The following is a 123,876-nucleotide window of genomic DNA, read 5'->3' as shown; positions in this document are numbered from 1 at the left end:
TTCAAATGAGCGCTGGGTGGTGGTCTTGACCCTCTGGAAAGAGTCACATCCATCAACATACTGGTTGACAAATTTTGTCATCCCGTTCCACACAAAGCTCCGCCGGACCAGGGCCAATGTGCAGGAGCTTCCTGGGTGGCCTGCAGCTTTGGTGTTTTGTTGGCTCTTGAGAATTTCCGCCCACAAAGCCACATCCTCCGGTACAATAATTTGTCCTTTGTTGTAGAGTATTCCATCTGCCTCCGCGTATCTGTCTTGCTCCCCTGCCTGTGTGCGTAGCAATTCAATACATCTGTTTAGTTTTGGGTCTAGCGGAGTTGAATTTCTGATCTTAGAAATTATTTCCGCGTCAAACATGGCCTGGTCCTCCGCCTCCGCCAACCCAAATACAAGTACATCAGTCTCAAACCAGCTTTCCGCGTCCTCCAAGTCAAGTGTCTCATCCTCAAACCAGCTGTTGAACTGCGCCACCTCCACCACTTCTGAAAATTTCCGCTGCATGATGTTGCTTGGTTTCAGCAGTTGTCCAAAATTCAGCTTATCTCCAGGAGCTGGGGCTAGATTGGGTCTGCGGGAAAGGGCATTGGGTTTGGTGGATTGGCGGCCAGGGAAGAATATAATTTCTGAAGTGATTTTGGCTCAGAACTCAGAGGCTAGGATGGACTCAAAGAGATGAGCCTAGAGGCTCAAGATGGAGGGCAGTGAGATGGAGAGCTCACCGGATACGGTTCAGTGATGGCGCGGATAAAATGAGAGAAGAACCAATGGTGTAGTTGCGCAGAGCTAGGCTATGGTATATATAGACTAGGTACACTGGGAAGACTTGTGGGAGAAAGGATAATGAATATGCAAGGAAAGCAATAGAAGGCAATGGAATCTTAACCAAGGATATCACACATGATTCAAGTCTGTCACAGACAGAGCGCGTGCATAGAAGAGAATATCAGTAAACATGAAAGCTAACAGTCAGGACTATAACATGGATTGAGGTCAAAAAGTTAAGGATGAAGCAGTAGCATGAAATGTATAAAAGATACCCATAATGAGTGAGACAAGCACAAGAGTGAGCAAACAAGGGATTGGGGAAAAGATGTGATGATATGAGGAAGAAGGAAGAGATGAAAACCCAACAATTAAATCAAAGCACCCCAAGGTCTCTTCCCAGCGCGCCTGTCTCCTGGTGATTTCCTTTGTGGTAATGAAGCTCTCTAGGCTCTTGTGGTATGTGTAAACAATTGCGGTGAGGCTGTGCGGGTTTCCTTCAAGGTACTGCTGCCACTCTTTGAACACAGCAACAATAGCCAATAACTCCTTATCATGGATTCAAAGGTGGAGTCACATCTTGCGTCCCACACAAAAGGAGTCTTGGCCTTAGTCAGGTCGTGGGGTGGTCTAGTCTTCCCGCAAAAATGATCAATAAATTGGTGGTAGAAGTTTGCAAATCCAATAAACCGCTGCAGTTCTGTGACGTTCTGTGGCGGGGGCCAGTCCGTCACCGCCTTCACTTTTCCAGGGGTGTTGATAAATGCACAACCCCCTCCCAGGGGCACGCCCACGCCTTTTGAAAAAGGGTTTGTGGAGGGGCAAACCCTTTTTTTCCTGTACACACCCACACACACCCATTGTCAGGCGTGGGAGTGGGCGTGCAAGGGGGATAGCTCCTGGTGAGCTGTTATGTGTATAAAAGCTTGCTGAGATGGACTCTCCTCAGTCCCTCAGCTTAGATAGAAATCAAGACATCTGCTTCTGCGCGCATTTCCCTGAGGTCTCTACAGGATACAAACTCTTGTAGCGTGTGTGCTTTTCCGCCATGCAAGCTAGCAGCTTTTCGCCCTCCTAGAGGGCTGCCTTGGCCCCTTTTGACCGCAAGTAAGTTCCAAAAGTAAAGATAAGGTCACAAATATCTGTCCTAATCCTCTAGTACATCCGTAAGTTGTAAGTACAATAAATGAGCAATCCGTAAGATGATAGGATCATAGGATAATGCGATAATAGAAGAGAAAATCCATGAGCCCCCTTTTCCCGTCCTTCCCTCCACGCACATCGCCGTTCCCACCCAATCCCGCACGTCTGACACTTTCCCGCACTTGTCCTCCAGCTCCGTCTGCTCTTCTGCACATCACTCTCCCAGACTCCGCTCCTCTCCAACGCTTGACCTCCAACCGTCCTCTGTCTAGCCCCCGCCAGTTGGTCTCTCATCACCGCCTCCACCCCGGTTCCACCCGCTTTGGCTGTTGTGGCTCACCCGCTGACGCGCTGCTGCTGCCGGCCCACGTGTGTAGTCCGCCGCAGTCCAGCTCTGTCTTTTCCGCTCTGATCTGAATACCCAATCCGCAATCCGTGCATTCCGGTCCGCACCTGACTTTCCGTAAGCTTTTCTAGCGTGCTTTCCTGACATCATCCTCAGTGCTTATGTCACCGGAATGCACTCTGCCTGAGCCGCTCTGTGCCTTCCCGCCCACGCTATCCCCGAGTGGACATTCTACCACGCTCCCCTATGTAAATCACCACATCCGCCCCAGTTTTTGAAGTCCTGCCCCCAGGATCTTCCCACACTTGACACCTCTCCCATACCCATCACTCCCCATTCACCATGGTAGCTTGCAATTGCTGCACTCAACTCGGCCTTCCTTACGTCTACTCCCGCGCTGGTTGCGCCTGTAACAAATGCCAAGACTCAAAGCGCCGCTGCTCTGCCTTCACGCCCAAATCCGACAGCTCCTGCAGAAACCACGAATTGCAAAATCGTCCCCCGCTGTCTGGGTCTCGAAGTTCTTGTGCGGAACATTCCCCGTCCATTATCTCGGTCAGTTCCCGCACCAAGTCGCCCTCCGCACACGGTGAAGACCTCATGACGCCTCCACCAATAAGTGCTAACTACTTGAGCGTCAAAGACTACGTCCGTAAAGCCCAGGCATGGGCCAGCAAACACGGCGTCAACCAGCCTCTTGTCAACAAACGTCTCAAACGTCCTCAGGAGCCTGCATCGTCCTCCGCTGCTGGGCCGTCTTCGGCTGCTAGGCCGCCTCCCACCACTGGATCGAAGTGACCCTTGGAGGAATCTTTGGAACAATCTCCAAAGCGTCCGTGCCCCTCTGGTCCACAAACTCTAGGCCTTGCCGCTTGTTTTTCTGCTTGTCCGCGCGACCCAACACCATTCTTTCTCTCCCCCGAGCCCACCTTTCCCCAGGCTCCCAGTAGGTAACTTTCCGCTCTACTTGTTGTGTCACCGCTAACCATTGAACGCTTTTCCGCTTCAGCCACCCCAACCAAGGACACCGAGATGGCACCAAACGACCCGTCTCATACCCCTTCCAGTTCGCCACCCAGCTCTCCCCGGTCCGTCCCGCACGTCGAAATTCTGCAAGCCAGAGCCGCCCGCGCCTCTTCAATCCATACATTGGAGTCCACAAATCCGCCTTCTCTGCCGGCCAATACCAGTCCAAAGGCGCCTCAACTCCTTGCTCCGCCAAGTGCTACTGCCGGAGCTGTGTCTCCCGACTCTCCACCTTCGCGCCCTCGAGCCACGTCAGTGCCAAACCACCTGCCGCCTCACGCCAAATAAGCTGTGTCGCTGGATCACCAGGTCGCGGAACGTTCCGCAGCCTATGCGACACCTTCCCCAAAAATCCCCTCTGGGAGGAAGCCGTGTTTCCCGCCACTGCCGTACTCAAATACGTAGGCGCCTTCTGCGACATGTATTGCAACTTGCTTCACCTCGCCGTGGCAACGCCCGCACAACGCCGCTGTAGGCACGCGACTTTCCTCGCCGGAATCAGCCAACTCGCCGAACGTCTTGAGCTAGCCGTCATCTTTCCCGCCGACGAACGTACTCAACAGGCTCGACACAATCTAGATGAAGCGCTACGCAAAAAGCCACACCCAGCGCAACCAACCACGCCGGAGCTCCGCGCCACTTTCCCTGCGGAGCGCACTCGTTGCGCCTCCCACTCTACCCTTCCCTAGCTTTCCTTTGCTTGCTTTCATTTTCCCCATCTTCGTCGTCTCCTCTCCTTGTATATAGTTCTATCCTGCGGAAAAGTGCTCGTAATTCATACACATTCTGAGCTCTGCACACAAATAGTTCCTGCCTTGAGAGAGAGAGAACTGAGAATCCAAAAAAAATGAGCAAAAGGTCCGCCATCCAGAGAAAAAAATCTTCTGGACCGCCCCAGAAAGAGAACCACTTTAGTCCCTGCACCAACGGTGGGCCGCTACGCTACACTACGCTACAGGGCCACTTAGCGTTAGCGTAGCGGCAAAAAGCGCCCGCCCATTTTGAGTAGCGTTAGCGCGCTGTTAGCGCCGCTACGCTGCGCTACGTTTCAGCGGCGCTAACAGCGCGCCAATCGTTTGTTAGTGTTAGCGCGCCGCTACAGTCACTACGCTACGCTACGCTGCGCTACAGCGCTTTTAGCGGAAAAAAAGGCCTTTTTTTCAGCTAAAAGCACTGTGGCGCACCGTAGCGCGCGCTCTTTTGCGCCCTGCGTGTGTAGCGTTAGCGCAATTGCGCGCATCTGCGCTAACGCTACGCTAACAGCTAAATTAGCTGCGCACCCTTTGCGCGTAGCGTTAGCGCAGAAAGGCGCAATTCCGCTAACGCTACGCTAAAATTTAGCGGAATTCCGCTACGCTACGCCACGCTAACGCTACGGTTAGCGTAGCTGGCCCACCGTTGCCTGCACTTCCTTTTCTATTTTTATCCTTCTTTTTTTTTTAAAAAAATATTCCGCCGCCCTTTTACCGTAACCGTACACAATCCAGAAAAGAAACCAATCTGCAATCCAAGCAAAAGAATCCAGAGAGAACCCGCAATCCATGAGAGAGAGAACCAGAGAGAATTCCGCAAGGTACCTGGTCCGCCCCAGAAGAATTTTCCGCACAAAAATTCCCGTACCCCGCACCTAGAAATACAGATAGACAACAAGCCAGTGCAACATATAGCAAAACTGAAACCAAACTCTATAGGATAACAAACATTCTGGGGTGGCTATGTCACCTGGCTGTAGACCAGATAGCGCACCCCCTCACCAATAATCACTTGTGGCCTTTGCCTGCCACGGCTTTCCCCGCCCCAGCCTTTTTACCGCTGTCCCCAGCGGTCCGCAAACACCGACTCTGCCGCAACGGTGGAGGTGCCTGATCCGCACTGTCCCCCTCCAACACAACTTCTAAGCCAGAATCTTCATCACCCAACGCCGCACCCAGGTCTTCCGCACCATCCAAACTGCCTGAAGACAAGGCGTCCCCCAGAACCTGAACCTCTTTGTCAGAGTCATCCAGTTCCGCAGTCTGATCAAAATCCATAGAGCCCCGAGCATAAAGCCGCTTGACGTGCGTCGCCGCCGCCCGCCGCTTCAAAGGTGTCCCGTCCAGCTCTTCCAGCGCATAAATTCCGCCAGGAAATTGCAACACAATGCAATAAGGACCATTCCATCGGTTAGCAAACAGCTTGCCCCATTGCAACTTGAGGCTACAATTGTAAAGAAGAACCAATCCCCCCTTGCGGAGGGAACCCCGCAACCTATGGGAACAGCGGCAATCCCAGTAACGAACCGCTTTTGCACGACTCTTCTTGAGGCGCGCCGCTGCCTTTGCAATAACCAAATCCCGCTGCAACAGCTGCTCCGCCCTCGCCAGGGGCAGGTTGTCTGCCGATTTAACTTTCCACCAGTCTACTGCCAGGTACGTGAACATCTCTATGTCTACCGGCAAGACTGGATGGCACCCAAACAGCATCTCGTACAGCAAATACCCCATTGTCCGTTTGGTGGAAATCCGGTCCGCAAACAATACAGCAGGCAAATACTGCTACCACTCCTTACCGTCTTTGCCGCACAGCTTCACCAGAGCGCTCTTGATCAGCTGATGGCCTTGCTCAATCATTCCCGCACCCTCTGGATAGTACTCCGTTACCTTGCCAAACTTAGTGCCACACGACTCCACTAATTTCCGCAAGCCGCCACGGAACTCTGCACTGCCGTTCACAGTGATCAGTCGTACACATCCAAACCGCGCAAACCAATCCTCTTCCAAGAACTGCTTGACTTTTGCCGCCGTAAGATTCACCAGCGGCCGCGCCTCCACCCACCCAGAAAGATTGTCCCGGGCCACGAGTAGGTACTTGAATTTCCCCGCCTTAATGTGCACCACATCCATAGATATCCTACTGAAGAGCTTGTCCGATTCCGTAGGTTTCCCAATCTCTTTAGGCAGACGCAGACTACGCCTCTGACATTGCTCGCAACTCCGCACCCATTGCCGCACACTCCTCGTCTAGGCCTGTGATCTTCCCACCGCTCAAGTATCTCCTCCTTGAGCTTGGTCCAATCCTTCTTCTCAAACCCCTTCATGTCCTCCACTTCCCGCAAGTTCTTGCCGTCCAGAAAGAAGTTGACCACCTGGTACGCTTTATCCGCATCCGTCAGGCCTCCCTGTAGCGCTGCTCTCTCGAACCAGTTGATAAAGCGCTCCACCTCTGCCTCTGAAATCTTGAGGTGCGGATAATCCCTTGGCCGTATCTTTGCTCTGCTTGGTGCAGGAGCCGCAGGTCGTGGTCTGCCTGGTGCTTTGTCCATGATCTTGTCTTCGGTCTCCTCTGGTTGAACTCCGTAAGTTCTGCTCAACGTTCCTCCAGTTGACGCCCCCAGTCAATCATTCAGAGTGCTCCGCTGATACAGCTGTCGCCTCCTCGCTGTGATTGACTGATTAGGTGAAAACTGACTCCGCGCTGATGAGAAGGATAATTGTCCTAGTCTTGGTCCTCCCGCTGCTCCCAACCACGATTGTGTTTTGGCTGGTCTTGGGCAAGAGCCTTCCCCGTTTTCCGTGGTTACCGTGTCTCCGCTGTCCAAACCGCCTGATCCGATCTGGGCTTCTTCGTCACCTGGAGTAAAGAATTCCCTTCCAAAGGGTTCATTCAAAGTTTCCGCACGTATCTAGTTCCCGAGTATCCAATAACAACACAAATTTGGGTTCCCGGCCAGACCCCCACTTGTGAGAATGAAAGCTGGTTGGTTGGTGGAAATGTCCGCTGACCGCCTTCTTCAAGAATATTAGTGTCCGGGCTGTGTGATTGTTGGTGACTCGGCCCCGCACTGCTACTATTGGCTAGTCTTCAGTGCTCCTCTCTGAGCCTGATCTATAGCGTAATAATCCGCAAGTGAATAAAGCTCCGCACTCTGTAAGCACAGAATCCGCAAGTAAGTTCCAAAAGTAAAGATAAGGTCACAAATATCTCTCCTAATCCTGTAGTACGTCCATAAGTTGTAAGTACAATAAATGAGCAATCCGTAAGATGATAGGATCATAGGATAATACAATAATAGAAGAGAAAATCTGTGAGCCCGCTTTTCCCGTCCTTCCCTCCACGCACATCGCCGTTCCCACCCAATCCTGCACGTCTGACACTTTCCTGCACTAGTCCTCCAGCTCTGCCCGCTCTTCTGCACGTCACTCTCCCAGTGTCAGCTCCGGTCTCTTATGTGACACGGAGTTGATGGGTTTTATGTACACGCTGTAGCGGCTTGAATAGCGGCCAGCAGTAAAAGTTGCCACACTATAACCTAAAAAGGCCAATGGAAGGAAACCATGCCTCAACGCTATAATGCGGATGGGCTAGCACCCTTATGAAAAGGGGACGCGGTGAGATTACTCAAGCCTGGCGCCGTGGCTACACAAGGTATGAGCGTCTTATCTTCTAGGATACAGGTGTTATAACACCCACCTGTACCTAGGATAAAATACACAAAAGAAGAAAGCTGTAAAAGAAGAGAGTTTAGTAGATTATATTATAAACCCCACTCACTTTATGTTTCAAAGTAAGGTTAGCTGGTTTGTATGTGTGATAATCTTGGGGGAAGATCTCCAGGGGAAAGATCCCCCCCTTTTTATATTACAGGATCCTGATCCTCCTTTGAGTCAAGGCCCTGGAGGGATCCTTAACTCCAAGGAAGGAAAGAGGAACACGGAATTCAGAAGAGGAGTTACATGAATAATTATGTAATCTCTCTAGTATGGTAAATCCATAGAGAGATACACTCCATTAGTACATTATTATTCTCAATCAAGGTAAGGGCCTGTACCATGGGCCTCAATTTTGCAAAATTTCAACTTTTTTTGCCTTGTACACAAAAATTGAAAACTAGCGGAGGATTCAAATGTTGAAATTCTTCACATTTGGGCTGCAGCCTACATTTTGGCCAGGCTCATTTTTTGTCCCAAGAAATTTTGAGGCAAATAAATTTGGAAAATTTCAATTTTCATGCCCTATGGTACAGGCCCTAAATAAATAGAGAGATAATTTTATCTCTCTCTGAATGGAAAATACATAATAAGTGTGAAATCATATAGTTTAGTACATATAAAGTAATGATTGCAACAAAAGTAATAATATAAGACAACAGGAGGACTTGAACACAGGATCTTACACAAGATCAAGATCAATCTTAAGGCAACCTTTAGCCATTTGGTTACATGATTTGAAACTATCATTGTAGACACATGGAAAATTGTCTCAGTGGCTGACACCCAGACTCCGCTCCTCTCCAACGCTTGACCTCCCACCGTCCTCTGTCTAGCCCCCACCAGTCGGTCTCTTGTCACTGCCTCCACCCCGGTTCCACCCGCTGGTGGAACCCGCTTTGGCTGTCCTGGCTCACCCGCTGACGCGCCGCTGCTACCAGTCCAGGTGTGTAGTCCGCCGCAGTCCAGCTCTGTCTTTTCTGCTCCAATCCAAATGCCCAATCCAAAATCTGTGATCCGCAATCCATGCATTCCGGTCCGCACGTGACTTTCTGGAAGCTTTTCTGACATCATCCTCAGTGCTTATGTCACCGGAATGCACTCTGCCTGAGCCGCTCTGTGAATTCCCGCCCGTGCTATCCCCAAGTGGAAATTCTACCACGCTCCCCTATATAAATCACCACACCATCCTGGCATGATGTTGAGTAGCCCTAGGGGTCAGCCCAATCCTGCCCAATCACCCGCCGGCTGTTCATCCCAACCGGGGGGGGGGGGGGGGGGGCAGGCCGACCCAGTCCCACCATGCCAACCCGCAAGGCAGCATGGCTGCAACAAAGGGTAGTTACGCTACACGTAACGCGTTGTGGTAGACGGAAAAGTGGAAAAATAAAAAGTTTTTTCTATGCCACATAATTACTCATAATAGGCCTAAAGATACCACCAAATGGACCCCAGAAATGGATTCTACGGCCAATTTCACCCCTAGTATCCACTGGAACGGTCATTACAACCCCGCTGGATAAGAAGTTACACCTCTGTGGACCCCACCAAACACCTATCACATGGCCAGCCCCAGGAACCCAGCTGTCACCTGCCTCAACCCAAGTTTCACAGTAGTACACATATACACATCACAGGATACAAACATACATCTCCCTGTCTGGCTACACTCATTAAATATTAACTACATACACTCCTTTATATACATAGTATGACATCATTTACACTGTTTCTGAAGCCTCAGACTTTGTGTATACACTAATTCCCCCTGTATGACAGCTCATTCAGTCTACTGTCACCTCATGCATGCGTTAGAATGTTCTGTTCTATATTCTGACATCATGTATGCACCCCTGGCATGTTTAGAATGTTCTGTTGTATATTCTGACACCATTCATGCGCCCCTGAAGGGTTATGACATCATTTGTATCTACTCCCACCAGCTAAAATCCCTCACCCTGTTGTCTAGATTAGCTGAAACCCTAACCCACAAGCCCCTTTGGGGCTCCACTTTTGTCTATAAAAGGAGCTCTCTCCACCCCCAGTGGCCTGCTCCCCAGTTTCTCACCCAGAACTCACAAGTCACCCAACACTCATCCACACTCAAATCCTAAAAACCTTATAACAATAAATCAACCCTTATAACAACAATACAACCCTTATAACAAAGTAATTGAAACACTTACACGTTGCCAGTCAAACAGATTTCATCTGGAACAGACCAGACCTATCACTTAATAGAACTTGCCAAGCTGAGCTTGGTGGGTCTTGTTGACTGATAACAGAAGGGCAGAGCTTGCAACTCCATCATACCCTCCACCATTCAGCAAAAGGGTTTCATTACCACTTTTGAGTCTTACAGCATAGATAACGGTAATGTAACAGAATTATTGTTGTTATCTACGCGTTACGCGTAACGGCGGTGCGATTATGTTATTGCACCACATTAAGCCGTTTTTTTATGCTTGTTGCGTTATCCGGGCGCGCAGAAGAACGGGCAAAAAAAAGCCTTAAATGGTCCGTTATCGCGTTATCCGGGGGATAACGCGATAACGTGCCTCAAAAATGAGGCCCGTTATGTTACGCGCGGAGCCTGAAATGGCCCCTTTACTAGTGAAGTAACGGGGGTAGTTGCGTTACCAAAATTGCACGGATAACACAACGTAACGTAACTACCCTTTGTTGGTCCGGCCAACCCATCTGCCCGGTGGGTCAGCATGGTTGGCTCGCCCTTGAGGTCGTCAACAGGTTGGCTGCCTCAGGAAATGAGCTGACCTTCTTGACGAGTCACCGGACTAGTTGACCTGTCCATCAACAGTCAGCCCAAGGTCAGAAACTCACTTGAAAAAGTGAGTTTTTGGAGACCACCTGTATGATCTGCTGAGCTGTTGTGCAGATCATAGAAAGGCAAATAAAAGGAAAAAATGTTTGGACTTCACACCATTTGCCCTTCATGATAAGTAGGGAGAGGGGTATAATGTCTTAATTGTGGTAGTCCATTGTAATGATATTGCGAGCTTAAATCACTTGTGGTGAGCAGCCCAGTCTCACCAGAGAGGCTTATGCACTAAAACACAAAGCTTGTATGAGCCAGACATGATATACACACCATTATTTCTCTCCCGGTTTCTACTCCACTCATCAGAATTTTTTCTTTTTTGGTTTTTCTGACAGGTTACCATGATCTGCTTAATTTTTCAGTATTTTTTTATTATTGTATTCTCCCAAACTTAGTAAGTCCCTCTTCTGCCTTGCGCAAAGTGCAAGCCTCCAAAGGAGGGACTTGGGACTAAGCGGCCAAATTTGGTGTGAGTCCTGAGGACCCCATTTTTGATTTTGGCTGGTGTCAAACTTTGACCCCATGTTACTCTACCATCCTGTTGACCGAATCGGCCGCCCATGAGCCAAATTGAAGGCCTAAATCTTGCCTTCAAGACTGCATAGGCCAATATTTCTTTGTCTAATGGTCCTGAATGAAGAAGGCATGTAACTTCATAACTTCAGGATTCAAGGATTGATCATACAAACATAAATGTGTGGTAAATCCATGAAAGCTGTATACACCATACCTGTCAGCTGGCTACTGTATCAGAGCTAGCTGAACAATAAAAAAACACATGAAAAGTGTTTCATTTACGCGTGTAAAAAATCTAAGAATAAAATAAGAAGACCACTTAAAAAGAAAGGACACACCTCCTTGAACAAAAGTAATAAGGAGGCGCAACTACAAATTGAAATAGTACCTAAGCCAAAAAGTTAAAGGTCTGCAACTATGATCGCAAGTTACAACCTGTCAGCCTTAGAGTCAACACAGTTGACCTAAAACTGCCTTTTTAGACCTAAATGTTTATATATATTTTTAACCTTAAAACATAAGGATGTTTTGGCTTCAGATTCTAATTTCTCATCCAATTTTAACCCTAGTTTCAACTTATCATTTCTTTGTAACTCTACTCCTTCCCTGAGTTCTGGTGTCAGCCTTAGAGTCAGCGCAGCTGACCTAAAAAGTCTACCTTTTCTACATCTCAAATTATTTGAGAACAATAAACAAAACGTTGATCTGCAAGCTCTAAGTTCCTCCAATTGAGTCCTGCGACTCAATGAATTAGGTTTAATCTGCCAAGTGTGTAAACTATTGGGTCCCGCGACTCAATGAATTACAATTGGGTCCCTCGACTCAATGAATTACAATTAGGTCCCGCAACTCAATGAATTACAATTGGGTCCCGCGACTCAATGAGAGTTATGGCGCGCATGCTTAGTTGTGACGTGGAATTGCTACCAGGCGCTCCAACCACTTGTACATGTGTAATTATGTTAGCAAACTTGTTTGAGATATTGCAACTAGAATCACTAAATCATGAGTGCTCATCCTAGTAAGAAGTGCTCATCTTAGTAATTTATGTCGAGACAATGAGCTCCCATCAGAGAAGAGCTCATCTTCGTGACTAAAGGTATGACAGGAAGATGAGCTCCCGTAAAAGTCATGAACTAGCCCTAGAGACTTAGACCTCTACGGTAAAAAAGACCCAGACCGTAGAGTATAAAAAGCACAAAGTCTTTCCGCTAAGAAAGAGGCCAGCATCTTCACCCAACCTGACAAGCACAACCCCTGTACCTATTCAACTCAAAAACTTGTTCAGCCTACACCCCCATCTTGTTTGATTTGCCTGAAGTTCCAATCTTCCTCCTTGTGCGCTTTTTGACGCACCATCTCCTTCTTCTGCTATCCTGCACAAGAGGACAGCTTCTTCAACCTCCCTTAGAGTTAACAATTAGTGAGTTCTCAAAGTTTCTCCTATTCTTTTCTTAGATCTTCTCTTCAAGATCTGTCTTGGGGTAATCCCAGCAAACCAAACCTGAATAACAGGCCCCCGCTGCATCAGGCACTCTACTACCCCTGTTTTACAGGCCCTGAATATCTACGGAGGGCACTTAAATACCCTCAGATCTCAGAGTTAAGCCCCTCCGCTTAAAATATAAATATATCTTCATATTTTCCTCTTTCTGCCGGTATTCTATATTAGAATCCCTGCTACTTTCTCATCCTCAAATACCATTCTGTATTTTTGCAGCTGGTGTAGCTACATCACAGGGCGCCTTTTTGGAAAAGGCTGACATCCCGCAGATGCTTTGGGCTGAAAAGCATCCGCATGATGTCCGGGGAGCATCCAGCAGATACCAGGTGCACTGAGCATCACTTGGACGCTTTTGGATGCGTCCAAGTGATTTTCAGCCCTCAAAGACATCATCTGGACATCCTGAGGGTCACATCCATCGGACACTCTGGCTGGAGTGTCCGCTGGACATCCTGAGAGTCAACATCCATTGGACACTCTGGCTGGAGTGTCCAATGGATGTCAACCCAGTGTGCACTCGATATCAACCGCGTGTGCTCTCGCAAGTGTACATGCCTCCTGCCGCAGTGGGGAAGGGCTGCCTTCACCGGGACCTCTGATGCTGCGGGCTGGGTGTTCAACCCCCAGTCTCATCAACCACTGTGGCACCTGGGCCTGATCACCCCCGGCACCCAATTGAACTGCCTCTGCCCCCCCGCTTCTTGGTGCATGTGTTATGGGGCCTGGTGCGCACTACAGGAGTGTGCTGGCCAGTGCACCTGGACAAACATTTTTCCCATCTGAGGATGGTTTGTGATATCCGGCGGATGATTGGGTTACATCCAGCAGATGCTCCAAGACCATCCAGTGGATACTCAGTTGGGATACATCTGTATCCATCATGAAGAGTAACATCCTGCGGATTTTTCCTGCCTTGCAAGAGCCGGATGTCCAGGGAAATCTGCAAAGAGGTGTCCCATGGACATCCGGCACGACCCGTGGTGTAGAAGACCGTTGTCTTGGTATCACCACCGCTGACAATACCAAATTACATACTTCTCAAACTGCAGGAAAATGTTGTACCAGAGCTGTATCTATCACACTTCCATTTTCAATTCTACTGGAAGGGTACAGGGATGTTTATGGAAATAGCTGACAAGATTTTGACTCAGAACTCAAGAACTAGTGCGGAGGCAAAGAGATGACCCGGGAGGCTTGAGAGAGAGAGGGCAGTGAGGGGAAGCTCACCAGATGCGGCTCGAGGATGGCGCGGAAAAAGAGAGGAGTGAACCAACAGTGTTATTGCTCTGTGTTAGGCTAGACTAAAATAGACTAGATACACAGGGCTGACATGTAGTTGAAGCAACAATGAATATGAAGAGAAAATGAATAGAAGGGAATGGAACCTAGTGGAATCTCAGGATGAGAGAAAGGTGAAATACAAGCTATCACAGGCAGAGCACGCGCACAAGAGAATCACATAAAATGGAAAACTAAACAGGTAGGTACAGGCAGGGATCAATGTCACAGGACTGTAGAGACAAGATAGTATGACCAAATTAAGAGGGAAAGTCAGGTGGGGAGAAAGCATAAGAAGTGAAGAGATGAAAACCAAGGACTCCGAGGAGGAAATGAGGCAGAGGGAAGATGAGAAATCCAACAATAGTTCCTGTACACAAGTAAAAAAAAAAAAAAGATCCCACATCTGTTGAAGAGAGCTCATTGGTGTTTTTGCAGGGTTGTCCAGGCGCCCCATGGGGGATTTATTGGAGTATGAGTGGATGAATGCCTGTGGAAGAAGCTAGCCTCCAAGGCCATGTCACTCATGACCCAATCCAAGCACCTGGTGATGTGTAATAAGGGATCTAGTAAAAAATGGGGGTTTGCCAAGCCTCAGGCGTGTCAGGATTCATGCCAAAGCTCAACACTTGAGGGCAAGCCTCTCTGTGAGACAGAGACCCTGCAGGGCTCTCCTCCAGAGAGGCTTTGTTAAACTTGGTATTCTCCCTGCTTCATATTTGAAATTTGACCACAAGAAGTAGTATGACTGCACACAGTCCTTGCAGTATGGGGTGCAAGCCAAATCAAAGTTCAAAATCTTGAACTTGGATAAAACAAATTCATTGGATCCAATCAACATTTTGTGATAAAAAAATATAGAAAAATCAAGACCATGTAGAAGTGTGACATATCAAAACCTAGAAAGATTATGTTGAGTGTTGAGAGTGCGGTGATGCAAACAAGGCTGCTCCCAGCCAAACCTTGGTGTCGGCTCACACAAAAAAAGTGTTTTAGTACGCAAGGCCCTCCCTCCGGTTGGGGTCGCTTTGCCACCAGCCAAATTCTGCATGCCCCCCCCCCGGAGGCTGGGACTTGTGTTAAGTTTGATGATATTGTTATTGCCATAGTCGTCGTGAGTGTTCACACTGATGAGTGCACAGGGTCTGGATGCATGGCTTGGTCCCGGATCGAGCCCTGCAGATGACACTTTTTGCTGTTTGGATCTCGTCATGACCCTGGGCCCCGCGGCCAACGTCTGGGTAATCCCAGCTTGAAGCCCAACATCCGGATAGAATTTATGGCCTAGCCACCGTTGGGGTCAGCCTGACCTTACGGACTTTTTCTCCTCCCAACCTCCGCTCTGCAAACCTTTCCTGCAGGGACGTCAGCGCGGATGTCCGCCTGCTGTCAAACTGCACCCATAGTGTACACGGCGGGGGTACTTCCTGCCCCGCCCGTTTGTGGAACCAACAAGAGGAGGGTAATCCGTGGAACCGACAAGGATTGGCTTGGTAACCCCTTGGTAAGCTCGTTGGTTCCACAAAACAGGTTTTTTCCACATGGAACCAATGGGCTTCACAGTTTTCCCCGTCGGTTCCACGATGGGCCTTCCTGGCACGCATGGAGACCACATCAGCTTGTTGCTCACGTCGGTTCCACGGCATTTTCTTTTTTTTTTTTTTCCTTCCAGCCAAGACCACCTCAGGCTGGTCCTGAGGTTTTGAAAGACCGACAAAACTTGATTTTGAAGACAGGAAAAAAAAACTTAACAAAAAAACCTATCGCAAACCCAATCGCAAACCATTGTTTGGGGGGTTGATAGCGTGTAAAGAAGTGGGGTTCAACAATGTGAAATGGCTGTACTGTTGTGTGGCACTCCCTCTCATCCATGTTCCCTGCCTTGGTTCTGAGTTCCACTCCCACCAGCGACAGTTTTTAACAAGCTGCTCCCGCTGAATTTTTAAGAGCATCCTTACCGGTGAGTAGTTTAGCTCGAAATTAGCTAGGTTAGCCACCAATCTCAACCACACCGGGTGTAGCTAAGCCCAAGCTAAATTAGTGAGAAGCTTGAATTTCAGCTAACCGTCACTACATTTAGTGACGGTTAGCTCGAAGCTAACTGCCATTTCCCGCGCCCACCACTCAGCTCCACCCCGCGCAAGCCGAACCAATACGGCTGAATCGCTGTCGCTAAGTTAGTTTGCAACAGCTGCGAGTCAAAACTCGCGCCAACATAGCTCGACCGGTAAGGATGCTCTAAGGCCCGCCTACGTGGCCACGTGGATTCCATGGGTACACATCTGTAAGTATCCGTGGGATCCTCGGGGCCATCACGAGGTGCCCCCGTGATCCACTTGGTGGAGGTCACGTGAACGTGTGGACCAGCAGCCGCTGGTCCAACCTCGCGCAGGGGCACTACGGGGAATCCACGAGGATTCCTCGAGATATCCTCGTCGGAGGACTCCCCGGGTGTACATAGTGCGCCCGCAGCAGCAGGAGAGCTGCGTCAAGTCCGCGTGCTGCTGGGTTGATTTCAAACGCCAAGGGGTTTTTCAGCATGCATATGGACAAAAATTTACACCATCCGTCGTCGCTAGTTCCGCAAATAAACCAGACCCACCTTCCAAACGGCTACATACGCTCCTACTCGTGATATTTGAAGACCTTAGGACACGATGATCCGGGCCCCATTTGGGCACAGCCGGGTGGCTCGCTTCAATGCATTTCATCCTAGCCGAGCAATGCTTAAGGTGAGCATTACTAGATACCCGAACATAGGAAACAGCCAAAAACAATCGAACCTCTCCAAGACAATGAAGACAGAAAAACAGTTCAACGAGCTAACAAGCTTTTTTCCCCACCTGTTTTGTTTCTCGATAGCGCCCCTCAACAAAATATCAAGCTCCACCAACAGTCAATCTACCTGACCGAACATGGCCAAGCAACACAATCACCAAAGTTCCACGCTGGTGTGCAGTCGATCTCCGAGACGGAAACCAATCCCTTGTCAATCCCATGACAGTAGAGCAAAAGACAAAATTCTTTAATCTCTTACTCAAGTGCGGCTTCAAGGAAATCGAGGTCGGCTTTCCTGCGGCTAGCGATACCGACTTCGACTTTGTCAGGAAAATCGCCAAGAGTCGTCAACCTGCGTTAGATGATATAGCCATACAAGTTGAGCATCAAAGAAAAACACAATTTCCTGTCGATCAGGAATGAACATTGCTTATTGATACTTTTTTCCTTGAACGAAACTTTCAGGTTCTTTCACCTGCTCGAGAAGATTTAATCAGGAGAACCTTTGACGCGGTTCAAGATGGCAAAAACGTTATTATCCACATGTACAACGCGACCTCGCCATTATTCCGTCAAACAGTCTTCCAAGCCTCGAAGGCCAAAACAATCGACCTTGCCGTCCGACACGCCCAACTTGTCAGAGAACTCTCAGATGAAGCAATTTCTAGGGGCGACCGCACCGAATGGCAATTTCAATACTCCCCCGAAACCTTCTCGCAAACCGAACCTGAATTTGCTGTCGAAATCTGCGAGGCTGTCAAAAAGACCTGGTTCCATGGAAAAGATATGAAGAAAAGTCTGCCAATTATCTTCAACCTACCGGCTACCGTGGAGGTATCTACCCCGAATGTATATGCGGATCAGGTAAATCCCGCTCTTTTATGCCCCTAATTTGCGGGGCCATTCAAAAAATTTCTAACCGGCTGTTTGTTTACATAGATCGAATATTTCTGTCGAAACATCACCGATCGAGAGCATTGTCACATCAGTCTCCACACCCACAACGACCGTGGTACTGGCGTTGCTGCAACTGAGCTCGGACTGATGGCTGGCGCTGATCGTGTTGAGGGTTGCTTATTCGGAAACGGGGAGCGAACTGGAAATGTTGATCTAGTCACGGTAGCCTTGAACATGTATTCTCACGGTCTAGCGCCCCAACTAGACTTTAGTGACATCAAAGAAGTGATCGATATTGTGACCGAATGCAACGATATCCCTGTTCACCCACGACATCCATACTCCGGAGACCTAGTCTTTACCGCATTCAGTGGCTCGCATCAAGACGCTATCAAGAAAGGTTTTGCAATCCAAACTGCCAATTCACATTGGGAAATGCCTTACCTATCCATTGACCCACACGATATCGGCTGCGATTACGAGGCAGTCATTCGTGTCAACTCGCAATCAGGAAAAGGAGGAGTCGCTTATCTCATTCAAGAACATCTTGGATTAGACATGCCCAGGAGAATGCAAGTTGCCTTCTATGGCATTGTCCAAAACCTGGCCGATCGAACTGGACGAGAGATGACTGTAGAGGATATCACGAAGTGCTTCCGAACAGCTTATCACCTCGGTCTGGGCCATGAAGGCCGTTTCAAGCTGCAAGATTACTCGATCGTCAATGTGCCTCAGGCCGATGGAATGTCACAAATTGATCCAACCACTGGCGAACCTCTACCTCCCCGTAAACTGCTCAAAGCAACCATCTTGAAAGATAAGAAGAAGGTCGAGCTTTCGGGTGAAGGAAATGGACCTGTCAGCGCGATGATGAACGCCATGAGGACCCACTGCGGCTTGATGCTCGATGTCGTGAGTTATTCTGAGAAGGCCATCGGGTCTGGTAGTGAGACCAAGGCTGCTTCCTACATCGAATTGAAAGATGAACGAGGCCGACACGTCTGGGGAGTTGGTGTTGATGAAGAGTAAGTATTGTCGCATATCACCTTCTGGACAATTGTATTCTTTGATGTATTAATCTTGCATTCTTTTACTCGTCCATCTAGTGTCACGACCTCTCTTCTCAAAGCGGTCATCAGTGCTGCCAACACTGCTTCAACTTCGGCTCAACAGCAGTCTGACGAAATCTTTGCCACAGTATTGGGCACTAAACCTGCCTGAAATCTTTCCACACTCATCCTATTCTCTATGTACCCCTCAACGAGTCCCATGTTTTTTTTTCGAAACTATTCAACGATCCAGCCTACGGCATGAGTTTTCTTCTTTGGAACGAATAAATCAAGGGGCGCATAAGCTTACCGTGTGTGTGACGAGTTGCTGAAAGTCGATAGTTGTTGTTTTTTCACCTTTTATATATCAGACAGTCACAAAAGAACATCCAGTGAAAAAAATATGGCTATGTCCAAACCTAATCAAACCTTCTGAACTCTGCGCACAAGGCTTAGCTGTGCTCAACTTCGGAGGGCCAATCTTTAATTGGTCATTACTGCAAATGTTAATTCAAATCGGATTGAAAAATGATTTGAGTATAATAATATGTTGGACCCCGTTTGAATGGCCATCGTTAACACGTGATGTACATCTGAAGTTCAGCGCCAGGTCACGCAACACAATGCTTCTATCAAATCGGGCCAAAAAAATGCAAGCTTCAAAATCCGCATCCCCCTCTGTCATCCTTTCTCAGAGCTGCTGGATATACAGAAGTGCCACCTGGTGGGAGGCTCGCTTCGTGTAGCATTCGAATTTGGCGCTTAAGGTGAGGGGTGCCCCGGACTCTCCGTTCGAGGGGCTTTGTCATGATAGCTAATTCGCAGGAGGTCAAGAGGGTGAGGATGGCGAGGTGGATGGACTGGGAGAACGCATCTTGTGCGCCAGTTTTGCTGTGAATCGGAGACTGCCACCACCCGCGAGGGTCAACTAGACAAGACTCGGATGATGAGTGGACCAAGCATCACCCATTACGACAAGTCGACCTTTATCGAGACAGTCAGTCTTTCTGCTCTGTAAATGTCGTACGTCTACTAAGAGAATGGCATTCCCTCATTGCAGGATACCGGAAACAAAGTCTCAAGAAAGGCCCTCATCTCCGGATCTCAAAACATCATCCTCGGTGGCAAAACTATCATCCAACACCTCGTCATCATCAGGGGAGACCTTCGCAGAGCTGGGGTTGGCAACTCAGTCGTAATCGGGATCGGAAAGTTTTGTTTGCTGAGCGAACGCTCGGTCATCAGACCTCCTTACAAAACGTACAAGGGGTGCGCACATCTCTCTCTCTCTCTCTCTCTCTCTCCATTCCCTTTCTCGCTGTCTTCATCCAAAAAAAAAGAAGGATGTTGAAGTTTTCTTCTGTTCCGCAGTGTGTTTTCTTACTATCCAATGAAGATCGGCGACCATGTCCACATTGGCGCTGACACTATAATCGAAGCAGCTAGCATCGGAAACTTGGTTGAAATCGGAAAAAACTGCGTGATCGTAAGGCAACTTTCTCACTTCTTCTATCATCGTAAAGCTGTTCTAGAGACTCATCGAATTCATATCCACTCAGGGTCGATTTTCGATCATCAAGGACTGTGTTAAAATCGCGGATAATACCATCATCCCTCCTGGAACAGTGGTCGCTTCAATGTCGCTGTATTCTGGCTCACCAGGCAAGTAACTATCCATTTATCTCGCCCATCTTGCTATCTTACAGAGCACATCCCCTTCATTCTTTCCCGACAAGTATATACATATCTAATAACGACATGCTCATTAGGCCGCTGGCAGGCTGACCTACCGGAAGGAACACCTGAATTGATGGAAGCACAAAGTAAAAGTTACTACACTCGATTCCAACCTGCTTAAGTCAAATGGCATGTTAATTTTTATCGCTTCCTCAGAGTCAATTGTATACTCGGCCTTTCAGAACCCTCCCACTCTGACTGTTTATTTCCCCCGTTGACCGTAAGGCCCGTCTCCTGTTGTATTTCCATATGTAATATCTTTGCATTGATATTCAGCAACTCTGTTGAGACAGAAAGCAAGTGATTAAACACAATATTAAAATGTTGATTGATTTGACAATTTCTCACAGCTATGCAAGAAGGTCCAGATTCTAGATGTGAAGAATGGAAGACTCCCCGTTGCTTAGAAGAGGGTTAAGATGGACTGAATCCCCATTTCTTTCTCCATTTTTCCAGGGAAGGAGATGTGATTAGCCAAATCTTGGCAACTATCTGTCACCACAAATGACTGCAATTTACAAGAGGAGACTACTGAATGATGCCACTTTACAACTCCTTCAATTCTAAACCCCTACTCAAAAGACCTATTTTTACTGAGTTACATTCCCCTCACCAAAATTCACATGTATTGGAGATTTCTGATAACAGGCTCACTTGACTTGAAACAAACAATCCTAAAAATGAGGATAAAAAACACACCAATTGTGATGTTGGGAGTTCATTTGATATCTGCTTAGTGCACTGACCCAACTATCTTGGGAACTGCAAAAACAAGGAGGAAACCCTCTGCCTGACTTTGTGTAGACCTTGAGATGAATGCACATGGACAGTCATAAATATTCTGATACATGACAGATTCCAAGAAGCTGAAGGAAAGGGAAGTTAAGATAAAATAACCATGAAGATGAGGATATTTTAGTCCCAAATTATATCAGAACAAGGGGAAGATGGGTGTGTATCATTCACCACAGGCTTGGAGGATTTGGTGTTATCCTAGTTGGGCTCTGGGGGGCCAAATTTAAACACAAAAGCCAGAAATCTATCATGTGAGGATTCCTGATACATAATAAGTCTCTCTGTGCCAGTGGAAGCCTCAGGCATGTATTATTTGTCGATATCAGATAAACATGCCTTCTAAATATCATCCATCAAGCTCCACAGAGTATCATTATTATATCACCTAGCCCTCCTGACCTGCCTTCTCTATGGTATTATCTTTGCATTTTTTCCCTTAACATTTGAAGCACCCAAAAATTGTGAGCAGCAATATTGGCACTATAGGCAGAGGCAGGTGTAGTAAGCTTGTTACTGGAACTACTACTAGCGCTAAGAACAGGTGAAACAATATGTTAATAAAAAGTGATACAGCTAGTCTACCAATTAATCTGGCCAGAAAAAGAAGCATGCAACAGGGGGGTTCACAATTGAATTTTACTAAACTTTGGAGCCAAATTCAAGGCCTTTATGAACAAACTTTTAAAATTTTGGGAAAATGCACAGCAGCAGGTGATACTGATCAATCAGTTATCTTTTTTTTTTTTAGAAAAAATGCTCATAAATGTGTCCCAAAGTTTTGTAAATTCCAATTGTGAACCCCCCTAATACAAAACCATACATATCACCCTGTTTGGACACATCATCATACATCATAAATGGGTGAAATTACGACACGCAAACCCCAAGGGTTTTAGAAATTTGATCGCAACAGGGGGGAAATTTTGGGTTGCGCGTTATCAACCTTCCCCATTTATGATGTATAACGGTCTCTCCAAGCGAGGCCTACATGATCTAGGTGTGCACAATTCTGAATCTTTTTACATTTTTTTTTCATTTTATGTTAAGTCACTTAGATAGGAAGAAAATTAATTAACGGTATACCAAAAGTATAATAGAAATAAAATATGGGCCACATTGTCAAGGATAGCTCAAAACACGGATACAGTCAGTCGCTTATAAACTAATAGATGTCACAAGACGATAATCACCGAGTAACATAGAAACGACAGTCCTTCTCAAGGCACTAATGCATGAAAGAATAAAGATGACAATAGGCAAGCAAGAAGTCTTAAGTTTGAAATAGCCAAAAGAATAACAGATGAGATCGAAGGAAAAAAATGGAAAAAGAAAAGGGCAAAATCAATTGGAATTGGTCGGGTGGGGATTTTTCGTTGCAATTTGCCGTTTGTTGATGTGCGAGTGTGTGTGAATGAAAAATACATGAATAAATACCAATTGGATGATTGATGGATTTTGAAGACTGAAAATAAAAATTTGTTGAAATTGATCAGGAGAGAATGTGAATTTTTCGGGGTTGTTTTTTCGTTTGTGGATGCGCGAATGATGTGAATAAATGAATGCGTAAAATTGCACCGAAAATATTATTGATGGATCTTGAGAACGACAGGGTCTAGACGATACAGTGAGTTGAGCGTCCTTATAGAAAACAATGTATCGATAAATTACGTCCAGAACCGTTTGGAATTCCGGATAGCCTTTGCTTCGTCTTCAAAGATCAGAGGCCTCGGTCCTTGTTTGTGGGAGTATTCCAAATCGGCATCCAGCCAGCGAGGAGGTTGAAAAGAGATATCAGAGCGACCGGGGATATTCTGGTCGATTGGCGCGAGTTCGTTGTCTTCTCGAATTGGTTGAAAGCCTCCTGCTCGGTCGTGTTGTCGAGATAACCTGCGGCTGTGGCGGGTGTCTATTGGATTGGTGTGGGACCTGAGGTGATCTGGACGCGTCAAGGGACGCGGCCCAGGGTCATGGAATGAGTCGCGGTTTCCCATCTTATGCATCATGCCAGGTACAGAATGACTCTTTGACATAAGGGTCTCGGGGTGACTAGACAAACTGTCCCGACTTGCGGTCCTGCTAAAGCCTGCTGGATTATGCGATGCCCTTCGATTGGCCAGTTGAGCAAGCGGCACATCTTCATCCTCCTCTTCGTCCTTAGTGAGGACAGGCTTAAGAGCTTCTTTCTTTTGCTTCTTGGATGACAGCAAGCTTTTAGGCTTGGTTGACGGTTCTTCATTTGGCGCTGCAGCCGATTTGGCCTCCTTGAAGCTCCACTTTCCGAAAAAACTTCGGCGGTTTGATGTAGCGACGCCCCCTTTTTCTACTTTCTTTTCCGCCTGGTCAACATGGATGGACTTGGACGATGTGTCTGATGAGCTTGCGGGCGCTTTCGGTTGCGATGCGGTCCTCGAAGGGGGGTTGACGCTCTGGCGGCGAGAGACTATTGGAGGTTTAGTGACAACAGGGGGATTGACGCTCTGGCGACGAGAGGAAATTGGAGGTTTCGTTACGACGGGTGGAATGCCGTGGGCTTGGAGCTTTTGCATTGCCGCTTTGTGGCGTTGATTTAGTTCCAGGTTTTGAGATTGACCACCAGCTAGAGATTTGGAAGTCGAGGATTTGGCTACTTGGTGGTTGCTATCGGCCTGCATTTTTTGCAATTGGGCCTTGTGACGGTACTCTAGCTCGGCAATCGGCATAGATCGTACAGGTGCAGTGTTTACAGGTACTGGTCGAGCGCTGGGGGGGAGCGCAGATTGAAGGACGCCAGTAACTACTCGTCTTGGATCTACCTGTACCGAGTTGGGGCGGCTGCTCTGAGGCGTGTCACGAACTGCCTGAATCAAGTTGACTGGTTCGTTGCCTCGCCTTGTGGGTAAATCCAAGTAACGAGATTGTCTGTTGGAATGTTGTCCAGATTGTCTGTTGGAATGTTGTCCAAATTGACCTGTGGCAGGAGCCATTTTAGCATGAGGCTGAAACGTTTCACGCCTTGGATCACGAGGAAGGAAGGTTTGGAATGAGGGCTGGGACTGAGAGGGCTGCATGGATTGACGGTTGCCGGCGTGACTGCGACTGGTATAGCCTGGCGGAAGTGGTGGGACAGGTAAATGGAAGTGTGGTGGATGGGCAAGCATGTTAAGGTTCAGGGGAGTGGATGAGAATTCGGCCTGAGTGCTGCTCGCCTTGTCTCTTCTCGATTGATGAGCAAGATCAAGCGCTGGCTGAGGGAAAGTGCCACTGAGTCTATTGAGGTGGTCAGAGGACGACCGGTGGGAAGAGCGGTGCGGATTAGCAGAGGATGACCGCGCAGGTGGGGGGCGAGCTCGACGGTGAGCCGGCCGGTCTTCTTTGGGCTCGGAGTTTGATGAGGGCAATGAATGACCAGACTCGTTGGAGGACGGAGTGATGCTTGAGCGTCCAATACGTGAGGCCATCGCAACAGTTATGTATTAGATGCCCCTCTTCCGTTTTGGAAACCTAAATGATTATATGAATCCCGTTTCAATCGCAGTCAGCTACCTTAGCATCGTACGCGAGCGATGGCAACGAAGTGCAAGGCAGAGGGCGGAAGCGGTATGATACTCACTTAGTCTTAGCCGAAGATGGTTGAACAGGAAAGTTTCCGTCCGCAAAGCTTTCTAATCGAGAACCTGGTACTCACGGCTGGTAGGCTGGATCAGTCCAATCGTGCGGTCAATGGATATGCTGAGGGATGTCAGGTAGGCAAGAGTTAGCACCACTTCAGATTAGCAATGAAAGACCGGAGTAGCTGGGCTAGCAAGGGAAATTGCTTTCTACCTACTCAAGCTGTAGACTATTTACGACTTGATGAATTGATAGGGAAGATGGCAACCAGCTAGAAACATGGAAAACTCAGGTATATTAGCCATGAGCATGAGGGGATGGTCGGACTTTGAGAGTCAACACAGCTTCAAGCTTGGTTATTTCAAGATGCACTAGCAGCCCTCGGGTCTTCAAGACCAGTATGTATACGTACAAAGATGATTATACATATGGCGGTGATCACCAAGGCTGCTCTATAATGATCCAAGAGCGCAACGCGAGGGGGTCCCAACGCGGCTACTTCCTACTGAATCCCGACTCATCTTTCAACACCACAACAAGCGATACTTCGTGAGGCGTTAGGTATAGTGCAGACACGGACAACGGCATATATTTATGACAGGACAGACCTGCCGCCCGCCAGAAATTGACAACAGAACGGACGGTTTCAAATGTGTGAGAGTGGAGAACGTCGCAGTATGTTGAGCTATGTTGAGCATATAATAAGCTCGCGCGTTTGACCAAAGCTGAGCGCTGTGGTTGATGAACCCCATTACAAATCACATTGACACAGAGCAAGAAAAGAATGATACAGAATCTGAGAAGAGTGCGGGATATAATGCCAGATAGTTTTCATTTTGAGCTCGACCAGCTGGATCTAAGCGGCTGGGCATTTTCAGAAGGTTCCATTACATTAGGATGCATGCTTATTTCCTCGGGCTCTCCTCTGGCCTGCAGGGTACCATTCCTCTCTAGAAGAATCTGAAACTCGCAGGGGAAATAACGAGAGAAAGATAACTGCCGAAGACCACTCACTTGTTGATATCCGCAAGGACGAGAACCGGGCGGAAGGAATCTGTATGCAGTGATGTAAAATACCGGCACGGCAATGGACGATGCCTGTCAACTCAGAATTGATTAGTACATATTTTCTTCCTTTCAGCGATTCGGAGCTAGTGCACTGACAGCAGATTCGTAATATTAAGGACTGTCAAGGTGACCTGATGTAAACCTGTGATCAAAGCACCTTATTCGACGGTCCCGGCCGGGAGGTGAAAAAGAGCTGATCGAGATCAAATCCGTTAATCAGGGAAGGTTACGAGAATGTGCGACAGTCTGCGGATCCGGTTTGGAAGCCTGACTTGCGATTTGCGGTTTTTACTTTGGCACAAGCTGTTTAATGTTATGGTACTGTGATTCGAGAGTGTGTATTGAGAGTGCCTTGAGCAAGCTGACTGGAAGAAAGGTGTTTTGGCAAAGCGGGTGGAAGAAAGATCAGTTGTACCGCAGAGAGGAGAGAATGAGAAGCAGCAACACAAAATCCTCACTGACACAGGCCATCAGGGATGAAGCATGCTTTATAGACCGTGGTAGAACACATGACTCTAGAACTTGCACCGTGTAGAATCTTACGGCGAGAATTAAAGGAGGATGGGGCGCAACCTATGTAGAGGCGATGCCAATACAGTTACATAGAATTTTCGTTCGCTGGGGCCTACCCTGGTCCGAGGGGATATGCACGCGGAAGCAAATTAATTTTTTTCTACAAAAACGGTTCATGGAATGGCTCATTCACTCAGTCTCCGGTGTGCCAAGGGAAGGGTTGTACTAGCCAAGCTTTAAAGTGCCCTATCTTGTTGGCGGTCTAATATTGGTTTGGTGTTCATCAGATCATCATACATAGTTAGATTTATTTGGCGGTCCCCTCCTTAAGTTCTGGCTTGATGTTCAGCTTTCGGGCAAGGGTTGAGATGGAATTCCGTTTGTATTGGGGAAACAGAATTCAGGATTCTAAGAGAATTGTCCTACCACCTGGCTTTGAGTTTGGAGGAGTTGGGTTGTGAGATTGAGGATGGAATTATCGGGGAAATTGACAGAAAAGATTTGCTAGTCCTACGGATGTTCTCCACCTTAATCATGAAGAAAGTCGATTGGAGATATAGGCATCATGGGTCTACTTCTCCCTGCCCAGCAAACTTGGTAATTTCTCCAGTCTAGTGTGACTTCTTTTGTCTTGCCAAGATAATTCTACATCCTCATTATACGTGGGATTGCGAAGGTCTGCCTTGCAAGTTGAAATCAATTTGGTTTTGCAGTCTTACCAGGTCTTACCATGTGTGCAGCCTCAGGTTGTGCATTGTGCAACTGATCAATCAAAATCACAAAAGATCATCACTAAGGGCTAGAAGGACTGTGCATGTTGAGTTCGGGTTCAGGCTGGAAGGTCCTTGTAACAGCTCCCATGAAGTTGAATGCCTCCACCTTGAGGAATTTCGGCCAAGAGTATACAGTTGTCCAATTACCCCTAGTACCAGTCCACAATACATATAGAGCCATGTTAGAAAAGCTTGCATTTGGGTAGGACCCTGGAGAGCCCCTACCCAGCCGCCTCATGTAAAACGTATCCGGGGGACTTTTTTTTCCAAAATGCTCCTCATGTAAATCACTGGATATGTATCTAAATTGCTTTGTTTTTCCAAGATGTTCCTAGTGTAATTGGTATATTTTGGGCTTGCCTGGAAACAAAAACCAATTATTCAGGTTTTTTGGTTCAATTCCCAGCCCAAAAAAGGCTTTTTTTTGTCTAATTTTGCCCCAGTGGGCCTTTCTCTCAAAAAACCCTCCTCATGTAATACATATCCAAACCGGGTCCAAGTGGGAAAAACCCAATTTTCCCACGTATCCAAAACCCGGAATTAGCAAAATTTACAAGAGGTGGCTTGGTCGGGGCTTTCCAGGGTCCTATTTGGGTAGGCCCAATATTTGGGCTGCTGATTTCAGCCTCAAAGCCTCTATGGCTCCTGTATGTCAGGAATGCCATCAGAAGCAAAAATCCAGTTTCTTTGTTTTTAACTTTGGGGCCTCAAGAGTTGCACCATTGGAATCCTGGATAGATTTTTTGTCAATCCGGCCCTTTGCCACACATCCCCCCCTGCCCCCATGGTCAGCCTGGCACCCTCCTTGAGCTGACCCAGCTGCCCAAAGTTTCATCTGCCTGTACAGTGAAGCTGTAAAGGCCTGTGGCTGAAATGCAGAAATCATTTTCAGCCACACAAGCCCGCAAGCTTTTCTAACATGACTGTAATTACACCCATTAACCCACAATTCTTTTACATAACTGAAAGGAATGTATTAGGGGGGTTCACAATTGAAATTTACAAAACTTTAGGACACATTTTAAGGTGGTTATGAGCATTTTTTTAAAAAATTGATAAATTGCACTGATTCATCAGTATTACCTGCTGCTGTGCATTTTCCCAAAATTTTAAAATTTTGTTCATAAAGGCCTTAAATTTGGCTCCAAAGTTTAGTAAAATTCAATTGTGAACCCCCCTATTAGGTAGGTGTATTTGAGCTTAAACAAAGTCCCTTTATCTCCATCACCCAGTCCGCACAGTGGAGGACTTCCGTGCAATCTGGGACCCCCACAGATGTTGGTTTAGACCCAAAAAGCCTGGATTTTTGCAGGGAAATCAAGCTTTTGGGGCCCTAGATCACCTCTGGGAGGCCCGCAGATCTCAACAGGAAGTCAACCAGTTAAATACCCTTTTTTGACAAAGGGAGATTCACAGAAATATGCAGGGAATGTGTTCCATGCTGTTTTGGAATTTTCAGCACTGAGAACCTTCCTCCTCATCAATTGCTAGTCACAACACAAAGATCACACCAGAGAAGTTGCCCATAATTTTAAAGCCAATCAATTATGTAATGGAAAAATCCTAAAGCAACTTGTTGAATGGCTGATTAATATTGCCCAAAAAAAAGGCATCACATCAGTCTTTTACTCTGCAGCAGCTATCTTGATTGCTACTGATGGCCAGCTCACCATAAAAAAACTCAAGAAACTGCTGCCAGTTGACATGCAATATTGCGGGGGGGTTCAAAGTTGACTCCTGCACTTTTTCAAGACCAAAATTCAGGAAAAAAATGGACCTGAATTACTTCCTGCAAACCTGATTTCCTTCACAAGGAGGGGATGCAGAAAGGGCCTTCCTGAATCAGGAAACACCCCAAATTCCTGAATCCATGGCCTTCAAAAGAGAAAAATCTCTTTTGGGCACACCTCATCCAATTCATGGCCCGGCCCATCCAGTCAAGAAGATGCACTCCACCTAACATTTACTGCCACATACACCCCACTCAATGACCAACCCGGTCATTGAGTGGATACACAGCCTTCTGGATGTCACACCCGGGTCAGTGAGTGGATAACCAATACCCACCACTCAATGACAGCCAACCGTTCATTGAGTGGCTACAAACTAGTATCCACTTGATGTCCAGACTGGGTCATCGAGTGGATATATACACAACCACTCAATGATCAACCCGGTCATTGGTTGATCATCAAGTAGATTTTTATTCACCCAATAACCGGGTCAATCATTGAGTGGATAAACATCCACTTGATGACCAGGTCAATCATTGAGTGGATTTTATGACCGGGTCAATCATTGAGTGGATTTTTATCCACCCAATGACCAGGTCAATCATTGAGTGGGTATGTATCCACTCGATGGCCGGACCCATCCATCACTCAATGCCCCGACCAGTCATTGAGTTGGTCGGGTCATCGAGTTGACCGGGTCATTGAGTTCCACTCAATGGACCAACCCAGTCATCAAGTGGAGTCTTATCCACACAATCACCAGGTGACAGGGCCATTGAGTGGGGTTTGTATCCACTCTAAATGACCGGTTCGCGTCATTGAGTGGTGGGGTATTGGTTACTCACTCGTGAATTGATGACCCAACCGGGTCATCAAGTGGGGTGTATGTACAATGTTTGGACAATGTTGACCGGCCATTGATGGCCGGTCTGGGATCTGGGCCGGACATCCTGTCATGATGAGATGGGCAAGTTTTGGACTTACCTTTTGGACTGCTTTTGTGGGTCCTGAATGGATTGCAACAACAGACATTGGGATTTTGGGGGATTCAAAGTTGCAGGAAGTTCTGGAGATTTTTGGCTGGGACTTTTTTTTCCTGAATTAGCTCCTAAAACAGTGCAGGAGTCAACTTTGAACCCCCCCAATATTACCAAAGCACCCTTTGTAATATTGCATGTCAACTGGCAGCAGTTTCTTGAGTTTTCTCACAGTGGCTGTATTACTTTCAACTTACAAGAGCTCTAGCCACATGAGTTTTGAAATGGTGTGCAGTACAATCAAATAACAAAATTGTTTGTTCACACTAGTGCGCAGTTTTCTTAGACTACAAAGCACTGAATCAGGCACAGGATCTACAAATAAATTGCATGCCTTCACAGCAGCTTACAGTTTATGATTTCATACAACATACATGCAGAACATAATTTTAGTCCTCACCAATATTTCTGCAGGCTAGGATTAGCTTTATCAGGTACAAACTGATCCTGCTAATCCAGTGAAGTTGCTCCACCAATGTGATTTCTCTAAGGAATTGAACACCAGGTGGGATGAGAGGTTTTTCAAAGTGGTCAAATTTTGATTCCCTTTGTGGTAACTAACACAGAACATAAGATCTAAGGGTTTCTTCTTCCCCAAAAATATTGGACTCAGTCTCATTTTTTCTCTCACTAGGGTTTGGGATAACCTTTATATCATAGAGATGGCCCTGACAAACCCTTTGCGGGTACCTGCTATCCACTGGCGGGTACCCGCCAGCATGTGTGTGTTTGGGTGTGGATGCTGGATTTCTGGGAGAAATCAGGAGGGTACCTGGGTATTCTAGTGGATACCTGCTCTTGTTTGGGCAGGTGGCGGCTGCCACAGCAACCGGAAGGACTGGGAAGGCCTTCCTTCCGGTCAAAGAGGTTCTGTAACCTCTTTGACCAGAAGGAATCCCTTCCAGTCAAAGGGGTTACAGAACCTTTCAACTGGAAGGATTCCTTCCAGTCAAAGGGGTTACAGAACCTCTTGACTGGAAGGAATCCTTCTGCTTGAAAAGTTTTTGTAACCTCTTCAACTGGAAGGAATCCTCCCAGTCAAAGAACCTCTTCCCTTCCAGTCAACGAGGTTACAAAACCTCTTTGAGCGGAAGGATTCCTTCCAGTTGACAAGGTTACAAAACCTCTTTGAGCGGAAGGATTCCTTCCAGTCGACGAGGTTACAAAACCTCTTTGAGCGGAAGGATTCCTTCCAGTCGACGAGGTTACAAAACCTCTTTGAGCAGAAGGATTCCTTCCAGTCAAATAGGCTACAGAACCCCTTTGACCAGAAGGAATCCCTCCGGTCAAAGAGGTTTTGTAACCTCTTCGACTGGAAGGAATCCTTTCAATCAATTTTGAGGGGCAGGTACCCGCTCTGTCCCACTCCGTGGGTGTGGGTGTCCTGATTGGGCTAAAAACAGCCACGGGTACCCGGGTGCGGCGGGGCCATCTCTAGATAAACACCTATACATGTTAATTTTTGTTGAATCCAAGCATGAATTGAATTGGCAGATAAATCCCAACCTCAATATTACACCCAGAACAAAGGCAAAACCACTAAAATATGTGTATTAGGCTGTTTCACAATAAGAATTCCTGCTTGCCACGGCACAAAGTCTGCTTACTTGTGGGGGATGTACAGTGGGTTATCTATTGTTTTTGGCACCACATTTTTCAATTAAGAAGTGCAGGCCACATACTTTGAGTCATGAGATTGGCCACAGGGGTGAAAAAAGTCCCCAAGACTGATTATGAAACAAAAAAAATGGATGTAATTTGTGCACTTAGGGTGTTCAAAGTTGACTTGCATAAAATCATAACACCATAAAATCATAAAATTCTAAGCTGAAAATATATGTTGCACCCAAGCACTCAAATTAGAGCAACATTTCTAGAATGGTACATATGAAATCATCACTTGAAAGTTTTATGATTTTATGATTTTATGCATTGAAAATTTTATGATTTCAACTTTGAACACCCTTACTGCAAAAAACTCATTGTGCACTTTGGGGGTCAGAGACTCAAAGTTTTGGCCACAGTGCCAGCAGTGGGCAGATACATTTTCAAAATGGATAACTCTGAGTGTAAAATAAACTTTACAGTTACATTATCTGTTAGTTAAAGATATCTAATTTGGAGTTATGATATTTCTAGTTACGTTCCCTGGATATTTTGAACAAAACCAGTTACATTATATTTTTTTCCAAATTTGGGAAACCTGTGAAACTTTCTAGTAGAGGCCCTGATTTGTGGTTGTTTTTATTAAAATTAGCAAGATATTTGCTCAAGTTGACACCAAACAACCACGTGAATTCTGTAAGTTGCCAGCAAGCCAGATTTAAAGATGTTCACAGTGAGGATTGAACCCACAACCTCAACCCTCACTCAATTGAAGGAGGCAGGCCTTTAACCAATAAGCTAACACTGCAGGCTCCTCGCGGTCTCTGCTTCCCGCAGCAACATTATGGCATATCAGAATATGCAGCAACATTTGGACGGCTGATTTGCCTTTGGACAGCCCGCCACCACAGTACATAACAGCCTCTCAATGACTGGTCCTTGTGTCGGTCATCAAGATGATTAAACACTGTTCTCACTCCTCTTGGTGTCCAGCTCATGGACCAGTCATTGGGAGGAGTCCACACTCCTCTTGATGCCAGCACACACCGGGATCAAGAGGATTATAGACAACTCTCAATGGCTGGCACAACAACCAGTCTTTGAGAGGAGTACACACTCCTCTTGATGGCTGGGCCAAGGACTGGTCATTTGGAGGAGTGCATACACAGCACAGACCGGGCATCAAGGTGCATGTACTCCTCACAATGCCGGTCTGTGTTGGCATTGAGAGGAGTATGGACTCCTCCTCCCGACCGGTCCTTGTGCCAGCCATCAAAAGGTGTGTGGACACCTCCCAAAGACCGGTCCTTGTTCCAACCATCAAGAGGTGTGGTGTGTGTACATACCCCAGTGGCCGGCTGTCCATCAGACGGCCAAGTGTTGCTGCAATGCTTGTTGCGCAGGATTCAAACAACAGTGGTCCAGCTACACTAACTGTAGCATAGCAGAATTCCGCTGACTTTAAGCATAGCGTTAGCAGAATTATGCCGTCTCCGCGCTAACGCTACGCTAATTTAGCTGTTAGCGTAGATGCGAGAAATTGCGCTAGTGCTACACACAGAGGGCTCCAAAGAGCGCGCGCTACTCTGCGCTACGGCGCCTTTAGCGGAAAAAAGGCCTGTTTTTCCGCTAAAAGTGCTGTAACGCAGTGTAGCGTAGCTTAGAGACTGTAGCGGCGCACTAACACTAACAAAGAATTGGCGCGCTGTTAGCGCAGCGTAGCGGCGCTAACAGGTCGCTAACGCTCTTCAAAATTGGTGGGCGCTTTTTGCCGGTACGCTAACGCATAGAGCTGAAATAGCATAGTGTAGCGTAGCAGCCCACCGTTGGTTCAAATCCCCACTGAATTGTCAGATGTTGCTGCAGACCACAGCAACATCAAGATGCCCCCATTGTAAATACATCATACCACCTCAATCTTCTTTTTGCCAACATGTCAACCCCCTTTACAAAAATCTCCATATCAAAAAATTTACATTACCCAAAATATAAAAAATCAGGTTGAAAAAAAGTAAATTTACTTTACTTTACTTCAAAAAAAAATGTTACCAAAATGGCCAATTTGGATAACTAAAAACATGTTACTTTATCAAATTGACCTGCTGTAACGTAAAGTAATGTATCTGCCCACTGCTGTCAGTGCGTGGTAGCTCAAGAAGCTTCATGCACTGCATACACAAAACTGTGAAATTTCCACTTTTTTTTCTGCCAGCCAGCAGACTGAGAGGGCATCTTTCTTGACCCTCCTCCAAATTCTTGGAGTATTTGGAGCCCACAGCTTGACACAAAAAAAACCATGAAAAATAAATACAAAAAATAACCTGAGGGCAGTCTCCCACTCCTGCAGGGCTTTCGACCTGCCAATTCAGAACCTGAGATTTAAGGGATGTGCAGTAGTCATAATACCTACTAGTGCACACCCCATAGAACTCATGTTCTGATGCCAAAAAATTGCTAAAGGGTCAAGGGCACGGAGAATATGCATATTTGAAAGTTCTCTGAAGCTTCTAGACTTCTTTGACATGTAACAAAAAAACTATCCAATTAGACATATGTTTCCTATTAAGACTGCTGCACGACCCTTATATCTCATGTTTTTATGCCATCCCATTGCTCAAAATTTCAGGGCACAGAGAAAATACTCACTGGAATTTTTAGACTGTTTGAAACCGTAACAAAAAAGTTATTCAGCTAGCAAGAATTTTCCTACTAAGCCCGCCGCGCACTCCCTGAAAATCCTAAAAATTTCAGGGAATGCAAAATATTCACAATTATGAGTGCCCTAAAATTTTTGTGCATCTGGGACATGTAACAAAAAAGTTATTCCTTGGCATGTACCCCAAAAAAGGGGGTATGCAAAAAAGAATTAATTAATTAAAACGGACCTACTTCGCGCAGTAGCAAAAAACTCTTTGCACACAGAATTGACCGTCGCCCGACGTCAAGCCCGCTGTGCGCGCAAGCCAAAAAATACTTTGCACACAGCGACTTCCCCCGAAAGAAGGAGGAGATTTTTCTCAAATTCTTTTTGATTGATTGAAAGAGGGGGTCTTAAATGCCCTCTCCAAAAAATGTTGGATTTTTTGGAGGTGTCCTTGTCATGTAAAAAAAAAAACATATTGTGTTTTTATGAATGCTTGGACTGATTTTCAGCAAGGTTCACCAAAATCATCAAACATGAATTTTAGGTTCCACACTTTTGTCTTCCCTCGAAAGCCATGATCCTGCGACAATCATCGCGGCCACAGCAGCAACTCCTGTGAGGCTGTGGCTTGATTTTCCAGATGGTCAACAGCCACAGCACCACTCCTGTCAGGATGTGCGACGATTGTCCGGATAGTCAACAGGCAGCTCAATCTCCCCCCCCCCCCCCCAACTTCCCGGTTTGCTAGCCTCGACGGATACCGATTCCCACCTTTCCAATGTCTCGATTTGGGCTCAATCTTTTGGGAAGGGAGAAACCCTCCGGGGTATTTTAGCGCTAGTGAATACCAGCGGGTTCACCTTTCTGGAGAACCATTGAGTAACCTACCGGTGAGATTTTGGTTATTCATGGCTCTATATTGACATGATTCTAACGTTTTTTTGCTCTTTTACAATGTGCACATGCAGCCGCAGATCAATACGCAGTTGCTTATCAACTATATCAACTTCGTTGAGATTCGTCCGGAAAAACGCGAAGAAGTGATTGCAATCCTTGATCAAAATGACATCACTCATCCAAAGTATCTCAAATCTAAGATAATTACTGACAAGCGGATGAGCCAATGGGGTCTAAGCAATGGAATCATCGCACAGCTAAAAGATAATATATCAAAGTTTGAGAAGCATTTGGCTTCTCAATAGTGAGCTTTTCTTTCTGTCTTTCTAGCCTAATCTCTCCCCTGCATCTTATCAACACTACCCACAGTTTCCTAATACCATTTTATCCCAAATGTCCAAACAAAAATTCTTGTTGGTCTGTTTTGTAGCTTGTACTACTCAGATGCATTGCATCTTGATTCTTAACCAGATTAAACTTTGTAGCTCTGTTTCATGGCTTGTTTGTTTTTCATTGAATTGTATTAGCCCACGGCCCCACACCCAGAATAGCAATCTTAATCAGATTTAACCATTGTTTTTTTTGCTGCCTGATACCGAGGGTTTTGATTTGAAAAACTTGCCAGACAACTTTGCTGGTGTGAATCTCGCAAGGTCCCAATTGATTTATGTGCCTTGGTTGAGCAGTGCGCAGGGGGAGACTACCAACAAGCAATACTCCACCCAGCACATCCACAAAAGAGTTTGTCCAGTTTCCTTGTCATCACTAACTCTCACATACTTGGACCATCAATTCCAAGGCACTCGACTACCTTGACCATCTATCAAATAAAATGCTTCAAGATAGAACCACACTCAAAAATTTTATCAACGAGTTTTCTGATGGGCTCCTTCATCTCAATATGTTTAACAAGCTCAAACAACAATTTAATAACTCCTTATTTCCAAAAATTTTGTCGTCCAGGGTTTTTGTTAATAGCTAACACCAATAGTCAAGAGAGCGGTGGCATGGTTCACTCTTCCCAGCGGCTAGGTCGATGTCCTCCGGGCGGGTGCTCAATCCGGGCATGGTTTGCTTGCATACAACAAATCAAAAATCAGACAATCATAAATCACTCATTTCCTCAAAGACCAGCCCATCCAAACTAAAAGTTGGCATGTTGACTTACATCTCTCCAACGATTGAGTACAAGAATCCAGCACCAGCAGACATCTTGATCATGCGGATAGGGAAAGTGAAGCCTATAAACAAATCAATCTTGCGGGGTTAGAACAAGAATCTCGGCAAAACAAAACATGTTGGATGCAAGATCCACTGACCTTTCAGTTTAGGATCATGACTCAAGGACAGATGAGTCTTGGCCATATAGATCAGGAATCCGCCAAAGCCTTGCTTCCTGTAAGCCGCAATCTGACTCTTGGCCTCCTTGCTGTAGCTGACACCCTGAGCGCCGTACATCTCCAAGGCAATCTTCTCGATCTTGGCCTTCAACGGCTGGTCGAGCTCGTAGAGGAACTTGAAGGTTTTGTTTGACGGTCCCTCGCATGCGGCAATCAGCGCCTTGGCAAGATTGATCACACCTTTGCCTCCCATGGCCCAGTGGTTGCAGGCTACCCCTGAGTGAGCTTCTGCCGCCTCGGCCACTTGTTCAACCAGGGCAAGTTCCGCTGGGGTATCCGATCTGCAAACACAACAAAATTATCAGGATTGCCGCCTTACAAGCTCAATCTCATCTTTGGGAGACTGATATTGATTGGTTGACAGTCATAAGGGAGAGACATCGACAGGCTGTTGACGGACAGTTCCCTGAGAGCCAATACGAGTAGAGTCTTCTTGGGGACCGGTGTTATCGATTGCATCAACCAGAATTTGGATGGGGTTTTGGTTGGTGAGGAGGTGGATGATCTCGAAGGCGGGGGCGACGATCCGGACAGCCATCTGCATCTTTCCGTTGTTTTGTCCCTAGAGAAATTGTTGTATGCCAGGATTCTTAGTTGCATGTTTGAAAGTTTGAATATCTGGCTGAAGGTTGGAGGCGTTGGATGAAGTTAAAATCACCTTCATCATCAAGGTGTTGATGAGTTGCTCAATGATTGGCACCTGAGCCTTTCAAAATTTCAAGGCGGCATAACAACCAGTGGTGTGAGGGCCAAAGCTTTGACATCGGTGGAGTCCCAACAACCAAAAAGGTTGATTCTAGATTTGTTGGCGGCAAGGACCTTGGGCGGGAGAATGGTGCAGTTGGCCATCTTGAATCTTTGGATGCTTCCTTTCCGCTGGAAGTTCCTGGCGGTCTTGAGTGCGGCTGGGGGTGAAATTGATTGGCGGAGGCGTCGTCAATTGATATCGGTGGGATGGATGATGGGTGCCGGCTCCTGACCGTACCATCCAATCACAGCTGAGACTGATTCCCCCAACGCTGTGTATGGCAGAAACCCAAAGATCAAACTGGTGCTGTGCCCCGGAGTCCATAACCTTACCATCCAGAAAAACTTGGAAAGTCCAAGGCTTTGTTTGGAGCCAATATAAATATAGGTGATATAATCATTGGTTAATTCAATGAAAACTACAAAATTCAACATAAAGCCTCCAAATATTTTTTCTAGGCAACCTACAATACTAGTCTCTTCAATTATGAAGTAAGATTCAACTGATTCAGCCATATTCAGTACTGTAGTACCATTATATCGCTTTTGACCAAAACAAAGCAATATAATGGTATTATGGTGCTGAAGATGGCTGAATCAGTTAAATCTGACTTCATAGTTGATGAGACCAGTACTGTAGGTTTCCTACAAAAAAAAATTGGATTCTTTATGTTGAGTTTTGTATCTTTTATTGAATTTACAAATGATTATATCACCTATATTTATATTGGCTCCAAACGGGGCCCAAGCTTTAGTAAAAACACAATAATTAATATCCAAAAAAAGGCACCCGCTACCCCGATAGCCCACCCCGGGGACTTTGCACCTGCTAAGACTTAAACGGTCGCAGCCAGTTCGAGGGGCAGCAGCTCCGGGCCCCAGCCGCCGCGCCGATGGCCGGCACAGGCCGTCGAGCGGGGTTACACACTCCCCCGATGACCGGCCGGCCAGCACACATGTGTGCATCTAGCACTAATTACCGGTCATCGAGGGCAATATGTACTCCTCTCGATGGCCACTCTGTCCCGGTCATCGAGGGCAATATGTACTCCTCTCGATGGCCACTCTGTCCCGGTCATCGAGTGGATTACATACTTCCCTCGATGACCGGGTCCGTTCCTGTAATCGAGGGGAGTGTTCACTCCTCTCGATGACCGGAGTAATCGGGTCATCGAGGGGAGTATGTACTCCTCTCGATGACCGGGTCCATGCCGGTCATCGAGAGGAGTACATCCTTCCCTCGATGACCGGGTCCGTTCCGGTCATCGAGAGGAATGTTCACTCCTCTCGACGACCGGAGCTTGGTGAACTGGTTGCTCCGGTTGCCGAGAGGAGTGAACACTCCCCTCGATGACCGGAACGGACTCGGTCATCGAGGGAAGGCTGTACTCGTCTCGATGGACGCCCTGTTCCGACCATCGAGAGGAGTACACTCCCCTCGGTGACCCGATTACTCTGGTCGTCGAGAGGAGTGAACATTCCTCTCGATGACCGGAACGGACCCGGTCATCGAGGGAAGTATGTACTCCACTCGATGACCGGGATAGATTGGCCATCGAGAGGAGTACGTAATCCCCTCGATGACCGGTAATTTGTGCCACATGCACGCATGTGCTGGCCGGTCATCGGGGGAGTGTGCAACTCCGCTCGACGGCCTGTGCCGGCCATCGGCGCGGCGGCTGGGGGATAGCCGGGCCCGGAGCTGCTGCCCCTGGAACTTTCTTTTCGAGGGGCTGGGTACCCGACCACTTAGGCCTGTACCATAGCCCGCGGATTCCAAGGATCTCGCCCGGGATTCACAACTTTCTGTGAAATCCGAGCGGCCCAGAATCCGGAGTACCATAGCGCTTATTTGTCAACCTCATAATCCGGGGAAAACAGGCTGTTTTCCTCAGTTTGGAAAAACGGCTCCCCCCTATTTTTTTGCCTCGGATTCTGCACTCCCCTCCCTCACTCCCCCTTCCCTGGTCCTTGGACCATCAAATACATTGTATGTACATACATATGTATATATAGTGTTGCAAGTGTGTCTGGGCACTCACCAAAGTTCGGCCGAAAAAAGGCCAAGCGCGCGTGGCCGACCCTAAAGCCAGCTTGGCCAATCCCAAAGCGTGGGTGGCACACATCCAACCCCCGCTTGGCACAGTCCAAAGTTGGGGAGGTTTGGGACAAATCCCCGCTGGGCCGAGTTCAAGCGAGGGTGCCACGCAGGCCAAACGCTGTGCCGGCCATCAAGGAGAGAAGTTTCCCTCCTTGATGGTTGGTCTACAAACTGGTCATCAAGAAGGGAAGACTCCCTTCCTGATGATCAATACAAGTATTGACCACCGCAAAGGGAGTCTTTCCTCCGCAATGACCAGCCTACAGACCGGCCATCGAGAAGGAAAAGCTCCCTTGTTGATGTCCAATGTGCAATGTCGAGAAGGGAGAACGTTTCCCCTCCTCAAGGGCACATTGTTCTTGCCTTTTGAGGCAGAGACAAGGGCCGGCATCTGATGACCGGCGTGTTGCATGCCAAGTCACAGATCCCCTTGGCCCAGAGCTTGATCTCGGCCAAGCGGGACTTGGCTGTGTGCCAAGCTCTGCCCCCCGCGCAACCTGCCCAATCAAGCCCGCTGGGCACATACCCAACCCCCAGAGGCACTCGGCCAAGCGGGAGTTGGGTAAGTGCCCAGACGCGCTTGCAACACCATACACATAAGACCATCCACCAGATTCTTGATGGCCGGTTTGTTCCATCATCCAGAAGAGTCATCACCTGTCATCACTCCTCTTGATGGCCGGCTTGTTCCGGTCATCGAGAGATGTCCATCATCCCCTTGATGACCGGAACGGAGCGGTCATCAGGAGAACTAATCACTCCCCTCAATGGCCGGTTTGTTCCAGACATCAAGGGGAAGATGTATTGCTTTTGTTCCGGTCATTGAGAAGAGTAATCACTCCCCTCAATGGCCGGCTCGTTCCGGTCATCAAGAAGAGGAATCACTCCCCTCAATGGCCAGCTTGTTCCGGTCATTGAAGGCATTACTTCATCCCCTCAATGACCGGAACGGAGCAGACATAGAGAGCTCCGGTCATCAAGACAAGTAATCAGTCCCCTCAATGGCCGGAATGCCGGCCATCGAGAGGAGCGAGTCATTGAGGGGAGCAAGTCATTTAGAGGAGTACATTATCCCCTCGATGACCAGTTTGTTCCGGACATTGAGAGGAGTACATCATCCCCTCGATGACCGGAACGGAACGGAATTGGGGAGGAGTAATCACTCTCTTTGATGACCGGGGAGTGACTTCCACGTTGACAAATCGGTGGTTCCGTGGTACGCCTTTTGGCACACCTTGGATTGTGGACTCAGGGAATCCAAGGGGCAAACGGAATCCCAGCAGAACATAATATTTGGGGGTGCGGAATCCGAGGGTCAAATCCCCGGAAAGCTATGGTACAGGCCCTTAAGTTTGAGCAGGTACAAAGGCCCTGGGGTGGGCTATTGGGGTAGCGGGTGCCTTTTTTTAATTTTTTTTTTTTTTTTACATCACAAGGACACCTTCAAAAAATCCAATAGTTTTGGAGGGGGCAAGTAAAACCCCCTCTTTTGATCCATAATCCGGAAAAATCACCTCCTTCTTTCGGGGGAAGTCACTGTGCGCAAAGTATTTTTCGGCTTGTGCGCACAGCGGGCTTGACGTCGGGCTGTGCGCAAAGTAGGTCCAAATTAAAAAATAGTTTTTTTGAAGTTCGGATTGCATGACAATCATGTTCATCATTTGAGATGAATTTTGATATTAGGGGGGTTCACGTTAGCCTGATTTCGGCTGCTTGTCACGGATGGTTTCAAATCTCATGCACACTTCCTGCATAAACTTAAAAAAAATACTGCATAAGCATTCCCTTCAACAAGGCCTTCAAAGGGGAGGTCTTGCTGAGAACTCTATTTATTTTCTAGAATATCCTTGCATAGACCTGCATGAGCAGCCATCAATTTTTAACAAGGTTTTTTGACTGATTTCGAAATCAGCCTAACATGAACCCCCCTATTATTTGTGTCTTGTATAAATGAGTATAAAAAAACCGGGTACGTGCGTGGAAATGGGGGTACGCAAAAACTGGGTACAGACGCGGAAAAACCGGGTACGTGTATTAACCCCCTAAAAAAGTCATTAAAAACCAGAAGAAATGTAGGATTTGGGCGCCTAAAAACCAAGGTTCCCAGAGCCCAAAAATTTCAAATAATTCATTGAGTAATGAGGCGCCAATTATAAATGATATTTGGAGTTTTTTTGGAACTTTTTCCAAACTTTTTTGAATTTGGCACGATTTCATTTTTGGTTACAGAATACCAGCCCAAAATGGTTTCAAAAATGCCTCAAATAAAGGCGCAATTATGAACCGCTGGTGCTTTCCCAAAGTACAGCGCTTTCCCCCCACCAAGTTGCCATCAACCACAAGCCCGACCTTCACAAAATGCTCCCGCCTTACCTTGAACCCAGCCCACTTCACATTTATGCCCTCTGGCATCTGGATCAACACAAGGAGAATGCCCCCAACACTGTCTATGTACAAGCCCGCCGCGATGCCTTCAAGAGCCCCAATCGCTGGGAGCTGTGGAATGATGACCGCATACCCCCGGTGCGGTTTGTGGAGTACTTCTGCATGTCACTGGATGACTTCTGGTGGCTCGGTGATCCGGGTCCTGAGTAATCGCTCAGTCAGGTGTGTAGTTTCTTTTTCTGCTGCTACTCGGTCAACAGCGGCAATATTTTTCTCTAATTGGGGCCTTCATAGCTGGCCCGCTTTTGAAAAACCCAACCAGTGGGCTTCCATCAAATAATCTTTTGAACGGCTCCATGGCATCCCTGATCTCGTGGGTGCCATCATGGAATCATGGTTTGTTGGTGTGGATTGGGATATGGGGGATGGACGGGGATTGTTGCTGGTTGGAAAGGGATATTGGCCCTAGAGAATTTTCAAAACCACTGCCATGCGGTGGTGTATTCAAGATTCAATGCCAACTCAGTTGTACCGCTGAATACATCTGCAGTATGGCTGTACTCGGCCCCAAAATGAAAATTTTGAAAATTTTCTGGTCCAAATCACCTCCTCTAGGTGATTTGGGTCCCAAAACAAAAATGTGGTAACGAAAAAATAGTGGAAAAAACAATCAGGGAGATTTCAAAAATCTCCCAAATAATTGCCAAATATCATTTATAATTGGCACCTGAAACATGTAAGAACAGCTACTTCAAAAATTTTCAGCCACTTTGTGCAAGCATACAGGTCTGAAAAATAAGAAACTTCACCACATACTAGCACATTGCATCTAAATTATAAACTAAAAACTATTTTTAAAAATATTTTGAAAAGAAAATATATGTTCTTTTGCCAGAAATTCTCGAGTCTGCAGGGCCAATGGTGTGACTTGAGAGGTAAGCCTCTCCTTCGGAGAGGCTTTGTTAAGCTCGGATTCAATCCGGCTTTGGAATATCTTTTTGCACCCGTGGTGCATTAGGGGGATTCAAAATTGATCCAGGAAGTGTCCCAGGTCGGAATTCCAGGAAAAATAAAACACTGCCAAAAAGAATTTCCTGGAGGTTCTACATTGAAACCCCCAAAAGGGGAATTTTCCTGGACTCAAATCCAGAAGCATGCCTCCTGGAACTAATCCAATAGTTCTTTGTGTTTCGTCCATGCCTCCGGGGTCCCGAACGGAAAACCCTTTCTTGTACCTTTCCCCCCCCCCCCCCCCCCCCAGAACCACAAGCGCATCCCATTAGACCGTCTAGTGGTGCAAATTCTTTTCAAGTCACAGTTTTCACACACTCCGGATCCGAAACTCCCCAAGAAATGCCTTCATCTTTTCGTGGAATTCCCTGGGACACCAATGGCATCAATGGTCAACCTAGCAGCATCACAATCCTTCTGGATTGGCTCACCGCGAACAACAACTATGCTCAATGGTGTACTACACCTGTAAGGGATCACCTCTGCGCTGAAATCCTGGCTGTTATGAGTCATCATGATATAACTCATTGCACTGCACGTGGTGATACTAAGGCCCCGTTTGGCAGCAATCATGTTATGTGATGTTGTGCACTTACCTAATGTGATGCACATCACTCTTGAATTTCATATCTTTCAACATAACACGAGTGTTTGGCTGCCACTCGCGTCTTACAGCTTGCCTACATAACAAGCTCCATGGCCGGTAAATACCGGCAAGGCCAATTGAGTGTTTAACTCCTCTCAACGATGGCCGGTACACGGTCATCGAAGGGAATATAACAGAGTCCCTTTTGGGGAACACATAGTCCCATCGATGACCATCGGTCATCGATGGGAATACATGGTCCCTTGGATGACCAATGGTCATCGTGGAGAATCTGTACACAGTCCCTTCGATGACCAATGGTCATTGAGGAGAATACATAGTCCCTTCGATGACCGATGGTCATTGATGGCCGATTGTGTTGGATCGGTCATCAATCTCGATGACCGTTTCCATCGATTGGAGTGTGTACTCCGCTTGGTGACCGGTACAAAGTCTGTACTGGCCATCGAGGTGAGTAACAGAGGTGGAGTTGGTTGTGTGTTGTGTAAGGGTGCCAATATCACCCCAAATACACCCCCAGGGGTACTATATCGAAAATGGCGGGGATGATGAGGAGTGATGAGGAAACTCGTGATGACCCTCATAACTCCTCAAATCTGCCAAACATGCGAGTGATACGATATGGGCCTCGGTGAGGCCCGGTTATAGAAAAGCAGTGGTTATTACATAACATCACTGCTGCCAAACGGGGCCTAAGTTTGTCCCAATATTTACAGATCTTTGTCAAAGCAACTGAAAGGTGTTAAACAGTAAGTTGCAGCGGAGGAGAGATTTTCAGAAAAAAATGTACATACTTTTGAGGGTAGTTGTTCCATTGGCTATGTCATCCTCCTGGAGGCCAGAGCCCGTATTGCAGAGGAAGTCGTTAGCTTTTGAGTAGGAGTTTTGAAGCTCTTGCATTTTGGTTTGCACTCCTTTGTTGTCTCGGTGGGTGATACCAGCTTCAACCATCAATGCTAAGATTTCATTTGCTAGGGCGGACTTGGTTGACCCGGTCTTGGTATCGCCGCGCCATTGTTCGTAGTTGCCTTCAACAGCGAGCCAGTCAAGGAGGATGCGAATGCTAGAATCTCGGCCATCCTCACCATCTTTGTCCCACGCTACAGGGGGCTTCTTCTTCTTGGGTTGGCTCGCGGTGCTGATCGGTGTTGCGGACGTTGCGGAGGTAGGATTGTTCTTCTTCTTAGGTGGCATGGTGTTGTATGAATTTTTTTGCTAGCAAAGATGTGGTGATGGGTGCCGAAAAAAGACAGGATAGGGGGAAGAGCCGGGGGACCGGTGTTCAAGAAAAAAGTTTGAATTTATGTCTTTGTGCGCTTATATTTTTCCTGATCTCCTGTCGTCCTGGAGGACCTGGAAAGGCATAGGAAGAAGGAGCGCAGGTCCGCAGGAAGTGTTCCAGGTCGATTTTTTTTCCTGGAAAATCTGACCTGGAACGCTTCCTGGATCAATTTTGAATCCCCCTATTCATGTAGCGCAGGTTCTGGACTCGGGAGGGACCCCGTGTCTTTGACGGCACTTGCATACATGCAACCGGGAACTCGAGTGCCTTTTGCAGTGGTGATCCCAATGATCAGCGTACCTTTATCCGGAATGGCAGCAGAATGGCAGCAGCTCTAGTCTCTTACATACCTCTCGTCCCATTGCGCACAACAACCGAGAAAGGATGCCACCTCGCACTCGCCTTAACACACAAGCTTTGCAATCAACGGCTAACTCAGCACCGGTATCATCCGCTAAGAGGTCTCCCTCGAAGGCAGTTTCGCCATCGAAAAGATCACACCCCGCCCTGAGCTCGTCCCCCGAAAAATTGCCAACGAAGAAGAAAACAAAAACCGTCGTCAAGCAGGCCCTCTTAGACCCTGTGCCACCCCCGGCAAGATGGAAGGAAGCATACCGATTAATCGAAGAGCAAAGAAAGACGTTTATTGCCCCGGTAGACACGATGGGATGCGACAAAGCGGGTGATATGGATCTCAACCAGATCGACAGCAGCGATTCGATCAGCAAAGAAAAAATCGATCAACTGAAGCAGAGATCCGAACGAGAGCGACGATTGTCTTGTTTAGTTTCACTCATGTTGAGCAGCCAAACCAAGGACGAAGTGACTGCTCAAGCGACCTTGAATCTGAGACTTCAGCTTAAAGACTCTTTGACTGTCGATTCCTTACGTAGCGCCAGCTTAAATGAGATCGAAAACTGTATCAACAAAGTCGGATTTTGGAAAAAGAAAGCCCAGTTTATCAAGTTAATGGCCGATGACCTGTTCTTGAAACATGATAGTGATGTACCAAAAACGTTAGGTAGATAGACGCTCATCTTGGCCTTTTTCTCGCGTCCGAAAAACTGACTGTCTTTCCCTATGTTATTCGATTGCTTCACCACAACAGAGGAATTGATCGCTCTCAAAGGTGAGTGAACCGCTATCTGAACCGCTATTCACACCGAGTAACAAAGCAAAATCTACACTTGAGCTCACATTTTCTACGATGCAGGCGTTGGACCGAAGATGGCGTTCCTAGCCTTGTCAAATGCATGGTCAATCAACTTAGGCATCGGGGTGGATACACATGTCCATAGGATTTCGAATCGGCTTGGTTGGGTTCAAACTTCAGATCCTGAAGCTACCCGGATACATTTAGAGAGCTGGTTGCCCAGAGAGTCAATCATTTCTCTCTGTTTTCCGTTTTAATATCACACCTTCAGTCATCCCACAATCTGACCATTTCAACTTCCTTATATTCTTTAACAGACTCTTTCAAGAAATCAATCATCTGCTAGTCGGATTTGGCCAAGTCAGTAATCAGGCCATCATCTACAGCAATCGCACACATACATAGTTTGATTGGCTTCGCTTATATCTTAATTCAACCGTGGTTGCAGGTTATATGTTTACCGGTTGGCCCGAAATGCGAGAACTGTGACGTGGGGAAAGTCCAAGGCTTGTGCCCATCCTCAAAGGTTGAGGCCAATCGACAGAAACTGAAACTCCAATCAGGAAAAAGGGAAAAACCTACTGCTTCAACTCCAAGCCCGAAGAAGCTTTCGAGTCGCAGTCAAAAGGCTCATATTGCCATCAAATTGGAAGAAGCAGATCACAATATCAGTGATGAAAAAGCAGCTAACCATGGGTCCCCCATATTGAAATCATCACGATTCTTTCAACTTGATCAGCCTGTCAAACAAGAGCAACAAGAACTAGTTATCAAAGAAGAAACTCAAGAAGATGAAGAAGATAAAACAGAAAATGAAGATAAACCAATTCGAATTAAGGGTGGAAATGTAAATCTCGACCCCAAGACTAGTACCGACTCGAAAAACGCCACCCACAGTTCTTTTGTTTCCTCACCTCTAACTGAAATGGACGAGGATGTGAATCCTCTGCTTTGTTCTACCGACCAAGCCTTAGCTTGGTAATTCATTTCACAGCATCTACATGTTTTACTTTGTTAGATTTTCATCGGCGCATCTTATCATTCAAGTGGGGCGGGGATTGTCTATCAACCAAAGTGTATCGCTTGGATTATCTGTACCCAGCTGTTTTAATTATTTCACACTTTTGGTTAGGAACGATTTTGTGTTGCTTTACCATTATAGATTTCCCCCTTCCTCGGATCAGATTCGTGCAATGTATCATCGGTAAAATGTAACTCTCCTGATCGATTGCTTAGTTGGCAAGTGTAGCAACAACCCATCCATTTTTTGGTTATTGCATGAGAACAATTCATCCTGTTATCTCATTATCAGATATTGATCACCAACACCGGTATGTTGTTGGACCTAGTCATAGTTCAGACTACTTAAAGCACGTTTCGAGCAATTTATTAGATTTATTACGAATGGGATGTAGCTTTGCTCCCTCACTGTCAGGCTTACTCCCTGATCCCTTCCTTTGCTTCTCCGAGCGCAGCCCGCCGGCCACAAAGAGCAGTAACTGAGTCATAAAAATGGGATTCTCAATAAGAACTAAAAGGAAAACCCAAACCCACGGTCTCACAGGCCCATCCAGCTGGAGGAGTCCCAGCCACAGCGGACCTGTTCAAGTCCTGGTGAAGCCCTCCCATTGCTAACAGTTTTAAGAGGCAGGAGGCAGAATGTTCAAGCATAGAGAGAGTAAAAATCAAAATTTCTGGTCGCTTAGATCATACATGTTGGCATGACTGTGCGCGTGTAACCTCGAGCAGCTGCTTAGCTACTCAATAAAACCATTGAGAGATGTGCAAATGGAACCAGAGTTAGCCAACGAAGATGACATCTCGCGATGAAATGAAATAATGTGCAATTGGCCGTCTTTGGGTAACTCAATTAAGTCTACTAAACCGATGGAAGAAAGGATCAACAATCTAGGTGAAGGACGTGGTAGCTGCTGAAAGATAGGGTATTTATGGTGAAGCAAGAACGAAGAAAACAAGTAATCACAGAACGAGTCATGCTGTATTAAGAATCGGATTTGAGGAACTCTTTACACGTATTTCACGAAAAAAAAGTAGGATGAAGAGCTTCAATAATCTTATAAAGAAAGTTCCGTTTCCAAGCATGCCAGATTCCATTGCGAAAATATAACCTTAACAATCCAAGCCATTCAAAAAAAAGAGAAGAGATAGAAAGAAAGATAGGTGCAATAGAGGAAAGAAAAGAAGAAAATAGATGGCTGCCTAACATATGCATATAGTAAAAAAAAAGGATGAAGAAGTAAACCGAAACACGACTCCTAGTACGAATTTTAAGTGGGAGACAAACAGATCATTACATCCAGAATGAATTTATTCTTCCTTTAGTTTCCAGACGAGCGTGTCTAGGCGGGGGACGATTAAGAGTGTACATAAATGTCAGGGTAAATATTCTGCTTCGTATGTTTTTTTTGTTGGTCCAAGAGGAAACCAGTTGATTGGGTTAAGACCACTGATTAGAAGCGGGATCAGGAATGTGTCGGCTATCCCCGTTGGGTGGAATGATAGAATGGTGGGATTGGAAAGGCGAATTTCCGTGAGGGTTGATGTATTCATGAGGGTAACCTCTCGGATATGGGGGCAGGGTTCGGTGAGAGGGATGCAACTGAACAGAATTCCCGACGACTTCATGCGAGCGAGGGCGACCGTTGACAGCAGAATGGTGATGTGCCAGGTGGTGATTTGATTCCGGATGAAAGTGCTGGGGAACTGCTGGATGCGGATGGCAATGATGCAGGACCTCGTTGGGATAATGCTCTGGTTGATGACCGGAGTGGGCCGCCCACATTTCAGGGTTACTCTGGTGGGGGATCAGTGACGTTGCTTGATAGGAGACCGAAGGGCTGAACGGGGACAGATAGTGATCGTATCGCTCTAATTCCCCAGGACCGCCTTCGAACCTCGACCATTTCTTGCCTGACGGCGTCAGAGAATGCTCTCCAGTCTCGCAAGTCGACAGACTACGGCCACGCTTCTGGATGGGTTTTGAACTCGAGGGCGAACGAGGCTGCCGAGATGGGGGCTGTCCGGGAAGGTCTCGATTCACAAGTTCCCGAAGTAGGGCGCTGCCTTTCAGAGGAGAGGACGCTCCGAATTCAGGCTCAAACAATCCAGCAGTGACCGTACACGTAAACTCCAATCTAGTTATGTACTGTCTTAGGGTAGCGGGTGTGGGTGGCGATTTCTCTTGCATAGCCAGTACCCAGATAGCGACTCGGACTGGCTCGATGGGCCATGTTGGGATATTTTGAGAGGTACAATATTCTGAGAAACGGCTAAAGACAGCCAGGTATTGCTCTTGAATATGCTTCACTGGTGGTTTCCCAGTGGCTGCCCTGCCCGCTGCCGTGATTCGCTTGACCCGCTCTCGGCCCGCTCTCAAAAGCTCTAAAGCTTGGGTGGCTAGATGGTCTGTTGGAAAAGTAAATGTGGCAGATGAGTATCCCGAGCAGACGGTGAAGGAGTACGGTCAAGCGTGCAATGGGGAGAAACTTACCACCTGAGCGATATTTTAGTGCCAAAATCACATCATCCTTTCTTTGTAGTAGTTGAGAAAACGAAACAATCGAGTTGAGGTCGATCAAGTTAGAGGGTGCTGAGTGACAGGGTGAGGATGGCGATGAGGTAGGTGGGGGCGTGGGTGTTGATTTTTGTGAGAGCGAAGGCGATTGCTGCTTAGTTAGAGGAGCGTTGTTCATGGTTTCTGTCCGATGGTTGAAGCAGCTGCTTGTCTGTGGATTCCCCGAAGGGACCGAGAGATGGGTGTAAGACTGGTCGTAGATGGGAGCGTGCGAGGCATTCGAGATCGGATACTTGGTGTCTTCATCACCGGCTTCATTAGCGCCTCTGCTGGAGCTAGAGGGGTATTGCTGGTGCAGAACGTGTTGTGATGGGGGTAGATGGCCGGGGTCAGAGGATTGATTATTATGCACCGTCTGGGGTGAGAGAACGATCGACGAAGACAGTTCCATAGCAAAATGATATTTTTCTCCCGAAGAGCTCTGTATGAGACAATTACTACTATCCGGGTGAGTAATTCTGTATATCTAAAATTATAAGAGGCAGGAATGTTTCAGTAATGAGCGTGGTTGGGTGTGAATGCAAGTATATGAAGAAGGAATGTGATGAAGGAGGGGAGATATTTTATATAAAAAATATTAGAAATCCATGTACAGGATTGCAGGTAGATGGATACAGACCAACCGCTAGAGCTCAATCGGCGTATCAAGCGAAGAGGGGATTAAATAGTGCAAGCGGTTTTTCGATTTACCCACAACAAGTGGGGGATTTTGGAGTGTCAGAGGAGACAATATATTAAGAAACTGGGGGCTTAGAAGTGACTGCACACATACACTGTTATCAACTGCTGGTTGAGACTCGGTCAGCTCGCTGGCACGCTATCAACTCTGTGTTCGAGCCAGAGGGCTAGAAGGTGAGACTTGTTCGTCCGAATCTCCCGAAACGCTTATGGAGCAGTCAATCTCGACTCCGGTGAAAATTGCAGGGGGCCGAATGCACAAGGTTGTGCTTGTTGGTCCAGAAGGATTTGACTGAGTTCGAAGTGTATGGCAGTCGAAAATCCGGAGAATATAATATGTATAAGGTATGTATGAATCGGAGAGAAGGGCCAGGATGGGAAAGGTGGGTGGGACAGGATTTGGATGAGGGATGTAGGGAAGTATGGTGTATTTTTGTTACACTTGAAAACTCCAGGACAGATGGAGCAGGGCACACGTTCGTAGGCTCCGGGTTAAAAGAATATGTATGTTGCAGAGCAGTCAATTCAAGGAGGTGGCTTCAACCAAACGCTCTGGTTGGCTTCGCCAAGGAGGGTGATGAGGCTGAGGCGAATATACCCTTTGAGAAGCCTACACACCCAAAGCCGTCCTTCTCCTAAGCAACGGGCCGGTCCACAATTTCTTTCCGCCTCTCTCTCTCTCCGCCTCTCTCTATCTGTTTTTCTCTGTTTAACGTGGAGTGGCTGTGCTGTTGGGGATCGCGTGATGGGGGCAACGAGCTTGTCAAGAAGGGTTTTAGGTTGAGCCCTTCTCTCCACACACACGCTGACGCCCATAAAAAAAAGGAAAAACCGGCAAGGCCTGTCCGAGCCTCACCCAACTGCGCCCGAGACAGGTATGTAGAAGGATCCATGGAACCACACACGTAGCCCCGTAGTTCATCCTGATCAAATTCAATTGTGGGCTATTGTGGGACTCGAGTGGTCAATGACTCCTGGAAGAAAGCGCAGAAGCTACGGTTCGATCGATTGAAACTCTTCCTCTAAGAAAAAACTCAACACCGATGACAGCATGGCCGATTAGAACGTAACCATTCACTCAATAGACCCGCCTCCTACCACGCGGTCTATTGGCCATTTGTGGACGGCGCTCTGAGCCGGTGTGCGCGGCTGGATCCTTCTCAATATCATAACGTGGCCTGAATGTATTCTGATACTGCTTTCCTTTGAGCGATGTGGCTTTTGGGCATTCATCGCGTGGAAGTTGAAGGTGTATGTGTGGCTTCTTTCCTTCCGCTAGGTTCCATGTATTGTATGGTAACAGTGGGCACACCGCTACCAATGCCATCATTACGTAAGACGACCGCTTAAAGTGTAATGGCCCCGTCGGGCAGGCTCAATCGGGGATTTCTGGCTTCACCTTTCCGGCTCCTTCGCATGAACGGGTGGGGGGTCCATGTCCCTCCCAGTCGTCAGTAGGGGGGAAAGAGATAGGCGGATAATTCCGTTTCTTTCCAGCCTGAATGTTTCACGTTTTTGCTACTGCTAAAATGCATCGCAAGCTCTCAATTGGCCCATGTGCACCCCACCCCCCAATCTGCTCAATCAATTTTTGAGCGACCACTTAATAAATTTAGAACCAAGTCGGAAACCGGCGACCTAGTCAATCATCATCACAGCTCGTTTCACGCATCAACTTCTCCTTCTTCTTGGTAAAAGAGACTTTGACACCGATTTGGCAAGTTTAGATGGAACAGTGTATTGTGTCAGGGCTAGACCCGAAAGCAACGCTGATAAGGACCTCCGGTCAGAAGATAAGGATGTCAAACGAACTCTCGCTCCTCAGCTACCTCGCTGAAGAAGCTGCTTCGGATAGGTACCTTGTTGGTACAAGCCTCATGAGCTCTAGGGGCTTGAGGAGCCAGAAACACCAGATGAAACTTCTCGGAGAGGTGCGTAGGACTCAGGAGGAATAGTATTAACAAAAGCGCCGGCGGATCTTATATAAATTGCTTGATCGTTTCCACGTAAATGAATGTTATACCTTTCAATCGGCGTCGGATGAATGCCAACTGCTGCGTTCCCTTTCCGTGCACGGCATGAGCGATAGCGCTTTTCGAGACGGCAATATTGTTTCAGCGATGTCGGATGCACCTTTGGAAACAGACCACCACACACCAACGGTCTAGCTCAGCGATATCTCCGAAGCTCAACTCGCTTTAGCCTCCACAAGGGTCATGCCTATCCGCCTTGGCAGCAGTGGCCTTGTTTTAGAGTGTAGTGTTGTTGACGTGGCTGCACTATCTACCTCCGGCCGAGTTTGAGGTCACCATCGTTGCATGCAGAGGTCGGCGTCGATTAGACCATGGAGGTTACGTTAGTGTTTGACCAAGCACTGGCCAACGCGTATGTGGTAGGGAAAAAACCCCGTTACTCATCCCCTTCCTGCTAGTTTCAAAACTACGTGATTTGCCTTTCGGATATGCCTCATACCACTCACAAATATTGGTAGACTAGGTTTTTTCAGGTTTGGGAAGCCCGGCGTGCCATGAATATCTCAGTCAAGCTAATTAAGAAGCAAAGCTTTGTTTGCTGACAATTTTTATAGCCAGCCACACTCGCTCGAAATTCAGGTAAGATTTGAGAATGATAAAGCTCGACAGATAAAACCTATATTGTTTCCATATATAACCTACGGAAGTCTATAGAGCAGTAGCGAATGATCGTTTTTTTTCAAAAGGTTTTTTGACTTGTGAGTAACTCTCGGCCAGTTCAGAGCATCTTCAATGTCACCCCACGGCCAGCCCTTGCATGAACCGCGGAGTCCAGGCGGATTTGAACAAGAATGATTGACATTTAATGCGCTAAAAAGTGAGTTTAGGGGCGCAAGTACGGGACACTTCAAAAGGCAGTGTTATTTGATGCAGAGCTATGATAAAGGTGTTTTAAGGGGATGCCATGCGATGTGGGGCTACAGAGCTCATGAGGCCCGAGCGGAAATAGGATCTAACAAGGGCCGAGGGCACTGTTATCCTTAACGTGGTTTTGGATCATCGTAGACTGATTTGAAGGAGTTATGTCTTGCTGTGTGAATAAGATAATAAAACAATGGATGATCCAACCCGGCTTCGCTTGATCTCTGTGCTCTATCAAAGATAGCCTGTGATGCAAACTGATTTACCTCACCCGCCACAAATCTGTTGTCATGATGTAGGAATAGGGATATTCAAAGTTGAGTTACCAAGGTGTTCAAAGTTGACTTGCATGCATAAAATCACAACATCATAAAAACACAAACTTCCAAGCTGAGAAAGATAATTTGTCCCGCCTAGAAGTAAACAGTCACGGATTGCAAAAAGTGCGTCGCGCACTGTGGGGGTCGGCGACCCGATGTTGCAAGCCGATTGCGCGCTTCTTTTAAACACTCTGCTCACTTTATTTTTTCCATATTAAACAGTCTTTCCCCGGTTCCGCGGTTTTTGGATCGGAATTAAGAAACGAGGTCCTGCATGATCCGAAAAAAAGTGAAGCCATTTCAGCCATAGGACCCTGTGAAGTGTAGCAACAAAAGGGTAAAAAATACTAATTTTGGGACGCTGACAGCCAAAAAGAGCTGTTCCCGTGGTGTGAGAGTCAGGAAGGAGTCGAACCGTCGCTGGCCGGCATCCTCCGGACAAGGGCTACCGCTGCGCGCACAGGACTCAAAAAAGCGCCCGCTGCGCTGCGCTACAGCGGTTTTTAGGCCTTTCTTGCCGCTAAAAGCGCTGTAGCGTAATGCAGCGTAGTACTAGTGGTGCGCTAACAACAGAAAAAAGGGGGTGCTGTTAGCAGCGCTACGCTAACGAAGTGGCCCTGTAGCGTAGCGGCCCACCGGGATTGCTCCCGAGCTTAGCGTCTCCGAAGGAGAGGCTTCGGACTAAAGTAATCTTTGCCTGAGGCTGAGAAACATTTAAGAAAATCCGGATTTTTGTGTATACATCTTTTTTACTCATTTCTCTCAGCATAAAATTCAATAGGGGGTTTCACAATAAGGAAACCTGGGAAGGTGTTCGAGCGCTCGCGAGTATTGTTATGAGGATGCTTGGGGCAATTTCTTGCGGGACTTCACGCCAAATTTTTAAGCAAGTATGTCACCCGCGAGTAAAGAAATTTAGTGCCGCGGGAAGCAAAAATGCTTATTGTGAAACCCCCTAATGCCTCCTATGCCATGTTGTAGCCCTGATTCTCAGCTTTCTTGTACATATTTTTTCAGTTAAATTTGTCACAAACTCGCTGCTCAGCTGTCATTCCTGTGAGGGGTTGTCTTGACCAATGCAATGAAGCCATCAGATTATCCAAAGGTCAAGGTCAGACACACTCTCATGGCTTTTTTCAGTATTGACTTAAGAATGACAGGTCTCTCATTGATACAGAATTACCACTGTAGGTGGCTTGCAGCAGAAAAAATTGGGAATACATATGATGTCAAATCCTATTTTCATGTGTTTAGGCCGGGCAGGCTATCTGGGGAACATCAGGCCGGTGTGGTGATTTATATAGGCATGCGTGGTAGAATGTCCACTTGGGGATAGCGCGGGCAGGAATGCACAGAGCGGCTCAGACAGAGTGCTTTCTGGTGACATAAGCACTGAGGATGATGTCAGAAAAGCACGCTAAGAAAGCTTACGGAAAGTCACACACGGACTGGAATGCACAGATTGCAAATTTTGGATTGGGTATTCGGATTGGAGTGGAAAAGACAGGGCTGGACTGCGGCGGACTACACACACATGGACTGGTAGCAGCGGTGTGTCAGCGGGTGAGCCATGGCAGCCAAAGCAGGTGGAACTGGGGTGGAGGCGGTGGTGAGAGACTGACTGGCGGGGGCTAGACAGAGGATGGTGGGAGGTCAAGCGTTGGAGATGAGCGGAGTTTGGGAAATTGATGTGCGGAAAAGCAGGCGGAGCTGGAGGACTAGTGCGGGAAAGTGTCAGATGTGAGGGATTGGGTGGGAACGGTGACGTGCAAGGAGGGAAGGACAGGCCAAGGGCTCATGGATTTCTCTTATCTTTTCCTTATCCTATTATCCTATCATCGGAGAGAGAACTCATTATTGCACTTACACTTGCAGACGTACTAAATTACTAGGAGAGTTATACGTGACCTTTATCTTAACTTTGAGGTTTAATTGCAGATTCTGTACTAGCGGAGTACGGAGCTTTATTCACTTGCGGATTATTACGCTATAGATCAGGCTCAGAGAGGAGCGCTGAAGGCTAGCAGAAAGTAGCAGTGGGGAGCCGAGTCACCAATAATCACACAGCCCGGACACAAATACTCTTGAAGAAGGCGGTTAGCGGACATTTCCACCAACATACCAGCTTAATAACTCAGATTGTATGACATGATAGGCAAGAAGCAAGGCTTTATGCCAAGCAAAGTTTTAAGGTTAAACATGTTGAAAGCAGGAAACTGTGATGGTTTGAATAAACCACCCAGCCAAACCCAGATTCTAGGCTCTGCCAAAGGGGGCAATAAGGCGCAAGTCCCTCCTGCCAAGGGCTATCAGAGTCTTGCTTTGCAAGACCAGAAGCCTGCAGCAGCAAGGGGCTTGGTTAAGTTTGGTGATTCAAGAAAGAGGTGGGGGTGTTGGAGCAATGGACATCATTTTTTTTCCTCTCCCTTCCACACTGGTCCCAATAAACCTCACACCATGGAAAAAGGTCATTTAGGATTTATCTTGATTATATCCTCTCTTGTTTTGTTAAAACCTTCATTTTGGAGCACAGAGGAACCTGTCTCTTAATTCCAAGCAAAATAAGTAATACCAGACTTGGGAAAACACCATTGGAAAAATACAATGCACACAAAGTGTTTGAAGAAAGCACATATCCAATCTTATCACAAGTTCCTTGCCTGCCAGAGTGCACATTACAAAGTGTGTCTTCCAGTCAGGGAGTGACTTGCATGCAAGCCCTGATTTGCCAGTGTGAGAGCTCCATGGACAGTTTCATTTTATTGCAGGTGGCCAACTTTTGGCACCTAAAACACCAACTTCCCACAGGACATTTTTATTTCACCCAGCACCATTGAATGGCCTGCTTCTCCACTTCAAAAGGCATGAGCAATTTATAATTCTTTCATCATTTCAGATGATGTGAGCATAAAATTCTTTATTTCAGCAAGATTCTAATTTTTCAACTACTCTTCTCCTGTAAATATGAATTGAGTGGCATTTTTGAATAGAAATAAATATGGCTTGATTGAATGCCATCTATCTCTGTGTGGTTCCCTTTCCTCTGCTTTTGAGAGCTTCAAACGGTACCATCAGGTCTATGATCTGGAGCTAGAAAGCCAAAAATTTATGAGGAAAATCACACTGACAAGAACTTCTCTCATCCTGGCGGCCTTCTCAAACCATTCAAAAATTGTCTTGAAAATAGGAAAAAAAGGAGAAAAAAACCTGATATAGGCTGAGATTCCTGCAGCTCTTAGGACAAATACACATCTTTCATTTAAGCCTCTCTGTGAGACAGAGATCCTGCAAGGATCTCACTGAGAGGCTTTGTCACTACAAACATTTATTATTTTGCCCAAAAAAAAAATAAAAGTCAACATGAAAAAAATAAAACCAAAATTTCACTCAGGGGAACAAACTGAGCATGCTGAACCAAAATAATAAAATGTCACAAACTGAGAAAAAATCATTGGAAAATGTTTTGGGATGGTTGTTTTCACGGGCCTGCAGCGGGCTTGAGCGGGCCTTGAGCAGGCCTGAGACGGGCCTGCCCCAAAAGCACATTGGGTCAGTATTAAAGGTGTTTTGCCTTGCCCTGGGAGCTGCTGGGTCTTTTGATGGGCCCAAAATCTCAAAATGGGCTTTTGGTGGTCTAGAAGTATTGACCCGGGCCACTGAATAGCCCATGGGCCTTTAAATCCCCAAAAAGCCCACCATGAGCCCCCACATAGCTAATGGGATCTTGGTGGCCCATGAAGAGGGCCAACAGATACTTCCATCATGGGATCCCATGGGCTTTTTGCCTCCTTTCTGGGCCACAAAAAGCCCATGGGGAGCGTCTTGGACCACCAAAAGCCCATGAGGATATCTGTTGGCCCATGGAGATCTTCATGGGCCACCAAAAGCCCATGAGGGTATCTATTGGCCCATGGAGATCTTCATGGGCTACCAAGAGCCCATTAGCTATGTGGGGGCTCATGGTGGGCTTTCTGGGAATTCAAAGGCCCATGGGCTATTCAGTGGCCCGGGTTGATACTTCTAGACCACCAAAAGCCCATGTTGAGATTTTGGGCCCATCAAAAGCCCCAGAAGCTCCCAGGGCAAGGCAAAACTCCTTTAATACTGACCCAATGTGCTTTTGGGGTAGGCCTGTCTCAGGCCCACTCAAGGCCCACTCCAGGCCGGCTCAAGCCCGCTTCAGGCCCGCCAGACCCTTGAAAAAAAACCATCCCAAAACATTGTCCATTGATTTTTGCTCAGTTTGGGACATTTTATTTTTTTGGCTCAGCATGCTCAGTTTGTTCCCCTGAGTGAAATTCTGGTTTCATTTTTTTCATGTTGACTTTTATTTCTTTTTTGGGCAAAATAATAAATGTTTGTAGTGTGTTAAGCTTGGTACTTACTGGTTTGCAGCACTGGGTTGCTCTTTTTGGGGTGCAAAAAGCAAGTCTATATTTCTCTTTATGTTATGTCTTCACACAGTCAAAAATTATTGATCACAATGAAAACAGGAACAATGATTCATCTTTTGCAAAAAAAAACCTGAGCTGATCACACCAACAGCCAAAATATGAATTTATGTGTTCAAATGCCTCTATTATCAAAGTTCCTTGTGGCTATTGGGCCAATGACTTGTTGGAGACACTGCAAAAAACTGGGCCAATTGCTTGCAGTTCACATGTAGGGTGCTCCAAAAAATATTTCATTGTAAAAACAGTTGTCAAGTTTTAATTTTAGGCACAGTCACTGGGCATTGAATCTTGATTGAGTAAACCCTTTGAGAAAGGTTGGAGCAACACCAAAAGCTTCCCTCAAGTTCCTGCATGTCAACTTCTTACAGTTGACTCCTTTATTTTTTCAGTGAGGGACTTCCTGAGCCTTGTGCACTTTGAAGGTGTTTTTCACCATTATTTTATTTAGGGGGTTACTAAACGTACCTGGGTATTTCCGCGTTTGTACCCGGTTTTTGCATACCCCCTTTTCCGTGTGCATACTTGGTTTTTTTCTATTCATTTCTACACGACGCAAATAGGCTTAAAATGCATCATAATTCTTTTCGGGATTTTAGATGAATTTTAAGCCTATTTGTGTTGTGTAGAAATGAGTAGAAAAAAAACGGGTACGTACACGGAAAAGGGGGTATGCAAAAACCGGGTACAGACGCGGAAAAACCGGGTACATTTATCAACCCCCTTTATTTAAGTACAACATGGAAGTGGCATTTTTTGCCAAATTATTAATCCAAGCACCTAATTCTCTTGCTGCATCTGCATCTCCATGCTCCTCTAGCTCATTATGTTTTGCAAATACCCATTCAATAGGATTTTTTTCAGCTTGTCCGTTTGAACTTTGACGAGAATACCAGTTTTTTTTTTTTTTTTTTTTTTTTTTTGATCAAGCATGGACAGTTGAATAGTACCTGATATTTGAAAGGGCTGAGGAAAACACAAGTGTGAAAATAATTCAAGATGAGGTGGTGCAACCTCAAGATTATATCAGACCAAGACTCAAACAAGACTTAGTCTTAGCCTGGCTTACTCCAAAATGCAGGATAGATTCGCAGGCAGCAAACTTAACACAAGTCCCTCCCGTGCTTTGCAGGTTTACACGTAAGCCTCTTTTCGGAGACGCTCAAGTAAGCTCGGCCGGCAGGTTCCTCGGGAGAAGCCATTGGAATGAGTGAAGGACTTGCGATTCCCGTCCAATCTGCCGCCCCTGCAGACGTTGATTTACTTACACCTGCAAAATCTAATTTTTGCGGGGAGATGCAGGCCGAGACGTTGCAGACCTGGTTCTGCCGGACTTGAGCAACATCTTGACGGTAGGTCCTCCAGTACAAATGCAATTCGAAAAGCTGAATCAGATGGTGACGGATTCCGGTTGACTTGCAAGTTGCAGATGCGTACTACATAAATATGCAAAGTGAGTCGACAATGCTTCGAGTCCCCCGGGGCAAAGCAATCTCGCGTGGAGAGTCGTCATAGAACCGTCTAGGCCGTCCCCGAATAGTTTTTTTTGGCGTAGTCCTGAAGAAGAGCTTTTTCCAGCCTCAGTAAAGGTCCAGCCGCATCACGATCAGTTCTCTGAAGAAAATCATCCAAAGAACGAACACAAAAAATAACCACCTCATGGCGACGTGTACGAGACAAGGATGCGGAAAAAAGTTCGATCCTACCCAAAACCTGCAAGCTGAATGTGTCTTCCACCCTGGTCAACCCGGTACAAAGAGCTTTCCATTCTTTATCCTACACAAAAAATGAATGCCCTGGCTCTCCCTAACTGATCTTGCCATTTTATCTGTTGCAGTTTTTCATGAAGGATTGAAGAGTTGGTCATGCTGCAAGGAGAAGAACAAACCGGTTATGGAGTTTGACCAATTCATGAAAATAGAAGGGTGTGCAACAGGCGTTCATTCTCTGGAGAAGCCGGTGACCCCAGCCCGGGAACCTGAAGCAGAAAAACCGGCATCAAGCGTGGATGCGAATGGGACAATGACATATTCAGCTGATGTCCAAAAGAAGGAGACGTCTGCGACCAAGCACTCTCATCAGACTACCCGCGACGTCTTCCAGCCGATCACTGCCGAACAAGCCATCGAATCGCAGCCTGCTTTACCTAAACCTGAACTTCTTGATGACCCTGAGTCGATCGTGCTCGAAGGCAGTAGATGTAAACGTTTGGCTTGCGGAATCACTTGGAATGGTCTGGGAAATTCTAAACGAGGTGAATTAGACAAAGAAGAATGTACATACCATCCTGGTACAGTATGTTTGATTATACCCTATCATCAGTTTTCTTTCATAGCAAGAACTTACAGCCAATTGTCCTCTCTTTTTTTTGCTGCAACAAAAAAAAACGTACACAAACAATGAAATAAAATCCCCTTCCCAAAATAGCCGGTTTTCCACGAAGGCTCCAAGGGATATTCATGCTGCAAACGGCGCGTATTAGATTTTGACGATTTTCTGAAACTGAGAGGGTGTAAAAAAAGTAGTCATTTATTCACGGAGACGAGCTCGACGAAGACGGATCAAGAGGAATCGGTTGACTGTCGATTTGACTTCTACCAAACTCCAACCTCTGTCATCGTCAGTATCTTTGCCAAGAAAGTTGACCAAGAGAAAAGTCTCATCAAGTTTGATACATCTGGAGTCAGTCTCACCCTGTCTCTCGAGAAAATTATATGCATCTTTTTCTGACGGTGAACTCTTGATCTAATGCAGGTCAATATCGATCTAAAATTGCCGGCAAACAAACGCTTCCAACGAACATTCAACTTATTCGGATCTATAGATCCCGACCAATCTACATACAAAATCCTCTCAACGGTAAATTGGGTCTTGATATCTGTGGCTACTAGTACCTGAACAAATTAACCGATTTTATATATATATTTCAAACCCTTTGAATCATTTGTGGTTCCATAGAAATGTGAGATGGTTTTGATTAAAACGGATGGTCGGAGTTGGTCTAACTTAGAAAAGGGGGACACGTTTGTAGGCACAGTGTAAGCAACTACTAAATACCATCACTCATATGCCCAGCAGAGAAATGTTAATAAATACTTCTTTCTCAAAATACTAGCACTTTTGGCGTCGGCGGTAGGACTGGGACTGTGGGCGCAAAACAAATTGTTACTTGATTGTCTTGAGTGATGAATCTCCCGCCAGTAGATAAAGCTCTACCCTATACCACCGTTCCTTAGTTACCAAGAACCCATGATGATCTTGTCGCCATCATTTCTCTCTTTTTTTTTGATGTTGTCGGTTCTCTTGCCTCGAAAGCAACAGTTCTTCTGCTCTATTCGAAAATGATCCCTCGACTTGATACACATCTGCTTCATCCATCGTCTCAATTGATAATCTTGAATTCTCATCATCATTCCGTTTTTGAACGATTAGTCTCTTCTACAGACAACGCATTACTAGCTTCCTTTCAAAGAGGTGTGAGGGAGGAAAGACTCGCAAATGTAAGTCAATTGTGCAGTTCGAAATGAAAAAATGAAATGTTTAAATTTGGAATTTGGTACTTAAAAATGATCAACTTGGAAGAATTGAACTACATCCGTTATTGAGAGATCAATTACCACCAGAAGACGGCCGAAAACCGTCAGTGCGTTAGTGGATACTGTTAACAACCCCTCATCCATTGAGAGTCGATCCAGAGCAATCAGTGATCAAAATGATTCATATATGATATGTGTATACCACTACCAGTCTTCTATCCTTCCCAGCTGAAAAAATGCAGACAGACAGCGATTCAAAATCAAGAATTCAATGCTTATTCTTTATGTGATTTTGGAGTGAAAGGAATCGACTATCAACACATAAATCAGGATACTTAGTGGATATGTATGTACGGAAGAAATTGAAAGAGTTTGTTGGGTAACCGTAAGAGTTGCGGTATATGAAGAGGAAGCATGGGTGATACACTGAGCAAATAAAAGGTCGTAATATTTATTTATTACTATGACGATGAAATAATAAATAGAGCAAGAGAGAAGATTAAAAATTGACGATTTGGTTCCAAGAGCCCCAAGAAGAATTGTTATCAGACCCAGTGGCGGAGTGAAGTCTGACGAGGATGAGCTGGAAGTCCTGGCCGAAGAATCCCTGCTGGGCCCAGGCAAGCATGGTTTGTTTATCAAAGGGTCCGTAGACGGGGGCGCCGGATCCGGCAGAGATTGAGGCAGGATCAGGCTTAATGAATTTGTAGTAGATCTGAGGTGATTGCTGCTGTTGTTGCTGGGGTGCAGGTGTAGAGGAGGCGAGAGTGGGTCTTGAGATGAGGGATTTCCGGACCGGCTGGGGTGGGGCGGTGTCTGGCTGGAGGACATTGGCTGGGGAGGAGTCCTGGGTACTCAGCGGGACCCAGTCCCGTGGAACGAGGCCTTCGCTCTTCAAGATCCCGGTGATCGAGCCATGGCTCATGTCGTAGATATCCAGCTCGCCATGGGTGCCCATGAGCATCGATGCGAGGTCAGTGATCTCTCCAATCCTGCGATCCAGCTTGACCTCCTCATCTGATCTCGTCTGGCTTGTCGTCATCGCCGTCGTCATATTCCCCGTTTCCTCCTGCTCGGCATGCGTCGATCGGCCCCGGTGGCCCTTCGCCGAATCGTCGTGGTCAATGTCCATCGACTCGGGCACCAATTTGTCTATCGCACTCTTCTTACCCACCTTCCTCTTCGGCTTATTTTGTTGAAGGGCGCGTTTATCGTTGCCCAGTTGGCATAGAATCTGAGAAACCGATCGGCCATCTCCCGCCGGTAAGAGGCCTAGAAGGGCGATGTAACAGTCTTTACGGGTCCGAAGTGAGGTCATACTTTCTTCCTTCTCTGCCTGGGTACGTAGTTGTTCTATTGAGAAACCAAAACGCGGTCAGTCGCGGACTACGAAGAGTAATGATGTAGGGCTTACCATCACGTAGCCGTTTAGCTTCTCGGGCCTGTTTGATGGCCTTCTTAGAATTCACGCCCTCCAACCAGTTATCGTGAACGGCTTCGGGATCTTTGGCAGAGGCTACGTAGCTGCCATCGGCAGCCATCCGACCTTCTTGAAGTTCCTCGGCCATGTTAAATTTACTGAGCAAGAAGCCCATGCCTTTTTTAGATTTCCTCCTGGCTCTCGGCGCGTCATCAGCATTCGCGAACTCGTCTCCCGGCACGAAATCTTCCTCTTCTTCCGAATAATCGTCCCCCAAGTCGCCATCCTCCTGTTGCTTCTTACTATCTTCATTCTTTTTGTGCCCCTCCTCTTCCTCCCCTTCATCTTCTTCTTTACCAAATTCTTGTCCTTCGATATCACCTAGGTCCAAGTAGTCTTTACCTTCGGCGCCCTTTTTAACCTTGAGTCCGACGTCAATCTTCTCAAACTTGGGATGGTTCTTGAGAAGATTTGCGTCCGTTTGTTCCTTCTCGTCTGCAAAGATGTCATCCTCGTCCGCCGATTTGTTCTTCTTATTGTTACGGACTTCGGTGTTTTCTGTGGACGAGTCCGAGTCATATCCGTCCACCTTGACCTTCCCTTTCTTGATCTTGCCCACCTGATTGAGTTCGTCGAATTGGAGATCGGTCGCGTCATCGCCCGGCTCGAATGTAGACGATGAACCCGATGGTGGCTTGTTTCCTTCTGTTTTAGATGATGATAGAGTGGGCAGTGCTCCGAACTTGACTTTCTTAGCCTGGTTGAGTGAAGTGGGTGATTGCTCGAGGGGTGGGTCGAGTGCTCGTTTGTTGGCCATGGTTGTGGTTGTCTTTTTAATCGTCAGCTGGGGCTGCTGAGGGCTGCTGGGACTGAAGTCGATCACCACAAACCCGCACCTCAGTCAACTCCAGGGGCTCTGCAGAGCCCTCCACAAGTTATTTACACCTGGCTTCACATCCATGGCCAACATATAAGGGGGTATCAAATATGAAAAATCCACAATTAGAAACCAGTCAATTAACCAAAAATAAAATTTGTCACCTGTGGATCCCAAAATGGGGTAGATGAAGGAGAAATATGTTTTGAAAATGGTGGGTTTTTCCAAACCCATCAATTACAGCCATTCTTGAAAAGCTTGCGGTTGGGTAGGCCCAAATTTTGGACTGCTATTTTCAGCCCCAAAGCCTGTATTCTTGGTGTACCTTAAACGACAAACTGAGCCTCAGGAAATACGCTAGACCACGGGAGGACCTTTGATCCCCACTCAATCTGCGTGGGGGAAAAAGTCCCATGGGTGTGGATTCAAGCCTCCTTTTATAGTCTCGAATTGTCTCCAAATGCGGCATTTCACCGCAAGTGTTGGCAGGCCTCAGCAGCCCGCGCGCACTGCTCCTTTGTCTCTACCTCCTGCCATTGCAAGTGTCGCCACGCCTCAGCAGCCACCGCGCATTGCGCTTTTGTGTCTGCCTCCTGCTATCTTAAATCCCGTGATTATCTGTCGTTATTAGCTGTTGTCCTTGGGCATAAACTCCGGATGTGGATAAATTCCTGGACAAATGTCCGGTGTTGCAATGGCAATACCTCATGAGGAACAGATGTCTTTCCTCTCCCGGCGGCATTGTCGTTCTGCTTGAGTACAATCAAAAAGCTTACCCGTGAGAATCAAGAGCACAAGAGCATTCAGGCATTGTGCTGTTGCGATAATAATTGCCACTTGCGTCCAATCATACTCGACTTGCGGTCACATCTTAATGCTCCGCTGGAATATCTATGAACGCCGACTACCTTCCCCCACCACTTTATATTGCCTAAGCAGTAGCAATCCTGCTCTCAAAGATACCTCAGGGTCGTATAATAATTCTTTCCAGTACCTCCACTATGCCATTTACCAAATTAACCGTCCGTTCACTCACCTACGTCGCTGATCGGCCTCGCTTTGGTCGTAATAACCTCTTCAAAATCCCCTGCGCCCTGGGATGGGTAATTCGAAATGGGGAACCACAACCGCATTACAACTTACATTTTGACATCTATACCCCTGCGCCGATGGAGTCAGGGCCCGATGCTGCTTCCTGGCTTGTGTTTGAGGGACCGATGTCAGCGTCATACAAACAGGACAACATTCGTGTCATCACTCACGCCTCGACTTTCCATCGGTCAATCCCTGCGTCCCTCGCCAATCAGTCGTATGCTCAGTTGCAAGGGGTTCTTACTGTCTTTCAAAATGTTGGACATCTCCGAGCCGTTGACCCCGACAACCAAGATGTGAGCCTGTGTCAAATGTCTGTATTGATCTCACATGTGGCTCATGCTTTATCTGTAGTCATGTTTCTTCCAGATTTCCACGGATGTACCTTTGATTAAACAAGGCCTAGATGCATTGGCCATCGGCGCTTCTTTCTGGATAGCCGCTGACATTGAATGTCGAGTTGACAGTGTTATAAACATCAAGGTAACTTAATTTAGTCTTGAGTTTAAAGAGGCCCACACGTTGACTGGTGCGCAGGTCAAACAATTCTTTGCAACAGATTGATATACTCCGCAGCCTTTGGAATCAGAAAATGTGTCAGCATTAGCATTGTTATATTGGAATAGATTATCACTTGAATCTCAAGCCACTTATACCACGTTGGCATGTCCCCCTCTCCCCAACGGGCATAGATTGAATTAGACCAACATGTATTTTTTACCACTGTACCTTTATCTCAAAGCTTCGCGTGGCAATTCAGCCGTGAGCTATTTCTTTTCCCAGCCCCTCCGTGCAGGCACGAATGGCTTGGTTTGCAGCTCCTGCATGCAGAGTTCTCTTCCAGCAACTCCCTTGGCTCATGTGTTGGGATTGTGCCTGGTGATAGAATATAAAGACCGCGAGCTATACAGGGTTGAAACTGCTCTGTGCATCCCTCCCGTCTCAATCATTAGAGTCGACGGTTTGTAGGATCTATTCTATTGATAGCAACATCCCTTGCAACATGCAATAATGTTGTTGGTTAGGATTTGAGTGGGCTCTGGAATTACTGGTATGATTTTTCATGCATCAGCGTATATTATGTACTGATAGCATGAAAGAGAGCTCATGCTTCAAATATGTTGTCGGAAGAGGCATTGATTCTGCATGTTGCTGCACAGTCCATCGGTGTATTGCCTGTACTCTCACCGATTTCGAACTGCCATTTATGGTAGAAATGTGATGCCCCTGTCGCGTGGTAGTCTATGTAGCAGTCAGGGTGATCTATCCATAAGGAATGATGTTGACTGCAGAGGGTGCATGGATGGCACTTAAAGCAATAGGATGTTGACACCAGGAGTCTGTAGTGTTTTGGAATAGTATCGCCTATAAAACTCCCGATGAGGGCCACCGGGAGTAGTCACCTTTCTTCAAAGATCAAACAATTTGTCTACCTGACATGTCCTCTGCTGCTACAGTGCCTGGCAACCGGCCCCTATCGTGCCAGTCTCTTTTTGAAGTCGAAAACAAAGTGAGTTCTACTCTTTCCGTTTGAGACTCCCACTGATTCATTTTTAATAGTCCTCCCCTTTATTTCGAGAAAACCAACAATATGGACCAATTGAAACTATCAGTTACTTCACCTGCGATAAGGAAAATCTGCTTGACTATGAAGTGTCTTTACGAACCAATACCTCCAAAGATCATGCGTTGGCGAAAGATTGCATCTATAAGATTACGGCAAAAGCCATGTTTCTCAATATCAAATACCCTCGACCCCACGCTTGATCAAGACTCAGAATATGTTCCGCGAGAACAAAGAGTTCTTCTTCGATGGAATATTGGTTGGATGGGAAATGGAAGAAAATATGGCTATACTAGAGGTGAGGTGTTACGCCACCTCGCTTTTGATTCAGAGTCCTGATAGTGTCCGCAGGTCGTCCACCTTTCGCCTGTAGGTCAAAGCGGCGGGGGTTCAGCTTCGCCAAAGGGTCCTGCATCCGTATGCAATAGCCCCGAAAGGAAACGGCAGTTGTAAGTCGATGTCCCTAATAAATCCCGCAGTGCAGGATCACAGGCTGATGCATCTTGATTTCCTTTTTTAGAGTCAAGTTCAGTTCCAACTCCGGGCCCGCAGAACCTGTTGCATCGACATCAAATGCACAAGTTGTCCCACAAATGGCCGTACCTACAGAAGATGTTTTTAGTACTCCTGATAACATTCTACCTGTTGATGACGGATCCGAAGGGGACACTCCCCTGAGCACTATCTTAGGAGGCAAGAAAAGGTCTAGAAAAAATTAAACAATAGCTTCGCGCATGACTTTCGACGTAGAAGTCCAGTAGTGGTGCATTAAAGGTGTTGAAAGTTGTTAATCAAATGACTCCAGACCTCTCGTCTGCGGTGTACAATTCGTTACCGTATCGTTGTGACTGTGTTTGTCTAAATGTGATCGTTATTGTGTTTGAGACCAACAAACTGAGTATTGTTATTGATGCCAGCTCTATTGAGATCGTTCTATCCGGAGAGTCCATGTGTGTTCCTTAATCCGGAATATGAGGTTAGAGTGTTGAGTGAAGCGGCATTAGCATTACTCTATTGAACTCCACACTCCAACATCATCGCATCGGTCACTTTTCCTACATTTAGAGTACCACTCCTAATAGCAGCTTATTACCCGCGAAAATACTTATCTATCATGTCGTACATTGGACTGGCTGCCACATCAGAACAAGAGAATAACGAGAAGTTACTTCTAGCAAGATGCATGCCCGATGGTCCACACACGCTGGGTCCCTGTAATATGTCATGCGCTCACTGCCGTGCACTCCACTGGCCTGAAGAGCGAGCAATGGCTGACATCAAGGCAAAGAATCAATTGTTCTCAATGTGCTGCCAAAAGGGGCAGGTCAAGCTTCCGCATGATTTGGAGCCTTCTCCACAGTACCCAGCGCTCTTCAAGGATTTATTGACCGGCACCTCATCAGGTCAGTTTTTTGCTGCACTCAAGGGATCATTGATACGTAGATTCTCATTTTCGCTCTTGGTCAGATGCGAAAATTTTTCAGAAATACATTAGGACGTACAACAATGCAATATTGTTTACCTCCCTCGGCTTCACACTTGGTGATCAAGCAGCAAAAGTTCCAGGCGCGCCTGTCTTCACGATTCAGGGAGGACTATCGCATGAGATTGGACCAATCCTACCTCCGGGTGAATGCGAGCCACACTTTTCGCAGATCTTTGTGGTGGGAGATGGAGGTTTGGAGGAGGCCAAACATTGAAGATCTTGCGCTCTTGGAAGTCATTCAAGCAACACCACACGTGATGCCGTCGACGTCAAGACTATTGTCAAGCTGCAAGATTTTATGTACCGTTACAACCCTTATGCGAAACTGTATAAGATGGCTGGCGATATAATAAAAGCAGGCAAACCAATTTCGATGATACTCAAGACCGTCGAGAATGCTAGGAATGATCCTAGAAGGTACAATGCCCCAACAGTGCAGGAAGTCGGGATTATTATTGAGGGCGAAGGCATACCAAAGGCTCCGCGACAGATTGTGCTACATCAAATTGGGGGCAAATTGCAGCGCATCTCAGATCTGCACTCAAGCTATTTCCCTTTGCGCTATCCGATTTTTTTCCCATACGGCGGTCAACAATGGGAGCCGACGTACGCAACTCTAGCAAATGATGGTGCGTGTTGTTTTTGGTGTCACCTCAGTAAAAACTGATAGCGTTCTGTCGCAGGGAAATTCCGAAATGTTAGTCAACTTGAGTGGATGGCCTACTTACTGTTTTCTAGGGAAGGCAGTTTCTCACCTATACTAGCGGGAAAGACGCTGTTCCAAGAGTTAATTGTTGATATGTATGCATGTGTGGAAAGCTTGAGGCTCAACTGGTTCAAGCATAATCAAGATATTCTGAAGGTACAAATGTATTCTGGATTGGTTGAAGCTCTGGGGGTTAACGCAGAACCTACAGGCCGCAAGGTTGTACTGCCTTCTACATTTATTGGCGGACCTAGAGCTATGAATCAACTCTATCAAGACGCCATGGCGCTGGTCTCAGAGTTTGGACCGCCGGATTATTTTATCACAATAACAGCAAACCCCGCATGGCCAGATGTTTCAAAATTTTTGAAACCAGGCGAAGAGCCAGCGAATCACGCCGCGATCATAACACGAGTCTTCAAACTCAAGTTGAAACATTTGATGGATCTCTTGATCAAGAAACAAAGATTTGGCAGAATAGTTTCCTACGTATCAACCATTGAATTTCAGAAGAGAGGGATGCCTCATATGCACATCATGCTCACGGTGGAAGATGAACATAAACCAGATACACCAGCCAAGATTAATAGGATTGTTAGTGCCGAAATTCCGGATCCGAAGGAAGAGCCAAATCTATACAGGATAGTATCAAGGTGCATGCTTCATGGTCCATGTGAAGGTCGAACATGTGTACGAAAGGGGCGCTGTTGCTTTCGTTTTCCCAAACCTTTTGCCGAAGAAACTACAATCGTGGAGGGGGCCTATCCTAACTACAGGCGCCGCAACAATGGACGCACAGTGAAAAAGGGTCCAAATGTCTTTGACAATACATCAGTCGTGCCCTACAATAAATTTTTATCGTTGCGGATGGACTGTCATGTCAATGTGGAGGTGGCTGTAGGTATCCAAGCTGTCAAGTATCTCTATAAATACATCTGTAAAGGTAATGATAGGTCATATATGGCACTGGACAATAACGACGAAACAGCTGCCTATGTTGACGCTCGATACATTGGACCTGCGGAGGGTGAGTTGCGGATATGTAAAATGTATTTGTCAACAGTATTGATAACTATCCTGTTGCGTGGAATTCAGCTGCGTGGCGTTTATTTCAATTCAAGATGTCAGATTGCCATCCCGCGGTTCAGAGACTAGCTCTGCATGAGGAGGACGCTCAAAATGTGATGTTCAAGTCGACCGAGGACGCTCGCAATAGGGTACAATCTGGAAGGGCTTCTCAAACAATGATGACCCAGTTTTTCATCCTCAATTGCGATGGAGTGCAGGGCTTGATGAAGAATGCAAGAGATTGTTTCTATCATGAAATCCCCAATCACTTTTGGTGGGACCCTACGATAAATGATTGGAAGCCGCGGAAAAAAATGATGGCGACAATTGGACGAATTCACTTTACATCAATACATCAGGGCGAGAGATATTATATACGCCTGTTATTACTCCACAAGAAGGATATTCGGTCGTTTGAGGACCTGCGGACTGTGAATGGATCTGTCTGTGCTTCCTTTCGGGAAGCAGCAGACATGATGGGTCTGTTGGTCAACGACAATCAATACCATGCGGCAATGACTGAAGGCGCGACATTCAAGACCGGTTATCAACTGCGACTGATGTTTTGTATTATTTTGGTTCATAGTCCACCGGCAGGTCCTATGTCACTATTCAACAGCCACTGGGAGCCCCTTAGCGACGATTTGAAGTACTTATTGCATAAAGACTACGGGGTGGATGATACAAGCAATGAGGAGATAAAAGCCTTTACTCTACATCAGCTGGATCGAATGTTGACGTCTATGGGATCCAATTTATCAGCCGTTGGCTTGAGATTGGATTTGAGTCATCGCCAATTCTTATCGCAATTGCAGTTCAGAGGAGTCGACGTTATTACAGTCGTCGACGTAGCGGACCGTTGGATGTTAAATGTTGAATTGCTAAACCCAGCGCAGGCATTTTTCTATTCTTGTGTGACAGATGCGGTTGAAGGCACAAACCAGAGCAAGATGTTTTATCTGGATGGTCCTGGCGGTACGGGCAAGACCTTTTTCTTGAACACGCTCATTGATTACTTCACGCTACAAGGATTACGACCAGCAGTTGTTGCTGCCACGGGTGTTGCTGCTCTATTGTTAAATGGAGGGCAAACAGCCCATTCCAGCTTCAAGATCCCGCTGAAGTTTAGTGATGTCACGACATGTACTTTCAGCTCAAACGATATGATAGGCAAGCGTTTGTTGGGAGCCCAAGTGATCGTATGGGACGAAGCCGTGGCGATTCATCGACATGCGATTGAAACTGTGGACAGGTCACTGAGAGATCTCAGTGGAAATCAATCCCCGTTTGGAGGTCGTCTGGTAGTTTTTGCTGGCGATTTTCGACAGACTTTGCCTGTGGTAAAGGATGGCGCGTTCCCCAGATCAGAATTCGCCACGCTCAAGAGTTCCAGTTTGTGGCAATGGGCTTCTGCATACTCGCTGAAGGACAACGTTTGACTTGGTCTAGGAACCGGCAATGCTTCCGGCGCAAATGTTGATTTCGCAGCTGAACTCTTGCGAATAGGTGAAGGATTGACTCAAGAAAATGATGTTGCTCGAGTGAGTCTACCAGGTGTGAATCTCGAATCTTGCGGATCAGTATCAACATGTGCAGACAGAGCAATGCGGTGGTGTTTTGATGAAATCAATTCAAAGCGGAGGATGGATGTTGGCACGTATTCAAATTATCTTTCGGAGCGATGTATCCTGACGCCATTGAACTCAGACTCCAAATCGATAAACAGTAAATTATTGGGTGCCTTATACGGTGAAGAAGTAGAATCAATCTCACTGGACAAGCCAAATGACGAAGCCATCGACACGCTGCAGCCGGAGGCACTGGCGAAAATTGATTTTCCGGGCTTTCCTCTTCACTCATTAAAATTGAAGGCAGGCGCGCCGGTAGTGCTTTTGAGGAATCTTAGCATTGAAGATGGTCTTTGCAATGGCACTCGACTGGTACTATTACAGGTAACAAAAAATACTTTATGTGGTCGTATACTGACAGGCCCACTTAAAGGTAGGGAGGTATCTATACCCAAAATAACCCTATTACACGAGGGTGATTCTTATGTTAAAGTATCATTTTATAGGTATCAATTTCCAGTTGCCTTAGCCTTTGCGATGACAATTAATAAGTGTCAAGGCCAAAGCATGAGGCAGGTAGCGTTAGTCTTGCGCAGTCAAGTTTTTGCGCATGGACAATTGTATGTAGGACTTTCAAGGGTGCGTGATGTAAACAATCTTTTAGTTGTACAAGTAGGCGAAAAAGATGAAACACAAGTGTTAAATGTTGTAAAAAAGGTTGTTTTTAAGTAGTTGTATTTTATATAGTAAAATATGTTTGATGATTGTGTTTATCTATATTGTGGATTGGGCGGCGTAGCCGCCCCTGTACTCTAGTAGCCCCTGTATGACAGGCTGCATACAGTAATGTGATTGTAAGAAAATCACTACTTTCCTTGTTTTTAACTTTGGGGCCTCGAGGGTTGAACCATTGGAATCCTGGACCAATTTTACACTGATCAGACCCTTCGCCGCATCCCCCTCCCCTGCCCTGTGGCCAGCGCCCTCATTGAGCCAAACAGCCGCCCGAAGGGATTTTGACTGCCTGTGCAGTGAAGCTGTACAGGCCTGTGGCTGAAATAAGAAAAATCTTTTTTTGGCCTCAAGCCCGCAAGCTTTTCAAGAATGGCTGTACATCATGGTGTACATGTTTGTAGGGTTGAGAATTGGGCCGGGTTGGCCCATGGGCAACCCGCGCCACAAGCTATTGGTTGGCGCGGGTTGTGATTTTTTAGTTCCCACGATTAAATGGGCTTGCCCAATGGCCCCCTGAGTTTGGATAGCCGGTCTTGGGCAGCCCATGGGCACCCCTTGAATTTCAGTGTGGCGGGTGGGGTGCCATCTGCACTTCATCAAAAATCATCAAAGCTCAGAATGATCTTAACACTCCAAACAATTCCAACTCTCCGACCAATCTTAATGCTCCAAACAGTACAAACGTTCCAAACAATATGAACACTCCAAACAGTATGGATGCTCCAAACAGTCTTAACACTCCGTACAGTCTTGACGCTCCAAATGATCATAACGCTCCACGTAGTAGAGATTGTCCATTGATTGGTGTTGCTGCAGAATTGATGCATGGAAAGTTCAACAGGTACAATATTGGAAGCCATTGCAAACTTTTGCTTCCCTAGCGACTGTTTTTGGTCTGCACAATACAAGCTTGACTTTATCTGGTTTTACTTTTTGAACGATCTTGGACTTGGTGAAGATACAAGCAAAGTGCAATTAACTAGCATCAGAGAGCTCCTCAATGAATATTTTTCTATAAGGTATGCACCCAAACCAGAAACAATCCCACCTAGAGAGAAAGTTGCTTCAAATTCACAAAATCTTCTCAACAATGATGAAGATGATGAGCATGATTTGTTTCCATTCAAAGCATTTTCTGGTTAGTTCTGGTTTTTTTTCAACCAAATGAATTTTTCTTTTTTCTTTGCATCTATCCAAGTTTATTAAAGACAGAGAAACACAGAATAAAAGGTCAAGGGTTCCCCCTACAAATTAACCAAATTACAAAAAAAACAATGCAAGGGTTCCCCCTTTCAAAAAAACAAATCACAAAAACAAGTCTCCCTAACACAAAATCCAAACACCACAAACTAGACCCACTATCCATCCCTGTCTAGCAGGGTTTAAAATAATGGGTGGATGGTGTCAGGGCGCGTCTCTAAAGTGGTGACGCCCTGAATAGAAAAGAACAATTTGTGAGTTCCTAAAGAGGAAAACACGCTCAACTCAACCGCGATGCGGGAGGAGAAAGCCACGCCTCCGGTGGAGGGGCTGGTAGAGCTTAGTCGTACCTGAACCTTTAAGGTGGTTTGTGAAACTCTAGCTTACCTTAAAAGGTAGCGAGTGGAAGAAAACCGGATGAGGTGAGGTTGGAGGTTGGTACGGAAGCGGAGCGGTGGAGGATGAGCGTAGTAAAAGAGAAAGGATATAAAAGGATATGAGATGCAAATAGAAGTAAAGCCCCGGTTGTTTGTATCAAACAAGATGGACGGGCGTAGTATTCTAATAATGATCTGAGGAACCTCCTTTTGCTCGGAGGTCCCAGGTCTTTATAGCCTAGGAAACTGGACACGTGTAGGCTTCATGTCCTCACGGTCTTCTTGTTTGATCACAATCCACACGTAGAACATTCGCGTGGTTGTGCTCACTCAAGCACAACAACTGGTGAGAATCACCTAGCCAAGCGTGACAACCAACAGCAGGGATTCACATCTGGTTGAATCCCCAGCTTGTTTGCGCTTATGCGCGCACGCGTCATCTGTGGTGCGTGTTGTGCCTGGAATGGCATTTGGCGCGCACCCGTCTTCTGTGGCGCGTGTTGTGTCAGCGTTGGCACTGTCTGGACTAGCCAATGGCTGACAGATGGCCCCCAGCGCGCCACATTGAGGCCACCAAGTAGAGCCCCTCAAACTGTGCAAGTGCAACAGCAGAGGGGGTTGAGGACAAACCACACACTGGAAGTACAGCGGCAGAGGACGCCTGGGGACACAAACAAGCAAGCCAATGCCCTCTCTTTATAGAAAATTTGGCACTCAAGATCCACCAGTGCACTCGCACATTCATGCTTCCTTGACAACCACACCACCGCCACGCCCCCAACAAACCCATGGTGACCCTTGCCACAGGACAAATTCAGCCAGGCTTTCCTCAAACCATCGCCCCCGCAATACACCTGCCAACACAGGGTCCTTCCAAACTACACAGCGGGGCAACCAAAACAACCGTGTGGCGCATCGCGGGGCGTCCTCGCTGCCCTGCAGTTCATCAGCGCCGCAGCAATGACCTTTTTTGAGACATCGTGCGGGTGTCCCAAGCCACCGCCTCCTAGGCGCATTCAGACACCGTCTGAGGGCGCCCGCATGGCATCCCACCCGGACGCATCCATGCCTGCCCCGCCGAGGTGTAGCCGCTGGGACGGTTGACGGGTGCCCTGACCTCAGCCGGGTGCACCTCATCCAACCCGCCTGTTTGCGTTCCGGCCCGCCCTCCCCAAGACGACCCACACGTGCTGTGATGACCGGGGGATGGCGTACTGAGGGTCGGTGGACGAGAGTCATTGGGGGCCGTCGCGACCATCCACCTGGGGATGTCTCCCTGCGGCAGAGTGGTCAACCGCGCGGACGCCTTCAAGAGGAGGTCAGGATTGCATTGGGTCGCACAACAGGCTGAGAGCTCCGACGTCGACGGGGCCGGCGTATGTACATAGTTCATTTTTCTGGCGAGCTGACCCACGCACGCAGTTCAGGGTGTGGGCGGTGCCGTGACGTTTAGCAGGCCAAACTCACTGCCTCAGCAGGCCATTGGAGGAGCCTCATACAGCCTAGCATCCACTGAGAAGGGGACTTGCGGGACATACGGCGATGTTTGGTCCACAATAGGGTTTACCAGCGGTACGGTTTCACCTCACCTGAAACTGTACTGCAAAGGTCTTACAACAATAATCCCAAGGCCTGATATTGGTGAAACAGCCAGCACAACTCCGGAAGAGTTGTGGCCCTGCCCGGGCCCTTACCTCCTCTGGGCGCCTTGGGGGGCGTGGTGGGCATGGCAGCGGCCATGGGACCGGCCTCATGACGCCCCCCAGGCCCCCTCCTTTGATTGCGTCATGGTGACGCTAGCGACCCCGGGGCGTCAGATAGATGACGACCCGGTTAGGTGTCGGCGCTGCTGGTGCGTCGAAGTGGCACCCCACCCCGGCGCCCCGGGCGTGGTGGGCATGGCAGCGGCCATGGGACCGGCCTCAGGACGCCCCCCAGGCCCCCTCCTTTGATTGCGTCATGGTGACGCTAGCGACCCCGGGGCGTCAGATAGATGACGACCCGGTTAGGTGTCGGCGCTGCTGGTGCGTCGAAGTGGCACCCCACCCCGGCGCCCCTAAGGCGTCACGCCCGATTGCGTCCTGATCACGCAGTACGGGAGGGCGCCCCTGCTCGTGGCGACCTGGGGTGTGTCAGGGTGGCGCCACGGTGACTGTTGGTTGTCGTGGCGTCCTGCGCGGCACCGGGACTGCAGATGCGCCGTCGTGGCGGATCTTGATCTCCCGATGTGCCCCGCTGTGTAGCAGCTTGTGCAATGTCTGTCGACTGCTCCTGGAGCCACCCCTGAACCTCCTCCTGCGTCTCCAGCTCCACAACAACACTGAGAGTGCCTTCAATTATGGGATTGGTCATGGCAATGGCCAGTCATGCTACATACATATGCTGAGATCAATGAGCTTGCATCTTTTTGTTGTACATTCCTGCGCTGGCGGGGCCGCGGGGGCTATAACAAGGATGGTGGTCTTGCCCCTCAAGCGTCTCAACAAGGACGCTACGCCATTCGTCCCTGGCCCGCCCCCTATGACTCCACCCACGCCGGTCAAATTCAAGAGAAAAGAACCCAATCTACTTATTCTTGATCTGCTTCCGTTTCTTGAATCGGGCTCGCTGAACATCTGCTTGTGAACGTACTCATTGAGCGCCGGCTATTGGGCCAAGCTGCTGGCTAACGAGGGCAGCCGACTGAAGAGCTAGATTGAGTGAAAAGAGCTCCCCACTGCCCATCCCCTTGCCCCCGCCCCCTCCGACACCAATGCCCAAAAAAATAAGCAGAAGTCTAGGGACTGCATGCAGAATTTAGGACAAGCAGCTCGGCAGACCCACCCCGCCCTCCGCTGGCTCCTCCACTCTCATCCCCCCCTCCTCTCCCGCCAACCATTCTTCACCCGACAACCTGTCCTCAGACCAGCTCCTGTCCCCCAAAGACCCTGCCATCTGCGGCCACTGGGTTGACATCATTGACCAATCCTCAGCACCTATGGTATCCCTTGCCAACCGCGTTATGCAGTCCAAGGCCCTACCCACCATTGTCTATATTTTTCCTTCCTCCTGTCTATTTATCTTATACTTGAGATGTAGTATTAAAATTTAACTCTATCATTATGTGAAGACTAGAGGTCAAGGCGGCTTCGCCGCTGCAAGCCTCAAGGGCAAATCACTGTGCTGCAGTACAAAAATCACACACTTTAGAGAAGTACAGCTGACAGCACTATTTTGCTACAGCACCAGGTCCATTAGACAAATTGCTAGTGGCTGGGTGCTGCAGTATGCACTAATGCTAAAAGTAGCAAACCCCCACTGTTTCTGAAAAGCCAAAACATGGTGCAGAAACTTTGCACTAAATAATACTGTGCTATTAAAAAAACCTGGTTACCACTTTTCTTACTCTTGTACTGGATTTCAATGGAATTTCATTCTCTTCTGCTTACTTACACCAAAATCACTCTTATTTAGCTGTCAATTGCACTGAAATAGTTAAAATCATCAAGCAAGTTCTTTCAGATGATCTGATAGCAGGCCACCAAATTTTTCAACAATCTCCTCAGGATCACTTCATTGAATTTTTGAGGTCCCTCAATCTTTTCTTCCGATTTTGATCCCCTCTTTTTCATGCTTCCTCCTGTCAAATAACTAATGTGACTTGTATCCAACAGACTTCATTTTTTTTGGCTATAGTAATATATTAATCCATCATGTTGAACTTTTTTTAACCCTTCACTGACTGAATTTGAGTTTGCTTGATCAGTATTTGAGAGTGTGTTATAATTCTGCAAGAGGTTCAACTTCAATGCTCCACAGATTAGCTGCCCAGGAACATCACAAACTGGTGCAGACCAGATTTTCTGATGGATGCAAAGAAAAGCAGTCTCATAGCCGGCTGTGTAAGCTACACAAAGCTCAGACTGGCCGTCATCAGGGCGCGTACCACACACAGGCAGCCCTGCGCAAGCTCATGAAAGCTGGGTGTATGTAGCCCAGAGAGATCGGGCCGGGATCGGCAGTACAATCACACACATATTCATGGGAGCACTGTCAGAGAGGCAATGAATGGGACATGTTGTTGAATTTCTGATGTTCTCTCTTACTTATCCCAAAAATCATGTTTGTCAGAATGAATTCCTTCTTGTCTAGAATCAATCACTAGCATCAATAGTAAGTCAAATAGTACAGTGGGTCATCTAATGTTTTTGGCACCACATTTTTGAATGCAGAAGCTCAGGCCACAGCCTTCAAGTCATGAGATTGGACACAAAGGTGGAAAAGCAGTTCCAAAGAATGATTATGAAATAAAAAGAAGTTAAAACAAAAAAATGAAAAATGTGGAAATATTTGAATTTCTTGCAAATTTCTCAGAATGTTCATTACTGTTCAAACCAAGGAGGGAAAATTGGAGAGCAAAGTATGACATACAACAAGAATGATAAAAAATGAAAATTTTTGAAACCATTTTCAATGATTTTTTGGCTGGATGGGTTATCAACCAATTTCATTTGAACTCAGGGACTGTAGCCCAAATCACCACTAATTTGACTCAATTTATTTTATCCAATAAAAATCATTGGCAATGGTTTCAAAATTTTTCATTTTTTATCATTCTTGTTGTATGTCATACTGTGCTCTCTAATTTTCCCCCCTTGGTTTGGACAGTAATGAGCATTCTGAGAAATTTGCAAGAAATTCAAAAATTTCCACATTTTTCATTTTTTCATTTTTTTATTTTTCATTTTTTTTATCTCATAATCATTCTTAGAAACTTATTTTCCACCCCAGTAGCCAATCACATGACTTAAAGGCTGTGGCCTGAGCTTCTACATTCAAAAATGTGTTGCCAAAAACATTAGATGACCCACTGTACAACCTTCTCACACCCTGTAGTCTTTGAACCTTGAGTAGTAGAGATTGTGTCAGTCAGTATGACTTCATTTGTAGACTTGTGATAGTATTCATATTCAATTTGTTCTCTATTCATTATATCTCAAAACCACAAGTCCGACACATGTACATGGTCTATTTATAACATAGCAGTGTCATGTCAATCAAACTATTGGTTCTCTTCCCTCCTTTTTTCGCACACGCAACTGAGCCGCATCCAGTGAGAAAACCATCCTCACTGCCCATCATTCTTGAGCCATTGAGCTCAATCTCTTTTCTTCTGTTCTCTGCGCGGTGACAAGCAGCTCAAGTTACAACACATGTATTGCAGGAGAAGCAAGTGGTAAGCTGATTCTTGCCTCCCACTCCAGATGGTAATTGCAGGGCTTCCAGCACAACCAAGCACAACCGGCAACTCGTGGGGAGTGTGCCCGCAGTATTTAGGGTGAGGGCCCTGATGGCCAAGGTGTTTACAAAGAGCAAGTCACCAGAGCACCGGTTTGTAGCCCTCGATCCGCCCCGGATCATCCTTGAACTCCTGCACCCAGCCGCTGAACCCGCCCTCAACAACCAGCACTTCCTGGGCCTCCCCTCGCATCTGGAAACACCCGCAAACGGGTCCTTGGTACCTTCTTTGGACTGACCCCCCCCCCACCAGGGGGCAGGGATATTATGGGGTATGAGGCAGTACTTGGGGGTGGCATCTGGTTTCCCAAAACGGGCACCCGGCACATCCTGGCAGTTGCGGGCCGTACCTGCCCACGGGTGCCAGGTACCCCCCCAGGGCTACCAATATTCATCTTTAGACCATTGAGAATTCACAGGTGTATGGCAGGTACCTGACGCGGTTACCTGCCTCTGCACCCGCACCTGGTACCTGTTTTTGAAACAAGGTATCCGGAAACAGGTAGCAGGTGCCTGGAATTGGGTACCTGCAACAAAGGGTAGTTACGCTACGCGTAACGCGTAGATAACGGTAACGTAACAAAAATTTTGTCGTTATCTACGCGTTACGTGTAACGGCAGTGCGATTACGTTATCGCAACACGTTGAGCCGGTTTTTTGAATGCTTGTTGTGTTATCCGGGCGCGCGGAGCCCTTGAGAACGGGCAAAAAATGAGGCTAAAAAGCCTTAAATGGTCCGTTATTGCGTTATCCCCCGGATAACGCAATAACGGGCCTCACAAATGAGGCCCGTTACGTTACGCGCGGGGCCTGAAATGACCCCATTACTAGTAAAGTAGCGGGGGGCCCCGGATAACCGGGGTAGTTATGTTACCAAAATTGCACGGATAACGCAACGTAACGTAACTACCCTTCTTTGGTACCTGCTGACATCTCTAACCTGCAAGTAAAGTTTAGCTCTTCAAAAGACCATTGCACAACCAGGTGGAGTTATAATGGCAGCTTGACTGGAGTATCCTGCATGTCAACTGTGAGCATTTGACCCAGTTTCTTTACAGCTTCACTTTTACTCACTTTTTTTTGTTCTTTTATGAATTTGGAAGCATAAGTAAGTCTTTGATGACCCAAAAAACTCAGTAGAAGCTTCTGAAACCTCTTTGAAGACAGATTCTGGAAAAAATTCATCTTGTTTCTAAGGATTTGGAATCTTTTGAAATATTTTATTCATTTCCATTGGGTTTTTTCTGTTGTCTCCATCAAACTTTCCCATTTTTCTCTGTTGTGTTGTCTAGTATTGCTGTAAGATATAAATAGTTGTCAGTTGTAGCCTCAGGGAGTTCTTTATCCCTTGTGGCAAAATCTTTGTTACATTGTTCAATGTTGTCATTCACTCTTCCTCCATCCAAGAAATCAACAAATAGGATTTTGTCAACAACCCACAACGGGCTTTAGATTCTCTTATCATATTTATAATTTTGTCAAATCAAATGCCTAAAAGGTTTTTTTTTCTTATCTATCTTGCAAGTGCTGTGTAGGTCCAGAAACTCTAGCAATTCTGTAGCTTCCGTACCATTCCAGTGGCTTACGAAATCCTCCAGGCTCCTGTAAGTGCTGTATTACTCTATAAACATATCCTTTTGGCCCTGCTACAGGGATTAGTGCTAGTGGTAGCACATACCGCTATTGCTAGCACTAAAATTAGCTCAGGGAATTTCCCCCCATATCAAAAAAGAAAAGCACCGCTCCACATGTAAGTATGGGGCGCAATAATTGTAGAGCAAGTAAAAGTAACATATGAAATAACCACAAAGCATGTAGAAAAGCCGCAGTAAACACCCTACAATCCGCCATGAAGTACAAAAGATAAACTCTGCAAGTAAAAATAACTCCACCGCAAGTAATTAACATCTCCGCCGTAAAGAATCTGTACCAGAGTAAGAAGAATGAAGTAAAAACCGTAAAACATAATCATAAGATGCTGGGGGGGGGGACTCCCTCCCCCCCGTACAAAAGGAAAAACAACATGAGAAAGAAAAGCCATTCTCCTCCTCCCGCCTCTCATGCACACCATATGCCAAGCCACACTCCCACAGCCACGCACGTCATCTGTCCATGCCACTCTCACATGGATCATCTGTAAACTTTGCCGCACGTCTTCGCCTACTGTTGGACTCCTCTTGCCTTAGCTTCCTTGCCTCTGTCTAGCCTTCAATGCCGGGATCCCACACACCACCTCGGCCCCAGCTACGCCCGCTGAGGTAGCCCGCTTTGGCTGCCACGGCTTCCCCCGGTCAAAGCCATACTAGCCAGTCCGCGCAGGCCTGCGTAAGTCGAGTCCAGCTCCGCCGCCGCCGCGCCGTTATGTAGCCCCGTGCAACGCCTTGTGGTCATACTAAGCACTGTGTGGCTCCGTGCCAGCCTTGCAGAATCAGCAGCCCGCACCAATGTGATGCTAAAACCAGGTCGGGGACCCAAATTGTCCGCACAGGTTTGCAGAGGTTGCGGGCTGCGGATTCTGCAAGGCTGGTGCGGAGCAGCACAGTGCGGAATGTGTCCACAAGGCGGTGTGCAGGTCTATGTACACGGCGCGGCGGCGGCGGAGCTGGACTCAACTTACGCAGGCCGGCGCGGACTGGCTAGTATAGGCTGTGACCGGGGGAAGCCGTTGCAGCCAAAGCAGGCTACGTCAGCGGGCATAGCTGGGGCGGAGGTGGCGTGTGGGATCCCCGCATTGAAGGCTAGACAGAGGCAAGGAATTTAAGGCAAGAGGAGTCTGACGGTAGGCAAAGACATGCGGCAAAGTTGACAGATGATCCGCATGAGAGCAGAATGGACAGATGACGTGCGTGGTTGTGGGAGCGTGGCTTGGTGGACGGTGTGTGTGAGAGGCGGGCGGAGGAGAATGGTTTTTCCTTTTGTACAGGGGGGAGGGAGTTCCCCCCCCCCCCCCCCCCCCCAGCATCTTATGATTATGTTTTACGGTTTTTACTTCATTCTTGTTACTCTGGTACAGATTCTTTACGGCGGAGATGTTGCTTACTTGCGGCGGAGTTATTTTTACTTGCGGATTTTATCTTTTGTACTTCATGGCGGATTGTACGGTGCTTACTGCGGCTTTTCTACATGCTTTGTGGTTATTTTATACGTTACTTTTACTTGCTCTACAATTATTGCGCCCCATACTTACGTGCGGAGCGGAGTTTCCCCAGATCACCCAACTTTTCCCGGGAATCATCTTGGAGCGGCGGTGGTCCTGATATTTCTACGCAGGAGCCACTTTCGCTTACCACAACGGCACAAAAAATTGCTATTGCTATCAAACTGCGTTGTAAATACTAAAAGCACAAGCACAATCCAAACCGCAACTGCTACAAGTGCGCTTCACACTTTTAAGTGCTATTTGTTGCTGCACGCCATGCAGCTTCACACTATTAACACACTATTAGCCCTATTTAAAACATTTTCACAAATTAGTTTTCCTGATTGGAGCCCCAGATACTGCATATATCCTGAGGTACTGCCTACTACCTAGAGTAGTTGCAAAGTGACATCCTCTACTGCCTACATTATACATACCTCCTGAGCTTCTACAACTGAGATCAATATTTTGAATGGCAACATGAATGAACTTGGTGATTTTTGAAGGGGGCCACAGGAAGAGTTTTATTTTCTCCTCAACAATCTGAAAACCTGAAGGAAAATTATTTGGAGATAAGGTTGAATGATTGGTAGAGCTTTACACCTCTGTTTGATTGTATCCCATGATGATGAAGGCTGCTGGATAGTATTTCTTACATGATGATAGTCCATTTCTGTAACTTTTTTCATATCAAAACATGAAAGTTGAATTCTATCACTCAATCTAAAAAGGATTGAAAAAATCCCTGGAGTAACATGAACATCCCCCAAGATCATGTTGCTAGGAACTTTACTCAACGCATGAGTTGAACTACCAAATTTGATATTGTAGTGCAATTCTTGGAGCCTGTTTGCCACTGTTCTTTGGTCTCTATGGCTATTCCTTGTACAGAGTTAGAAGAAGCATTCTCCTTCAATGTAGTGCCATCAATCTTCATGGCTCCAACCCCAACACACTTTTCCTGAGCTATTTTTTTTTGGTTCTTTTGACCTGCTTTCACACTTTTTCCCCTGAAGAAATAAAAAGTGGGATTTTCCCGCTATTGTAGCACAAATTTCCCGCAAAGCGTGCTTTCTGCGCTAAATTCTAGCACTGAAGTGCCACAAAAAAGGCAAGTTAGCGCGCTACCAAGTTTTAGTTTTTCACCTGAGACCAATAGTGGCAGTGCTAGCTGGCCTTGTGCTACAACTTAGTGAAGTGCAGCAGCTCAAAATCCCACTGTAATAACTACTCTGATGCACTAACTGTAGCAAAGAGCTGACACATTTGCCATTATATATGTATCTAAAACCAATGTTGTAGAAGAAAACAAAATCCCCACGTCTCCAAACCAGGTTTAACCATAATTAAACAAACCAAATCATTCAATAATGGATCAGTCAAGCTCATGGCACTGCCACAGGCATGTAAATTGTTTTGTATCTTGTATTTGACCCATACCGCTCAAAATCTCATCATCTGACGACCCCCCCACCCCCGCCAAATCAGCTTCAATCAAAGGTGGAATCAATTCCATAGGTTTGTACATAAAGACATACTCTTGCACTGCATTTGTCAGAGGAACCATATTTAAACACACTTATCAAAAATTGAACTCATGTTATTCCACCACAAAATCTCTAGTATGCACTGCTTATTGTAATTAGGAGGAAGTGAAATGTGTGCTATGTTGATCTTACTACTAAATCAGATAGATAAAAGCACAGTTTTTGGATAATCCTTATTGGAGAGAAATTATATTTGTACAAAACAGAGATGTTTTGAGATCTCAAATTGACTTATTTCTGAAGCATAAGAGCATCTCCAGCGCGGGCGGTAAATCGCGGCTGTAACGGGACTATACAGCCCCGCCCTCAAAACTTGGCCCCCATCGCGGGGGGTAAATCGGGCGGTAGTGAAAGCGGGGCGGTACAATTTTTGGCCAAGGCTCCAAATCTAGCTCCCCTCTACAGTCCCACAAAAACACAACACCATCAAAATTCCATCACCACACCGACTCCCAACCCCCGATAGCAACACCAAACATCAACTTCAAAGTCTCCTCAACAAGAATGCCACCAAAATCCAGTACCAAATCCACCCCAGCTCCCGCAACCACACCAAAAAAGAGTGTTTCGAAGGCAAAGAAACCAAGTACGTGAAAAATATCCACACATCAAATTCAAGCTATGTACATCAGATTGACTCATTCTTTATAGATGCTCGTACTATTGACATTGTTGAGGACGAAACCAGAAACAATACCAAGCCACCTTCAAAAAAAATCAAGTCAAAAGATGATAAAACCACCGACGAGCATCCCAAAGTCGACAAACCTACCATCCCAAACGATTCAACCAAAAAACCTCAAAAGAAGAAGTCCAAGGCCCCCAAAAAGAAGAAAAATACCAAAGAAAATGTGGACGAATCGGACAGCGATGAGCCGACTCAAATTCGATTCCCAAACTATAAAGAGGACAAGGACGTAGAGATTTGTTGTTCTTGGCTTGAAACGACCGAGGATCCGTTAAATTCCACAAATCAGACGTCCGATACTTTCTGGGAACGAGTTCGAGAGCATTACTTATCAAAGGTCCCGATTTACAAACGACCGTTGAAGAGCATCAAAACTCGTTGGCAGACCATTCAGCGCGCTGTAAACAAGTTTAATGGATGCTATAAGCAGATTCAAAGAGCAAACCAGAGCGGAACGACCGGTCAGGATCAGATAAACGGTGCACTTAAGCTGTATGCGGCGCTCGAGAAACGATCGTTCAATCATCTCCGATGCTTCAACATCCTTTCTCCATCGCCAAAGTGGAACGAATATTGCTCGACTCTTGATGAAAAAAATAACAAAACCACAACCACTGAATCCGACTTACCTCCATCCAGCGCTATGTATGATCTCTCCTCGGAAATAAACCCGTCGGATGCTGCAAGTGATGTTACTCAAGTCGCCTCTCAGTCAAAGGCACTTGTTCTCGCCCGACCTACTGGAAACAAGAAGGCCAAGGAGGCGAGGATCCAGGAGATAAAAGACGCGAAATGGAAGGAAGACATGGTTAAAGTCCATCGCGATCTGGCCTCACAATCGCAAGCCCAGAATGCAATTCTAGCCGAGCAGAAGGATGCAATGGTCACGATGGCCGAAGAATCGATCATGAGGACCGATCTAACTACTCTTCCGCCAGCCCAACGAGTATTTTTCGAGTGGAAACAAGAAAAGATTCTGGATAAGATAAAACGAGAGAGAGACATGGAGGCGAAAAAAAGGGAAGAGGAAGAGAGGAAAAAGGAGCAAGAACGGAAGGAAGCGGAGGAAGCAAAAAATGATTCAACTCGAATACAGAAAACCAGGGCCAAAAAAACGACCGTCCAAAAGAGAAAACAAGCTGCGGTGGAGGTAGAGGAGGTGGAAGACGATGATGAAGATGAAGATCAAGGAAACAAAGAATCTTCAGATGAATCTGATGATGAGAACAACATGGAAGAAGATATTAATGAAGATGAGGAAGGTGGAGCCGAAGAAGAAGATAGCGCCGAAGAAGAAGATAGCGACTGATTTTTGATGTTTGCTCCGAGATCAACTCCGTGTTTGCTCCGATCTCAACTCCAATGGCCGACATCACCAATCCTCTTTCACATTTGTCTCCATCCTTTTTTGATCAATCCTCTTCTGCTCAATCAGCTTGTTTCCTCATCTTCTCAAGCTTGAATAAGATTGTTTTAACTGTTGTTTTCTCTTTGAATTTCTTTTTGTCACAACTGAGATTCTCGATAAAATGATTGGAGAAAAAAATTCACTTCAAGGAAAACATGAGAGCCACTTCAAGAAACAAGAGAGAAAACATGAGATTCATTCAGAGCGACCTTTCAAGGCCCAAAGATGCTTGATAAGGTCATTCTTTAGCTGGTGATGGATGGTTTTGTCACGAAGGTTTTGGTAGTTGTTAACAAATTGAGAAAACTCGACCGATTGAGTTCGGCCTGGCTTAATAGTAAGTGCAATTTTGGAGTTAGTTGAATCATCGTACTCATGTTCATGTGGCGATGCCCGTTCGTCCTCAACAATCATGTTGTGCAGTATTATACAAGCAGTCATGATATTATGCAACTTGTTTTTGCTCCAGCCTCGGGCTGGGTTGGCCACAATCGAAAACCAAGCCTGTAGGACTCCAAAAGCTCGTTCAACGTCCTTGCGGAGAGCCTCTTGCATTTTTGCGAAATGCTATCCATATAACAAAAATCAAACTCCGAAACAACTTCAAGCACATGAGATTCAAATCCTTACCTTTCTTTCAAGCCCCTGTGGCTGGGAAATTGTCTTGACCAGCGCCGAATAGTCCGGATAGATGCCATCAGCAAGATAATAACCTTGCTCGTAGGTGTTTCCGTTGATCGTGAACTGGCATTCCGGAGCGACACCGTTGAGGAGGTTGGTGAAGAGAGGGGAAACATTGAGGATGTTGATGTCATTATGTGATCCGGGTAGCTCAAAGAAGGCATGCCAAAACCATAGGTCTTGGGATACAACACCCTCAAGAACCATTGTTGCAACCTGATTTGGAGAAATTGAGATTTATCTCAATCTACATTCAATTGGTTAAAACTACAGTCAGACAAGAGTACAGACCTTCTCTTTCCCTTGATATTGGCCTTTCCAACCGGCCGGACAATTCTTCCATGGCCAGTGCATGCAGTCTAGAGATCCGAGCATGCCGGGGAAACCCCTCTTTTCATTTATGACCAAGATTCGTTTCAAGTCATCGGCTGTTGGGTGCCTAAGATATTCCTTCCCATAGATCTCAATAACGGCGGCACAAAAACGAGTGAGACTTTCGATGGCCGTGCTTTCGGAGATGCGAAGGTACTCATCGTTTGCATCTGCAGCTCCTCCGTAGGCTAGCATGCGGATTGACGAAGTAATTTTTTGGAGCGGGTGCAAGCCAGGCTTGCCAAGTGCATCGTTTTTCTGGACAAAATATCGGTCATACTCCGTGATATCGTGTACAATCTTTAAGAAAAGCGGCCTATGCATCCGGAAACGTCGCCGGAACAAGTTTTCCGTGTAGATTGGTGAATCACTGAAGTAATCTTTGAATAGTTGATTGTATCCAGCTTGAAAGTTGCGTGGTAGGTTGGGTGACCGACCTGGTTGCGAGCCTCCATGTTTTGGCTGAGGTTTGCTGTCCTGGTCTTCTTCGGCGAGAATCATTGCCGTATCCGAGATGACTGATCGGATCATCCTTGATGCAGAGAGTATGGCGAATTGTGATTTCAGGATGTTTTCAAAGATTGAATGGTGTTCCATGCTGGCTGCTTGGTACTGGGGAGGAATGCCGAGCCGGAATTCGAGGTTGATGGTGATTTGCAGCCTTGACCTAGCTACTTTGCGGTGGTTGACTCGCCGGCTGTAAAACTTGAATATCCAAAGTTCGGGCTGCAACCGCGGGTTTTACAGCCGCAAAACTACCGCCCGCGCTGGAGATGCTCTAAAGTTTGGAACAAAAAACTCCCACAGGATGCTTGGATGGTTACTGTTATTTCTGGCTGTAAGTACAACTTATTGTTGATACCCCTCAAAAGATTAAGACTTGTCAATTCTCTAAACAAAGCTGATTTCTACAGATCTTGTTTTCCCCAACGTAATATGGTTTAGCTTCCAGGAATGGATTTAGCAACACATGGCTACACTAGCAAGAGTACATTATACCCCCAAGGAGTTGAACTGGCCACAGTAGAATCCACCAGAACATCCAAACTTCCCTTGCAGCAAATTAACAGATTGACACATAATCAAGTTGACAGAGAAAAAACACATGTGATAACAAAGAGATTTGTCAGTCATCAAGAAGCAAAGATCAAGTGAGTATTGGATGATTCCTTATCAAATTCATCCATAATGAGAGCTGAGACTCTGGATGAAACTTCATGTCCAAATTAAAGAATCCCAATGAAACCCTTGATATCAATGAGATGAAATTAAAAGATGATGAGGAATAATCAACAAATGGTAATCACTCACTGAATGATTTCATTGCCCCAGCAATTACAAGAAACAAATATGATCAACATGCCCAGCTGATAAGATTCAGTTGTCTTCCAGCTTATATCAACTGCTCTCTTTCTGAATGGTCAATTATTGGTCTTGTTCTCATCTTCCTTATTTTATATGCTGCATTCATTCAAGTCCTATCTGAAGGTCTCATTTGTGTCCTATCAGGTTGGTTTTTGAAAGGTTTGGATTAACTCATACAGCCAAAAATATAAAATGGTTCTTGGCATGTACTTCATTAAATCTGCTTATTATTGATTAAAATTTGTTTGCCCAACATTAGCATGGTTCACATTGGGCCCCAATAAGCAAAATTTTGATTAAAATCAGACACATCAATTTATGTCATTTTAGTGTAGAAAGTTGATGAACTTGATTTCCACAGCCATTTTAAGCTAACCATTTTATCAATCAAAAAGTGGGATTCTAGCAGACTGATAATTACCCATTTCAGACTGTGCTATTAGCCTATTAGAAATTTTAACATTGGTTTGTGGTGTTTTGGAGGGTCAGAACTCTTGCTGACAGACAGTCAACTTTGGCATGAATTGAATTGACACCCAAACTTGAAATTACTGTTTACTGATGCAACAAAACATTATCAATCCCTGCCTAATGCAAACATTGCTATTGGGCATCTTTGCATAAGTACTTGATAACAATGGCCCCTTTGTTGGAGTCCCACCACTTTGCATCACTTTTATGGTAAGAACGGTGGCTGGAGTTGGCTTCATGTTGCCTACCATGCATTCTCCACACTTTTTCATGATATGTAGGGCTGTTTAGTGTGGTAGCAGAGTTGATCCCAATGTGATGGAAGTAGAAGAGCAGCAGCAACAAAAGTACAGATATTGGAGGGCTTCCCATTGCCTAAGGCTAAATGGCTTGATTTGGAGGGGCCTGCTAAGCCTTGTTTGCTGGCAAAGACTCAATCTCAATCAACTTTCACCATAGCCCGTCCGTCTAGATTATGCATTTCAGCCAATGGGAAGTTGTCCATGGGGTTCTGGCTGGCAAAGCCAGGTCTACTAATCAACCACAGGTCCAAGAAGGAAGTGGTTAATATAAACAATAATCATCTAAATATGTAAATCACACTCATCTGTGTAAATCACACTCATCTATGCAAATCACAATCCAACCAACCAAGTACAATCAAGCAAAAACAAATGTCAATTATAAAATAAACAACAATAGCCCCCGCAACAATGAGAAACTGGATGAGTAAGAGCGATACATAGAGTGGAGGCAAGGAAGAATGTCAACAGAAGGTCAAGGGTGTTACAAAGATGTAGAGGAGGGAGAAGGAGATTAGAGCAGAGCAAGAAGGGAGAGAGACAGCGTCCGGCAAAGATGATTGACAAGGTTCCAAGAAAAGAAAAAAAGGGGGGGATTCAAGAGGATGGGGTGGTCTGGTCAGGGTCACCTCGTTGCTGCTGATCATTGAGTTGAAGGGTATCGAAGTCTGATTGATGAAGAGTAGCATCAGAAGACGATTGAGGAAGCGACTGATCCGGCCCTCCATTCGTCTCTGAAGTTATTGTTGTTGTCTGCTGCTGTTGCTGTAGCAACTGATTTTTCGCCGAATCTTTCTGAAGTTTCCTTAGAGAGATGGCGTTTTGGAGACTAGTTTGGGTCGAGGTAAGTTGGTTCTTCTTGGACTCGAGCTCGAGGTTGAGTTTCTTGAGAGCCTCTTCGAACCGTTTGCGGACGATCAAGTTAGTCGCGCCTGCGGTCTCGACCTTCTTCCGGCTGACGGCGGCCTCGAGGTCCTTGAGCTCGCCCTGGAGCAGTCTGATCCGTTGCTTGTCCTCCACCATCTCGTTCGTTTCTTCCTCGTCATCGTCATCGTCCTCTTCCTCATCATCGTCATCCTCCTCATCGTCATCGTTATCGCCGTCTCCGAAGAGGTCTTCGCTGTCGTTCTCGTCCTCCTCGTCCTCAGGGCCCGTCAGCCCGGCCGCCGCACGCGCTTCCGCCGCCGCACTCTCCATCAAGCCCGCCTCGATCTCCGCCGCGAGATCGCTGTCGATGCTCCCCTCGTCATCGTAGTCCATCGCCCCTCTATCCTCGAACTCCTCTCCGGCTGGCGTGGGCGCGCCGAGCGACTCTCCCATCGGCGTCTCGACGGTGATCGTCTGGGCCGAGCCATCTGGATCGAGGTCCTGCGGATGCTGCTGACGGGATCGCGAATCTTTGGCACGCTCGTCGTGACGCTGCTGTTGATGGTGGTGGCCGTGTGGATCGAATGGTTGGCTGGAGCTGCGTTTGGTGTGACTGATACTTGGCCGGGCCTTATTGTAGACGATCTTGGAAGGCGGCTGGTTTCCGAATCCGACGGTTGCCGATTGAGGGGGCTGGTAATCCTCGCCCTCGGAGTCGCTGAGATCGCGGACGTTGTCGACGATGTCGATGATCACTTGGTCCGCCCGGCCATCCTCCTCTAGTAGTCTCTCCACCGCCCTCTCGACAGTCTCGATCGTCCGTTTGTTGAGCCGCTTCCTGAACCGTCGCTTTCGGACGTGGTGTAAGGGTGGTGTTAGGCCGTGTGGGTAGATGCAATCTTGGATGTTGAAGTTCCCCTGGGTGACTGTTGATTCGTTTGTGATTGGGGTATCTTCTACCAAGATCATCTAGTTGATTGGTTGATCGAATGATGGAGGGTCAACCAGCAGCAGCTCATGCGATAGAGCAAAGTTAGAGAGTTCTGACCTGGCAGATGTCAGCAATCTTCAACATGTGTTTGTTGTCGAAGGTCTTCTGGGATTCGATGATGCATGGCAGGTCGACGAGCTTCATGGCGAACATCTTATCGCCGATGTTGAAGAGGCCCCTTCGGGAGTCTTTGAATTTGAAGAAGATGTTCTGCTGGTCTGAGTTGATCTCCTTGCGGGACTCGACGAGTTCCCTGAGTTTGTTTGATTCGTTTGAGAGGCTGTCGGGCAGTTTGAGTATGAACTGTTCCTCGAATCCGATCGGCTCATCCTGGTCTGAGTCTAGTTCCCTGTCGTATCCCTGGAGATAGTTTGCGATGCCCAGGTTCTGGTCGTCGTTTGGGTTGTTTGGGCTGTTGTTCTGCTGGTTCTTGTCCTGGTTCGATGGTACTTTGAGGCGAAGTTTGGTTGATGTCTTGCTGCTGCTCATCTCTGCCGGGATCTGTGGTTGGTGGCCGGCTGAAGTTGCTGTGCTGTGTAAGTTGTATGCATCTCATATCCGATATCCGATGTTCGATATCCGATATCCGATATCCGGTGTGCTTCAAACTCCCCATTTTGCACTTCTCCCCGCCGGTGCTGCACCCGCTGGTCATCCCCAACCACGATGTCCAGCTCAGCAGCCAAGAGGATCAGACTGCCCACCATCAAGCCAGCACCCAGATACGCAGCACAGTCCCAGCTAACCACGACCTACGACCAGCCCATCCCAGGTATGCCTCTGCCTAACCCTCCAGAAAACCACCAGGACTGATGATGATCGATACCAAGGCCTCACCCATGGCCAATCAGTCCAACACGTCCTCCTCCACAAGTTCGACATCAGCCGTCCAGAACAGATCGCCTTCGATGGGCCCGACCAGCTCCTCTATCCCCTCTCCAGCTTCGTCTTCGGACAGCCCTTCCGCTCGGATATCATCCATCGCTGCGTGAACTTCGAACGCAGTCTCATGCGATCCGGTAGTGCCAACACAGTTCAGTCCATCTCTCCCAAAAAAATAAATAAATAATGATTCTTTGAAAAGAGGGAAAATGACTTAATGTTGCATATCCGATCGAACAAAAACAAAAACAAAACAGAAAACTAGATCGGAAGTCGCGATGTCGGGACGTAAGTTGAGGCCCCAGAAAGGCTCAGGAAGAGCACGATTGGGTGATGCATCCTCGCCGACGCTCCGGAAGGGAGGCGCAGCGTTTGGGCCGAAGCCGAAGGACTGGGCGCAGGGGATTCAACGGAAGGTGTGGGAGCTAGGACTCCGGACGGTGTTGAGCCAACGATGGCGGGAGGGCCGGCTGATAGTGGTGGACAAGTTCGAGATGGATGGGCAATCGGAAGCCAGCGAGCAGCTGGCCCGGCTCATCAAGCATCGGGACTGGTCGAGTGCCCTGATGATCGCCGGGGGACATTGGGGCACCGAGGCATCCGGATGGAAGGCCCCCGGACTGCTCCGCCAGGCACTCGCGCGCACCCATCTCGTCCAGGACGGCATCCGGCTCGGACAGGCCGGCCCCGAGTGGGCCCGCATCCAACGCGCCAAGATCCTCCCGGTCCTCAACAAGATCGACCTGGCCCATCCAAACGACCTCCGTCCGGGCAAACCCCACCCGGCTGACCTCAAGCCAGGCATGATCGGCATCTACCATCTCCTCCTCCGCAAATTCACCATCCTCGATCTCAACGCCGTCCGACATCTCGAACACCATCTCACCCGTGACCTGCGTCATCCGATCACCGCCCTCGGCATCTCCCCCTCCGAAGCCCACTATCAATCCGTCTTGGCCAACCAATCTGTCTCAGAACAAATCGTCAACTCTTCCCACTGAACCATATCCTATTTCATTTCACACAAAACCTTCACGACGCCTTTTTCTTCTTCTTCCTCTTATCTTCTCTTCTTCCTAGAGCCACCCCCTCTAAAAAAATAGTATTTGCGAAGCAGAGTGATAAAATTTTACCCAGTGGCAGTCATGATGTGTTCACCACTACCACGCTCACGGCTGTGTCGCGTCCCTCCACGGGAACGTGTGACTGTATGCCAACTAAGATTATCGAGTAATGTGACTAGTGACCTCCTTCCAACTCATCACAAGCCCTTGACACACTTGTAGGAATGGAGGAAAGTGAAGAATCAAAAAGGGCATTTCCCGCTACAAGAGGAGCCACCACGTATTTATCATTTGAATTTAAACATGTATCACGCATATAAATACAAAGTAGAAGTACCCTCTTTTCTTAATCAATCCGCTTATCATACATAAACACACACACCACGAATAGTGCTGAACACATGTACATTAGAGCAGGACGTCAGCTAAGCCTTGATAGGCAGTATAATACAGGAGGGGGGAAATGGACGGGGAAATAGACGATCATCGGATACGAAAAAAAACAGCGAGTGACTGTTTTGTGGTTCGTGTTTTGAGAATAATTCGAGCAAGCAAAGCGCCCTTGAGCCATACGATATCACTATTGAGACGGTCTCGTTGGACTATGCACGCAACCGACGAAGAATAAGACAGATCAGCAAGGGAAAGGGGCACCGCAGAGAACGAAAGCGGTTGGCTGAAAGTGCTTACGGTCGAGTGCTTGGAGAGGGGCTATCGTCAAGCTTTGGGATCGGAGGAGTGTGCCCAGCTTTGACAGGCTTAGGCCTTCAAAGACACACAGAAAGAGAAACGCAAAGAGGACAGGTTATTTTTCAGCCAAGAGATTGAGTAGAAGAGCGATTTTTGGATCGACGGACCTTGTCGTGTCGACCGCTTCGATCGGCAACGTGAATCGCTCTTCGTCACACCCGTACGCCTTCGGAGTCAACTTGATAACCGTATGTCTATCACACGAAGTCTGTGTTAGCTTTTATGGCGCATCCGGAGAAAAGTGGAAGCGGCCGGGACTCAACAAGGGGATCTTAAGATAAGGAAGCTGTGATTATTACACCAACCATCAAGAAAGAGTGACATGAATCTGGTCAGTTGAAATCATCATAGCATAATCTCGATAACTTACTTCGTCTTGATTGAAGTTTTGACTGCAATCGTTTGTTGCAGGTAGAGATAATAGCCAGCCAGATCATCAGTACAACTATACGATTCATTTCGGAGCCGAAGAAATGGGACTTACAAGTAAGCATAGAGACATCGCAAAACAGCCTATGAGTGGAGCACGTTTAGATTAGCCGATAAACCCCTGCGCAAAAGGGGAAAAGAAGACATACCTGGTGACAAACGATCAAGATATTTTCTTGTCTTTCAAGCTCCATGATTACCGGCTCCAATCTGACAACCACATCTCTGTAACTCTCCCCGCCTCGATAACGATAATTAAACTTGTCATCATCTCGTTCGGCATAATCTTCCGGGTAATGTTCCTGCAACCATGGTCAGGATAATAAAAATTGATTAGCTGAAGCCATATCGTGATTCAAGCCCCAAAAAACGCAACTTCTATTTCTTCGTATGTCATTCCATCACACACGCCTGCATCCAACTCATCCAAACTCTTCCAAGTGAGTTTAGGATACGGCAAGTCATGTGCGGTTTGGATCGTCCTTTTCAGAGTCGAAGTCCAAACCTATTCTCAGGGTTCGTCCGCGTGGTACAGACACAAAAAAAGTGAGTATCGGAGCTGTACTTGTTTCTCATTTTGGTGTGAAGGGTGCATGAAAATTTTTACAGTCAAAGGTGTGTCGCCAATCGCATCGGCAATCAACTTCGGCAGGGCTTTTGCATACTCCATTCCTCGCTCGGACAATTGAGAATCGCCCCCGATTTTGCCCTCCACATTGTATTGAGATTCGCCGTGCTGGACATTACCGATTAGCAACACACAATAAATGAGTTAGTGAGCTCGACGGTTCAGAAAATAGTCCGCTTACACGAGTGAAGAAAATTGATCTAGGTGAGATATCTGTTGGGTTAGAGTGTTTCGGTTAGAGAAGAAATGATTTTAGTGAGCGTTCAGAGAAGCAGAGAACACAGAGTTACTCGAATGGAACTAACGCAAGTTCATCAAATAAAAGGCAACTCTAGAAGCTAGATAGCTGAACAAGTAGATAAACATTCAGCCAACAGTTGACACTGGAAAGAGGGGAGGTATTACTCAACTTGTCTATTCGATTAACAGTGACTTCATAGCCGACGTTTACGACCTTGCAGAAGCTCAACTCGGGCTCGTCTACGGTTTCATAGTTGGCTTCATAATGTGCAATCCGTTTCAAGAAGTCCGCCTTGGCGTTCTCCTTGGGCTGGCCATCATAATCCGGGTCGCCTGAGGCTACTTTGACGTCGACGTTGGCCTGGATGACCGCGGGATCGGTGCAGATTGACTCGAGGAAGATCAAGCTGATCCCTTTCTCTTTCTTGACTCTTTCGACTATCGCATTTCTTCTGGCTTTTGTCGTGTTGGTTGCATCTGTAGAGTCGAGATTGGACCGATTTGAACTTTTTTCTCTGTTTTATTCTAGAATTCTTTTGGGCGAAAGACCCACCATGAATGCCTACATTCCCACCCGCCTTTAACCACGCTATCAAGCTCTCTAAGCAATCCCCAGCCAACTGTTCACGAACTTGTCGGGCTGATTCATTATTGGGATCTGTTTAACCACCAAATTTCCAAGACATCAATTGTCAAATCGGGGGAGTAAGAGGATGACACTAAGATGGACCTACCGAAGAAATTGGCAGATTGGTCTTCTTTTAAACCCAGCTCTTGTGCCATCTTCTTGAATTTTTCTCGCCTGTGTTGACCGACGTTGAATACTCTGACGCTGAACTCTAGCCACTAGGATACAAGAAGCTATGAGTGTTTGGGTTCAATATAAGGAAAACAGTTCGCTGACGAACTTTTAAGTATCTTTGTAGCTTGTTGCTCAAGTACGATTTTCCACGAGCTGGTAAGCCGACCTAAATAAATCATGACATCAGTTAGAGACAGTTGGGCTAGAGACGGATTATGATTGAGCAAGAAAATACCGACCATTGCGACTACGATCTTAGCCTCACTGTAGTCCGGTTTTTGGACATGAGCACCTGTGCTCCCTTTCCCTTCGAGGCCATGGTAGGAGAAGGATGGATGCCTGGATGATTTCTTCTGGCCTGAGTGTTGATTCTGAGAGGACTGGAATGAGTTAGCAGTGAGCGGAGTGGTGGCCGTCGGATTAGCGGTGGTGTTCGAGCCCGGGGAGGGGATGCTTGGCAGGGGCTGAGGGCTGTTGGTGGGACTGTTACAGTTGCTCGATCGGTAGGCAGCCTCACTGAAGGTTGAATGTAAGGAGGAAGTCCTGGACAGTGAGGACTGGTTGGCTCGAGGGGATGTGTGGCATGACGATCTTGAGTGGGGGAAGATGACGGGCGATTTCCTGAGGGAGGATGAGAGGGAGCGGTGGGCTCGTGGATGGATATTGGCCGAGGGCGAGCCGGCTGCAGTCCTGTTGCGCCCTTTTGGAGTTGGATCTCTCTGGTGCTGGGGAGAGCCTGACGGGATTCTTGAAGGTGATTGGGATCGCTGAGCCTGGAGGCGGGGGGAAGGCTGGAAGCTATTCGGCTCGTCCTTGCTATCCTCGTTTCTCATTTTCCTCGTTTGCTGTTCTCTTTCGACTCTTGACCGCTGCTGACCACGGGCTTCGGCCGGCTCACTTTTTATATTAACCGATGACGTCATCCAGCTGGGCACGGTGGCGCCGGGGGACCCGGTGCGCGCCCTTTGTTGCCAATTTGTGTACACCCAATTCCGAAGAAGGTGGCTTCTTTGGAATTCCCATCGGATTTGCCAACCTATGCAATCAGTGAGGACTGCTAGCATTGTTAGTCAATTACTAATTTGGTAACTCCTTGTCCTTGAGCCAATTGCCCTTACACTGCTTAATGATTGTTTATCCTCATATCCTGCCTGATTGGCTAAGGGCTTTTGTCAAAACAAGAAAGTAGTTCCACAATATTGCCCTTTGTGAAGTCAACCTTGGATTCAGCCCTTTGTCTCTTTTCTCTGCTCTAGGTATGAAGCAAGTAGCAGAGAGGGGTATAGTGGGTATGTCTTTAGCTAAAAAATGCCCCAAGCTCTCAGTTCAGTTTGGGGATGTTAGTCCCAAGTCCCTCCTTTGGAGGCTCGCTTCGTGCCAGCCCATGCTGCACCAAGGATCTGCAAAGCAAGAGACTTCTTTATGTTAAGTTAGGCATGAACTGATTTTGCGCACGGCGCATGTGACAGCCATCTGCTTGCTTGCTTACATCAGCAAGCCGCGCGCGGGAGTAGTGTATTTGTGGATGACGTAATAACTGTTGCTGACTGTCACTGGGCTCAAGAAAGTTCTCAACCACATCCACATCCACATCCACATCCTTTCGCAATGGTCAACAGCATCCTCCCCTCGACGCTTGATGAATACCTCGACTCGCTCGACCAGTTCAAGTCAAACGACAGAATCGAGTCACTCTACTCAGACTACAGCTCCACTCGCCAATCCAACCCAGCCGGCTTCCATTCGAACAATGCAACCTGGCAGATCATCCTCACCGACCTACTCAGACTCGGCTTGCAGTCCAAACAGAAAACAGGAGAACAAGGAGAAGACGAACAAGAGACTGATCGATTGGTACTCCATCTCAACGATCAGCTTCTCGAAGCACTCAGGCGTCCTTCGATCGGCAAACCCTACGGACTAGCCTGTCCACTCTGGGCTCTCTCCTCACTCTCAACCCCTTCTTCCTCAGCCCTCATAGCCCCGCTCGACTCCTTCCTCTCAACCGCAGGCTGGGGCCCAGCCACCGGCATCGCAACCACCATGGTCCGCTCGATCTCTTGGGCCTCAAGAGCGCTCACTAGGGGTACCATCCTCGACCCCGACCAACGATTCGATCAACTCGAGCTTGACCAAAAACTAAACATCGTCAAGATCGATTGGGTCAATCTCTTACTCCTGTCCGTGCGTTGTTGATTAAATCGAGAGTTGGAGACAAATATACGTTTATACTCATTCTGTCCATACGATTTTCGCTGTAAGTCGACAAGCCGCAGATCGAGTCATCGAACGATACCAACAGCACTTCGTCGGACTATCTCCCTCGATCGACTGTTTATACACCCCTTCACAATTCAAAGATCAACTTACCAGAGACCTTTTCCCATCTTCTAAATCAAACCTCAAACTATCGGCCACAGACATGACAATCCTTCTCAAGCATCTCGAACGTGATCGAAGGATCCTGGTCTCGGAGAAAAATGTCAGCAACACAATCCTTCTGACTGCTTCCCTTTGCTAAGGCTCTTACTAAATGTAGCCTTTTTTTCCAAACTCCGTCCACATGAATAGGTCATCAAATTTGTCTTACCTGCCTCCATCGAAACGGACCGAGAAGGAACAAAGTATTCCAGGATTGGCCCTACTCCGATTAATGAGGTCGATCGTGGCGTCTTATCCGTCAAACAGACCATCCATCAGTTAAACCGACAGATTCAAAACATCAGTGCCCAAATCGAGCAGTAAGTTACATCCCCCTAAACTCCTGTAGTCTCTCAGGCTGATCCATCGGACGTTCTTTTTGGATGATATAGACGAACTCTAGAGGCGAAAAAATATGTTCAAAAGTCTCAACCAGAAATTGCTGCCACTCAACTCAAATCGAAGAAAGCATTGCAAACAGTCCTCAGTCAACGGATCGGGATCCTTGAGACCTTAAATGGAGTTTATCTGAAGATTGAACAAGCAAGTACCGATGCAGAGGTGAGTCGAAAGGAAGTGCGGGATGATAAGAAGATCGCTGAGATGCTTTGACGAATGTAGATCATGAATGCGTACGAGACGTCGACGAAGACGTTGAAGAGTCTCCTAGCCGAACCGGCTCTGAAGCTCGACCGGGTCTCGCAAACGATGGACAACTTGCAGGAGGTCTTGGCCGACCAAAAAGAGATCGACGAGGCAATCAACCAGGGATACGATTCGAGCGCGATCGACGACCAAGAGATCGCGGCCGAGTTGGCCGGCTTGCTTGATACCCAAGCCCCTCGTCAACAACAGAAACAACAACAACAGCAACAATCTCAACCGAGCATCGTCCCTCAGCCTCCTACTACCGTCGACGAATTGCAAGCCAAACTTAGCGCGCTCTCGGTCCCGGAAACGCCCGATCATACTCCGTCCCAACAACCGCATCAGACCTCTGAGAGTGACGACCATGAAGGACAAAAATTAACTGAAAACGCCCAATTGGCTAGTTAATTGTACCGTTCTTATTTGTTTATTTGCTCTGAGCTGTGACTCTCTCGCGCCTGTCCACCAGTCCTTTTCTTTCCACTTGTTTGGCACCTCGTATCTCTCCTCATTTCTTTATGGCTCATTGAGGTGTATTTTTCCTGCTCTCTTTTTTTCTACCATCGTTTATTATTCACAATTTCGGTCCCTCTCGGCTGGTCAAATACCCACAGAAGTGATGTCCGCAATGAGAAATGGAATACATGCTTTTCATTTTCAATCTTTTTTTTTTAGGACAGATAAGATTGCAGTCTTCTTTTTGTTATCTTCTGTTGTTAATCAACCCTGATGTCTTCAGCTCACTCCCGTATCTCCAGCGGCGTATGTACATAAATACCCATGTTATCTCACTTCCCTCCTCCCATTGGCATCTGCAGCTTTCAAGTGGTGTAACCCATTCAAACTGATCTCTAGTTTTTTGAATTCTAGCCAATGCGTTGGCGGGAGTTGAATTAAGTTGAATCAACCGCCGTTAGGACTCCCATCACCGCCGAGGGGCCTTGGCCTTCTTTGATAGTTTTATTGTGGCCCGGCGCACTATTGCCCTCCACCAACTGGCGGCATGCCCACTCAAAAAAGTCCTTTTCTCTGAAGTTTGAGTGACGATGGGCTGATAGCATGCGTTCTCCGTCGGGCTTGTCTAAGCTGTGCTAGGTTGCTAGCGGGCTTCGTTGAGCCTTTCCGACTTGCACTCTTGTCCACCATGCAGCAATACACGACCTTGAACCGTAGCAATGTCGTGGGTGATGCTGAGCGGGCCGAGCCTCGGTGGCTCCAAGATAGCTCTTAAGTATGCTCGCGAATGTTGTTTCCTTGGCGGATGTCGTGGTCGCCGATGAGACTGCGTCGGAGTGACCCCGACCCGTACACTGCTCGGTTCTCTCACACGAAGTCACCCAGAGTCGGTGCTCTGGCGGGATTACAGGAATTGAATAGTTGGGACAGACCACCGGGCCACCGCCTGCCTTAGTCCTTAGGCGCGACTCCCCTCTAGCGCTGTGCGTCTTGCTCGATGAGACTCGAGGCGAATCAGTATTTAGATGTATCTGGTTGTCCAATTCCTTGGCAGACCTTAGCCGATGCAATGGATTCCGACTGAAGTCTCATTGAAATGAGATCCTCTCCCAAGTGAACTTCATCTTCCCTCACACATGCAGCTCTTGTTCAAACTACGCTCGCTAAACATATTCCAGCATTCTTCTGGATAAATTGCTACGACACCTTCCTTAGCTGATGCTGTTTTGTTAGCCGCTCGGCCTTATTACTTGGCTATCACCAGTTTCTTCGACGTTCAACATCAGTGTCGCTGTCAGTTCTGCTGTAGTTTTCCTAGCCGATAGTTTCGTACTACGCGAAGTTGCTGCCATCTTATCTTTAGGCGCTCGTTCTGATTACACCAGCTTTGCCACTACCAATTCCTTCCGATTCTTTCTCTTGCGCCAGCTCTGGTGTCACCGTTTTTTTACTCGCTCGATTCTACCTTCACTTCAAATACACCAAAATACCAACAAAACAACATCTACGCAGGATGTTCCTTCACTCCTGGAAACTGATTGTTTGTAGCTCGCTTTTGGCACTCAGTACAGCGACACTACCCCAAAGTTTGGCCATGAGGTTGTCCAGGCGAATGGAATTTGCGGCCACGCATGCACAAAGAGGGGCTGAGTAAGTCTTCACAATAATCAGAAAAAAACAATCTTCACTGCATAGTTGTCCTGACTTTCCAATCTTACCTGCATCAAAAATCAACCAGGATGGCAAAGTAAGTAAAATTTGCTCAAAAAATCAACTCTGTTGAACTGGTGGACCTCATTTGAAATTTCTTCATTCTCACTCCTCCATGTGAGAAGGGGATCCCACATAGATCAAGGACTTGCAATAGATTTGTAAGCCATATCCATTCAGTGATTGCATTTGACACAGTTACCAGTCATCTCAGTCGCTATATGGAAACCATTTTTTCCAATAGTCGGGCAGCCAAACCAAATATGTATGGCACAGAGGAGAAAGGGATTTTTGGACATCATTTGTTTGAATCTCCAGGTTCAGGGGGAAAGAAAAAAATGGATGGAATGTAGGTTAAATGATAAGTAACCAGGTCAACAAGTCTTTGCTTAATGGACGGAATTCTTAATGGTAGAACTTTGATGGAGTTTTACACTCTTGCTGGTAAAGAGTTGAAAGTTGACCAGGAAATAATGGATGATTTCTTGAATCACTTTATGTAGGTTTTTTTCAATTTTTAACATTCAAGAAATTAAAAATTGAAGCTGAAATTAATCATAATCTTTCTATATTACAGAGAAACATTTTGGCAAGAGGAATTTGAGGCTCAAATGTTCAGGTTTTCAGATTTAGTTTTTGAGCATTATTCCTGGCTGCGTAAAAATTCCAACTTGTGGGTTCATGGAATTTCTCTTCTCTTTCCAATTCCAAAAAAATATTTCAGTTAACATTATCTTCATTCTCTTGGACTCAAGTGATCCTAAATTTGAGAAGAAATGTGGCTTGTGGTATCAAGAATTTACAAGTGGTAAAAACAGGTAAGCATAGATACATTGTAAAGTGAACCAATCCTGGTGGTTTCAATACCAAAGCTTGTTTCTCTTTTGGAATAAAAGTGATAAATTGATGTGAGTTTAGAATGTTATATTTTTTTGAAAAAGGGGAAGTCTGACTGATAATTGAGTTGATTTCAGACCACAGAAGGACTATTTCAAAGATGAAATGTGGGATGGTTATTGGGAATTGAATCATGATGAGATGAAATATTTCACTGATTGGAAACGGTTTGCTGGCTGTCAAATTTTCAATTTCAAAATATGTGTCCATCAGATGTGAAATATATTTGGGAATCTGATTCACATGTTTCATAATTTCTTCGAAATTCTCTAGATTACAATCATGGAGTAAGAGATACAAAGATACTGTTCAGCTGGATTTCTCGTATCTCATACCTCTTTATATGAATTGGGCCAGAAGTAAGGGAATCAAGTACGTTTTTTTCTCCTTAATTGTACAGACAAACCTCATTGACTCTGTCAAGTTTTTTTTTCTTGAAGACATATCCAATATTTCAATTTATGGGAAGAAGGTTTGCAGGGTCAAGTTGTGGAAAGATTCAAGAAACTGTATGAAAAAATCTCACAGATTCTTGGAAAAAATCATCATGAATACTGGCTGATCAAACTCTATTACACAAAACAAATAGTAAACTAGATGATTACATTACAGCATTAGATCCAGAAATTAATAAAACTGAACGGATGATTTTCAAGAACTTCTTGAGGAATTCAGGTGGAGATGATAGAAAAGACTTTGATGGGGCTCCTTGGCAGCTTGGAAATCTAAGAGATAATATGAAACATTACAAAATGCTAAGCAGTGAGAAACCATGTGAGTACGATAGAAGAATTGGAATGGATAACCTGAATCAATTTGATTTTAGGTGGCACTGATACTTTGTCATAATTAATCAACTTCCTCAATTAATCCTCTCCAATATAAAGCTGATACACTCTCACAAGACCAAAAAACTATGTAAGTTTCCCACTGCATGATAGATTCAACCATCAAAAATATCTGCAAAATCAAAAAACCTGAAAAACTAAAATCACAACCTGAAAAAAAAAATTAGAACTTTGTTGGAATTTCACCATCTTGCAAGACAGATTCTCTCACCAGAATATAAATTAACATACCCTGAACTCAAGAAATCTATAATTGAAAATCAATGGCTTCCAGCCTATGGCAATCATGACAGTTATTGGCTTCCTCATCTGATCTCTTCTACCTTAAAAAATCTCATGGACGTAGGAAAACTGTGAGTATTTGTCTTCAAAACAAATGCATTAAATATATTTTGATTTCCTTCTGTTTTAATCAAGGCCAAAGAAATTAAACGCAGAGCTTAAGAATGGAAAATCTCTTAGGGAGATTGTCAAGGAATTGGAACCAAAATTTTCACTGTATGTGTACCAAACTTGACATTCCCAACTCCTCAATAACTGGGCTGAGGCAAAAATCATTATTTTTAACACCAAAAAAACCAGTAACTTGGATGAATTACTCAAATTAACACATTATGATTGGTCTAATGATCAAAGAAATGCTTTCAAATTATATGCAGTAAAAAAATTGGGAAAAGATCAACAATCTAAATGGTGCTCTGGTGAAGTTGATGAATTGATCAAAACATGGAAGAAAACATTGGATCCACTTGCTTCAAGAGGTGGGTTAAATTGAAATCATTGAAATCCATATGTGATGTTTTAAAGTTTACTTACAATCTTTTTTGATAATTGCATTCCATTCAAAAAGCCACTTTGCAACCACCAGTAAACAAGTACCTTGAAGTTAAACCACAAACATCTATAGTCAACAGTGTCCCAAATGCACCTCCCTCAGTCACACATCTGATCCCTGAAGCAGGCAAAAATCCCAATGTGGAAAATCCTAGCACAAATGACCCACAGAAAGATGGAACCAAACTTAGATACAGAATTAGAATTTGGTGGAAAAGGTTTACTGATGGAATTCACAATCTTTTCCAAAAAATCAGGAGATTGTTTCGAGTGAAAGATGGCAAGCAGTATGAAAAACTTGAGAAAGGGTTTGCAGTATAACATTCCAAGCAACCAGTTTAAATCATTTGAATTAGTGATTTTTTTGGGCATTTTTTACTTGCACAATCTATCTTAAAGTATCTGTTGATTTAATTTGATCCATATATTGTGTGCTTGATGCCTCCTTCAGAGAAGCTTTCAAATCAAAGACAGGTCCAAAGGAGATTCCTGAATCCAATGTCCTCGAGTCGCATGTCCCATTTTTCAACACATCTCAGGACCCTTGTTCTGTGTTCTGTGACGTGCTTCAGTGAGCTCAGTGTGAAAAGCAATGCATGGCATGCGGTGACGGGTTTGGCTCTGAAGGGACAGCAGAATTGGCGAGCTTAACTAAGCCTCTCCGAGGAGGCGCGAAGCGTCTCCGCAAGCGGGAGGGTGCTCGCGCCCCACGAGCACAGGGAGGGACTTGTGTTAAGTTCGCAGAATTGGCGGGTTCAGCCCGGCCCCTCCTGTCCAGACCCGCCCGTCTCCCACATGTACATCATCCATCTTTCAACTCATCAACGGTGACCCCTGCCGCCCTCACCATGGCTCAAGTATTAAAAACGCTCAGAGCATACCATCGCCCAACTCTTCAATCGCGACCGACTTGCGCGAGAACCGTCGCAAACGTAGCCGCTTCAAGTACTTCCCGAGGTCTTCCATCTTCGAATGCTCCACCGGTTGAAATAACGTCGAACGGCAGCCTGTCGAGCCGCGTCTACAATCTGAGGGACGAGACGTGCGAATGGTTCGAGATCCCTGCTGGCCACTCAGAGTCTCACAGGAATATTTACGAGCCCACAGATTTCTTTCTGTATCCGAGATTCCTGAGTGGACCCGAACAAGATCTAATCCTCGATCACAGTTTACTACGGTTGGACAAGATGGAGAGGCCTCGAGCTCGAAAGCGAGGCGGTGCCCAAGATCAAGGGGGTGCTAAAGAAGGAACGAGTAGATTTCGGGACGAGGTGGACTACTCGTTCGAGGCCGGCCATTTCGACCAAGTCATCTCATCTTATCGGGAGATGCAGGTCGGCCAATTCCTTAGTGGCCCGGCCGTCTCGTCTACAACAACAGACACATCGCAAACCAAATCGCTCGAGCACATCCTAGCTAGACTCCAAGCACTGTTGCCTGAATCCACTCGTCCTCCCCTGATCCATCTACTCCATCTTGCGTCAAACGGGAAGATCGACGCTCACGTCGATAATGTTGAAGCCTCTGGCTCGACTATCGTCGGCCTCAGCCTGGGTAGCACTCGAGTCATGCGACTCGGCCATCAATCCGCACCAATCGATAGCCATCTTAAAGTGCTCTTGCCTCCGGGAAGCGTTTATGTACAACGGTATATCTATATTACTCTACCCCCCCCCCCCCCCCCCCCACGTCTCCGGCATGTAACCCGGTTAAACTGACCTCTCTCTCTCTTTTTTTTTTTTGGTCCTGCTTTGCTCACAAGTGACTCGGTGAGATATCACTTACAACACTCTATCCCAGCCCATGATTCCTTCAAGAATCAACAGGTCTATGGCGCTCAAAGATTAAGTGTAATGTTAAGAGATGGACGCATGTAGACAGCTAAGAGATGTATTGATTTGCATTTGATGCAATCATTCAAATCAGCAATGTACAATGAACTGAGAGATGAAAGAGGTGAAGTGAAAAGCTCATCCACCCAAGAGCAGGCAAATTAACTGTGCTAGCTGTATATTTGATAAGATTTAGGAAGAGGACACGGGTTGAGGATAGGAAGGGATTGGTTGAGGATAGGAAGGGATTGGTTGAAGATAGGAAGGGATTGGTTGAGGATAGGAAGGGATTGGTTGAGGATAGGAAGGGATTGGTTGAGGATAGGAAGGGATTGGTTGAGGATAGGCTCTCGACTTTGTTCAACTTTCCCAACGGGCACACTGGCGAGTACTTGGCCAAGACAATCCAACTGATCGTAGAGAAGTTTGGTATCCAGAATCAGGTAAGCCATATACTTTCTCTCAAGTAGTCTCTTCCAAAGCCTGACTGAGCTTTTTGTTTATTAGATTTGTGGGATGATGAGCGACAACGCATCAAACGATGAAGCAATGGTCAAGGAGCTCAAGAGGTCAAAGTGGACACGGTTCAAGGGTGATTCCGAATGGATTTGCTGCTTCGCTCATATCCTGAACCTGATTGTCCAGGGGATCCTTCGGCCGCTCGGAACCCATAGGAAGAAGACTAAGACGGGATCAATTTCATTATCGGTGGAGCCTGATGGTTCATCTTCTGAAGAGGACGATGCGGAGGGACAAATTCAAATGTAAATTGGTTTGTCTCTCATTTCTTGGACTGTTTGAATCAATCCTGATCATGTTTACGCTGTTATTCAAGCCTTGCCCGCGGTGAAGAGCCCGCTGCATTGTCCAATGAAGAATTAAGTGATGGTGATTCAAATCCTGAGGCCGATAATGAAGATTCTGAATCCCTTCTTGAGGAGGATATTGGAAATGCGAGTGATGAAGATGAAGGCAATATCTATACAAGTGCATCTTGCAAAGGAAGTTTGGCCAAAGTAAGTGAAAGTATGCATACTATGCTCAAATTGCATGTTAAAAATTTTTGTACTGATGTTGAATGTGGCTGTAGTTCCGTGCAATAGCCAAGAAATTACAATTCTCTCCCAATTCGCGGGCCGAGTTTGTTGAGATATGTCAAGAGAAAGGGTGCAACACACTGCATTCAATTGAAAGAGATGTTTGTACAAGATGGAATTCCACAAATTCTCAACTCAAAAGCATAATCCGGTGTGAAGCCGCATTGTAAGTTTCATTTCATCTCATTTTTCTCGGATTAACTATAGCTGAGCCCTTTTTACAATATCAAAGACCCGAATGGCAGCGACTTAAACGGCATGGTGTGGACCGCAAGTTTCATGTGGACAAGTCCGACTTTTGCATGGCGCGCGATTTGGTTCAAGTCCTCGATCTGTTTCATGAGATAACTCTACAAGTATCTGTTCCTGGGTCGGCCCGTTTGGCAGACACAGTGGTATTCATTGACCAAATCACTGATCATTTATCAACAGCTATCAAGAACAAGGAATATCCTCCAGCTTTGAGGAATGCATGCCGGATTGGATTGAAGATCACAAACAAATATTACAGTCTGACCGACACATCTCCTCTCTACAGAATTGAAATTTGTAAGTTCTTTCTTATTTGATTTATCAAACAATTAATATTTAATGACTTGTCTTATTTTTGGTTTCAGTCCTACACCCCTCATTTTGGGACGAATACTTTAAGTTGGCGAACTGGGAGCCCAATTGGATCGCCAAGGCTATACGCCTTGCACAGGACATGTGGGTTTCTCATTACAAGCCACGATCTTTACCGAATCCCTCTGCTACACCTGATACCTTGTCCACAGTAAGTTGAATTTTATTTATTATCAAACTATACATTTCATTAATGTTGATGTACGCTTATATCATCTCACAGCCCAAGACTGGCATGCTTTCTGGCCTCAGTCTAGCTGCAGCTGCCCGAGGCGGTAATAGGTCATCAGACGCATTGGAAATGTGGCTCTCTGGAGGACTTATCCTGGAGGGTAACAACTCTGTGAATCCACTAAAGTGGTGGATCCAGCAAAAACGTACCGGCAACACACACGGGGGCCTTGTACACATGGCATTGGATGTTTTAAGCTGCCCCGGTAAGTTTTCATCTGTATCACTTATATTGCTTGCCATAACTAACTGGTCTCAACCTCACAGGAACATCCGTTGACGTCGAGAGATCATTTAGCTTTGGGGCCAACTATGTTAAATCGCGGAGGCACCGACTTACGCCAAAGTCAGTAAGTCGCGGGATGACTGTTGCCTTCTACTCGAAGAACAACAAAATTGAACAAGGAGCTTTAGCCAAATGGAAAGGGGCAATAACTTTGAACAAGAAGATGCAGCAGAAAGGAAAAAGGAAGGTGGTAGTTGTGGACAATGATTGACTGCCACCTCTTGTACATTTTTTCTACATTTTTTCATCTTTAAGAAATTTACAAACTTGTTTTGTGCGCTAAAAGTTGGGGGGTACCCGCGGGTACCCTCCAAAAGTACCCGCGGTACCCGCCAGGCGGTGCCGGGTGTTGGGTTTGGGCCAAAAAACAGGGGGGTACCCGGGTGCCAATGGGTACCCGGGTCCACTGGGGCATTCCCTAATAGGGGGGTTCACACTAGGATTTTAATAAAATTTTCAAGCTCATTTTAAGGCCTTTATGAACAATGTTTTGGAATTTTTTTAAGCTGTTCACATTTGGGTGTTCCTTGGCAATCAGAGCAACTTCTACGTTTTCTGAAAATTGGTTCACAAAGTCCTTAAAAAGGGCTCTAAAGTTTTATTAAAATCCTATTGTGAACCCCCCTAATAAGATACAGATAAAACTTTAGAGCTAATTTTAAGGCCTTTATGAACAATTTTTTTTAAAATGAAGAAGTTGCTCTGATTCTCATGAGACACCCAGTCCTGTACATCTTGCCAGATTTTCAAAATTTTGTTGATAAAGGCCTTAAAATTGGCTCTAAAGTTTTATTTTTATCCCATTGTGAACCCCCCTATTAAGGTGTTCAAAGTTGAAATCATAAAATTTTTGAATCATTAAAAATCATTATTTACGTCAACAACTCCTTTTTTTGCGCAGCACTTCCCCACTGTAGGGTCTGTGAGTGGTGCGCGAAGAAAGGAGTGGTTGGCGTAATTGATGATCTTTAATGTGAGGCATTGCCTGGGAGGACAACAATATAAATGGCAGAGCCAGTCAATATCTCCCAGCGGCCTTACCGGTACACCTCTCCGACATTGGCCCCCTTTTATATTCTTCGTGCCCCAACTGTTGCCCCTGGAGGCGGAGAAAAGCTTTTGTCCAACCCAGCCAGCGCTGTTCCAAGCTTGGATCAATAATTAGTATCCAAATGCAGCTCACAAGAAAAATTCAAATGTCCATCAGGTATTACCCATTTCAACTCAGCAAGGTTCCGAATGCACTTTCCATGAATGCTGTGTCCGTTGCTCTGTTTTCTTAATCCAGTATTTCTATGCCATTCCCTGTTTGCGTGAGATGCATATGTTGATTCCTGATTATGTTCAACTTCCATCCTCGGCGCGTACATATGCCAGCTGATCCCAAATTTGGCTCACACAAACTGGCCAATAGAATTTGTAAATTTTTAGTGTTTCCTTGCCTGATGAGACTGGCCGCTATTGCCTGGTACCTGAGTTCCATCCGGATCATGCGCTCATCAACCAACTCCCATTTCCAGTGAGAAACAACACCACCGCTGCAAATATCCAGTCCGCAAAAGTCAACCCTTTGTGCAACTGCACATTGTTTGTCACCCAAATGTTCTCGACATACAAGAGCATACGAGCTCACTTGATTGGAAATGTCTCGCATTGATTAATGTATTCAATGGATTAGCATTCTGTCATATTTGGATCCCTTCAAATTTACGGCTTGTTGCTCGGACATCCAGCTCACACAAACAATTTGGTATGGTTTTTCTTTTGTCACATTTCTTCCAGAGTACTTCCATCTACATCACTTCCACTGATCCTGCAACCCACAGTTTGATGTACAAAAGCCTTCTTGACCGACTCGTTGAAGCCTACAGGCCGATCACACTCCAGATGAATTCCCAGGAGGCCAATACCAAGAAGCTCCTGGACGGCTTCACAAAATTTGTTTGGATCATGAACTTACAAGACTTCCTCATTGTCAGAAGAGAAGACACTTGACCGCATATTTTCCTTTTCCAGCTCGCCCTGCCCCCCTCCTCGCCAGCGTTAACAGGAGAACCGACTCACCGGACCGTCGCCTTACTTAAGCTCACGGCGTTCCTCAAGCAGTTGCCTCGCCGTCACCGTAGCAGAACCTCGAGAATCTTGAATTTCAATCGTCTGCACAGGTTCCGCTGGTCCCTTGAAAAAACCAACCTTGACTCTATTGGCTGATTTCATTGTTTTCTATATTGAATTGCTTCTGGTACTCTCCAGTTTTCGAGACGAGCTTGACGTAGCTCTTGGCAAAGATGGGGGTTTGGCCGGCGACCAGGCAGGTACTACAGCCCCAGAAAAGGCCATCGATTTTCATCATGGACTGGTCGGCGCGGCTGAGCGACCAGCTCTCAGTGGCGCCCCTACCTGGAGGTTCTTCTGGAGCGAGAGGAGTGGGGCAAGGAGGGCGGCGCGGACCCCCTTCCGAGCCATCCGTCCCCCGTCCCAACAAAGGACCATCTGCACATCCGTACCCTCGGCTCGCGAGACCCAACTCACCTCAAACGTCCCCTTCTCCTCAATTCCATTGTAGCCGATGTTCGTCAGCCAAATGACCAAAGAGGTAATTGTCTCAAGGAGGACCAGATGCGCTATCTAGGCCGGCCGGGCCCAGAGCGCGTCCAGGTTGTATAAAGGCCTCCTTGTCAATCCCACCCTGGCGGATGTTCCCAAGCCCAATGATCACAACAACCACAAATATCAACACTAAGATGCTGACCGCATCTATATAGCGTTGTAATCTTTTTCCCAGGTAGCCAGCTTGCAAATGGCAAGGTGAAGATGAATGAGGCCAATCCTAGAGGTGCCACATCCAAGCAAGCAAAAATTATAATTTGGGTTCCAGCTTTGACCAACAAACAATAATAAATTTGTACTACCTTACCTTATTGTGCATGTACTGTAGGGCCAGAGTACTACGTAAGACTTGCAAGATGATATAGAGAAATAGTCTGAGTAGCCAGATTGGTCTGAAGGCCAATTTCTGGGGCTGAAGGCCGGCGGCAGATTTAGAATGTTTATTGAGGTTGAGTTCCTGGAGATTGATGCGGAAGGCATTGATGATGGAGGAGAAGATGGTGATGTGAAGCCATTGAAGAAGTAGCCAACGGTGTGCAAGTTGTAAGTCTGGCCTGTGTTGACAAGGATGGAGGAGGTTGTGTAGTTGCTGCTGCTGCTTTTTGTGCTATTCAATTGTGTGTTTGAATTAAAGAATTTGGCCCTATAGATTCAATGATCATGGCATCCACCTTCCTAGCACCAAAACTCAGCCCCAGGCTTTGCCGCCTTACCCAATTAAAATATGGGGGTAATGCAGGACCAGTTGCAATAAGGGGTCTTGGAACTGTAATATATAGAGACTGGTTATTGGGAGCCTGGATAATGCAATATAGTTGAGTTGGCAGGGGTCAGTCTGGTGCCTGCTGCTTCTTCTGCATATTCCGCATTTGATTCCCCGTTGCTTTGCCCATCCCAAACCCATTTTTTGGGCCACAATTGCCATCAGGGCCAAATTTGTGTTGTAAAGTTATGGGTATTGTAACACACCAAATTTAATTTACAGGTGAAGTATTTTAACACACCAAATTTAATTTACAGGTGCAGCACTCATCACACCAGTACATTATTGGGGCCCCAAAAACCCACAAAGAAAATTTAGTTACTGCAAGTTAAGTTAGTTGCATAATGGGGTTATGTTATCCAAAAAAAGCAAATTGGGTATTTAAAAAAGTTACAATATCCAAAATGCCCACTGTCATGTACCATAACATATATGCCCACCTCTGGTACAATTGTGTGACTATCAGTGAAGCAATGAACTATAGTGTTCCATGATCTTCACAAGTGATGTTACCATATAAGGTGTTTTACACAGCACAACTTATAAATGAATTAATTAAGTATAACAAATACCAGTATATTTAGTTTCACAAATTTACAACCAGGATTCCTGTTGGTTCAACAATTTCTTGTTTGTACTCCTACTGCATAGGTCACATCATCAAAGGGCAGTGGGATTTCTGTCCACCCCTCCATATTCCATCTTGCCTAAATCAGAGAAGATGAGACTTAGTTACCCTGATTTAGTATCTCTCACAGCAGGATTTTCTTGCTGTTCATTTGATGCCCCATTGCAATTCATATACTACCCACAGGGTTCCAAGTAGAGTCCCCATAGGTACCGCGTAAAGTGGTGAAATAATAGTATCTGCAAAAAAACTCACAAGGCTTTTCTTAACCACCAAATTTCACCAACAAAGCCTTCAGCTGTATTTCTGTGAGTTAATTAAGATATTTCCTCCTCTATGGTATTTCAAAAAATTATGTTTGTCAATGGGAAATTTATTGAAACACAATCAAACATAATTCCAGATGAATCTGCCAAGGCATAATTTGTTGCAATGAAATAGGCCAGAATGGACAGATTGTGGAAGGATACACTACAAGAAAAACTCTGGAAACTGCTAGCAGTTGAGATGCAGAAGCTGAAAGGAAGCTTGAGGTGATACTCAAGCCTTTCTCAAAGTTTATTTCAGCCAAGGGTGAATGCACAGTCACTGTGCAATGTGCACAGTGACTGTGCATGAAAGGGCATGATGCAATTATGTCGAGTTACAATAGCAGTTACCCTGGAGTATGCCACATGTCAACTGCAGGCAGTTTCTAGAGTTTTTCTTGCAGTGATAGTTAGTTCATTGCATGAGGAGACAAAGAGAGAAAAAAAAACCTATGCCAGAATCAACGGTGGGCCGCTACGCTACACTACGCTACAGGGCCACTTAGCGTTAGCGTAGCGGCAAAAAGCGCCCACCCATTTTGAGTAGCGTTCACTGCAAAAAAAACTTGGTCAACTTCTTTCAGTTGACATGCAGAGAACTCAAGCCAAGCTGCCATTGTAACTCCACCTGAAATCACAAATGTCTTTGTTGGCACAGTCACTGTGCAAGGTGCACAGTGACTGTGCATTAAAGCTTGGGTTGAGTCAAACCTTGAGTAAGGCTGGTGTAACACCACAAGCTTCCTCAGAGTTACCACATGTCAACTGCTCACAGTTGACACAGTTTTTTTTGCAGTGGTTAGCGCGCTGTTCGCGCCGCTACGCTGCGCTACGTTTCAGCGGCGCTAACAGGGCGCCAATTGTTTGTTAGTGTTAGCGCGCCGCTACAGTCACTACACTGCGCTACAGCGCTTTTAGCGGAAAAAAAGGCCTTTTTTTCCGCTAAAAGCACTGTGGTGCACCGTAGCGCGCGCTCTTTTGCGCCCTGCGTGTGTAGCGTTAGCGCAATTGCGCGCATCTGCGCTAACGCTACGCTAACAGCTAAATTAGCTGCGCACCCTTTGCGCGTAGCGTTAGCGCAGAAAAGGCGCAATCCGCTAACGCTACGCTAAAATTTAGCAGAATTCCGCTACGCTACGCCACGCTAACGCTACGGTTAGCGTAGCTGGCCCACCGTTGCCAGAATGGACAGATCACAGAAACATGGAATGCAAGATCAAAGTTTCTGCCTATGTGCTTTAGCAAAAGCTCTCACACAATTTAAATTAACCCCCAAACACCCCAGAGGGCACCTCGGATTGACCCTCCAGCGCGTGCCGCAGCAAAAGGCAAAAGAGGGCCGGTCAAATGTTAAATCAAGGAGGCCCCAATCAATTGATTGGCGGGCTCCAGGGAGGGGGTAGGACGAAACTGATGCCCCTGGGGGAAATAATGCCCACCACTCCCCCTCCTTATATAAGCTTGACCCCAGCCCCGCAGCACCATTCACTTCAACACATAAGGGGACCTCATGTTGATTGATACCCTTGCGCACCCCACGCTACCGGACTCCGCCACAATTTCATCGGTAATGCCTTGCCTGTATTGAACCAAACTATCGCAAGGTTTCCATTACGGCTGGTTTTGCCTTGTTGGGCTTTCCAGATTGACATTCCAACCATACGCCACGCCGGGCCCTCGCACGTCACAGTCCAGAAACACAACCGTTGTATTGCAGTCCCGTATCCGTCCCCACCAACTTGGGCAGGTATTTCACTGAAGATTCTTCCTTACTCTGTCCGCTGCTCAACCAGCCACATACCAAGCATGGGAGGACGAGCCTGGTGGGGATCTAAAAATTATTGCTGCATTGGACTCGGGGGTTTTTTTTTCTTGACCACTACCAACCCTTACCAGACTCAACTGAGACCCTCCAGTGCAGGTTCATTCTGATATGGGTCAGACTCAGGTTCATCAGTAGCGTCAATTTACGCCAGGAGGGCAACGGGAAATATCGGACCTGCAGGTCTGTCTCCGATTTCTGTTATCTATGCAAGCGCAAAAGTTTGTACAGAACCATTCATCAGAAGAGCTCTCCATTCTTGCAGCAAGGCGTCGGGCCGGCAGTCGATCAGATCAAGGACCAGATGGCCAAGCAAAAATCAATGCCAGCCTAGCTGATTGAGACCTTTGTGAGCAACCCCAACCCGCACGAGTCGGCCGAAAAGATTAACATCATCTGAAGAAGCCGGATAAAATTTGCCCTCCTCAGCATGTTTGCATCTGAAGAAGCCGGCTAAAACTCGCCCTCCTGAGCATGTTTGAGCCGGCGGCACCGGTGGGAAACGGATCTCAAAGATCATGAGAGACGCCAAGGAATGGCATGCGTTCTTCAAGATTGGCAAGAACGCCTTTGACCACAAAGGCAAGCTCCCACTTGCTTGCCTCAAGCCTCAAGGGCCATCCATCCGTCGCTGTTGCTACTGCTGCTGCTACTGCCTCGTTGTCCTAAACAAGCAGCCCAGCCGAGCACCCCCCAGAGCCGATCGAGAGCCACCCGGCGTCCATGAAGCCCGTCCTGTCCAACCAGATTGTCCACTCTGTTGCAGTCTTTGGTGCCGCCCCGGAGACAGCGGCCGCCTCCAGCCCCCCTCCTGAGCCAATGGTGGCAGAATGCATTCCTACAACCAGTTCCTCCCCGACGCTATTGCTCAAACCCACCCCACCATTGCCTCTCAGCATAACCATCCAGGAGGCATCCAGCATCCACACACACAATTTGTTGGAGGAGCTCGGACTGAGCAGCGCGGACGCTGAGGCCATCAACCGGCTCACCACCACCTTCGACGACGGCCATGGCCACACCGCCTCTCTGAGGTCCCCCTCTCTCGACGAACAAGCGGCGGCTGCAATCTTCGTTGCTTCCGCAAACCCCGCCGCCAGTCCCGCCTTTGTCCCTGAGCCCGTCTTGACAATGCCTCCAGACAACAATAGAAGCCTGGCCGGGGCCCAGCGCAAGTGTAACAAAGTGACCATCAAGGACTTTGAGTTCATGCGTGGGCAAGGTACTCGTGGTCCGCTACCTCAGGCCCACGGAGAACAGCTAACCAGGACTATGCCATAAAATCTATCCAGAAAAACCATGAACTCTGCCACAGAGAGCTCCAGCACACACTCATCAAACAGAGCGTGCTTAGGCGGGTGGCCGATGAGCCCGAGTGTGACCCCATGACCTCCAGACCGTATTCGACGCCCGCGGCCCGCTGCAGATCCTTCGGGACAATGCCATCATCCACGTGTCCTTAAAGACTAAGCCAAAAAGCGACGTCAGCAGGCTTTCTTCCTTGTACACACATGCCAGCCTGGTTGGAAGACTGACTAAATGTATGCCGTCCTTGGTTCGCAGTGGAACGAGACCATAGATCTAATGGCTGCCCAGCCACCTGTATTTCCAGGAAGGATCTAATGGTCAACAAGGAGGAGACACCTATAGCAGCAATGGCTGTGAGCGGGATGACACGGGGGCGCGGACACGAGCAAGGTGGAAGCACACCTATGGCAGCAATGGCTGTGAGTGGGATGACACGGGGGCGCGGACACGAGCGAGGTGGAAGCACACCTAAGACCGAGTGAATGGGATGTTTGAATGAGTTCGATGATGAATGTGATGAAAATGAGAATGAATGAAAACAACAACGATATACTGACCTATAGCAGCAATGGCTGTGAGTGGGATGACACGGGGGCGCGGACACGAGCGAGGTGGAAGCACACCTAAGACAAGACAATGATGAGAAGGGAGTATGAGAACATAAGAGATGAGATGAGAGCATACCTAAGACCGAGTGAATGGGATGTTTGAATGAGTTTGATGATGAATGTGATGAAAATGAGAATGAATGAAAACAACTACAATCTAGGTAGGGGAATCACTACATAATCACTTAGGGTTGCTGAGTATCATCATCTAGGTTCAAACCTAACTGGTCTAAGTCCGCAGCACGGCGCATCAGAGTATGCCCGGCTCAATAAGCCTCAATAGGATCTGGAGCCTAAAATGTATCATTTTGATAGCTTGGTAGCCAAGCCAAACACCTCCTGTCTGCTGTTACCCAAAGCCGACCTACCTCGGTCAAATGGGATCCGCAGAGGGTGGCAATTTGGATCCATCTTAACCCAGTCAGATCAAAAAATCAGATTTAACTAAGGGGTTGATGATGGGTGCAGAGCGGAAACTTGCCTTGTTAGAATGGTGAAGCTTGGATTTGTGCCCCTCCTGATTACAACTGCCCCAAGGCCCTACAAATTATCTGCTCCACAAATTTATATTTTCTCCCTATCCTGACCCCTGCGTTTTCTGTTGACTCTCTCACTTTGGATCACCATGATTTATTTCTTCTTCTTCAAAATGTAATTTTACATATCAACCTTGCACTGCCTTTTTTTTTGTGGTGATAGCTTTGCCTCATGTACCCACAAGAAAACCATGGGGTTATTCTTGATTTATTTTTTCTTCAAAAAAGTACCAATGCATATGCAGAGATGATGGCTTTCTGCATTCAACAGCTAGATTTGAGCAAATACCAGAATATCTGATCTTAGAGTACACATGGAGTTCAAAAACCTACAAACATACACCATTGGAGTTCATTGCACAATACTTTTTAAGAACCCTGTTAGATATATCCTGGGAAATTAACCTCAAAAAATTCTCAAGTCATGATGAATTTATGTTGGGATGATGCTAAATTGAGCTTAAGGTATGTTGGAATGGGTTTGGAGTCAACTTGAAACAACTCCAACTTGACTCTATGTATTATTGGGACTATTTTAGAACACATTTGAAACTTCCTTGCAAAGCAATATCAAATACTTGGTGGAAACAAGGGATTTTCCATGGGAATGATATATTTCAATTTATCATGTGCTTATCATAAATTGCAAGAAGCTTAGGCCCCATTTGGAGCCAATATAATCCGGGCAATATATGAGTTTTTTTGCCTGACATCCTATGTGACATCTGATCAGGTCCGCCAAAACTTGATCAGATGTCACAAAATTCCAGATTATATCACACAATTATATTAGCTTGAAACGGGGCCTTAATATATGTTAGTGTGTCACAAAAATCTGCACATGTGAATTTCAAATTTGCATGTGGCACATTCTCCAGTTGCTGAAATTTTTGCAAAATATTTAAAGTTAAGGGACAAGTCCAGGGGAAAAAAGCTTGGATTAACCAGGAGTTGGGTATGACTTCATAAAATCTCCCTAAAATTATCTTTGTACATATTGCTTAAAATTATGGTATAGCTATACAAAACAATTAAAGAACATAAATCAAATCCAACAGCCCGTGAGCCAGCAAAAAAAAGTTTTTGTTTTTCAGTTATGTATCTAAGATGATACCATTTCCTGCAGAGTATAGCTGGGCATAGTATCAAGCATGAGCTCTACAGGTGCCAGCCAAGCTTTATCTGAAGTCATAATATAAATATACAAGCACCTCCAAAGTCAGCTACACAAAATTGAGCCCTTGTGCCAACAGTGGCTGCGGCACAACTTGCCAACAAACACTCCAAGCTAAGATAGTTCAAGACTACAAGCGGGTCCTAGAAAGTTTGAAATGATTAACAGATATTTTCAGGCTAGGGAAGGAATCATTATTGTTTAAAAGGATGGGTAGACTAGAGGGGGGGTCAAAAATGCAGTGAAAACCTGGTGTGTCTGATGAATCTGTATGGACTGATAATGGGGGGCATAAAGTTGGGCTGTGAAATTAAACACAGAAGGTGGGTCAACTGAACCTAGATTTTGCAGCGGCAAAGCCACCTTGGCCTCTAGTATTATAAATATCTCATTGTTTTCCAATGTGATTTATTCCTGTGAAATTGAAACATTGGTAACTAGACAGTGATTTTTACGGCTCAAAAATGCATTCTGTTTGACAACTTTACAGGTCAACCCATGAATTTGGGGTGGCTCCATGACTAATTTGCCCCAACTCAGTGGTTTAACCCAGAATTCTGAATTCCCTCAGGTTATGTTTTTGTTACAATTTTCATTACACCACAACAAGAAAGTAACAACAACTGTAGGTTTATTATTCTGTGCCAGGTTCATCTTTTGCGGCAGACGTGATGAGTTAATTTTCTGTGGCGCATCCGCAAGTTCCCTAGTAAAATCATAAAATCATAAAACTTTTGGGTGACAATTTTTTATGTGCCATTTTCAAACTATTGCTCTGTTTTGAGTGGTTGGGTGGTACATGTTTTTTTTCGGACTTACTTCGCGCACTGCGAAAAGCTCTTCGCGCACTGTGCAGTGCGCGAAGTTTGCGAACACTTCGCGCACTGCGCGTGAAGGGCGCAACTTTTTCAAATTATTTTTTGACCAATCAATAGAAAAGCTTATTATTGTCCTCTGTGAATTTATTTGGAGTTTTTTGAAGCTTCCTTGTATGCTTAAAAATCCCACCAATAAAAAAAACAAGTACAGCCATTTGGGGACCTGGAATTCATATTCCCACCAGTCAAAAAATCCAAATAATTTAGTGAATAATGATACATATGAATTCAAACTTTTTAGAATTTTTTGGCCACTTTGTGCAAGAATAAGGCTTTCAAAAATTAGGAAAGTTCACCACTTACTGGCGCATTTTGGCATATCTTGAGAAACAGTTACTGGTTTTTGAAAGCCTTGTCCTTGTACAAAGTGGCCAAAAAGTTCTAAAACTTTTAAATACATGTTTAATATGATTCAATAAATTAATTGGATTTTTTGGCCTGTGGGAATATGAATTCCAGGTCCCCAAATGGCTGTACTTGTTTTTTTTATTGGTGGGATTTTTAAGCATACAAGGAAGCTTCAAAAAACTCCAAATAAATTCACAGAGGACAATAATAAGCTTTTCTATTGATTGGTCAAAAAATAATTTGAAAAAGTTGCGCCCTTCACGCGCAGTGCGCGAAGTGTTTGCAAACTTCGCGCACTGCACAGTGCGCGAAGAGCTTTTCGCAGTGCGCGAAGTAAGTCCGTATTTTTTTTGCTTAAAATTTCATGATTTTATGGTGTTATGATTTTATACAAGTCAACTTTGAACACCTTATATGGTGTTCAAAATTCCATATGTCACGGTTTACATAAAATCATAAAGCCAATTTTGGCTAAGAGATGTCAGCGTGCATAAAACTTAAAGTGACATCTCCCAGCCAAAATTGCAGTTTATGATTTTACATAAACTAGAGGCTAAGGCGGCTTCGCCGCTGCACTCCCAGGTCTCAGCATCTAAGCTGTATTGAATAATTGTGATCCTCATGAATTCATCTCTGGATAAAATTTTCAATGCATAAAATCATAAAATCATAAAACTTTCAAGTGATGATTTCATATGTACCATTCTAGAAATGTTGCTCTAATTTGAGTGCTTGGGTGCAACATATTTTTTCAGCTTAGAATTTTATGATTTTATGGTGTTATGATTTTATGCAAGTCAAATTTGAACACCCTAAATGGTGTTCAAATTTGAAATCATAAATTTGTAAGCATAAAATCATAAACTCACAAAGCTTTTGAGTGCTGCTTTTCTATGTACTGTTTGAGAATTAACACACTCCTTTAAGTGTTTGGGTGATACATCTTTTTTTTGGCTTGAAGGTTTATGATTTCATTCTAGCCTAAGTCTGCTGATGGAAAGCCTCTTCCTGAGGATATACATACATATGGTCTTGCAAGCGTGTCTGGGCACATGCCCAACTCCTTGGCCAAGCAACAGTGGGGGTTTGGTATGTGCCCAGGGGGCTTGATCAGGCAGGATTGATGAGAGGCAGCACTTTGCACACAGCCAAGTCCTGCTTGGTCAGGATCAATCTCTGGGCCAATGGAATATGTGACTTGGAATGCACACTGCACATGCCAGTGATCAGACTCTGGCCCTTGCCTCTGCCTTGAAAGGCAGCAACAACATACCCTTGAGGAGGGGAAATGTTTCTCCTTGATGGCAGGCACAGCTTTTGGTGGTGTGGCACCCTCACTTGAAATTGGCCCAGCAGGGCTTTGTCCCAAACCCAGCAAGCTTTTCCATGTGCCAAGCAGGGGTTGGGAGTGTGTCAGGCGGGCTTTGGGATTGGCTAAGCAGGCTTTGGGATTGGCCAAGCAGGCTATGGGATTGGCCACACACGCTTGGCCGCTTTTTGGCTGAATTTTGGCATGTGCCCAAACTGGCTTACAACACCATACTTCAGGAAGATATTAGTTAATCATAGACATTGATCTGACCAGATTGATGTTTTAAAAGTTCTATTAAATCATCAAGGGGGTAGAATATACTTCTAAGATTGAGATCCCATAGTTCTCTCAGGTTGGTCTTTAGGCCGCAGTACATTTTAATTGATGTCAAATTAATATTCCCTGAATTAAAATTAGTTCCAGCTTGAATGTACTCCAAAATTTTACTATGTGCACTCCACATTTTTTGGCTTTTCCTCCATTTCTATGTGCAAACCAAGCCTTGCAATTCAATTTAATTTTCTGACAACTTTGCTTGTCTGAGAGGTTGGAAATATCCTGAGGGTTAAGTTTGATGAAATTTGGGAAAAATGTAAACAATTACAGAGACAGCTAGCATTCAAGGCTCAAGATTGGGCATTTGAGGTTGTGCATGGATATCACTTGATTGCAAATGGTAAAAATCTGTTGGCATCAGTTCAAATCCTGGTCCATCTCTAGAATGAATCACTGTTTGCGCAGACCAATAAGACTGCTAGAGTGTAAGTTCACCATGATTGAAATCAAGTGAGTGTCCAACCTTGTCAAAAATCTTGAAAGATGAAGATTGTGTTGAGATGTTTGTTGATCTGATGTTTAGATTTGTTGGTCAGATATTGGAGGAATTTACAGAGAAATTAGCAACTTTGCAATCTGAGATGGATGGGTGTTGTACCACATTTGTAGAGAAGTTGAGCCCCTCTCGATGACTGGCACAGATGAGAGGAGGTCTTGATGACTGGTGGTCTGTACCGGTAAATTGAGGAGAGGTTTAACTCCCCTCGATGACCAGATGGCGAGGAGATATGAGTCCACTCGGTGACCGGTAAAGGCCAGTCATTGAGAGGAGAATGAGTCCCCTCAATGGCCGGTCTGACTGGTCATTGAGAGTTGCAACTCCCCTCGATGACCGGCACAGACCGTTCACGGAGAGGATATCTAAGCTGATCTGAGTCCCCTCGATGACCGGTACAGACCGGTCATCAAAAGGTGTGACTCCCCTTGATGACCGGCGCAGACCGGTCATCGGGTGGAGATCTCAGTCCCATCGATGACCGGTGCAGACCGGTCTTCGGCAGGATATCCAAATCCCCTCGATGGCCGGTCAGACCGGTCAACCGGCCATCGAGGGGTGTGAGTTCCCTCGATGGCCAGTCAGACCGGTCATTGAGAGGAGTTAGTCCCCTCGATGACCTGCACAGACCGGTCATTGGGAGGATATCCAAATCCCCTCGATGGCCAGTCAGACCGGTTCCCTCGATGGCCAGTCAGACCGGTGTGGAACTACTCAAAGGGGAGAATAGAGCTTGGAAGGGAAATGTATAGCAACACTAGTACTAATGTAAGCTATGCAAGGGTGCTGATGAGGCTGCCTTCCTGACTAATGCTGAGGGTATGAGAGTAACACTAAGAAAAAGAAGAAAAGGTGTGGCTGATTTCTACTTGATCTTAGGAGCTAGTACTATGAGCTGACTACTGACTACTGAGGGTAAGAGAGTTGGAGGAGTGATGAGAGTGGGGAATGCAATGGCAAGGGGTTGATGAGAATGGGCACTTATAATTTCTGTATCTAAAATTATCTATAAATTCTGCATAAGGTACAAGTGAGGGGGGAAAGACAGTTCTTATATGAAGGAAGGATGAGCACAGACAATAAGGAGTTCTGGCTATGAGAATGAAGGTTGTACAAATGAGGAAGAGTGATGTGAACATAGTAACAGTATGTAATGATGAGCAATGCTGAAAGGGGAATGCTGGTTATGGGAATAAAAGAATGTACTAATGGGGAAGAGTGATGAGAACATAGTAACTACTTGTAATGATGAGCACTACTGAAAGAGGTAAGCACAGATCCAATGATGTAATGTGTACAATAGGCATAGTACATAATGAGAAATGTATGTAAAGGGTTTAGTATGTGAGAATAAATATGTAAAAGGAATGTACTGTAATGATTCAAGTAGGTTACTAATGAAATGAGTATTGTAACTAATGAAGACTGTAGGTTGTCTGTAAGTCTTATATCCTCTATAACTACTGAACCATTGAAGATAAGGAGGTACTATGTATGAGTGACTATAGGTAAAATTTGGCGTAGAATCTGAATATGCAATAATAATGAGGTATTTGTGAATGGTTATGGGGAAATGGGCAATGTAATGATGAATATATGTAAAGAAAAGCAATAAAAATACTACTTATGGTTTGGAATGGAGCACCACATCCTCCCCCAACTTATTGTCTGTCCCCAGGCAATGCACCAAAGAGAAGAGTGATCCAGAAAGAGTTGAAGAATGTTGAGTCCAAGAGTCCAAAGTCCAAAATCCAGTGTTCTTCCTCCAAAAGGTGAAATCCAAAGTCCTGAGTAGCAGTCCAAATCCAGAGTCCAGTGTCCAAAGCCAAAATAGAATCCAAGTATAATACAAGTCCAGTATATCTGAGTCCAAGGTATCCAAGTCCAATCCAAAGTCCAATAGTCCTATGTATCCAGAGTATCCATAGTCCAGTATCCAATCCAAAGAGTCCAGTATCCAAAAGAAGGTCCAATTATCAATGAGGGGTGAATGTTTAAGAAGATCTAACTCTGCTGAAGGCAATATCCTTGAGACAAACACATATTAGACTAGATTCCATTCTGAAGAATACACTAATTTTCCTGCCTAACTGAGGCAAATGGAAGAATGCAATGATTGATGATGATTGATTGATGGGGTTGATAATTGTAATTTCTGAAGGTTGTGAATGATTTGAAGTTGAATGACTGAATTTCTGAGTATCTGAATATATATTGTAGAGTTCTGTGAAGAGAAGTTGAAGTCCAGAGAAGTTGATAAGTTGTCCAAAGAATATTCTTGCTCAAATTGAGTGGTTTCTGAGCTGCCATGTGTTGGAAGAAATTGATTATAATGGTGAATGAATGACTGTTTGAATTGATGGTTCAATAATTCTTAGAATACATGGTGAAGATGATGAGGAAATTCCAGTGTTGAGGTGGTTGGATGTCCAGTAATTGCTATGGGATCGGTAAGGAATGATGATGGATGATTAGATTGATTTATGGAGGAGTGAATTATTGATGGATGAATGCTGGGGAATGGTCCATAATTTTTCTCATGATGCCGGGGAAATGAATGATTGATGGTTCCTCTTCAGTACTGGGCACTTTTGGAATTCACTTTTTTTCAAAGAAAAAGCCTTAATTTTGTCCAGATGGGGAATGGAACATGTTTCCATCCGCGTGTACTGTCGAAAGAGGGGTCCTGATGTCTGAGCGGGGGCTCCATGCGGGAGGCGCGCGTGTGGAATATAGAAAAGAAAGAAGGAAATAATCGGCCTGTAGCTTCGGAACGACTCGATAGATTTTCTTGAGACCTAGCTCAAACGAAAGAGGAGATTCTGAAGATGAAAATGGTATATACTAGATGTTTTTAAGAGAGGTGTAACAATTGTGTAGAGTAAATTGAAGATTCAAGCGAGGTCCGCGGCCGCGTGTAGTAGGAACGCCGTGCATTTAAGAAGACGTCTTCATTCGCATATAACTCAAGGATCCGTCGATGAAATTGGCTGATTCCGAGCTCATTAGAAAGGCAGGAAGAAGCGGATGAATAGTCAACTGAGCAATATTAAAGATTAATTCGGCCGATGGGCAGCCGTGAATGCTGAATGAAAACCGTAAATGAGTCCGTGGAAATACTAGGGGAACTTTGAGCGCGTATAACCTTTGAACCACTCGATAGGATGAGCTGGAACCGAGGTCAAATGAAAGGCAAGATCGGAAAGATCCATTCTGAAACCGGGAATGTTAATTTTGTGACCGGCCAAGGGGTTGTTGAAGCCGTTCAGAGTATCATTATGATTTCCCGCGGTTTTCATCGTATAGGAGTTGAAAAAAAATGAATACATGATGAAATAATCTTAAGGTAACGCCAAGGAGCTGTCCGATTAGACTCCTGAAGCTGGCAATTCGACTGAAAAAGGTTATAGGCGAAAAGAATGACGTGAAAGCGATCCAAAAGCAATCCAAGAATTAATTAAACTGGGTCGAACACCAGAGTCAACATTAAGAAAATGAAAGAGAATCCGCGCCACACAATTCTGAGCGGTGAAGGCTTCCATAGTGACGTCATAAAGCGGAGAAGGAATGGTATCTATAAGGTCCAGGTCATCGGTTAACGGAAAGTTCCCGTTATCGCTGTTTGTTTTCCGTAATGTTTTCCTCCAGCGCCACTTCCACACCTTCTTCGCCAAAAGAAAACCTCGATAACTCATTAGATTATTCTTCAAACACA

General features: G+C 46.2%; 16 protein-coding genes across 16 annotated transcripts; 10 read left to right on the top strand and 6 right to left on the bottom strand.

Moving 5' to 3' along the window:
* Positions 1 to 16,537: 16,537 nt before the first annotated feature.
* On the top strand, positions 16,538 to 18,776 carry PtA15_7A184 (uncharacterized protein; the record flags this gene model as incomplete). The annotated part of the gene is made up of 5 exons (XM_053170764.1): positions 16,538 to 16,612; positions 16,743 to 17,036; positions 17,124 to 17,522; positions 17,598 to 18,580; positions 18,662 to 18,776. The coding sequence occupies 5 exons, from the start codon at positions 16,538 to 16,540 to the stop codon at positions 18,774 to 18,776; spliced, it is 1,866 nt and encodes a 621-aa protein (XP_053022013.1).
* A 771-nt stretch (positions 18,777 to 19,547) lies between these two features.
* PtA15_7A183 (uncharacterized protein) lies at positions 19,548 to 20,462 on the top strand (the record flags this gene model as incomplete). Its single annotated transcript, XM_053170763.1, has 5 exons — positions 19,548 to 19,601; positions 19,665 to 19,873; positions 19,976 to 20,090; positions 20,164 to 20,266; positions 20,374 to 20,462. The coding sequence occupies 5 exons, from the start codon at positions 19,548 to 19,550 to the stop codon at positions 20,460 to 20,462; spliced, it is 570 nt and encodes a 189-aa protein (XP_053022012.1).
* A 2,338-nt stretch (positions 20,463 to 22,800) lies between these two features.
* PtA15_7A182 (uncharacterized protein) lies at positions 22,801 to 24,573 on the bottom strand (the record flags this gene model as incomplete). The annotated part of the gene is made up of 1 exon (XM_053170762.1): positions 22,801 to 24,573. The coding sequence occupies one exon, from the start codon at positions 24,571 to 24,573 to the stop codon at positions 22,801 to 22,803; it is 1,773 nt and encodes a 590-aa protein (XP_053022011.1).
* An 11,585-nt stretch (positions 24,574 to 36,158) lies between these two features.
* On the bottom strand, positions 36,159 to 37,061 carry PtA15_7A181 (uncharacterized protein; the record flags this gene model as incomplete). The annotated part of the gene is made up of 4 exons (XM_053170761.1): positions 36,159 to 36,235; positions 36,314 to 36,661; positions 36,791 to 36,956; positions 37,053 to 37,061. The coding sequence occupies 4 exons, from the start codon at positions 37,059 to 37,061 to the stop codon at positions 36,159 to 36,161; spliced, it is 600 nt and encodes a 199-aa protein (XP_053022010.1).
* A 7,850-nt stretch (positions 37,062 to 44,911) lies between these two features.
* Positions 44,912 to 46,662, top strand: PtA15_7A180 (uncharacterized protein; the record flags this gene model as incomplete). Its single annotated transcript, XM_053170760.1, has 5 exons — positions 44,912 to 45,548; positions 45,636 to 45,656; positions 45,741 to 45,906; positions 45,998 to 46,040; positions 46,129 to 46,662. The coding sequence occupies 5 exons, from the start codon at positions 44,912 to 44,914 to the stop codon at positions 46,660 to 46,662; spliced, it is 1,401 nt and encodes a 466-aa protein (XP_053022009.1).
* Positions 46,663 to 48,138: 1,476 nt separating this feature from the next.
* On the bottom strand, positions 48,139 to 49,666 carry PtA15_7A179 (uncharacterized protein; the record flags this gene model as incomplete). Its single annotated transcript, XM_053170758.1, has 2 exons — positions 48,139 to 49,106; positions 49,192 to 49,666. 2 exons carry the CDS (start codon positions 49,664 to 49,666, stop codon positions 48,139 to 48,141), a joined length of 1,443 nt encoding a protein of 480 aa, XP_053022008.1.
* Positions 49,667 to 59,277: 9,611 nt separating this feature from the next.
* Positions 59,278 to 60,791, top strand: PtA15_7A178 (uncharacterized protein; the record flags this gene model as incomplete). The annotated part of the gene is made up of 6 exons (XM_053170757.1): positions 59,278 to 59,368; positions 59,456 to 59,913; positions 60,046 to 60,300; positions 60,373 to 60,477; positions 60,577 to 60,656; positions 60,734 to 60,791. The coding sequence occupies 6 exons, from the start codon at positions 59,278 to 59,280 to the stop codon at positions 60,789 to 60,791; spliced, it is 1,047 nt and encodes a 348-aa protein (XP_053022007.1).
* An 862-nt stretch (positions 60,792 to 61,653) lies between these two features.
* PtA15_7A177 (uncharacterized protein) lies at positions 61,654 to 63,391 on the bottom strand (the record flags this gene model as incomplete). The annotated part of the gene is made up of 3 exons (XM_053170756.1): positions 61,654 to 62,507; positions 62,569 to 62,863; positions 62,996 to 63,391. The coding sequence occupies 3 exons, from the start codon at positions 63,389 to 63,391 to the stop codon at positions 61,654 to 61,656; spliced, it is 1,545 nt and encodes a 514-aa protein (XP_053022006.1).
* Positions 63,392 to 74,515: 11,124 nt separating this feature from the next.
* PtA15_7A176 (uncharacterized protein) lies at positions 74,516 to 75,332 on the top strand (the record flags this gene model as incomplete). Its single annotated transcript, XM_053170755.1, has 3 exons — positions 74,516 to 74,623; positions 74,675 to 75,079; positions 75,153 to 75,332. 3 exons carry the CDS (start codon positions 74,516 to 74,518, stop codon positions 75,330 to 75,332), a joined length of 693 nt encoding a protein of 230 aa, XP_053022005.1.
* Positions 75,333 to 78,576: 3,244 nt separating this feature from the next.
* PtA15_7A175 (uncharacterized protein) lies at positions 78,577 to 79,481 on the top strand (the record flags this gene model as incomplete). Its single annotated transcript, XM_053170754.1, has 2 exons — positions 78,577 to 78,737; positions 79,472 to 79,481. 2 exons carry the CDS (start codon positions 78,577 to 78,579, stop codon positions 79,479 to 79,481), a joined length of 171 nt encoding a protein of 56 aa, XP_053022004.1.
* A 9,613-nt stretch (positions 79,482 to 89,094) lies between these two features.
* Positions 89,095 to 90,844, bottom strand: PtA15_7A174 (uncharacterized protein; the record flags this gene model as incomplete). Its single annotated transcript, XM_053170753.1, has 2 exons — positions 89,095 to 89,229; positions 90,413 to 90,844. The coding sequence occupies 2 exons, from the start codon at positions 90,842 to 90,844 to the stop codon at positions 89,095 to 89,097; spliced, it is 567 nt and encodes a 188-aa protein (XP_053022003.1).
* Positions 90,845 to 91,021: 177 nt separating this feature from the next.
* On the top strand, positions 91,022 to 92,238 carry PtA15_7A173 (uncharacterized protein; the record flags this gene model as incomplete). Its single annotated transcript, XM_053170752.1, has 3 exons — positions 91,022 to 91,127; positions 91,186 to 91,388; positions 91,495 to 92,238. 3 exons carry the CDS (start codon positions 91,022 to 91,024, stop codon positions 92,236 to 92,238), a joined length of 1,053 nt encoding a protein of 350 aa, XP_053022002.1.
* Positions 92,239 to 92,881: 643 nt separating this feature from the next.
* On the bottom strand, positions 92,882 to 95,983 carry PtA15_7A172 (uncharacterized protein; the record flags this gene model as incomplete). Its single annotated transcript, XM_053170751.1, has 16 exons — positions 92,882 to 92,903; positions 92,992 to 93,066; positions 93,159 to 93,245; positions 93,315 to 93,337; positions 93,422 to 93,443; positions 93,536 to 93,564; positions 93,630 to 93,782; positions 93,857 to 93,985; positions 94,088 to 94,216; positions 94,290 to 94,321; positions 94,414 to 94,454; positions 94,519 to 94,825; positions 94,902 to 95,006; positions 95,083 to 95,194; positions 95,257 to 95,316; positions 95,390 to 95,983. 16 exons carry the CDS (start codon positions 95,981 to 95,983, stop codon positions 92,882 to 92,884), a joined length of 1,920 nt encoding a protein of 639 aa, XP_053022001.1.
* A 775-nt stretch (positions 95,984 to 96,758) lies between these two features.
* PtA15_7A171 (uncharacterized protein) lies at positions 96,759 to 98,627 on the top strand (the record flags this gene model as incomplete). The annotated part of the gene is made up of 5 exons (XM_053170750.1): positions 96,759 to 97,330; positions 97,413 to 97,632; positions 97,722 to 97,891; positions 97,964 to 98,132; positions 98,193 to 98,627. The coding sequence occupies 5 exons, from the start codon at positions 96,759 to 96,761 to the stop codon at positions 98,625 to 98,627; spliced, it is 1,566 nt and encodes a 521-aa protein (XP_053022000.1).
* Positions 98,628 to 103,812: 5,185 nt separating this feature from the next.
* Positions 103,813 to 104,841, top strand: PtA15_7A170 (uncharacterized protein; the record flags this gene model as incomplete). Its single annotated transcript, XM_053170749.1, has 2 exons — positions 103,813 to 104,612; positions 104,727 to 104,841. The coding sequence occupies 2 exons, from the start codon at positions 103,813 to 103,815 to the stop codon at positions 104,839 to 104,841; spliced, it is 915 nt and encodes a 304-aa protein (XP_053021999.1).
* A 9,047-nt stretch (positions 104,842 to 113,888) lies between these two features.
* PtA15_7A169 (uncharacterized protein) lies at positions 113,889 to 114,446 on the top strand (the record flags this gene model as incomplete). The annotated part of the gene is made up of 1 exon (XM_053170747.1): positions 113,889 to 114,446. One exon carries the CDS (start codon positions 113,889 to 113,891, stop codon positions 114,444 to 114,446), a length of 558 nt encoding a protein of 185 aa, XP_053021998.1.
* Between the last annotated feature and the right edge of the window lie 9,430 nt (positions 114,447 to 123,876).

The sequence above is a fragment of the Puccinia triticina genome, chromosome 7A (genome assembly GCF_026914185.1).
Source record: "Puccinia triticina chromosome 7A, complete sequence".
NCBI classification, from domain to species: Eukaryota; Fungi; Basidiomycota; class Pucciniomycetes; order Pucciniales; family Pucciniaceae; genus Puccinia; species Puccinia triticina.
The sequence above is the reverse complement of the archived record's forward strand: the minus strand, read 5'-3'. Positions and strand labels throughout refer to the sequence as shown.